General features: G+C 46.2%; 2 protein-coding genes across 2 annotated transcripts; one reads left to right on the plus strand and one right to left on the minus strand.

The window, feature by feature from the left end:
• The first annotated feature begins 50,749 nt into the window (after positions 1-50,749).
• On the plus strand, positions 50,750-58,110 carry CISD1 (CDGSH iron sulfur domain 1). Its single transcript, XM_040437067.1, has 3 exons — positions 50,750-50,911; positions 55,564-55,766; positions 57,712-58,110. The coding sequence occupies exons 1-3, from the start codon at positions 50,887-50,889 to the stop codon at positions 57,799-57,801; spliced, it is 318 nt and encodes a 105-aa protein (XP_040293001.1). The 5' UTR covers positions 50,750-50,886; the 3' UTR covers positions 57,802-58,110.
• Positions 58,111-87,504: 29,394 nt separating this feature from the next.
• UBE2D1 (ubiquitin conjugating enzyme E2 D1) lies at positions 87,505-120,280 on the minus strand. The gene is made up of 7 exons (XM_040436449.1): positions 120,083-120,280; positions 102,628-102,691; positions 102,513-102,544; positions 101,863-101,940; positions 98,406-98,511; positions 90,100-90,193; positions 87,505-88,125 (listed from the first exon to the last, which is right to left on the minus strand). The coding sequence occupies exons 1-7, from the start codon at positions 120,104-120,106 to the stop codon at positions 88,077-88,079; spliced, it is 447 nt and encodes a 148-aa protein (XP_040292383.1). The 5' UTR covers positions 120,107-120,280; the 3' UTR covers positions 87,505-88,076.
• Positions 120,281-144,179: the final 23,899 nt, after the last annotated feature.

A 144,179-nucleotide genomic window follows, 5' to 3' on the forward strand; every position in this document is an offset into this window, starting at 1 on the left:
CAACTCTTCTCAGTGTTAAAACTCGCCAGGTTAGATACACGATGTGCGATTCCAAAAGGGCAATTTGCTCACATTTTGAACAAAGATATGCACCCTCAAATGACTGTTCCAGGACAGCATACATTAGACAAGATGTGCACTGGACTGCGCTGTCAATAATGGAACACATACTAAGGGCTTTTTCACACGACCGTATGTATTTTGCAGTCTGCAAAAAACATAAATGTCTGTGTGCATTCCGTATTTTGCGGAATGGAACAGCTGGCCCCTAATAGAACAGTCCTATCCTTGTCCGTAATGTGGACAATAATAGGACATGTTCTATTTTTTGGCGGAACGGAAATACGGACATACGGAATGCACACTGAGTACCTTCAGGTTTTTTTGCGGACCCATTGAAATGAATGGTTCCGTATACAGTCCGCAAAAAAAACGGAACGGGCACGGAAAGAAAATAAGTTCGTGTGCATGAGCCCTAAATGGGGATTACGCAAGAAAAGAGAAAAATACAATACAGTGCAGTGATAAGAAACTGATTTACTGTAGTCCCCTCCTAAAGTCCCCGAACCTAAAGTCACGTAATCTAAAGTCACACACTTAATACAAACACACACTTGATATCAAACACGCGAACACTCACATTGTTTGCCTGCAGCTCCCAAACAGTTTCAAACCAGACAGCTTTTTTTCTCTGGATTGACATCAGCTAAAAGAAATGCCTCAAAACAGCATCATTTAACGCCCAGAGGGCACCATAGCCACTGGCTAAAGTCTGCAACCGACGATAATGCTGATTGCGAACTTCTAACCCTTTAGATGCTGTGGTCAAACGTGTGCTCCGGCTTCCCCTGGCAAATATCGGGGGAGCTGGATGCATTGTGGGGCAGCTTCAGTCTTCCAGAAAAAACTGAAGCTGCCACACATTAGTTCCTATGGAGCGCCTTCCTATGAAGAGTCTCATACACTCCAACGTTTCATTACTGGTTTTGGCTCACAATAACTGATGGAAATAACTGACCAAATAACTGAAGTGTGAACTCAGCCTTAGTTGCCCATAGCAACCAATCAGATTCCAACTTCAATTTTCCAAAGGAGCTCTAAAAAATGAATAGTGAAATCTGATTGGTTGCTATGGGCAACTGAGACAGTTTTTCTTGACATCAGTTTTTATAAATCTCCCTCACTGTGATCTAGTAAATGTCCACCTTTTAACAGTATACCATGTTTAGATGCTGAATAAATCCTTTACATATCACTGCAGTGGTCAGGGCTTGTTTTTTTTCTGTCTTAAAGGGGTTGTCTGTGAAGGATATTTAAAGATTACCTTCCACCCCTCCTGACATGCCTGTTTTAATAGCGTCATGCATTCCCCATGTAATAACAATTCTGTAACACCTATTCTTATGACTCTATGATGTACCATTCCTTTATTATTTCTACTAGAACTTATGAATTAATTGCTAGCAGTCTGCAGTAAGGGTAGAGAGGGGAGGTAACCAGTTGGGGGCGTGTACCTGCACAGTCTGAAAATTGGAGCACTGATTGAGTAGAGTGAGTCTGTGCAGGTACACGCCCCCAACTGGTTACCTCCCCTCTGTACCCTTACTGCAGACTGCTAGCAATTCATTCAGAACTTCTACTAGAAATAATAAAGGAATGGCACATTACAGGGCCATAAGAATAGATGCTCCAGAATTGTTATTACATGGGGAATGCATGAAGCTATTAAAAACGGTGTGTCAGGAGTGGTGACAGACAGGTCCTCTTTAACCTCAATAATCTCCTGGCCCTTCCAACGCTTACCTGGTCCCCGCTGGTCTCTGCCTCCTGACCCAGACTTGGCACATAGTAAATGCCTGGAGATGCCTGCTCAGCCAATCACTGATTGTCGCTGGTGGCCAAGGAAAAGCATCCAAGACATAGAGCCTCAAGCCCACATGAGAGAAGTCTGAAACTAGAAGCAGGTAGCAAATTAAATATTCAGGGGTTTGAAAATGCATTGAAGATGAAATTTGCAGCCTGTAAATAAATGCAACATTTTTTTATTTTTACTCAACATAAGTAACATTATTTAAAATTCATATTTTTTTCTATGTTAAAGGTGTACGTAGCCTTTAAGTGATTGAAAGGTGATCCATGGATCAGCAAAAGCGAAGCTCTGACTGAACAGAGTCCCTGCAGGGTACATAGGGGGATGGCTCTGTGACCAGGTGAAGAGAGGGGGGCTTTCTGATAACATCCACTGGAAGACTTAAAGGGAATGTGTCATTAGAAAATGACATATTTTTTAAATCATCAGACTAACCTGATTTGTTTTTATGAGGAGGTGAGTAGTAGCCTGGACAGAGGGGCGGCTGTGGATGTAGTGTATCTGGATTTTGCAAAGGCTTTTGATACTGTCCCTTATAGACGTTTAATAGGTAAAGTAAGGTCTATAGGCTTGGAAAGTATAGTTTGTAATTGGATTGTAAACTGGCTGAAGGATCGTGTCCAGAGAGTTGTGGTCAATGATTCCTATTCAGAATGGTCCCGGGTTATAAGTGATGTACCCCAAGGTTCAGTGCTGGGTCCTCTATTATTTTATTTATTTACTAATGATATCGAGGACGAGATTAATAGCACCATTTCTATTTGTGCAGATGACACTAAGCTGTGTAGTACTGTACGGTCTATGGAAGATGTCCATAAACTACAAGCTGACTTGAACACTCTGAGTGAATGGGCATCAACTTGGCAAATTCAATGTGGAGAAATGTAAAGTTATGCATCTTGGTAGTAATAATCTCTGTGCTTCATATGTCCTAGGTGATGTAACACTGGGAGAGTCACTTATAGAGAAGGGTTTGGGTGCCCTTGTGGATGGTAGATTAAATTACAGCATACAATGTCAATCAGCTGCTTCTAAGGCCACCAGGATATTCTCATGCATTAAACGAGGCATGGACCCGTGGGGCAGGGATGTAATATTACCACTTTACAAAGTGTTGGTGCGGTCTCATCTGGAATATGCAGTTCAGTTCTGGGCACCAGTCCATAGAAAGGACGCGCTGCAGCTAGAAATAGTACAGAGGAGAGCGACTAAACTGATAAGGGGCATGGAGGGTCTTAGTTATGAAAAAAGATGAAAATTTTCCATGTTAATATCTATAATTAAACAAAAAACATAAAATCCTACAGTTTTTGCACTGGCCACTAAGCCTAATAATAGGTGCCACCTTACTGCAGTTATCTGCTTGTCTGTCATTCTCAACCTGCCTGTAATGATATCACCTCTGTGTGTAGATAAATCAGGATCCACCATTCACAATAGGTGATTGTCAGAGCTCATCTCTTCTTTCCTTGTACAATGACCTCTGCACAGAGCATGCCTAGAAAACTCTCCCATGGAAGTCAATAGAGTCCCCTCCTGACCGTTGTGTCTATGGACCATGTGGCTGCCATAAAGCAACTTTCTTAATGCTTTCTAAATGCTGTTAAGGGAATAATCATGTTCAGGAAATAGAATAAATTAATCTGCAATCAGAAAATCAGATTAGAAAAAATGAATGAATAATGAATACCAGCAGCAGGAGAAAGCAGAACTCTGTCCCCACCTGGAACTTGGAGAAGCTGAAAGAGTCCCCTGCAGATCTCTGGGCTGATGAGTGGCTGATGCAGCTTCATGTATCGGAGTGGAGGGGGAAGGACTGCGTCAGCTATGGTAATGGGATGTGTGAGAGGGTCAGGATCCTGTGTGATATTACTTAGGTTTTGTGTACTATAGTTTGTGTACTAAATAAGGGTTACAAGGGCGAGGGGGTTTATAGGCCCGGTTTTGTGGTAGTGTGGGCTTTTGGTATAAACTCTGTGTTCTGTGGGTGTAAAGGTTTGTTCACAATGCATGTTTTTTGCAACAAAAAAAATCATTAACGTACAGTATATGGGGAATGTTGCAGATTAAAAATTCCACATTATTTCCATTTACCTACTGTGGATCATTTGTGCAGAAATGTCAGATAGCACCTGGATTTGAGATTATCTCTCCATTAAAATCAGCAATCGAACAATCGTATCTCTCCATTCTGAATATCATACTGGGTGTCAGCTTCTAAGCAATGTGAGAAAAATGTGTGATTAACCCATAAAAATGAGCTTTTATTCTCTAAACCAGGGGTACACCATATTTTCTGGTTGAGGGCCACATTGTCAGACTGAAGCAATCCCAAAGGCTGGAAATAAAACTTAAAAGGGGCATTACCAACTAATATTCTGTATTTATGGCATATTGTATGCCCTAAACTTCTGGTTACACTTCTAAGACTACCTAATGAGAGAATATATGAAAAATACATGTGAACAGCCACAAGGCAGGTTGTGCACCCCTGCTATAAACAATACATTTTTCCTTTTGAAACATAGAAACATAGAATGTGTCGGCAGATAAGAACCATTTGGCCCATCCAGTCTGCCCAATATACTGAATACTATGGATAGCCCCCGGCCCTATCTTATATGAAGGATGGCCTTATGCCTATGCATGCTTAAACTCCTTCACTGTATTTGCAGCTACCACTTCTGCAGGAAGGCTATTCCATGCATCCACTACTCTCTCAGTAAAATAATACTTCCTGATATTACTTTTAAACCTTTGCCCCTCTAATTTAAAACTGTGTCCTCTTGTAGCAGTTTTTCTTCTTTTAAATATTCTCTCCTCTTTTACCTTGTTGATTCCCTTTATGTATTTAGCAGTTTCTATCATATCCCCTCTGTCTCGTCTTTCTTCCAAGCTATACATGTTAAGGTCCTTTATTCTTTCCTGGTAAGTTTTATCCTGCAATCCATGTACCAGTTTAGTAGCTCTTCTCTGAACTCTCTCCAAAGTATCAATATCCTTCTGGAGATATGGCCTCCAGTACTGAGCACAATACTCCAAATGAGGTCTTACTAGTGCTCTGTAGAGCGGCATGAGCACCTCCCTCTGTCTACTGGTAATGCCTCTCCCTATACACCCAAGCATTCTGCTAGCATTTCCTGCTGCTCTATGACATTGTCTGCCTTCCTTTAAGTCTTCTGAAATAATGACCCCTAAATCCCTTTCCTCAGATACTTGAGTTTGAGATGTGGCATTACCACTAGTCTACTGTGGAAAAGATGGAAAGATATCAAACATATAGGCACCAGAACATGCTTTTGATCCATATAAATCTATTGATTTGTGTAAAAAACAGGTTACGGCAGGGGCGTAGCTAGAAATGCATGGGCCCCATAGCAAAAAAAATTTATGGGCCCCCCCCCCTGTGCCATCCACAGATCCCCCTCCCCTAAATAGTGCCATCAACAGATCCCCCTCCCCTAAATAGTGCCATCCACAGATCCCCCTCCCCTAAACAGTGCCATCCACAGATCCCCCTCCCCTAAATAGTGCCATCAACAGACCCCCTCCCCTAAATAGTGCCATCCACAGATCCCCCTCCCCTAAATAGTGCCATCCACAGATCCCCCTCCCCTAAATAGTGCCATCCACAGATCCCCCTCCCCTAAACAGTGCCATCCACAGATCCCCCTCCCCTAAATAGTGCCATCAACAGATCCCCCTCCCCTAAATAGTGCCATCCACAGATCCCCCTCCCCTAAATAGTGCCATCTACAGATCCCCCTCCCCTAAATAGTGCCATCCACAGATCCTGGCTGCCTGTGTGTAGTGTCTGTGTGTGTTAATAAAAAAAATAAAAATAATGAATGTGGTCCGAACGGACCCCCAGTGGCGTAGGGCCCCATAGCCACTGCTATGGTTGCTATGGCGATCCCTACGCCACTGGGTTACAGCATTCTTTTTAGGTTACTTTCATTGCCTATGAATATTCTCAGTATTAACATATAACATTACTCTGCTTTTGTAGCTCTAAGTGATGCTGGTTTTAATTTTTGAGCTTTTATCTTTTTTAGCCTTTTAAGGTTTTCAATGCAGCTGGAAGAAGCTAGATTAATTTAATGACATTCGTCATCCGACAAGCTGCGTGTCTTGTGCCAAAACTTTTCGCTGAGGAGCGTAAACACTGAAGCCTCTGATATGACCTGCACAGTTTTCATATTTTCAGCTCTTTATGTACAAGTTAGAACAAATTATTCTACTTAAATATTCAAATTCACAGATGGGATTCAACATTTTAACAAATAGTTTCCTACCATGACAAGTGAGAGGATGCAGATTGTTTCTTCTAGTGGGCGGCATAGCTGGACCAAAACTCTGGGACCAACTCCTGACCATAGAGACTACATCAGAAGACTACAAAAGGGGAAGTCAAACTCCAATTCTGATGAGCGAAAAAGGGGAGGGAATCAGAAGAGCACTTGGGGCCTATGTAATGGTGCAGCAACATAGAGACTTCTCCCTGGCCATCTTGTTGCCCTTCAGTATCCTCTAGTAGGGAGCTGAGGTGCTGTAAGGTGCACTGCCGCTACACAGTGGATGGAGCTTTCTGCCTCCGACATCATCACTATGTTGTTTACAGCACTGGCAGCAGCCACAAACAGATGATCATGGGGTGTCAGGTGTCGGACTCTAACCAATCTGATACTGATGACCTATACAATATAAATATATATATATATGTAAAAATTGGTTCAGCCAAATGTGTATGTGTATTCAGTAGGGAGAGGGGAGAAAGCCAGTCTGGAAGACTCCTCTGGCAGTGGCATACCTGTTGGAAGACCAAAAGGATTCGGTGAAAATATAAAATATTCACTCCACCCAATCCTTCCATCACCCCCAACATCATCTGTCCCAAGAGAGTCAGGAGCTCCCCACACACATTAGACTGTCGGGTTCGGCTGACAATACACTAATGTGTATGGCGTCCCTAAGTGACAACAGCTTAGGCTACTTTCACACTAGCATTTTTGCTGGATCCAGCAGGGCTCAGCAAAAAACGTTTCCGTTACTGATAATGCATCCCTTATGGATGGATCCGGTTCTATTATCTTTAACATAGCCAAGACCGATCCATCATGAACTCCATTGAAAGGTTTTCTTTCCATCATGGGTTAGGGAGCAAAACGGACACAATAGAAAACGGTTTGCTCTCTGGTATGTAAAGGCAACCAAACAGAACGGAATACTTCAGTTATGTTCAGTTATGTTTTGTCCCCATTGACAATGAATGGGGACAAAGCGGAAGCGTTTTTTTCCCGGTATTGAGACCCTATGACAGATCTCAATACCGGAAAATAGAAACGCTAGTGTGAAAGTAACCTTAGTCTCCTTTGGCTTGTGAGGCACCCAACTTCCCTGTGTGTCAACATTCTAGCTGGTGTCTTCTCAAGATGGCTAACTGCAGTTGGTGCCACAATATTCCTTACACGTTCAAACACAATGTGCGCCGAACAAGCGCTACCAGGTTACAGTATCTCTAACCTTGCAACCACCGCAAACACACTGTGGTGTTCTCTACTGGTCTGATCTTGATCACAGGCCCAAAAATGCAGTGTGAATATACCATAAGAGGTATAATCAGATCAGGAAATTCTTCTTTAAATAGGTATACAGTACAGACCAAAAGTTTGGACACACCTTTTCATTCAAAGAGTTTTCTTTATTTTCATGACTATGAAAATTGTAGATTCACACTGAAGGCATCAAAACTATGAATTAACACATGTGGAATTATATACATAACAAACAAATGTGAAACAACTGAAAATATGTCATATTCTAGGTTCTTCAAAGTAGACACCTTTTGCTTTGATTACTGCTTTGCACACTCTTGGCATTCTCTTGATGAGCTTCAAGAGGTAGTCCCCTGAAATGGTTTTCACTTCACAGGTGTGCCCTGTCAGGTTTAATAAGTGGGATTTCTTGCCTTATAAATGGGGTTGGGACCATCAGTTGCGTTGAGGAGAAGTCAGGTGGATACACAGCTGATAGTCCTACTGAATAGACTGTTAGAATTTGTATTATGGCAAGAAAAAAGCAGCTAAGTAAAGAAAAACGAGTGGCCATCATTACTTTAAGAAATGAAGGTCAGTCAGTCAGCCGAAAAATTGGGAAAACTTTGAAAGTAAGGGCTATTTGACCATGAAGGAGAGTGATGGGGTGCTGCGCCAGATGACCTGGCCTCCACAGTCACCGGACCTGAACCCAATCGAGATGGTTTGGGGTGAGCTGGACCGCAGAGTGAAGGCAAAAGGGCCAACAAGTGCTAAGCATCTCTGGGAACTCCTTCAAGACTGTTGGAAGACCATTTCAGGGGACTACCTCTTGAAGCTCATCAAGAGAATGCCAAGAGTGTGCAAAGCAGTAATCAAAGCAAAAGGTGGCTACTTTGAAGAACCTAGAATATGACATATTTTCAGTTGTTTCACACTTGTTTGTTATGTATATAATTCCACATGTGTTAATTCATAGTTTTGATGCCTTCATAGTCATGAAAATAAAGAAAACCCTTTGAATGAGAAGGTGTGTCCAAACTTTTGGTCTGTACTGTACATCTGTATACTTATCTGTCTATACTTATGTATAAGTTAATCTACTTTGGGCTAGTCCTAAGGGCATTATTTGGGCATGCAGATGTCCTTGGATGGATTCAAACCTAGGACCCCTGTGCTGCAAGGCACTAGTGCTAACCACTGATCCACCTTGCTACCCACATGGTGGCTCAGTGTAGTTGGCAGCTGACCCACGGGTGCCATAAACACCAGTGCGATGCACCAAGGGGTTAGGCAGTCCTCATAGTCAATTAACAGGCAAAGGTCAGGGCAGACAGAATTCGTGCAATTCAGTGAAACTAATCCAAGGTCAAAGCAGGCAGCAAAGGGTCAGCATGGTAGACAGGCTACGGTCAGAGCAGGCAGCAGAGTATCAGAGTTGGTTAACAGGCACAAGTACAGTACACAGACAGAAAAACAAAACAGCACATCTTCAATGGTAAACTAGAAAACTAGGAACCTAATCTCAGCTAAGGAATGAGCGGGCAGTCCAGCCTTTGTAGCAGAAGTAGTTTAAGAGAACCTGTCATCACGTTTGCCATATTCAACTAATAACATGGTACTGTAGGTCACACCACAGCAAAATCATTGCTGTGTCTTTTAAAGCTCTCAGCCCCAGCATTTTGGTCTAAATCTACCTTGAAAATGTACCTTGCCATATGTACATGAGGGTTATGGTGTCATGGGTGTCTTCTTAACATTGCACGGAGTCACCACCGCAAGCCCACCCATCTGACTGTAATTGACATCCCCCTGTGCGTCTTAAATCTTGTGCATGTACCGTAAATACTCTCACCGTCTTCACACATCAGCCTACTGTCACTGTGAGTGGAGAAGAGCTAAGAGTATTTTTGGTACATGATAACTTAGTGCCAGGCAGGGGGGACGTCAATCACAGTGAGCTGCAAAGTTGGTAATTTAACATGATGTAACATTATAGGACACATCCAAGATTCCAGGGCATATAATTAGGGTGGCAGTGATACCGTATTTCTGAACTCGTTTGCCTGTTTATAGAAATTTTTAAAAGCTAATTAGGAGTTGTAATACTAGACCATAATTATCTTGCATTAGGTAACTCCCCAGGTATCTTATTCTCTAGAGCATTTTATAAGCATTAATAAAATAAGTGTCCTCCCAATATTCCAGATACCATTAGACTTGACTTATGTTTTTAATAAAGAGAGTGAGGCTCATTTAAAGGGCTTGGCCGTCTTTTTGGCTACTTTTGACCAACGTATATGTAAAATGACTATTTGGCACTTACTGATATTGAATTTGTTGATATTCTGTGCCACTTGCTATATTTCGTAAGCCATGTCCTGGCAAATCTTTTGTGATGTCTGCATAGAGGTCCTATACATAAGATGGCTGCTGGTGAAGGGTCAACCAGGGTGATCAGGCAGATCAACTCCATATGATGTCTCCTCTATTCAAACACATTGCACCTGCACTGTACTCCCAGCACTGAAGTGCAGATGGCAGGTGCAGTGTATTTGAATGCAAGAGGCATGACATGCAGGTGATTTGACTGGTCACATGACCCTCCATCAGCAGCAGTGGCATAACTAGAGTTCTATGGGCCCCAGGGCAAACTTTAGATCAGGGCCCTGAGCCCTCCTCCCCCACTGGGTCATGATGCGTTCGCACATTCACACCTTCTGCGACCGCGATGGTTACACCCCTGATGTCTGGTAAGAATAATATCCAACCACTATCTCCAGTAATGTTCCTAAAGTGCCAACAGTAATGTCCCTATACTGCACCCAGTAATGTCCCTATATTGCACCCAGTAATGTCCCTATAGTGTCCACAGTAATGTTCCTATACTGCCCCCAGTAATGTCACCCACTGCCCCAGTAATGTCACCCACTGCACCCAATAAGGTCCTTCCACTGCCCCAGTAATGTTCCCCACTGCCTCCAGTAATATCTTTCCACTGCTCCCAGTGATGTTCATTCCCCCACTGCCCCCATTAATCTCCCTATAGTGCCCCCAGTAATTTTCCCCCAGTCTTCACATGCAATGGGGCCTGACACTGTCACGGTACTTCATGCCGGGCCCCGTCAGAGTGCTCATCACAGCAGCATCACATGCGGTCGGTCCGGCATCTATCAGGCCCCAGCACTGCCCCGTTACATGTGAGTGCAGCGGGTCCTGTCCCTCCGCCGGACCCGGTGCACTCACAGAGGGTGCGACTGCGATCATTACTCCTCTGATCAGCAGCCATTTTATGGACAAGACCTCTGTGCAGACAGTACAAAAGACTTGGCAAACAACTTGGCATACCTTATGACATATAGAAAATGGCACACAATTTCAAGAAGGACTTGATTAGTAAGTGCCATATAGTCATCTTACAAACACATTGGTCAACAGTAACCAGAAAGTGGTCAACCCCTTTAACCACCTCCGGACCGCTGTACGCACAGACGCGTCCTGGAGGTGGTTGTTTAATTCCTCCTGGACGCGCCGGCGCGTCCTCTCGCGAGACGCGAGATTTCGGTCACAGCCGGCCCGCGCATGCGCATCGCGGGCCGGCAAAAGTTAAAGGACTATTGCATCAGCAACCTGCCAGCCAATGATCGTCGCTGGCAGGTTGCTGATTTTTAAAAAATCGAATCACAAGCCAGATAACAGATCATATTAGTAAATATGATCTGTTATATGGCTTCTCTGCTCCTCTGCTGGTCCTTTTCGTCGGTTGGATCCAGCAGAGAAGCAGACATCACTGTGAGTACACACCAAACACTGCCCTTAGCCCCTGATCACCATCCATCACCCCCATCATCCAAATTAACCCCTTGATCGCCCCCTGTCAATCACTTAGTGAAAGACAAAAAGTGATCAGTGTAAACTGACACTTTTTTTTTTCACTAGTATTGGCTGTTAGGTTTTAGGGATAGTTTAGGCCCCTTGGTTAGGTAGTTAGCATCAGTTAGCGCCCACCCCACCGCACCGCAGTCACTTTTATTCGCTGTTTAGCGTATCGCTAATCAGCATTTGTACTTTTATAGTATCTGTAAGTGATCAAAACTGATCACGGTCAGATCTATAATAGTATTAGTGTCACTTTTGTTTCCCCTCCACCCAAAACGCAGTGTTTGCCCGATCAGGCCTGATCGGTCGCCCACACGTGCGTTCACCCACGCCCGCCCCACCGCAGTGACAAAAAATTATTTTTTTTTGATCACTGCACATTCACTTTACACGCTCTGCGGCGATAAAAAAATCAGTTTTGATATTTTTTATCAACCGCAGCGGCCTCCGGTACTTTGCTAGCCTCCCCTTTGTAAGACAGGCTTGCTTTTTTTCTTGGGTAGTCTCAGGGAATACCCCTAAATTTAGTAGTCCAAATGTCAAACAGGGGGTATTCTTATGAAGAGGCCTACAGGATTCTGACCCAGTCGGATGAGGAGTGGGAACCCTCATCTGATGAATCTAGCGGGTCAGAATATGAACCTGTAGAAAGCAGTGGCTCTCTGACCCAAAGTTCGGACGAGGAGGTTGAGGTCCCTGGCAGCACCAGGCGTACCCGGCCCCGTGTCGCTAGACCACAGGTTATGCAGGATCCGCTTCAAGAGCAGCAGAGTGGGGCTGTCGCTGCCGGATCACGTGGTGAGGCATACACCAGCAGCGCAGCCCTTCCTGGACCTAGTACCAGCACTGCCGTACAACCTGGTGAAGTAGCGAGCACCAGAAGGGCAGTTGAAGCTGGTACGGTGGCACGTGCACTAGTTACCCCGTCGCAGCCACCGCACAGACAGGCCCGTAGAGCCCCTAGAGTCCCTGAGGTGCTGGCAAACCCTGATTGGCAGTCACCAACTTCAGCCGCACCAGTAGTTCCCCCTTTCACCGCCCAGTCTGGAGTTCGGGTTGAGACGGCTCAGATCAGTACGGCCCTGGGATTTTTTGAGCTGTTCTTGACTGCGGAGCTCTTGGACTTAGTCGTGGCAGAGACCAACCAATATGCCACACAATTTATAACCGCAAACCCGGGAAGCTTTTATGCCCAGCCTTTCCGGTGGAAACCAGTCCAAGTTTCCGAACTTAAAATTTTTCTGGGCCTTCTCCTCAACATGGGCCTGACAAAAAAGCATGAATTGCGGTCATATTGGTCAACGCACCCAATTCATCACATGCCCATGTTCTCTGCTGCTATGTCCAGGACACGATTTGAGGCCATCCTGCGTTTCCTGCACTTTAGCGACAACACCACCTCCGTCCCAGAGGCCACCCAGCTTTTGACCGGCTCCACAAAATTCGGCCCCTCATAGACCATTTCAACCAGAAATTTGCAGATTTGTATACCCCTGAGCAAAACATCTGCGTAGACGAGTCCCTAATACATTTTACCGGGCGCCTTGGCTTCAAACAATACATCCCAAGCAAGCGTGCCCGGTATGGGGTCAAATTGTATAAGCTCTGTGAAAGGGCCATAGGCTATACCCACAAATTTCGGATCTATGAGGGAAAAGATCAGACCCTGGAGCCGGTCGGTTGCCCTGACTACCTGGGGAGCAGTGGGAAGACAGTCTGGGACTTGGTGTCACCCTTATTCGGCAAGGGGTACCATCTTTATGTGGACAATTTTTACACAAGTGTGGCCCTCTTTAGGCATTTGTTTCTAGAACGGATTTGCGCCTGTGGCACCGTGCGAACTAGTCGCGTGGGCTTCCCCCAACGGCTTGTAACCACCCGTCTTGCAAGGGGGGAGAGGGCTGCCTTGTGTAACGAAGAACTGCTCGCGGTGAAATGGAGAGACAAGCGTGACGTTTACATGCTCTCCCCCATTCACGCAGACACGACAATACAAATTCAAAGGGCAACCCGTGTCATTGAAAAGCCCCTCTCAGTCCACGACTATAATTTGCTCATGGGAGGGGTGGACTTCAATGACCAGATGTTGGCTCCCTATTTAGTTTCCCGCAGAACCAGACGCTGGTATAAGAAGGTGTCTGTATATTTAATTCAATTGGCGCTCTACAATAGTTTTGTTCTCTACAGTAAGGCTGGGAGAACACGATCCTTCCTCAAATTCCAGGAAGAGATCATCGAGAACCTCCTTTACCCAGGAGGTTCCGTGGCCCCATCCACCAGTGTAGTTAGCCGTCTACACGAGCGACATTTCCCCAGTGTCGTTGCTGGTACCTCAACCCAACCGCCACCCCGAAAAAAATGTCGTGTCTGTAGCAGGAGTGGAATAAGGCGTGACACCCGCTATTTCTGTCCTGACTGTCCGGACCACCCTGCCCTATGCTTAGGAGAGTGTTTCCGGAAGTACCACACACAGGTACACCTAGCATAGGGATCACATCTCACCAGGACAGGCACACAGGGCTATTAGGGCCCTTTCTCTCACAGCTGCTGCAAACCTCTCCTTTCACCTGGGATAAAGTGCATAACGTACTTCGCCACATCTTTGGGCGATTTGCGCTTTGCACATTGTCCCATGGGGAAGGAGAGGTTTGTTCTATAAAGGTAAAAAAAAAAAAATTACCGGTAAGTAAAAAAGTTAAAAAAGTTTTAAAAAGTTAATATGTTCTGTTCTAAAGTTAATAAAGTTATTGCTTTGCGGCCTGGTTTTTTCTTTTTTGTTTTGTTTTTTTTACCTTCCAGGTGGACCAACCGATCGACCAGCTGCAGCACTGATGTGCATTCGGACAGAAGCATTGCGCTGCTGTCAGATTACACGCAAGTCGGTGTATGCGGCGCTGCAAGACGAGATTTCTCCTCTGCAGTAAAAGATATGTTTGCCGAGGCATATGAGCTGAGGAGGTGGCGGTGTTCATATACTTTGGCAAACACTTTGTATATATAAAAAAAAAAATCCCGGCAATGATTTATTCATCCACATCGATTGATGTGAATGGAGAAATCTGGTTTGCCAGGGCATACGAGCTGAAGTGGGTATGGATGTTGGGCGGAGCTCCTATGTCCTGGCAGACGCCTTTCCCCTCCTTTTTCTTTTTTTGGCAGAGATTTTTTCATCCACATTGATCGATGCGAATGAAGAAATCTGTGCCGTTAATTTTTTTCTTTCAGCCCACAGGCTGAACGGAAAAAAAAAATCTCATTACCTGTATGCTCAATATAAGGAGAATAGCAGAAACTCCTAATGCTGGGCATACATGTAATGATTGCGGAGACCCTCAAATGCCAGGGCAGTACAAACACCCCACAAATAACACCATTTTGGAAAGAAGACACCCCAAGGTATTCGCTGAGGGGCATATTGAGTCCATGAAAGATTGAAATTTTTGTCCCAAGTTAGCGGAAAGGGAGACTTTGTGAGAACAAAATCAAAAAAATCAATTTCCGCTAACTTGTGCCAAAAATTTTTTTTTTCAATGAACTCGCCATGCCCCTCATTGAATACCTTGGGGTGTCTTCTTTCCAAAATGGGGTCACATGTGGGGTATTTATACTGCCCTGGCATTTTAGGGGCCCCAAAGCGTGAGAAGAAGTCTGGTATCCAAATGTCTAAAAATGCCCTCCTAAAAGGAATTTGGGCCCCTTTGCCCACCTAGGCTGCAAAAAAGTGTCACACATCTGGTATCTCCGTACTCAGGAGAAGTTGAGGAATGTGTTTTGGGGTGTCTTTTTACATATACCCATGCTGGGTGAGATAAATATCTTGGTCAAATGCCAACTTTGTATAAAAAAATGGGAAAAGTTGTCTTTTGCCAAGATATTTCTCTCACCCAGCATGGGTATATGTAAAATGACACCACAACACACATTCCCCACCTTCTCCTGAGTACGGAGATACCAGATGTGTGACACTTTTTTGCAGCCTAGGTGGGCAAAGGGGCCCACATTCCAAAGAGCACCTTTCGGATTTCACAGGTCATTTACCTACTTACCACACATTAGGGCCCCTGTAAAATGCCAGGGCAGTATAACTACCCCACAAATGACCCCATTTTGGAAAGAAGACACCCCAAGGTATTCCGTGAGGGGCATGGCAAGTTCCTAGAATTTTTAATTTTTAGTCACAAGTTAGTGGAAAATGATGATTTATTTTTTTTTATTTTTTTCATACAAAGTCTCATATTCCACTAACTTGTGACAAAAAATAAAAACTTCCATGAACTCACTATGCCCATCAGCGAATACCTTGGGGTCTCTTCTTTCCAAAATGGGGTCACTTGTGGGGTAGTTATACTGCCCTGGCATTCTAGGGGCCCAAATGTGTGGTAAGGAGTTTGAAATCAAATTCTGTAAAAAATGACCTGTGAAATCCGAAAGGTGCTCTTTGTAATATGGGCCCCTTTGCCCACCTAGGCTGCAAAAAAGTGTCACACATCTGGTATCTCCGTACTCAGGAGAAGGTGGGGAATGTGTTTTGGGGTGTCATTTTATATATACCCATGCTGGGTGAGAGAAATATCTTGGCAAAAGACAACTTTTCCCATTTTTTTATACAAAGTTGGCATTTGACCAAGATATTTATCTCACCCAGCATGGGTATATGTAAAAAGACACCCCAAAACACATTCCTCAACTTCTCCTGAGTACGGAGATACCAGATGTGTGACACTTTTTTGCAGCCTAGGTGGGCAAAGGGGCACACATTCCAAAGAGCACCTTTCGGATTTCACAGGTCATTTTTTACAGAATTTGATTTCAAACTCCTTACCACACATTTGGGCCCCTAGAATGCCAGGGCAGTATAACTACCCCACAAGTGACCCCATTTTGGAAAGAAGAGACCCCAAGGTATTCGCTGATGGGCATAGTGAGTTCATGGAAGTTTTTATTTTTTGTCACAAGTTAGTGGAATATGAGACTTTGTATGAAAAAAAAAAAAAAAAAAATCATCATTTTCCACTAACTTGTGACAAAAAATAAAAAATTCTAGGAACTCGCCATGCCCCTCACGGAATACCTTGGGGTTTCTTCTTTCCAAAATGGGGTCACTTGTGGGGTAGTTATACTGCCCTGGCATTCTAGGGGCCCAAATGTGTGGTAAGGAGTTTGAAATCAAATTCTGTAAAAAATGACCTGTGAAATCCGAAAGGTGCTCTTTGGAATATGGGCCCCTTTGCCCACCTAGGCTGCAAAAAAGTGTCATGGTCTTACCTGCTTGCTGCTCTCCTTCGTTTGACATGTGCTGGCGGCCATCTTGGTTTCTGGGTTTCTTGTAGCCTTCCACCCTGCGGCTCCTCCTTCCCCTGGGAGGAGCTGGATGCCTAGCTCATATATATAGGAGGTCTGTGGCTTCAGTTCCTTGCTTGGTCCTCTTGTGTTCACATGCTTCTAAGACTGCTGCTGCTTCTGGTTCCTGATACTGGCTTCGTCTGACTACCCTGCTGGTTCCTGATCCTGGCTTCGTCTGACTACCCTGCTGGTTCCTGATCCTGGCTTCGTCTGACTACCCTGTTGGTTCCTGATCCTGGCTTCGTCTGACTACCCTTCTGGTTCCTGACCTCTGGCTTCGCAAAGACTCTGCTCGGTTTCACCATCCGTTTGGACTTTTGCTTTCCAGCTTTATTTTCAATAAAGCCTTCTTATTTTCACTTATCTCTTGTTGTACGTCTGGTTCATGGTTCCGTGACATTAGGACCAAGCCATGAATTCTGACGGTACAGGGCCATCCTCGCTACCCACGCTGGTTGCCAGACTTGATCAGCAGGATCACCTGTTGGGTCGGTTCGCTGTGGCGTTGCAAACCCTGCTTGAACGCACGGCTCATTTCGCTCCCGTTGCCGATGGGTCGGTTGTCGCTCCTGGGCTCGCTCCTACTGCCGCTCCGGTTGTTGCGCCAGAGTCTACCCCGACACCTGTTGTTGCGCCTGCGGTGTTTCGGGGTATGACCGGTTCTGCCCCTCTTCCACAGCGCTTTGGGGGAGAGCCAACTCAGTGCCGAGGTTTCCTTAACCAGGTGGGCATTTATTTCGAGTTGCTGCCACATGCCTTTCCTACTGAGAGATCAAAGGTGGGCTTCTTGATCTCGCTGCTCTCGGACAAGGCCTTGGCCTGGGCCAGCCCTTTATGGGAGAACAACAATCCGGTGGTTGCCGAGTTTTCCGGTTTTGTTGCTTCTCTTCGGAAGGTATTCGATGTGCCGGCTCGTGCTGCCTCTGCTGCGAAGCTCCTTATGTCCATCAGACAGGGTTCACGATCCGTAGCTGAATACGCCATTGAGTTTCGTACCCTGGCAGCAGAGGTGGGCTGGAATAATGAGGCTCTGGTCGCTGCTTTCTCTCATGGTCTCTCGGATGCCTTGAAGGATGAGGTTGCAGCTAAGGACCTACCAGTTGAGCTCGAGTCTCTTATTTCTTTCCTGATTTTGATTGACACCGGACTCAGGGAGAGACCTTCCTTTAAGGAGAACCTGCGGAGGTCTTCTAACAGATTGGTGCCTACGTTTGCTGTCCCACCCGTGCCTCCCTCTCCTCCCACGCCTCCTGGGGATGACTTGTCTGGGGGTGAACCCATGCAGCTGGGGTTTGCTCGCCTGTCCGAGGGGGAGAGGGCACTCCGGAGACGCGAGGGCCGATGCATGTACTGTGGTCTCGGTGGGCATTTTCGGTTGGCATGTCCGAACCGTCCGGGAAACGCTCGTACCCTGAGATCCTGTCGGGGGCAGATCTTGGGTGGAGTCTCCTCGTCCCCGGTTTCCCGTGTTGACAAACCACTGATCACTGTTGTCCTCTCCTGGGTCGGGGGCTCGGTGACGACCCAGGCGTTGGTGGACTCTGGTGCTGGTGGTTTGTTCATTGATAGTGTGTTCGCTGCCGCCAATTCCATTCCTCTGCAGGCTCGAGGTTCCCCACTGGCTCTTGAGGCGATAGACGGCAGACCCCTTCTGCCGCCACACGTGACTCATGAGACCCTTCCAGTGGGGATAGCCATTGGTGCCGTTCACAGAGAGTCGGTCTGCCTCCAGGTTATTTCGTCTCCACACTACTCGGTGGTCTTGGGGTACCCCTGGCTCCAGAAGCATAATCCGACTTTCGATTGGAGATCGGTCGAGATCCTCTCGTGGTCACCGCAGTGTGGGGCTAGTTGCATCCATGGGTCTGTCAAGTTGCTGTGTACTTCCTCGGACTCTCTGTTGCCTCCTGAATACGAGGAGTACCGGGATGTATTCGATAAGGTGCGCGCGGTTGCCCTACCTCCGCACCGCCCATACGATTGTGCCATAGAGTTACAATCTGGTGCCGTTCCTCCTCGTGGCAAAGTCTATCCACTGTCGGTAGCGGAGAATGAGGCCATGGAGGAGTACGTGAGGGAGGCGCTTTCACGCGGACACATTCGCAAATCTTCGTCCCCGGCAGGGGCTGGATTTTTCTTTGTGAAAAAGAAGGGCGGTGAGTTGAGGCCTTGCATCGATTACAGGGGTCTCAATCGCATCACGATCAAGAACGCTTAACCGATACCCTTGATTTCCGAGCTGTTCGATCGCCTTAAAGGGGCCACGGTCTTTACCAAACTCGACCTGAGGGCGGCATATAACCTGGTAAGGATCAAGGCGGGCGATCAGTGGAAGACCGCGTTTAACACCAGGACCGGTCATTACGAATCCTTGGTTATGCCCTTTGGGTTGTGCAATGCGCCCGCAGTCTTTCAGGAATTCATCAACGATGTTTTCCGTGACCTGTTGCAGCAGTGTGTGGTAGTCTATTTGGATGACATCTTGGTATATTCTGAATCCATGGAGGCCCACATTCTGGATGTCAGACGAGTGTTGCAACGGTTACAAGAGAACAAGCTGTTCGGTAAGCTTGAGAAATGCGAATTTCACCGATCCCAGGTAACCTTCTTAGGTTACATCATTTCCGCTGAGGGGTTCTCCATGGATCCTGAGAAGGTTTCGGCTGTCTTACAGTGGCCCCAGCCCAGTGGTCTTCGTTCCCTGCAGCGCTTTTTGGGCTTCGCCAATTATTATCGGAAGTTCATCAGGGACTTTTCCATGCTGGCCAAGCCTCTCACGGATCTGACCAGGAAGGGCAGTAATTCCCAGGTCTGGCCGCTCGAGGCCATCCGAGCTTTTGAGGCCCTAAAGTCCGCCTTTGTGTCGGCTCCGATTCTGTCGCATCACAACCCTGGGTTGCCCTTTGTCCTCGAGGTGGACGCGTCTGAGACGGGAGTAGGCGCCCTTCTGTCTCAGCGTAGAACACCAGAGGGTCCTCTGCTTCCTTGTGGGTTTTACTCCCGGAAACTGTCTTCCGCGGAGTGCAACTATCAGATTGGTGACAGGGAGTTATTGGCCATCGTGCAGGCCCTTAAAGAATGGAGGCACTTGCTCGAGGGTTCGGTGGTTCCGGTTCTCATCCTGACGGACCACAAGAATCTGACCTACCTTTCTGAGGCCAAGAGATTGACACCACGTCAGGCCAGATGGGCTCTGTTCTTGTCACGTTTTAATTACGTGGTCTCCTACCTACCCGGTTCCAAGAACATCAGGGCGGATGCCTTATCACGGCAGTACTCCGAGCTGTCCAGGGAGGAGTCGATTCCGACTTCGGTCATACCTCCGAATCAGATCCTGGCCGCCATTCGCACCAGCCTGACCTCTCCCCTGGGTGAGCAGATTTTGGCGGCTCAATCTGGTGCTCCCTCTGGGAGACCCAACGGCAGATGTTTTGTGCCTGAGGAGTTGCGCACTCGGTTGTTGCGAACCTACCATAACTCCAAGACCGCGGGGCATCCTGGAAAGAATCAGCTGTCCTGGGCTGTTTCACGTCTGTTCTGGTGGCCTTCCCTACGTTCCGACATCGCCGCATATGTAGCAGCATGCTCCGTTTGTGCCCAGAGTAAGTCCCCTCGGCACCTTCCGTTGGGCCTTCTGCAACCCATAGCCACCGGGGAGCGCCCATGGTCACACCTGGGGATGGATTTCATTGTGGACCTCCCTGCATCCCGAGGCCATACGGTCATTCTCATGATTGTGGATCGGTTTTCCAAAATGTGCCACTGTGTTCCTCTCAAGAAGTTACCCTCTGCACAAGAGTTGGCCACGATTTTTGCCAGGGAGGTCTTCCGGTTGCACGGTTTGCCTAAGGAGATTGTGTCGGATCGGGGGAGTCAGTTTGTGTCCAGGTTCTGGCGCGCCTTTTGCTCCCAGTTGGGGATTCATCTCTCCTTCTCCTCGGCCTACCACCCTCAGTCCAATGGGGCCGCAGAACGATCCAATCAGGCCTTGGAGCAATTCCTTCGTTGCTATGTCTCCGATCACCAAGACAATTGGGTTGACCTCCTGCCTTGGGCTGAGTTTGCCAGGAACACGGCGGTGAACTCTTCCTCTGGGACGTCTCCCTTCATGGCCAATTATGGGTTCCAACCTGCCGTGTTACCGGAGGTATTCTCTCCCCAGGATATTCCGGCTGTGGAGGATCACCTTTCCGTCCTACGTGCTTCTTGGGTACAGATCCAGAAGTCCCTTGAGGTCTCTGCGCAGCGCCAGAGACTCCAGGCTGATCGCAGACGAGCGCCTGCTCCTTCCTACCAGGTCGGAGACCGTGTATGGTTGTCCACCTGCAACCTCAACCTTCGAGTGCCCACTCCCAAGCTGGCGCCTCGCTTTGTTGGTCCCTTCCGAGTGCTTCGCAGGGTAAACCCGGTAGCCTATGCCCTTGCGCTTCCTCCTGGCATGCGGATCTCCAACGTGTTTCATGTCTCCCTGTTGAAGCCACTGGTGTGTAATCGTTTCACTTCCTCGGTTCCTCGGCCTCGTCCGGTCCAAGTGGGCAATCGTGAGGAATATGAGGTGAGCAATATCCTGGACTCATGCCTGGTCCGCGGTCGGTTGCAGTTTTTGGTCCATTGGCGTGGTTATGGTCCAGAGGAGCGTTCCTGGGTTCCCTCCGCAGATGTCCATGCTCCTGCCTTTCTCCGAGCCTTCCACGCGCGCTTCCCTCAGAAACCGTTTTGTGCTCCGCGGAGGAGGGGCCCTTGAGGGGGAGGTACTGTCATGGTCTTACCTGCTTGCTGCTCTCCTTCGTTTGACATGTGCTGGCGGCCATCTTGGTTTCTGGGGTTCTTGTAGCCTTCCACCCTGCGGCTCCTCCTTCCCCTGGGAGGAGCTGGATGCCTAGCTCATATATATAGGAGGTCTGTGGCTTCAGTTCCTTGCTTGGTCCTCTTGTGTTCACATGCTTCTAAGACTGCTGCTGCTTCTGGTTCCTGATCCTGGCTTCGTCTGACTACCCTGCTGGTTCCTGATCCTGGCTTCGTCTGACTACCCTGCTGGTTCCTGATCCTGGCTTCGTCTGACTACCCTGCTGGTTCCTGATCCTGGCTTCGTCTGACTACCCTTCTGGTTCCTGACCTCTGGCTTCGCAAAGACTCTGCTCGGTTTCACCATCCGTTTGGACTTTTGCTTTACAGCTTTATTTTCAATAAAGCCTTCTTATTTTCACTTATCTCTTGTTGTACGTCTGGTTCATGGTTCCGTGACAAAAAGTGTCACACATCTGGTATCTCCGTACTCAGGAGAAGGTGGGGAATGTGTTTTGGGGTGTCATTTTACATATACCCATGCTGGGTGAGAGAAATATCTTGGCAAAAGACAACTTTTCCCATTTTTTTATACAAAGTTGGCATTTGACCAAGATATTTATCTCACCCAGCATGGATATATGTAAAAAGACACCCCAAAACACATTCCTCAACTTCTCCTGAGTACGGAGATACCAGATGTGTGACACTTTTTTGCAGCCTAGGTGGGCAAAGGGGCCCACATTCCAAAGAGCACCTTTCGGATTTCACAGGTCATTTTTTACAGAATTTGATTTCAAACTCCTTACCACACATTTGGGCCCCTAGAATGCCAGGGCAGTATAACTACCCCACAAGTGACCCCATTTTGGAAAGAAGAGACCCCAAGGTATTCGCTGATGGGCATAATGAGTTCATGGAAGTTTTTATTTTTTGTCACAAGTTAGTGGAATATGAGACTTTGTATGAAAAAAAAAAAAAAAATCATAATTTTCCACTAACTTGTGACAAAAAATAAAAAATTCTAGGAACTCGCCATGCCCCTCACGGAATACCTTGGGGTGTCTTCTTTCCAAAATGGGGTCACTTGTGGGGTAGTTATACTGCCCTGGCATTCTTGGGGCCCAAATGTGTGGTAAGGAGTTTGAAATCAAATTCAGTAAAAAATGACCTGTGAAATCCGAAAGGTGCTCTTTGGAATATGGGCCCCTTTGCCCACCTAGGCTGCACAAAAGTGTCACACATCTGGTATCTCTGTATTCAGGAGAAGTTGAGGAATGTGTTTTGGGGTGTCTTTTTACATATACCCATGCTGGGTGAGATAAATATCTTGGTCAAATGCCAACTTTGTATAAAAAAATGGGGAAAGTTGTCTTTTGCCAAGATATTTCTCTCACCCAGCATGGGTATATATAAAATGACACCCCAAAACACATTCCCCACCTTCTCCTGAGTACGGAGATACCAGATGTGTGACACTTTTTTGCAGCCTAGGTGGGCAAAGGGGCCCATATTCCAAAGAGCACCTTTCGGATTTCACAGGTCATTTTTTACAGAATTTGATTTCAAACTCCTTACCACACATTTGGGCCCCTAGAATGCCAGGGCAGTATAACTACCCCACAAGTGACCCCATTTTGGAAAGAAGAGACCCCAAGGTATTCGCTGATGGGCATAGTGAGTTCATGGAAGTTTTTATTTTTTGTCACAAGTTAGTGGAATATGAGACTTTGTAAGAAAAAAAAAAATAAAAAAAAAATCATCATTTTCCACTAACTTGTGACAAAAAATAAAAAGTTCTATGAACTCACTATGCCCATCAGCGAATACCTTGGGGTGTCTACTTTCCGAAATGGGGTCATTTGTGGGGTGTTTGTACTGTCTGGGCATTGTAGAACCTCAGGAAACATGACAGGTGCTCAGAAAGCCAGAGCTGCTTCAAAAAGCGGAAATTCACATTTTTGTACCATAGTTTGTAAACGCTATAACTTTTACCCAAACCATTTTTTTTTTACCCAAACATTTTTTTTTATCAAAGACATGTAGAACAATAAATTTAGAGCAAAATTTATATATGGATCTCGTTTTTTTTGCAAAATTTTACAACTGAAAGTGAAAAATGTCATTTTTTTGCAAAAAAATCGTTAAATTTCGATTAATAACAAAAAAAGTAAAAATGTCAGCAGCAAAGAAATACCACCAAATGAAAGCTCTATTAGTGAGAAGAAAAGGAGGTAAAATTCATTTGGGTGGTAAGTTGCATGACCGAGCAATAAACGGTGAAAGTAGTGTAGGTCAGAAGAGTAAAAAGTGGCCTGGTCTTTCAGGGTGTTTAAGCACTGGGGGCTGAGGTGGTTAAAGAGGTTTAGTACTTTCTCATGGGCAAAAACAGGGTGGGAAGCAACTTCTGACCAATCAAACCAATCCTGATTCTTGTTTCCCATGCCAATCATATAACCCGCAGGAGGCAGCATCGCTGATGGAGGAGAGTTCATACTTTTCTGGTGCGTCTTCAGTTGGGGGCTGCTTTATTATGTGTTTTCCTATATGATTTCTTACAACGTATATTTTATATTAAGAATTTTTCAACATTTTGTAAAATTGGTAACAATTCTCTATATATGATTTCTAATGACTGCTAAGTACACTTCGTATCAGTTATCCTCATATAAGGGCAGTATATGCTTTTGTGGTGACCCATTGTATTGGAACGTGCAGTCTGTTACTATGTTTTGTGGACACTTTTTTAGCCTCTGTTGGGTGAATAGAGCCTTCTGGGGTATATGCTAGACCAGTGGTGGCGAACCTATGGCACCGGTTCTAGGGGCGGCACTCAGAGCCCTCCCTGTGGGCACCCGCACCCTGGGAAAAGTCTATGGTGTACCAATATACCTTAGAATTTTCTTGCCATTCATCAATGCAGGACACAGGCAGCACATTGAATGTAGGCAGGCTATTATAGCTAAATGATAATGTACATGGAATATATACTATATTGGACTGTAGTAATTAGATTATATTGTCAAGTTGGCACTTTGAGATAAATAAGTGCTTTTTGGGTTGCAGTTTGGGTACTCGTCTGTAAAAGGTTCACCATGACTGTATTAAGGCTACTTTCACACCTGCGTTCGGGTGTCCGCTCGTGAGCTCCGTTTGAAGGGGCTCACAAGCGGCCCCGAACGCAACCGTCCAGCTCTAATGCATTCTCAGTGGACGCGGATCTGCTCAGAATGCATCAGTCTGGCGGTGTTCAGCCTCCGCTCCGCTCAGCAGGCGGACACCTGAATGCTGCTTGCAGCGTTCGGGTGTCCGCCTGGCCGTGCGGAGGCAAGCGGATCCGTCCAGACTTACAATGTAAGTCAATGGGGGCGGATCCGTTTGAAGATGACACCATATGGCTCAATCTTCAAACGGATCCATCCCCCATTGACTTTCAATGTAAAGTCTGGACGGATCCGCTCAGGCTACTTTCACACTTAGAAATTTTTTCAAACTATAATGCAGACGGATCCGTTCTGAACGGATACAAAGGTCTGCATTATAGGAGCGGATCCGTCTGAGCAGACATCAGACGGACCCGCTCTGAACGCTAGTGTGAAAGTAGCCTTAAACGTAGGGTTTGGATATACCTAGTTTGCACAGAGAGTAACATACACTCCCCTTATGATTATACCTGCCTGGAGAGTTAGTTCACCTTTGACTAAATGGTTAGAAGGCCTAAAAGTCCACCGCTTTAAAAGACTGCTTTATTTTCAGAAATACTAGGAAATAATGTAAAGTAATAATAGACTGCAGTAGTGGCCATGAAATAGGTGAATGCATACTGCCACCAAGTGGAACTTTTAGTGCATTACAGCTTGAACGTATGAATGTACTTGTTCTAAGCGTGAAATATACATCATTGTGTTTCCTATTGTGCTGTGTTTATTCCTAAAAGCTGTGACATTATTGATATCTATAAACTCACTGGATGTAAAGTAAGAAATCAAATGACCCATGCATGTTTTTTACAGCACTTAATTTTTTAAAATGTATTTATTTTAAATTTATTCCAAGGGCTTGTGCAAGGTTTGCAACTTATTCCTTATCCACAGGATAGGAGATAACTAATTGACTGCTGGAACCCTCACTGATCCCAAGAACAGGGGCCCTGTTACCTTTATTCGATGGAGTGGCAGGTCGAGCATGCACCCTTCTGCTCAATTCTTTCTCTATAGTACTGCCGGAGATAGCTAAGTATAGCCCTCAGCTATCTCTGGTGATCCAATACAGAATTAATGGAGCGGCAGGTGACATGCTCAACCTGCAACTCCATCAAATCAAAGTAACACTACTCCCATTCTCAGGACCGGTGGGGGCCCAGCAGTTGGTTATTCCTTATCCTGTGGATAGGGGAAAACTTGCAAACTTGGAACAACCCATCAAAGACCTTGGGACATTGGCCCCTGCACCCTGTTCTGCTCCCACCACTATGAATGCAGGAGTTCCTCCACTGCCAGGTACCTTCTTCCCCATTTGGCAGCTTACTGTTGCAGACTGCTTCTCCTCAGTTGGATCCAACTCTATGTCCTGATCAGGATCCAGGAGCTCCACTTTTCCCATTCTCCCCTGGTTATAGCTATTGGTGACTGCAGACATGTTATTCGGGTGAGGGAAAGTCGGCATTAGGCTCCCACTAAGGAACTGTAGCATTCTGATTCTGTCTGGCATTTTGGCTAGCATGTATCGGCAAAAAAACTATCTTGTTTAAGTTCTTTCCTGGACCTAGCTAACCGCCACTGCCTAGCTCTCATACAGCATCCCATCCAGGTCTCGTAAAATGTTCATGCCTGTTATCAAGTAGACCCTAGACTTGACACAGCTTCTCACCACCACCAGTCCTTCCTGGTGGAAGGTTCTAAGTTCATCCATGTGATGTCCACAACTGGAATGGGCACGTTGCTGTTTATCAAACAGGCCACCAACAGTCCATTAATCACAAAAGGCAAAGTCCTGCAATTCTTTCTGAAGTGCCCAAGGGGTCCTGTAGAAGAAATCCCCACTGCTCAACCTTCATCCATGTTAGCCATTATTCAATGGTGACTGTTCTGTGAGGTTTGAAGCATTTGCATTAGCTTCCGGGTACCAGCTAACTTCTTCTGTTCTATCTTCCATCACTGAACCTGGTTTTCCACATCTAGGCAATTTCTTCCATCAACTCATGGAGTGAACCACAGAGGTCCTTGTCTCACTTCTGGAAGGATCTTCTAGAAATTGTTGTAACCATGGATTGAAACTCTTTGGCGCTAAACCCATTTGCAGCCACACACAAGCTCTCATCCTTATCTCTCAGTAACTCAGTACCTTCTTAAACTCTGTCCTGTGAAGTGGCCTCAACCTCCAATTGCACATAAACTTGGAATGCCCTACGCACAATACAAATTTGTAATCCCAAGCGGATCTGTTTTCTAAGTAAATAGGCCGAATCTGCGGCAGCCACACATCATTCATGGTCTTTTTCTACCATCTGGTTTCAGAAAGTGGATGCACAAAATTTCTGCTCAAAATCTCCATCCCTCTGCATCCTAGTATAATTTGCTTTGTCAAAGGAAGAGAACCTAAACAGTTGATAATAGCTCTCTGAAAGACTGTACCTGGAGGAGTTTCTAATTAGTTCCACTATTTTAGAGATTGTGCCAAATGAGAATAACCAGCCTTGTTCAATATGTGTAAAGTGCTGCAGGAGCATGAGTGGGTGTGGGTGGCCGGATGGGAGTGGAAGGCGTACTCACGGTTCTGAGGCTCCCTGGGCCTGTGCAGTGATATGGAAGGGCTCACCTTTCTTCCCTTCAGGGCACACTCTGGTTCTGCGGTTCTCCTACATGTTGACGGTTGACGTGCCCTTGGTGTTAGTAGTTTTGAGGTGCAAGGCAGGGTGCCAGTTGTCATGATGCCAAGAGTGTAGTAGCAGTGCAGGAGGAAATGAGGCGGCTGTGAATCAAAACAGTTCTTTACTGAACAATTCAAATGCAAAAAAAAACTGATCAGGACAGCACCTTAGCTTGCAATTGACTGGCAGTTGTTACACAGAATGCACTTTCCACAGATGTTACAGGTTTCATGGCTTCACGGGTAGTTAATAGGCAAAAGTGCCTATTTAAAGTGGCTCTGTCATCAGGATCAACCCTCCTTTACTATGTGTTAATGCTATAGCTTGGCAACAATTGCATAGTTTTGCATGTACAGATCCCAGGTTTGAATATTATTAGCCAAACTGTTATTTAATATGCTCAGACACCAGAGGCAACTCTTAAACCTGGATGCCATGGAGTCAATAAGTCATTTTAGACAGATTATCTCTGCTTCTGTAGTTATTCTCTTTGGTCCAGCTCCAGTTTCAGGCTGGCTCATGAGTCCGCAACATGTGCTCCTCTCACTACTGAGCTCAGACTGTCTGAACACTCTGAACTTATTAGACTGACTCTAGAATGTTCCTGTCCTCTCTCTATAGGGTGACACCAGCCCCATCTAGTGTTGTTTACGGATAGGGCTATCAATATTTTGTGCATTCAAAATACAGTAATTGCATGTTTTACACCAAAATACTTTTTTTGTTACCATTGGTGTTCTACCTCCCTTCATTACCTTGGAGTGAATCTAACAGCCACATATCACTCTCTTTATGCTCATAATTTCACGCACCTATTCTTGGAAGTTGAGAGATGAACATTGTTACCTCTCTCCCTATTTGGCCATATATCTGCTGTCAAAATGACTATATTGCCTAAATTATTAAATTCATTTGAGACACTTCCTGTTCCGATCCCCCAGAACGTCCTGAAACTTTGTCAGTCCAATATATTCAGATTTATTTGGGCGGGAAAGAGACATCAAATCTCAAGTTAGATTTTGTTGGCCTCGAAGGCTGATGGTGGATTGACAGTTCCGGACAGTGGCTATATACTATTGTGCTACTTATCTTCGGCAGATCCCAGCGTGGTCTTCTTTATTGGCGTATACTAAATAGATGGAAATTGAAGGTTGTGGATTGCGCCTGTACATCCTAACTCTTTACTATGGGGGGTCAGAGCGCCAGAGGAGTAGTCTACTGCTGGGATCCATGGTATTCATGTGTGGCCTGTGGCATACTTGTTCGAGGACTTTTCCCCTTATGTCAGAACGGCCTTCTATGACCTCTTTTCTGTATACACCACAGCTCCCTGACAGTACGATATATGACTTCTCCAGACCGTGGTTCGATAAACGGCTATTCCGATTTGCAAACATAGTGGATTATAAAACGCTGACTATTGTGCCATTTGATGCCCTATGTTCTAGATGTAATCTTCTGCCTAGATCTAATTACTCTTATATTCAAATTAAACATTTTTTCCCACTATGTTTAGGATGGGTATTAGACTGGATGATTGTTTGGCAGATGAGCGCTAATGAGCGTTCGTATGAACACTCGTTAGCAATCATCTTGCAGTGTAATACTGCTACTGATTGCCCGATGAACGTGATAGCACACATCATTGTTTGCCGGCGGCAGATGGTGCTAATTACGATCTGCTGCGGGCAAACCACTAGACAGCATGGGGACGAGTGATGGCATAACAATCACTCCTCCCCATGCTGCATGTAATAGAATAGGTCTATTCCGCTAGCTAGCAGGCGATTGCTGGGAGGGGACGCCTCCCCGACAATCACTTGCTAAATCGGCCTGGGTAATACAGGCTTTATTCTTTCCATCCCTTTTGAGAGACTTTGTAAAACAATGGTGACTACTAGGTGGTTGATTTCAGCAATATATGAGATACTTCTCCATCCTCCATCCTATATGGACAGATGGGAGGCTATTTTGGGCCGTATCCTTTCTCTTGACACTTGGAGGACCTCACTGCTCTTCTTCTAAAAAGAGTGGATACATTTCAGAATGTTTGGGCACCATGGGATGCCTTATCTGGCTCACACCCATCCTAGATTAGACCTTCAGTCTACTGTAACAAAGACAAGCTTTTCTCCCCTGTCTTTGTCCTTTATGTTCCTCCAGTGTATGTCTCTGTCCTTGTAGTGTCTCTTTGTGTCTGAGAATGGTTTTGTTTTTGTGGAAAAGACAGTTCGCCGCTTTAGATGATGATTTACTGCATGTAATCTTTCATGTGTATTTGCTATGAATGATACTTTTATTACTTGGTCCTGTATATGTTCCTTTATTGTACTTGAAAAAATATATTGGTAACTAAAAAAATGACAGTTAAAAAAAAACTTTAATGGTTTATGCTTTGTTATTTTTTTTTTAGCAACAATAACTTTGCCGAATATTTTTACTTTTAACAAAAAAGCTGGAAAATAAAAATTCTATTTTTCTGTCATAACTTTTACTATAACAATTATTTTAAATGTTTCTGTGAGCTTTGAACCCCAGACCATCTGTAGAGTGAACAGCTGCTATATCCACTCCTCCATAGAAACGTTCTGCTGTGATGATGGGATTTTTTTATGCCCTGTAATTTTACATTTTTTTTTAATTATTATTATTATTAACTATCACAAAACAGTATTTAGTATCCCTGTAATCATAATAACCCTTATAATATAGTGAACATATTATTTATGGTGATTGGTAAACAGTGTGAATAAAAATGAAGGGGGGTTGTCTGTATGGAGCCCTGAAGTTTCTGATAGCAGCCCTGGATCCAAGTCCTGCTGGAAAAGCCCTACCCTAAGACACAGCATCATTGCCGACATCACATCTACAGGGCAGAGTCCAGGAGAATGAGCAGAACCTCAGAGACAAGGTCACTGATGATGTTGTATCTATAGGGCAGAGCCTTACAAGTCTTGCTATGCCTCAGATGTTGACGTGATTTCACTGGGATAGGGAACCAACCAACACAAACTACCACGTGACCACGATGGAGTGCAGGAAAACTGGGCATTACATACAAACAATCACTATTAGTAAGTGATAATGTGTTATTTCCTGTCAATTGATGCCGAAAATTCCAAAACTGGAATATCTCTTTAACCCCTTAAGGACTCAGCCCTATTTCACCTTACGGACTTGGCCATTTTTTGCAAATCTGACCAGTGTGACTTTAAGTGCTGATAGCTTTAAAACACTTTGACTTATCCAGGCCATTCTGAGACAGTTTTTTCATCACATATTGTACTTCATGACACTGGTAAACGTCATGGGTCCTTAAGGACTCGGGAACCATGCCGTACCGTTACGTCATGGGTCCCTAAGGGGTTAAGGGCTCATGCACACGAACGTATTTTCTTTCTGTGTCTGTTCTGGTTTTTTTGCAGACCTTATGAGGAACCATTAATTTCAATGGGTCCGCAAAAAAAAACAGAAGTTACTACGTGTGCATTTCATTTCCATATGTCCGTATTTCTGTTCCGCAAAAAAATAGAACATGTCCTATTATTATTCACATTACGAACAAGGATAGTACTGTTCTATTAGGGTCCAGCTGTTCCGTTCCGCAAAATACGGAATGCACACGGACGTCATCCGTATTTTTTGCGGACCGCAAAATACATATGGTCGTGTGCATGAGCCCTAAGGAGCTATCGATCTAGGCAGAGTGAATGCAACAATACTGACATTCCGTGGGTGTACAGTATAGTGGTCACAGGGAGTTCAGGGCATAAGCTTTACATTACTACAAGACGAGCTGATTATTGGTGATTGTGAATAATGTGGAGTTATGATCTAATTCCAGCGATGATCTAATTCCAGCCATTTGCTGTCTGATAGCTGTCAGATGGAAGGAGTAAACTCTACAGGGGGCCTGGAATCAAAGCAGACCACATGTTTGCAGTTCACACCTCACTCAGCCACAATGGCACCTTAAAGAGGACCTTTCACTAGAATAAAACATCTAAACTAACTATACAGACATGCAGAGCGGCGCCCAGGGATCCCCCTGCACTTACTATTATCCCTGGGCGCCGCTCCGTTCTCCCGTTATAGCCTCCGGTATCTTCATAGTTAGGCTCCACCCAGGGGAACCTCCAGGCGTCTCATTCTCCCATGCTGTAGCGCTGGCCAATCGCAGCGCTCAGCTCATAGCCTTTTAGGCTTTTTTTTCTCTCAGGCTATGAGCTGAGCGCTGCGATTGGCCAGCGCTACAGCATGGGAGAATGAGACGGCGTCAGGTTCCCCTGGGTGGAGCCTAACTATGAAGATACCGGAGGCTATACCGGGAGAACGGAGCGGCGCCCAGGTATAATAGTAAGTGCAGGGGGATCCCTGGGCGCCGCTCTACACGTCTGTATAGTTAGTTTAGATGTTTTATTCTAGTGAAAGGTCCTCTTTAAACCTCTCTGGCAGGATGAATGCCAGTGGGGGGGATGAGCTGGTCATCAGAACAAAATAATCCATCAGCCATCATGGAACCGAGGGGTCATAAGGAATTATGAATTGTCCGTCCATCACAGGCATAAACCAGTTACATATCTGCGACCCTGGGACCAAGAAGGACATGCCCCTGGTCGTAGTTTGGGGGTCGGGTGCCAGAAAGGGGAGATACAGAGATCTCCCAGCAGGAACCTAATAACGGCACCATGTATGGTCTCCACCTGTAGCCGGAACCCAGGTGGATCCATTGGTCCCAGAACCATCTCCCTGTGACCTTCTGGTAATGAGCTATGGGTCATAATGGGTTTTGTGGGTCTTTGACTACCAGGACAAGGAAGGGAGTGACCGACTACAGGTGATAAGGCCCATGCAGGCCAGAGGCCAGGGTCTTTCTCTGAAGGGAGCCACATCGTGTCGTGTGTTTGGAGGGACCGTGGACAAACTGCTGACATCACTGCCCCCACGCGACTACAGCCAAGGACTCTTGCTTTGTTTAACTGTTTGTATCATACCACCTGTATTTGCACAGCCGACCACTGTATATATTCTCTGTGTATATCGTGTATCGTGTCTAGTGTGCCCTTGAGGCAATTAAATATATAATTTAACCCTTTCAGGCCCGGGCCATTTTTTATTTTGCATTTTCGTTTTTCACTCCCCGCCTTCCCATAGTCCTAACTTTTTGATTTTTCCATTCACATAGACTTATGAGGGCTTATTTTTTTAAGGGACAAGTTGTACTTTCTAATGGCACCATATACGGTTGCATAGCATGTAGTGGGAAGTGCAAAATAAAATTCCAAATGGGGTAGAATTGGGAAAGAACACAATTCTGATAAAGGTTTTAAAAAAAAATTATTACACTGTACACTATGCGGTAAAATTGACCTGTTATCTTCATTCTCCAGGTCAGTACGGTTCCAACAATACCACACTTGTATAATTTTTCTTGCGTTTTAATACTGAATTATTTTTTTTAAAAACCTTTGAGGGAAAAAAAATATTACATTTTATAACCATATTCTGACCCCTATAACTTTTTTGTAGTTATGTGTATGGGGCTGTGTGAGGGCTCATTTTTTGCAGGACATCTCTTCTTTTCAGTGATACCAATTTGAAGTGTGTGCGACTTTTTGAAAAACTATTGGGTAGTTGAAGTGACAAAATATGGCAAATTGGCTGTTTTTATTTTTTCCAGTTACGCCATTTGCCGTAAGCCCTTAATATTGATATATTTTAATAGTATGGGCATTTTCGAACGCGGAGATGCCCATGATGTTTATTTTTTTATTGGTTAAGTACCGGTGTAATGCCCCAGACATTCCAACATACAGACCCAATAACATAATTTCCCTCCCTCCACCATACAGTTCCATGTAAATAACATCAATCCCCTGTCTTCAGCCCCTCCAACATACAGTCCCATGTACAAAACATAATTCCCTCCCTTCAGCCTCATCCAACACACAGTCCCATGTAAGAAACATCACTCTCTTCCAAACCGCCTCCATCATACAGTTCCATGTAAGGCTACATGCACACGAATGTAAAAAAATAAATAATCAAAATAGGCGTTTAGAAGCAGACGTCATAACCATTTTCTATCCCTTTGTGCATCCATTTTCTCGCCATCTGGCTGTTTAAAAATGGATGATATTGGCCCCCAGCATTAATAATGTCCCTTATAGTGGCCGCCAGCATTAATAATATGGCCCACAGCATTTTTTTTACTGCAAAAAAAAAAACATACCTCATCCATTTACACGCGCGGGGACACTCGCTCCTAACTGGATGCAGCAGGACCTGATGTGATCATGTGATGTCATCACGCTGAGAGCGCAGGTCCTTCTGCATCCAATGAGGAGTCTGTGTCCCTGTGCTTTGGATGAGGCGAGTATTTTTAAAATGATTTTAACTCCTGAATATCTTTTATCCCGACTGTATCTGTTTTTATCAGCTGTTAAACGGGCACGCTCCTGTCTAGACGGCTGTTAAAAATGACCCCATTGATTTCACAGCCAAAAATAGGACATGTCCAATTTTTTGTTGGCCGCTCTTTACTAGACCTCTAAAAAAAAATAATAAACATCCGTGTGAACAGCCAATAGACTGCAATTGGTTATAATTGGTTGTATATGGACGCTACTTAAACTGCCATCACATGACCTAAATAACATCACTCTTCTCCAAGATACAGTCCCATGTAAATAACATCACTCCCCGCCCTTCAGCCCCTCCAACATACAGTCCCATGTAAATAACATCACTCCCCTCCCTTCCGCCCCTTCAATATACAGTCCACATGCAAATAACACCCCTCCCTTCAGCCCTAACATACATTCCCTTGTAAATAACATCACTCTCTCAACCAAGCAGGGAGGTGGTGTGAGAGAGCAGAACTACAACTCCCAGCATTCCTCTGGCTCTCACACTGTATCCATCCCTTCACTTACCTCTCCTCTGTCACAGAAGCCATCAAAGTCAGGGTCTTCTCCACTAGTTCTCCTCTTCACAGCCTAGCTCCGCCCCCTCCCGCACTTATCACATGACGGTGACATCATCAAAGGTCCTTCTCCACCACTGAGCTCTGCCTCTAGCACAGATCACCTGACTGTGATGTCATCACAGGTCCTTCAGCTCCTGCAGTGCGTCCCTGGTTAGTAGTCACGCTTTTTTTTCATTAGCAGGCAGTACATTCGGGGCCTGGGACAAAACATCTGGAGCCCAGGCCCCGAATGTTTTAACCTAGTGACGCCCATTCCCTCAATTCTGCTTCTCTAGGCACCCACCACAGTTGCCTACTGGAAAATGAGTGTAAGTGAAAGGCAGGGGTGGGATTCAAATGTTTAACAACAGGCTCCCTACTCAATGGAGGACACGCAGCATCACGACACATGTTTACATATACATACACCATATATATGCAACACACATACAGTAAATACACCATATACATGGTACACATACATAAATACACCATATATACACTACATACACATACCACCTAACTTTTAAAAAGGCAATGGAGCTAAACTATGGAATGGAAGCGCTCATCTCCAGCTGCAGCTGTAATTTTAAGAACCGGATCTGGAGAACCTGAGGGAACTGGCTGAATCCCATGCCTGGTGAAAGGAATCAGCAGGGATGCTTCGGTTGCAATGGATGTTTGGGGATTCGCTCTGGTAGGCAGATTAGTGGACGCAGTACAGAGGCAAAAACAAAGTCTTTGGCTTAAACAGTGCAGTGTTTATTCACACATAAACAAAAAAGTGAGGACAGACGGGACGAAGTTGCAGGGAGGACGACATGAGAGGTGTTGGTAAGTAGGGCCCGGGTAGGTAAGGGTTAAGGCTGATAGTGCAGGGGATGGGGGGAGTGGTCATTGGGGGGTTGGAGGGAGGAGTTAAATAGGAAAGTGTGCGGGGAGCGGGCGCCATTTTGAGGGAGCAGAGCAAGGAAGCGAACTTAACGGTCAGAGCAGGAGCAGCGGCATAACTGTACTCACCGGAGTGATGTCGCAGGACGTGGAGGCCTTGTTGCGGCAGCTGTGGAGTCCAGGGATCCTGGTTGGTTGGGAGCGCAGGTAGCTGGACTGTTACAGGGGGGGGGTACAGCTAGCCCGCAGCCCAGCATGAGACAGCCGCGGCGGGTACAGAGACCCCCGGGTGTGGCGCGGGGTCAGGAGCCACTCAGGGGCCCCTCCACGCCGGGAGGTTTTCAGGCCTGCTGTTTCTAGTGCCTCCCGGCGTGGGAGGGATCCATTATGTCGGCGGGACCCAATTCTGGACGCGGGGGCCAGTCCCCCGTCCCCAGCGGCTAGCAGAAGGGATTCTGGAGCAGGTGCAGCAGTCCACCCCCAGTTCTGGAGGTGGGGGGAGGCCCGCTCGGCGAGGTGGTCACGGGGCTGTGCAGGGTGGAGCCAGGAGCCTGCGCAGGCCTTTTCAGTGTGACGTACACCCTGCTGTTGGTCCCGCCCACGGAGAGGAGGAAGAGGAAGATGAAATGGTGAGGAGCGCATCCAGCATGTCCGAAGTATCGGCATTGGAATAGCAGCGGGGAGGATCGCTCAGTTGATGCCTGTTGAAGACCGTCAGGAATCCGGACCATTGGCTGGCGGGTCCACAGCGCCCGAGCAGCCAGGTGAGGCAGCTTTGGGGTCATTTTTAGCATTGGTTCAGGATTTGGGGGCGGGTGGTTCTGGCAGGCTTCGACACGATTTATTGGGGGGTTGGGACAGTTGTTATGTGGTTTGGCAGGTGTGGGTTCCAGTGGCGTCTCTAGCTTTCAAATTTTGGGGGGCACACTGGGGGCCAGGACAAAAGTAGGGGTGGCGGCTATAACAATGATACATTTACACAAGTACGCTTAGAAATGCTGCAATACTTTACCCAATACCTAAAACCGCAACAGGGAAGAAAAGTCCAGCTGTCTGTGGATGACACTTTTATAGAGGGGGGGATCTGTGGATGACACTGCTATGGGGGGGATCTGTGGATGCCACATACCGTATATAGCATCTTATGCTATATGTGTCATCCACAGATCCACCCCATGACAGTGTCATCCCCATTTCCCCCTCCATAACAGTGTCATCCACAGATCTCCCTCCCTATAACAGTGTCATCCACAGATCTCCCTCCCCGCCTCTCACAGGAGTGTACATATATAAAATAAACATATTTCACATGAACACTTACAGTTACTTGGCTTGGCCCTTAGGGATCTCGGACGCCACTTCAACACTTTGGCCGGGGGCTCGGCGGATCTGATGTTGTGTTTTATCCTAATGAGAAAGATTTCATAATAAGGATTTGGAGAAGGGGCAGAGGGATAGCAGAGCAGAGAGAGGCTGGTGCTGCTACTAGGGGGTCATACCAAGTAATAAAAGCCACCATAATGCCCCCCAGTAGAAATAATTCTCCTTATAATGTGCAAAACATACCCCCTTATGCCCCCAGTTGAGCTAATGTCCCCCATAATGTGCCAGTATAAAATACCCCTATATAGTGCCCCAGTAAATGCCTCCATAGTGCTCCTCTCCCCCCTTCTTGCTAGTGCCCCCCATAATGTACCAGTATAAAATGCTCCATATATCGTGCCCCAGTAGATGCTCTCAGTGTCCCCCATAATTTGCAAGTATAAAATACCCCTTCTTAGTGCCCCCCGTAGATGACTCCATAGTACTCCTGTCTCTCCTTCTCCATAGTACCCACCATAATGTAGATGCCCCTATAGTGCCCACCAATAATGTGCCAGTAATAAGTGCCCTCAATAACGTGCCACTGCCAGTAACAAGAGCCCCCATCACGTGCCAGTAATAAGCCCCCCATCACGTGCCAGTAATAAGCCCCCCATCACGTGCCAGTAATAAGCCCCCATCACGTGCCAGTAATAAGCCCCCCATTACGTGCTAGTAATAAGCCCCCCCATTACGTGCCAGTAATAAGCCCCCCCCATTACGTGCCAGTATTAAGCCCCCCATCATGTGCCAGTATTAAGCCCCCCATCATGTGCCAGTATTAAGCCCCCCCATCATGTGCCAGTATTAAGCCCCCCATCATGTGCCAGTATTAAGTCCCCCCCATCATGTGCCAGTATTAAGTCCCCCCATCATCATGTGCCAGTATTAAGTCCCCCCCCATCATCATGTGCCAGTATTAAGTCCCCCCCATCATGTGCCAGTATTAAGTCCCCCCCATCATCATGTGCCAGTATTAAGTCCCCCCATCATCATGTGCCAGTATTAAGTCCCCCATCATCATGTGCCAGTATTAAGTCCCCCCCATCATGTGCCAGTATTAAGTCCCCCCATCATCATGTGCCAGTATTAAGTCCCCCCATCATCATGTGCCCCCATCATCATAGTACCCACCATAATGTGTCCCAGTATAAAATGCTACTGTACAGAGCCCCCATATAAAACACCCCTTCTTTGTGGCCTCAGTAGATGCCCCTATAGTGCCCACCAATAATGTGCCAGTAATAAGTGCCCTCAATAACGTGCCACTGCCAGTAACAAGAGCCCCCCAATGTGCCAGTAATAAGCCCCCATCACGTGCCAGTAACAAGAGCCCCCATCACGTGCCAGTAATAAGCCCCCCATCACGTGCCAGTAATAAGCCCCCCATCACGTGCCAGTAATAAGCCCCCCCATTACGTGCTAGTAATAAGCCCCCCATTACGTGCCAGTAATAAGCCCCCCCATCATGTGCCAGTATTAAGCCCCCCATGTTACAGTATTAAGCCCCCCCATCATGTGCCAGTATTAAGCCCCCCCATCATGTGCCAGTATTAAGTCCCCCCATCATCATGTGCCAGTATTAAGTCCCCCCCATCATCATGTGCCAGTATTAAGTCCCCCCCATCATCATGTGCCAGTATTAAGTCCCCCCCATCATCATCTGCCAGTATTAAGTCCCCCCCATCATCATCTGCCAGTATTAAGTCCCCCCATCATCATGTGCCAGTATTAAGTCCCCCCATCATCATGTGCCAGTATTAAGTCCCCCCATCATCATGTGCCAGTATTAAGTCCCCCCATCATCATGTGCCAGTATTAAGTCCCCCCATCATCATGTGCCAGTATTAAGTCCCCCCCATCATCATGTGCCAGTTTTAAGTCCCCCCCCCATCATGTGCCAGTATTTAGTCCCCCCCCCCATGTGCCAGTAACACTATTGTAAAAAAAAAACAAAAAAATAAACACTTATACTTACCTCAGTGTCAGCGATGCGATGCAGACTCTTCCTGTGTCCCGCGCTGTAAGGCTCAGGCGGCGCGATGACGTCATCGCGCCGCCTGCGCCGGCCTCTGATAGGCTGCCGGCCTAGTGCCTGCAGCCTATCAGAGGATGCAGAAGGGACACGCCTCTCCCTCCCCTGCACCTCCGCTGGCACAGGCAGATTACAATGGAGATGAGCGCAATGGAAGCGCTCATCTCCCTGTGCCTGGCGGCGGCGGCTCACTTGGGGGGGGGGGGGGGCATTTTAGTTGGGGGGGCACATAGGGGGGCACAGCATGATGTAGGGGGGGCCGTGGCCCCCTCTGGCCCCCCTGGTGACGCCACTGGTGGGTTCGGGGTTAGGGGCTTCGGGGGTGGCACCTCTTCAGGCTTGGGGTGTAGGGGCTAGTGTTGGTGGGATGGCGAGTGGTTCTGGTGTCGGTTGAGGTGGGTTGGTGTCAGTGCAGATGCAGGCAGGGGGCGAGGAGGATAGGCCCAGGGTGGCTGATGCAGCGAAAGGGGAGGTGTATGTGTGTTTCGAGGGCCCTCTCGGGGCGCGTTTGAAGCAGAAGGTACGTGAGAGGATTTGGCACGGGGAGTATGTAGAAATTTTTTCTCTTCTCCCCTTAGAGTGTTTTAACCTGGTTACGGTAAAGAGGGATGGGGGAAAGAAGGAGGAGGAAGACAAACGTCAGCATCAGTTGATTCCACGCACGTTTGGGAATTGGCTGCAGGCGTTTGCAAATTTAGCGAGCGTGATTGGGGAAAAGTAGCCAGACTGCTGTTCGGCTCTTTTCTGTTATTTGGATGCTATAGGCGAGGCTTATAGGATGTATGGGGGTTTGGGGTGGCTTAGGTATGACAAACAATTTCGTCAACGGAAGGCGGTCCGCCCGACCATGCGGTGGGATCACAAGGACATCGGGTTGTGGATGAGGGTGACTGCGCCGGGAAGGCCGGGACAGTCCTTTCGGGGGGAGTCAGGGGGAGCAGGGCAGTCCGGTTTTGCGGCAGCGTCAGCAAAGGGATTGTGTTTCCTGTTCAACGAGGGGAGTTGCAAGTTTGGGCAGAAGTGTAAGTTCAAACATGAGTGTTTATCATGGGGGGGTGGTCATGGGGCTAGCTGGTGTTTATGGGGCGGCAGGCAGAGGGGGGAAAATGTTGCAAGAGGGGCGGAGCCCAGTCCAGGTGGGAAAGATGTTGGGGTATCTAAATAGATATCCGAAACGGGAAGCCGCTGTGTTTTTGGAAATGGGTTTTTTCGGAAGGGTTTCGTATTCTGTCTAACCCTTTGCCAGTGGGAGAGGTGAGAAAAAATCTGCATTCTGCGTTGGAGCACCCGGAGGTGGTGACAGATAATTTGGCGAAGAAGGTGGCATTGGGGAGGATGGATAGGCCTTTTTCGGAGCTGCCGTTGGCGAATTTACGGGTTTCTGCGTTGGGGGTGGTTCCCAAGAAGGAGGCGAATAGACCATTTATCATTTCCAAAGGGTGCGTCGGTCAATGAGGGTATAGATACTGAGCTTTGTTCGGCTGTGGAGTGGGTGCGAAAATTGGGTCCGGGAACTCAGTTGGCAAAGAATGACATTGAGGCAGCTTTTCGACTTTTACCTGTGCATCCAGAGAGTTTGCATTTGCTGGGTTGTTTTTGGGAGGGCGGGTATTTTGTTGACAGGTGTTTGCCAATGGGGTGCTCCGAGTCGTGCGCATATTTTGAACGTTCAGTTCGTTCTTGGAATGAGTGGCGGAGGATGTGTCTTGTTGTTCCTCCATTATTCATTACCTTGATGATTTTCTTTGATTGGGTCCAGCAGATTTGCGTGTTTGTGCATTGTTGTTGTTTACGTTACAGTTGGTTTTTACGTTGTTTGGGGTGCCTTTTGCAGAGGGTAAGACGGTGGGCCCGACAACCGAGTTAAGTTTCTTAGGTTTAGTTATAGATACAGTTAAGATGGAGTGTCGTTTGCCGGAAGACAAGGTGCAGGATCTGAGTGCGGCGGTGGCGGACGTGTTGCGGAAAATAAGGTTGAGAGACTTGCAGTCTCTTTTGGGGAAATTGAATTTTGCTTGTCGCATTATCCCAATGGGCTGTATTTTTTATAGTCGTTTGGCGTTGGCCACGGGAGGGGTTGTTTCCCTGCATCATTTTATCAGGCTGGGTCAGGAGTTGAAGGGGGATTTGGCGGTGTGGGACGGGTTTTTACGGTAACTTAATGGTAGGGCGTTGGTGATGGAGAGTGCGGTCGATAGTTTTGATTTCGACCTGTTTAAGGATGCAGCGGGAGGAACTGGTTTTGGGGCATATTGTCAAGGACAGTGGTGCGCGGGGAGGTGGCACTGAGTCTTGGTTTGTGAGGGGTTGGGTGCGGAATGTGGCACTGTTGGAATTGTTTCCGATAGTGTTGGCAATGACGCTTTGGGAAAATGAGTTCAGAAATAAAAAAGTTTGTTTTCATTGTGACAATCTGGGGGTGGTGCAGGCTATTAATGGTTTGACGGCGTCTTCGCCTCCGGTAGTTCGTTTATTGCAGCATTTGGTTTTACGATGTTTGTCGCTTAACGCTTGGATTGTTGCTGTCCATGTGCCGGGGATTTCCAATGGCATTGCTGATGCTCTTTCTCGTTTAAAGTGGGAGCGTTTTCGTCAGCTGGCCCCAAAAGCGAATGCAGAAGGATTGGTGTGTCCGGAGTCCCTGTGGGAGCTCTTGGAGGTACGGTAGTGGGACTTTTGAGGAACTCTTTGAGCGAGGGGACTTGGCGGGCTTATGATAGGGCGTGGCGTAGTTGGGAACAGTGGTGTGGGGAGTTGGAAGTGGGTGTGGATTCCGGGGAGATACCTTTGCTGTTATTTATTGGGAGTGTTGAAGAAAAGGGTTGGTCGGTATCTCAGATAAATAGTTGCATAGCAGGTTTGGCTTTTGGTTTTAAGTTGCGGGGTTTGCAGGATGTTACTAAAGCATTTTTGGTCAGGAAAGTTTTGAAGGGGTGTAGGCGGGGTAGGCGGACAGTGGATTCTAGGCGGCCAGTGTCTTTTGCGTTACTGTTACGCTTAGGTGTTCAAGTGGGTTTTCTTTGTAGGTCACCTAGCGAGGGTCGGTTGTTTAGATTGGCATTTTCACTGGCCTTTTTCGGAGCATTTCGTTTGGGGGAATTAGTTTGTAAGAGCGTGCGGTGTGAGGGTGGTTTGTTTGGGGATTGATGTGGATCTGTACGGAGACAGGGTGGTGGTTCGTATTCGTTTTTCCAAAATGGACAGGGAGGGTAGGGGTTGTTTTGTCACATTGTTTGAGGTTCCTGGGTGTGTGGTATGTCCGGTTAAGTGCTTGAGGGAGTACAGGTTGGGCTCGAGTTTTGTGGGAGGCCCCCTTCTTAGACATGAGGATGGGTCATTTTTGTCTCGATTCCAATTTGTAGCGGTGTTCAAGAAGTGCTTGAGAGCTTTGGGTCATTCCTTTCGTATCAGTGTGGCCACGGAGGCAGCTAGATTAGGCATGAGTGACGAGGTGATTAAAAGGATTGGTAGGTGGGAATCAGCCCGTTTTAGGTCATATGTGAGGTTGGGTGTTATGTGAGGGTTCAGGGTTTTGTAATTAATATGGGTGTTTGTTTTTTGTTTTTTGTGTTTCAAGGACCACGGCGGCGCTTGTTTGGATTTTAGGCCATTCCTTTGTGTTTTGGGGGAGCTGATGTGCGGCTGAACGGGCGGCAATTGGGGTTGGAGCGGGAAGTTGCGGTAATTAGGTGGCTCGGGTGTAGAGGTATGTTGTGGGGTTCTGTGTTGCGGGAGGTGCATCGTTATGCGCGGTTGGATCGGGCTCCCGACGTCCTAGTGTTACACGTTGGGGGTAATGATTTGGGAGTTAGGCCCTGTAGAGAGCTGATCATGGACATTAAATTTGATCTTTTGCATTTGTGGTCCCTTTTCCCAGCCCTGATAACGGTGTGGTCAGATATTGTGCCGAGGAAGTCATGGCGGGAGGCGAGATCGGTGGAGCGGGTGAATAAGGCCAGGATTAAGCTGAATAGGGCGATAGGGCGGTTCTGTGCAAGAAACGGTGCAGTGGCAGTGCGACATCCCGAATTGGAGGCTGGTAGCGGTGGTTTTTGGCGGACGGATGGGGTACACCTGAACGCAGTTGGTATAGATTTATGGTCACTGGGTTTACAGGGAGGTATTGAGAGGGCGTTGAGGTTGTGGAGGAACGCGCAAGCTCGAGGATGGTAAAGTCAAGCTGCACGTTGTTGGCGGTGGGAGGTCCTAGAAGCTAGTGAAACAGGATGGTATAGGTGAATGGGAGGGCCTCAATGGGGGCTGGACTCTCATAGGTTGAGCACCTGGTTGGTTCGGAGAGGCGTCCATCAGTTGGTGTCTCCGAGCTGGTGTTACACGGCTGGAGGCAAGATGGATCGCCATGGTGGTTGTTTATGGAGATTTAATTTTTGGGGCTTCTACGACCTCCCTTGTCAGGTTTATTGTTAATATTAATGTTATTTATGTTATATATTTTATTTATTAATAAAACGGCTGCTGTGGCCGATTTAATCCGAACAGTGGCTGTGTGTTTCTTTTGGGGGAAAAAGGGGAGCTGAGGGAATCCACAGTAGGTGTGGGGGGCCCGTAGAATAACCAATAACCTACTCATGACAGTTCGTCATCTTGGTGTTCAATCACACCGTGGGAAGTCCACAGAACAAAAAGCATTCACCTTGTCAGCGGTTTTGGCAGTAGCAGTCCCCAACAGGCTTTTGGGCCTGCTTCCCAGCAATACGGCTCTCAGCCCTTTAGTACGGCACACAATATGCAGATCCCAAACCACAGAGACTCCACAGATATTCACTGTGAAATGGAGGATAATCCACACCCAGCTGAGACTGCTGGCTGGGTTTTATATCCCTAGCCAAAACCCAGGCTGGAACAGCCACCCACCCTGACCCTTTAGCTGCTTCCAGTAAGACCTGGCACGGATCGGCTTTACAGCCACACTAAATAACCAATAGTGTCAGTCAGCACTAGCTGCCGCTGACACTTAAAATTACCGGCTCTTACCTCACCGAGGCCAGGAACCTCGGCGACCCATATCTTCCGTCAATAACGGCCCCTGGCACTTTCCTACTTACCTCCCCCCTTTGTTCAACCCTGAGGGGGTGAACACCAACCAGACAGTGTACCCAAGACAGGGCATCTGCATTTCCCCGTAACTTGCCCGCCCTATGTTCCACAGAAAACAAGTTTTGTAGAGACAAAAAAAAACTCGTGACCCGAGCATTCCTCTCTTTTGATTGGCTCATCCACTTGAGAGGGGAGTGGTCGGTCACCAGACGGAACTTTCTCCCCAACAGAAAATAGCGGAGAGACTCGAGTGCCCACTTGATGGCCAGGCACTCTCTCTCCACTATACTGTACCTAGTCTCGGCTGGGGTAAGTTTGCGGCTCAGGAAAACAACGGGATGTTCCTCTCCATTGATGTCCTGAGAGAGTACAGCTCCGAGGCCTACTTCAGAGGCATCGGTCTGTACCACAAACTCCCTCTTGAAATCGGGCGTAACCAACACCGGGGAGCGACACAAGGCCGACTTCAAAGCGGAGAAAGCCTTTTCCGCGTGTTCATTCCACTGGACCGTCACTGACTTGCGTCCCTTCAAAAGATCTGTCAATGGTGCAGCGACCTTGTAATCTACCTCTCCAATTTTTTCAAGTACCTCGTAGGGCCCCCGCCACCTAGCTAGGAACTTACTGTCTACGGTTGGTACCATCACCAATACCCGATCACCCGGGTTAAAGTTCAGAACCCGAGCCTGCCGATTATAGACCCTACTCTGGGCTCGCTGCGCTGCCCCCATTTGCTCCCTAACCAGAGGTAACACTGTTTCCATCCGTCCTTGCATCTGGGTGACCAACTCAACAACACTTTTGTGCGGTGTGGGTTGTTGTTCCCAAGCAACTTTGGCCACGTCAAACAGACCGCGAGGGTGTCTGCCGTACAGTAGTTCAAAGGGCGAGAACCCAGTAGAGGCCTGGGGTACCTCTCGCACTGCAAACATGAGATAGGGCAGAAGAAGGTCCCAGTCCCTCCCATCCTTAGACACCACTCTTTCTAACATATTTTTTAATGTTTGATTAAACCTCTCCACCAGGCCATCCTTTTGCGGGTGATAGACGGACGTCCGCAACTGTTTTATGTGGAGCAACTTACAATGGTACAGCAGTTCAAAGGGCGAGAACCCAGTAGAGGCCTGAGGTACCTTTCGAACTGCGAACATGAGATAGGGCAGAAGAAGGTCCCAGTCCCTCCCATCCTTAGACACCACTCTTTTTAACATATTTTTTAATGTTTGATTAAACCTTTCCACCAGGCCGTCCTTTTGCGGGTGATAGACGGACGTCCACAACTGTTTTATGTGGAGCAACTTACAAAGTTCTCTCATGACCTTGGACATGAAAGGGGTCCCTTGGTCAGTCAGAACCTCTCTAGGCAGACCCACTCAGGAAAACATCTCCATTAACTCCTTAGCTATGAGTTTGGCTGATGTATGACGCCGCCTCCAGGTACTGAGTGGCATAGTCAAGGACGACAAAGATGTGTTGGTGCCCTCTAGCAGACTTCGGTACTGGGCCTATGAGATCCATAGCGATCCGCTCGAATGGAACCTCAATAATCGGGAGAGGGACCAGGGGACTACGGAAATGTGGCTGGGGGCTGGTTATCTGGCAGATTGGGCAACACTTGCAATACTCTTCCAACTCTCTGAACACACTGGGCCAGTAGAACCGCTGTAGAATCCGGTCTTGCGTTTTCTGCTGGCCCAGGTGTCCCCCAAGAACATGTTGGTGGGCTAACTCCAACACGGGCTTGCGATACGCCTTGGGCACCACCAGCTGTTCAATATGTTCACCCCGTAATTGATTTATCCGGTACAGCATCTCCTGTTGAACCACAAAACGGGGGAACATAGACTTGGCCCCCGGTTGTTGCGGCTCACCCTCAACTATTACCCCATTTTCCCTGGCTCGAGACAGAGTCGTGTCCTGGTGCTGTGCTGTACCAAAATTATCCCCAGAGACATTGAGGTCTGCCAGCTCAGGACCCGGCGGCAAGTCCTCCACGTCTCCCACTATCACACTTAGCGGGGTTGTCTCCCCCTCTTCCACCGAAGTGGCGGTCACCCCTATCGCTGGCCCTTCTGACTCAGGTTCCCAGGGTTCTGGTCTCCCCCCTGAGCCGGGCCACTCTGCTAGGGTTACATCTGTCTTCCGGGTATCAGTAACTTTCGTATCTGGCCATAGTGCCGGGAAACTGGGGAAGTCTCTCCCAATTAATAACTCATACGTTAACTTTGTGGTGACGGCCACCTCATGCGTCCACCTGCCGGCCACCGTTGACAGAGAGATCAAGGCTGTGGAATAGTCCTTTAAGTCCCCATGAATGCAGACAACGCAGAGTTTTCGGCCAGTATACTCGGCGGGCCGCACCAGGGCAGCTCTTACCAGGGACACCAAGCTCTCTGAATCCAGCAGTTCCACCGTCAGAGTGTCCCCCACTTCCACCTGGCACAGGTGACTATTGTCTACAGTCTCGGAGGTACCTGTGCCGCACAGCTTCCTGGCATACAATGAGTGGCGGTAGCCATAATTGGTATCCATGGGTTCACTCCAATGGGGACAGTCGGCTGTTATGTGTCCAGGCTCGTGACACCGCCAGCAGACCACCGGTGCTGGGTCTGCAGGGGGTACTTCCCAGGCGGGTTTGGCTGGCATCAGACGCCAGGTTTAAAGTGGAGATTTCCAGGGTTTGACTGACCCCTTCCAAAAGAACCCCCCTGCAGATTGGTGGTCGACCATGGTCGACCATCTCCAAGGCATTATCCGGAGACACCTGGCCGATCCAGTGCTGGAGAGGGTACGGCAAAGCCCTCCAAAACACATCCGCCAACAGCAGATCCAACATAGCAGTGGGAGTCAACATTTTTGCAATCGGTGCAGCAGATCATAATATTGTGGTCTGGCGGGTTCAGCCAGGTTAAATTCCCACTGATGCACCCGCTGGGCCCGGACCAATATATTCACCCCAAGTCTCGCCAGGATCTCATCTTTTACTGTCGGGTAGTCGGCCGCTTGATCATCGGGGAGATCAAAAAATACTTGCTGGGGACCAGACGCCAGGAACGGAGCGATGACCTCAGCCCACTGGTCTCGGGGTAACTTTTCCCTCACAGCCACCTTTTCGAAGACCGCTAGATAGGTCTCGGCATCATCCGAGGGGGTCATCTTAGGAATTGCCGCGCAGACAGCTTTCCAGGCACCGTGGACGTTCCTGCCGATTGCAATGCCATCACATGTTGTAATAGCAGCTGGTTACTTTCTTATTGCTGCTTGTTAGCCTCCCGCTGCTGCAAGTTAGCCTCCACGAGGGCTTTCACAACCGCCTCCATTTTGTCAGGGGCCTCGGGTTGCAACCTTGCCAGCCTAATATAAGACATGCACTTGTGCCCGGGAAAACAAAAACTTTTCGGCCTTCAGACCTGCCTCACTGCGTTTGCACGCATTCTCCACCAAATGTGGGGATTCGCTAGGGTTGCCACCTTTTCTTCAAGCCAAACCCGAACAGAAGGGAGGGACCCCTTCCAGGCCCCGCCTCCAGCCACGCCCATGTCCTGCCTCCAACCATGTCCCGTCTCCACCCCTGGTCGCTGTCGCACCGCGATCGTTACGCCCCTAATCCCACGCCTGCGCCGTCCCGTTTTGTATTCGGCGCAGGCGCGGGATTTACGGGACGAAGAGGAGAACTCGGACGTCAATCAACTGGACATGGGCGTGCCACTGCCAAAGGGTGAATAGACAGAACCTCTAGGTGCTGCACGAACGCCCTCATAGCACCTAGAGGCTCATTAGCATATTATAAGTCTTTATTTTAAGAGAACGGCGGCAGCGGCAGGCAGGAAGTTATGTACTGCTGACATCAGCACATCACTAATGTCAGTCAGCTACATAACAAAGTTTTTTCTGATGATTGACAGATTCAGAAACCTGTTTAAAGGGCTTCTGTTACCCCACTAAACTTTTTTTTTTGGCTTCTTATAATCCCTATACTGCGATATATGAATACATAATGTTATTAGTCATTTTGGTTCAGTAGATAATGAATAAAACTGACTTTTATAATATGTAAATTACCTCTACCAGCAGGCGGGGCGGTTACTTGCTGGTAGCAGCCGCATCCTCCTATCATAATGACGCCCCCTCCTCATGTTGATTGACAGGGCCAGTGAACGCGCTCGTTCTCTGGCTGGCCCTGTCTGCTATCAAGATCTCGCACCTGCGCCGTAACGGTCTTCAGTCGGCGCAGGCGCACTGAGAGGCGGACGCTCGCTCGGCCGCTCCTTCCTCAATGCGCCTACACCGATGACGTCACATCTACACCCGGCGCAGGCGCACTGAGGAAGAAGCGGCCGAGCGAGCGTCCTCCTATCAGTGCGCCTGCGGCGACTGAAGACAGGTATGGCGCAGGCGCAAGATCTTGATAGCAGACAGGGCCAGTCAGAGAACGAGCGCGTTCGCTGGCCCTGTCAATCAACATGAGGAGGGGGCGTCATTATGATTGGAGGATGCGGCTGCTACCAGCAAGTAACCGCCCCGCCTGCTGGTAGACAGGTAATTTACATATTATAAAAGTCAGTTTTATTCATTATCTACTGAACCAAAATGATTAATAACATTATGTATTCATATATCGCAGTATAGGGATTATAAGAAGCCAAAAAAAAAAAGAGTTTAGTGGGGTGACAGAAGCCCACACTGTTACATACAATTACACAATTCAAATGTTTTATATTTATACCTTTTTAGAAGTGAGTGACTATATAGGACAGGTGTCAGGACTCAGAGTCAGGACTGTCTTGGTCAGGTTGAAAAAACTGCTGCACAGGGCACAGTGGGCACTGGGCTGGGCACTACATGGGCAGGCTGCTGGAGCTGGACTGGAGAGGAGAAGAAGAATGATTTCTCCCATGGAGCTCCCTCTGCCTCTCTCTCTGATGTCATCACTTCCTGTGGACTTGACTTCCTTATCAGAGAGAGGGAGGGAGGGACTGGGAGGCAGGGGAGGAGCCTGAACAGTGAGTGAACACAGCGCTGCCTGGGGGCATCACTGTAGTGTAGACTGGAGGGGAGGCTCGGGAGCGCTGCGCTCAGCTGATCACCCGGAGTGACAGCTTAAATATGCGATCAGAGTCTCAGTCGGTCGGACCACACTGCAGTTTGAATGAATAATCCTGTGCCCGGGTCCAAGAAAGGCTTGTACCCGGGCACAGGATTACAAACCCGGACTGTCCGGGTCAATCCCGGACGGGTGGCAACCCTAGGATTCGCTCTGGTAGGCAGATTAGCGGACGCAGTACAGAGGCAAAAACAAAGTCTTTGACTTAAACAGTGCAGTGTTTATTCACACATAAAACAAAAATGACAGTTTGCCGTCTTGCTATTTATTCACACCATGGCAAGTCCACAGAACAAAAAACATTCACCTTGTCAGCGGTTTTGGCAGTAGCAGCCCCCAACAGGCTTTAGGGCCTGCTTCCCAGCAATACGGCTCTCAGCCCTTTAGCACGGCACACAATATGCAGATCCCAAACCACAGAGACTCCACAGATATTCACTGTGAAATGGAGGAAAATCCACACCCAGCTGGGACTGCTGGCTGGGTTTTATATCCCTAGCCAAAACCCGGCCTGGAACGTGGGGAGAAGCCACCCACCCTGCACTTTGGCTGCTCCCAGTAAGAGCCGGCCCGGATCTGCTCTACAGCCATACTAAATAACCAATAGTGCCAGTCAGCACTAACTGCCGCTGACACTTAAAATTACCGGCTCTTACCTCACCGAGGCCAGGAATCTCGGTGACACATACAGTATCTTCCGTCAATGACGGCCCCTTGCGCTTTCCTACAGTGTCCAGTCCCTGTCTTTCTTTTTCTGAACGGTCTTCTAAAAACAAAAATTATATATATATTGATATCCAAAGCTATTAAGGTTTTGTTTACACTGCTTATTTGTCCTATGATGAACACCAATGCACCCTTGCCATGGCTCTGTCGGATGTCTGTCATGGCGTCTGACCCGATCAGCACTCCCATCGATAAGGTAGCTTCATCACCAGAAAATAGCACCGGAACTACACAGTTCCATCCACTGGTTACTGCGGCGCTGCTCCCATTCGCTTCCATTCATGAGAGAAGCGCACTTCTGGTGCCTGTCTCCAGCACTGGAGCTAATGCAAAATAGCTTATTGGCTGGAATGCTGGAATCTGACACCGAAGGCCTGTCCTAAGGAGAGGTCATTAGCACTGCAGTCCCGGAGAACCCTTCTTCTGTTTACATCTATATCTTGGTTTCTGCTTATAACAGTAACCACAACGCAGTGCCGGATCCGTCACACGATGGACACAAACAGTGCAGTGATGGATCCTCCACACGCCAGACACCAGCGGCGTCTGAGGACTGCAAAATTATTTCTGTCAAATGTGTTACAGCTGTGAACAGTCTAATTCTCCCACCCTGTAATGATAATGAGGCGACCCTGCTTACTCTTACCTTGTCTACACAGCAAAGTCTGATAGGTGAGCTATAGAAAACAGGAAGAGTCACACTATTGCGACTGCTGCTGTGGCCAGTGTGAATCAGGAACACTTCAAGATACTTTATGTGGCTAGAATCACCAAAACATTTAAAAATAATGTAAATCAGGGAGTCTTTATTCTAAAGATGTCATTTTTCTCATGATACATATAAGTATGTCTCTATAGCTCTGGGCTGGCCAACCTGCGGCTCTCCAGCTGTCGTAAAACTACAATTCCCACCATGCCCTGCTGTAGGCTGATAGCTGTAGGCAGTCTAGGCATGCTGGGAGTTGTAGTTTTGCAACATCTGTATCTGGAGAGCCACAGGTTGGCCATCCCTGCTTATAGCTGAAAAGGTGAGAAAACCTCAGTCCTGAAATCCTTGTAGTTGATTATATTTTCAGCCCCCCTTTGACGTCTTTTCATGTAACAACTCTTAAAAAAAACAATCCCTCAGCTGGTGTCTTGCCAGAACTTTAAATGGCCACTACAGCTTCCAACTCTGTCTGCCCAGAATTCCCTCTCCCACTCTGCGCTAGAGAACATATACAAAATTACAAGGAAGCCATTTTGTTGTAGCCAACTGCACTATCTAACCTGGATGAGTCGCGCGAAGTGCGGACACATTGACGTTTTCTGTTACCACCTGTCTTCCCTCTTGTGCTTGCCTTTGAAGCGATTAACCACATGTCTCGGCTCTCCTCCTGAAAGGTAGTACTTAGCGCAGGAGACGTGATAGGGGCGCCCAGTGTCCTTGAGATCCTAGTGCAGAGCGGAGGGCAGCTGGAGACATGAGCTCTACCAGCGGGGTGCGAGGTAAGAGGGCAGTGCGGCCCCTGCTGTTGTGTTCGGCTTACTACACTGACTGCTGGTCCTTATCACGTGTGCTATAGTAGTATAGAACTGCAGAGCAGGCTGGACGCCTGTGTCACCCCTGCTGTGCTCCCAGCATGCACTGCGAGGGCCAGGGCTTGCTGATAATTATAGTCCTAATTTAAAGAAGTTTTCCACAGCCCTCTATGAATAAAACAACCAATAAAGTACATAGTACCGTATGCCAAGCTATGGCTTCTATACCGCGGTATATGGTACGCCTGCCAGCAGTTTTTCATCAGAAGTCAATTTGGTTAACAGCCATAAAGCTTTGATCACCGCATGTGCTATTTAATTTTCTCCCAATATGTCCCCGCGCTCTCCAGCCATGATCCCTGTAGTAATACGGATCTGATCCTCACGTGCAGCAGAACTTATCGATCCAGTGTTGGCCCAGGACCGAAGTGAAGCCTCGGAGGCGTCTTAAATCCCGCCAGTGGTGGCTGAATAATATATCGCCGTCCTTTACACGTTCCCCACTTGATTGCTCTCTTTGGGGTTGCATTATGGGTTTACTAATCGCTGTGTACCGTTTGTGCCAAGGTTTTCTAGACATGGCGAATAATTTCACGCAAGATGAAAGGGCGGAAAAGAAGCCAGGCTTGCCAACCAGAAATGTCTTTTTTTTTTATTTTATTTTTTTCAGAAAACTTATCCCAAAATCACAGACGGCCCCAAAAAATGTTTTATGGACAGATTGGAAAACCATAATGAATGATATAAAGATTAGAAGTGATGTCTCCAGCTCAGAATACGGAGAAGAACTCCTAGCCAGCATTTACCGTGAGCTGTAAAATGATAATTACCACCCAAATAATCTAGTCAAGAACCATCAGCCTAAAAAAATAAAATCACAGACATCCTATTATTTTTTTATTTTTTTTTCATGGACATAGGAAAAAAGTCTCCTATTTTTACAGACTGTCCAGAAATTTCTGGACGGTTGGCAACGATGAATGAGGCGCTGGATGGCGCCTATTGAAATTGACAGGATGTCTACATGATCTGCTGTAAGGCTATGTTCACACTTTGCAGATTTGTTAAATGTTTGCTTTATCTGAATGGGGACTTAGAGACATTGACAAGCTTGCTGCAGTCACCGGCCCGTTCAGATGTATAGAAGGGATGGAAGTTTCTGTAACAGGTCTGCCGAGTGTAAGGCTATGACCACATGGGGCGCCTGCGCTGGGGATTTTCCACCAAGGAAATGTGTGTGGAATATCCACAGGGTTTTAACCAAATCTAACACTGCATAAAAAATCTGCAGCTAAATCCTCATGTAATTCATTTAGTGCAGCAGAAGACGTCCAGTGCCGACAAGAGATGAGTGATGGCTTCATCTTATCAAGCAGAGATCGGCTGCGACGTGGTGTCCCCGAAGCTTGGGACACTCCCCAGGCTGTATGATTGACCGGGACTGACATCTTGGCCCTGATGATCTTGACATCAAGCATGTTGAATTGCAACATGCCCTATCCTTTTGTTCTCAAGGCAGATAAGCTCTGCCAGTGTTGTCTGGCAGGGGCTTTTTCCCTTTTCTCCATAGAGTGCACACGCATCCTCGGCCGAATAGATCACACATGTTTATGGGGAGTTTGGTGGGAGAGACTATATAAAGCCCTCCAGTGTGACTCCTCATTCAAGAAGGGGTATTATGATTATGCTAAGTTATCCTGTATCCACAGGATAGGGGATAACTATTAGATCTGTGGGGGTCAGACCGCTGGGATAGGGGATAACTATTAGATCTGTGGGGGTCAGACCGCTGGGATAGGGAATAACTATTAGATCTGTGGGGGTCAGACCGCTGGGATAGGGGATAACTATTAGAATTGTGAGGGTCCAACCGCTGGGATAGGGGATAACTATTAGAATTGTGAGGGTCCAACCGCTGGGATAGGGGATAACCATTAGATCAGTTGGGGTCTGACCGCCAGGATAGGGGATGACTATTAGATTGGTGGGGGTTCTACCAGTGGGATAGGGCATAACTATTAGATTGGTGGGGGTCTGACCAGTGGGATAGGGGATAACTATTAGATCTCAGGGGGTCTGACCACCAGGAGAGGGGATAACTATTAGATCTCTGGGGGTTTGACCACCAGGAGAGGGGATAACTATTAGATCTCTGGGAGTCTGACCGCCGGGATTGGGGATAGCTATTAGATCAGTGACCAGAATACTCTTTAATATCTGATTATCTCAAGCTGACAAATTCTGTGTAGTCTCCAAATTTACACAGTTCTTTAGCAACATAGGAGTGAACACAACATGGAAAACATCACTGTGTAAGGGCTCGTTCACACAAACGTATTTTGCGTTCCGTATACGGGCCATTTTTTGAGTTCCGTAAATGGCCATTCATTTCAATGGTTCCGCAAAAAACAAATGTACTCCGTATGCATTCCATTTCTGTTTTTTCGTTCCGTTCAAAGATAGAACATGTCCTATTATTGCCCACAAATCACATTCCGTGGCTCCATTTAAGTCAATGGGTTCGCAAAAAAACGGAACACATACGGAATGTATTCCGTATCCGTTCTGTTTTTGCGGAACCATCTATTGAAAATGTTATGCCCAGCCAAATTTTTTCTATGTAGTTACTGTATACTGCATCTGCCATACGGAAAAACGGAACAGAACCAAAAACGCTACTGAAACAAAACTCAAAAAGTGATCCGTTAAAAACTGCCTGCAAAACACTGAAAAAGCCATATAGTCGTGTGAACAAGCCCTAACCCGGCACGGTCCCTTTTCAGGAGGCTGGGAAAGGTGGGTGACTATCACTTTAGGAGCTGTAAGGGGAGCCATGTGGGGTCATCACCCAGCTTTCCCAGAAAAATTTTGTAAATTCTTTTTATTTTTTCAATTTTAGACTGAAAGGCTCTTTAAGAACCAGTAATCTACTTCCCTGCCTCTGGTCAGGCTAATCCAATGTAGTAGGAAGCCTGGTAACCTTTAAGACATTGGACTTTGTAATATATTTTCCGGGCTTATATGAACTGCACAGAAACCCATTGTTGTAAGAACTGGGTGAAAACTTACATTCCTTCTGCCTGCGCCTAGACTAGCTGCCTGTGGGCTTTCTTCAGGGCTGGGTGTGATTAGTCGCTCGCTTATTACTTGGTGTCTTGATGATAAGTTGTCATGTCGGCCTTGAAATAATCATCAGAAGATTGACGTTTTTCCTGTGAAGGGAGGGACCCAAGTCCTGTTTCTGAATGACGTGGAAGTGCGTGTGTTGGTTCACCTCTTCATTCACTTCTATGGGACTGGCGTAGACAGTGGTCCATAAGTCCCATAGAAGTGAATGGAACAGTGGACCAACGTGCACTACTGCTCCATTCAGATGAGGGGTACTCGGGGACCCTCCATTTTTGGGATCACTAGACATCTCAATGGTCATACTGCCATTGATTCAACAGAAGATGGACTCTCTGGAGCCGTTGTGGTGGGGATCAAACAAGTGTGAATCTTTCGCTTACTGAGGTAAAGGAATTTACTGCCGGTTACATATTGACAGTCTATCCTCAGGATGGGTCATTAGCAGGCATCCTCAAACTGCGGCCCTCCAGCTGTTGTAAAACTACAACTCCCACAATGCCCTGCTGTAGGCTGATGCCTGTAGGCTGTTCGGGCATGCTGGGAGTTGTAGTTTTGCAACAGCTGGAGGGCCGCAGTTTGAGGATGCCTGGTCATTAGTATTTCATTGGTTGAGGAACGCATTCCTGGTACCCCTGGAAACAGCGGAGGCACTCAAGCAACCACTCTGCCCTCTTCCACGATCCATTACTTACATGACCTTCTTGCAGCTCAGTCCCATTCAATAAATGGGATGGATCTGCAGTATCAAGGCAGCTGAGTACAGGATTGGCTGCAGCGGCCATGTGTTGTGCAGCGGCAACCATGCTTTAACAAGCAGCAACAGCAAGACTGACAGCGCAGAGATCAGTGCTGGAGAAAAAGGTTAGTATAAGGCTACATGCACACAACCGTATGTGTTTTGCGGTCCGCAAATTGCGGGTCCGCCAAAAAAAAACGAATAACATCCGTATGTCATCCTTTTTTTGCGGATCTATTGTAAATTCCTAAAACGGAGAAGAATAGGACATGTTCAATTTTTTTTTTTTTTTTGTGGGGCTACAGAACGGACATACTGATGCAGACAGCACACGGTGTGCTGTCCGCATCTTTGCGGACCTATTCAAATGAATAGGTCTGCATCCTATCCGCAAAATGGGTCTGCATCCTATCCGCAAAAAAAAAACCTGAACGGACACGGAAACAAACAACGTTTGCGTGCATGTAGCCTAATATCTCTTGTTTTAGACCATTCAGGGACTTGTCTGAGATTTTTAGGTTTGATATTGTAGGATTATTTTAAACATAATTAAAATCTTCGATATACCTGCGTTGCAATATTTGGATAAAAGCTAGATGGCTACAGAGGGGCCGTCCTGTATCTAGACGAGGCATTCTTCTGTTTTGACTTTCCTGCCTGGAGTATCCCAATTGTGTCCAGATGTATACTATGGGGATATATACGTCACTATGAGGATATATACGTCACTTTGCTGAACCTTTCTCATTGGCAGAATGGGCCTGTGCAGGCGCTTTGGCTGTCGGAGCTGCCGCTGTCGGATACCTGGCTTACAGATCACTCTCCTGCAAAGACAAGTGCTGCAAATCCATGGTAAACCAGGGCATACAGAAAGACAATCCTAAGGTTGTACATGCCTTTGACATCGAGGACGTGGGTGATAAAGCCGTGTACTGCCGTTGCTGGAGATCCAAAAAGGTACTCAAAATAAATATCCAAAATGGCACAAAATTGTCGTCCTTTAGGTGTGATGGAAGAGGTATTCAGCGATCTTGCATCTGCTTGGCGTTTGTTCTCCCTGTGTTTTGTGGGGTTCCTTTCACCTATATCCACCCTCAAAGGCATGGGAATAGGTTATTGGCTTCCATGTGGTCTTATGTGTGTGTCCTTAGATAGGAAAATCAGATTGTGAGCCCCACTGGTGTCATGGCCATCTTTATAATGTGCTGTGGAGTACGGTATGTTGCCATCTTTTTCACTGGTGCTGTTCTTTAGCAATAGCACAAATAAGAGCTCTTTCACACGAGCGGATCCTGTGCGTGGAATCCACTGCGTGAAAGAGTGCCAAGCCCCCATCCGGACAGCAGAGACACGGAGCACTAACATGATTGATAATGCTCTTTACCTCTGTGACACTTTTTACTACAAAATCACAGTGACAACTTTCTCACTGTGATTTTGTTGTAAAAAGATCAAAGAAAGGCCCAGAGCATTATCAATCATGTTACTGCTCCGGGTCTCTGCTGTCTGGAACGGGGCTTGACTTTCACGCAGCAGATAACCTGCATGGCATCCGCTCGTGTGAAGGAGCCCTAAGATTAAGCAGTTGCACACGTAATCAAACCCCCTGCCCCTAATTGGGACATTTGTTGGGGCAGTGACTCAAAAGTTTACTGGCATCTGCTGGTTCCTAGAAATTTTTCGGTCTCTTCAGGTCTGGTGAGTATGTGAAGATACATGCATAAGTGACGTGTGAACTCTGCACTTTATCATTTTTTGAAGGTACTTGAATTGTCCCAGATTTTTTTTCTAACATTGGTATTGAGCAGCTCCAGTGTGAGCTGAAGCCTGGAGTCCACTCAAAGAGTCCTCCTAGTCATGAGCTCCTGGTTCTGCCAGTCCCCTGACGCTGATTGACTACTCTGTTCCTACAGCAATCAGTGGCAGAGGGTGGAGACGGCCAGGAAGCTCACGGGTATGAGGATTCCAGAGTTTGTGCTTTGTATTGAGTGGACTCCAGTGCTCGGCTTGCTCTGGAGCTTCTCAAGACGGATATGTCCATTCAAGTGACCCAGTATTTTGCTCAGTGTATCTGCCAGCAGTTAAGGAACCATAAATCTGGTGACTGACTCCCTATAATTCATGCCATCAGCCAGGATAGAAGGCCTCCATGTATTAGAATAGAAAGATTTGGTTTGGTGTCTATGACTTTTTATTTAGTATTTTAACGTAATTGTTTTCCGTGCAGCTTTTTTTTTTCCTGAAAGGGACCCTGTCAGGGGACTCGTGCTATCCTAACCATGTGGAGCATGAAATAACGACTGGCTCCTTTATCATTCAAACACTGCAGCATTTCAGAGAAAAGGTTGCATGAAGAGAAGTGTCCACTGGGGGGCTCCCCTCTGGCAGCACCCTGACTAGTCGGTCACATCGATTGGGTAGTTCATTGACGGGCTCCCAGTGGAGCTGCCCAGCAGACACTTCTCTCTGTGCTGAGGCATTTCGGAGTAAAATATAGTTCATTGTAATGAGGGAGCCTGGCAGTATTGTGTGGTAGGACAGCGTGAATCTGCTGACAGGCTCCCTTTAAGGCCTCACACAACCATTTCCGTTTGGTCTAGAAACTGCGGATCCGCAAAACACAGATACCGGCCTCATGTGCCCTGCACTTTCCCCTTACGCACGTTCCTTGCTACTGTAGAAATGCTTATTCTTGTCCACAATACGGGGTCGTGGAATGGACATACAGATGCGGTCCCATAGAGATGAATGGGTCCGCATCCCATCTGTAACAAATATGGTCGTGTGTCTGAGGCCTAAGTATGATGAATATTAGGGCGTATGACCTGTAACTTTCTATAGAGTACATTTATTGTATTTTACATTCAGGGATTTATTTTTTATTTATTTTTTTGCCTTCCAGTTCCCGTTTTGTGATGGCGCACACACAAAACACAACGAGGAAACCGGTGACAACGTTGGACCTTTAATCATTAAGAAGAAAGAATCCTAAACGATGAACGGCCACGTTAATAATAAAACACCATATCAATCATTGCTCTACAACAGAGAAATCCCTCCTTCCAGCAAAACCCACCACCCGTACCTGTCATCTGCCTAAACTGTTAAATCCTGCCGTGGTGGAACTTCTTGTCTCTTCGACTGGCAGGGAAACAGAAGCTTGATTTATTCTGTACTTGCTTGAAACCACTGTATGAGCGGGGGCCATTACTCAGGTGGGCACCTGCTTTCCTTTCTGTTGTGAAACTCTGACATTGGAATGTAAAACTGATACCTGGACAATAAATGACGTCCAAAAGCTGATCTGAGTGATTTTATTTTTAATGACAGAATCTAAGCAGCGTGTGGAGATAACAATAGGTGGTGCCTTATAAGACCTAATACCACAGCAATTACACAATGGTGCAGGTGCCATTACAAGTCAATAGTCAGATAATTCAAGTGCAAAACTTAGTGATGAGGCTAACCTTCGCGATAAGCCACAAAATATTGGCGCAACAACAAGGAGAGAATCCCCAGAATTAACAATCCAGCACTTCTTTTATTTATGCAGGATGGAAATGTCACATGCTGCTCAGTCTTGGGATATGCCTGCAGGGAGAGACAAGGAGGGTGTCATAGGGCAACTTTCTGCAAAGACTATTTAGGATCTTGGTTGCAGTCTAAGAGACAAATGAAAACCTTAGTCGCTATACGTTCACACAATTTTATTTAATAGAGAATGGAGTAACTAGCACATTTTTAAATCGCTTAACTTAAAAAATCTGCCTGCATCCACCTGAAAAAAGCTGTAAAGTCATGGCCACTAGGGGTCTCACTTCCACTGCCTGTTGTCCATCCAAGATCCATTCCTAGTAAGACACAGAAGACTGCTCACAGGAAGCTAGCTGAGATCCTGATCCTGATAAAACAACTGCTTCTGAACATAACACGAGCCTCCTGTGTGTCTGTGTGATTTATCCCTCCTTGTCAGCTTTCTGAGCTCTGTAGAAGAACACACACATAGTGGGAAGTGAAGTGATTGCATACAGTTCAGGCAGAAGAAAGACACCCTCTGCTTCTGAGTGAAATGCATCTAGCTGTGTAGCTGAAAAGGGGAACAATATGGCTGACTTTAGGGAAGCTCAAAAACACCAGTTCCTTCAGTTATGATTGTACAAAGAAGCACAGCCATCTAAATTCGTAATTCAGGCTTCCTACCGACACCCCCTGCGGCCAATCAGGGTATTGGTAGTTGCGCTAAACACTATCAGCCTCGCTGACGAGGCTGATAGTGTTCATGCTGCAATTCTTATTTTGGCCACCAGATGGCAGTCCAGAATAAGAAATTAGCAATTTTCAGTCCAAACTCCATTTTTCAAGTTAAAAAATAAAAAAATATAACCATTTAAATCACCCCCTTTCCATATAATTAAAAAGTAAATACCTAAATAACAAATAAAAACATCACCACGACCAAAAACTCCCATACTATAAAAATATTTTTAAAAATTCCAATATGGCGTAACAGAAAAAATGGTCAAAATGGCTGATTTAGCCATTTTTTTCATTGCTTCTCTTACCCAAATTTTTTTTTATAAAATGTGATCAAAAAGTCACGCACACTCCAAAATGGTATTAATAAAAACTACAGCTTGTCCCGCAAAAAAGAGCCCCTAAACAGCTCAGTAGATAACGATAAAGTTATGGGGTCAGAATATGGTGATGTAAAAATACATTTTTTGTTTTAAATTTATTTTTACACTATTTAGACATTTAAAAAAAAACTATACATATGGGGTATCGGTTTAATCGTACTGACCCAGAGAATGGAGGGCATGGGTCAGTTTTTCCACAAACTATACGCTATGGGAACAAAACCTGTAAAATGGTGGAAGAATTTTTTATTTTTTTCCCAATTCCACCCCATTCAGAATTTTTTTTCACCGCTTCCCACTACATTTTATGCCATAATTAATGGTGGCATTTGAAAGTACAACTTGTCTTGCAAAAAATAAGCACTCATACAGCTATGTGAACAAAAAAAAAGTTATGGCTCAAGGAAGATAGGGAAGGAAAATGCAAAAACGAAAAAATCTCCGGTAGTGAAAGGGTTAAGGATGACCTCCGTACATATACAGCGGAAGTCTGGGGTTTAAACATGGTGCCAGCTCGGATGCTGAGTGGACGCCATAGTCGCCAGCTGCCTTATGTTTTCATGGCATCTGAGCTATGAAACCCAAGGAGTTCTGCGAATGTATCAAGAGCCATTCAGAAAATAAAAACTGATTACAAGCAATGTTTCAGTATTATTTAATATTTTTTTTAAAACTGTAAATATGTAGTCTTCACAATCTCCTCTTACTCTGCCAGATGCTGTAGTTGGCGATACTAACATCAGAAACTTGATGTCAACTGTGATAGGCAATGTGGGGACTCGCTCTGGTAGACAGGATTAGCGGACGTAGTATAGAGGCTACAACAAGTTATTTGGATCAAACAGTTCAGTGTTTTATTCACACGTAGACAAGTGACAAAACAAAGTCATATTCAAACAAAAAGTCACCTTGGGGTGTTGGTGGTAATTCACACCATGCGGCAATTCTGCCTCAAAGAGTCCTTGCTGATAGCAGCATCAACCTGTGTTCCCGCCAAACAGGTAGCAAGCCTTCAACACAGAGACTCAGTTGCCTATTTAAGGACAGCCAGCCCAGCTGTAGATGTCGGGAGGAAAATACCTGCCTCCCCAGACAAAACCCCTTGCTGTGTCACATCCCCCCCCCCCCTTGTTCAACCCTGAGGGGGTGAACACACGCCAGACAGTGTATCCGGGACAGTGCATCCGCGTTTCCTTGTAACCGGCCTGCCCTGTGTTCCACCGAAAGCGTAAAGTTTTGTAAGGACAGAAACCATCGGGTGACTCGGGCATTCCTGTCCTTGGCCTGGCATTTGAGAGGGGAGTGGTCAGTCACCAGGCAGAACTTTCTTCCCAACAAATAATAGCGTAGAGACTCGAGTGCCTATTTGATAGCCAGGTACTCTCTCTCCACTATACCTGGTCTCGGCTGGGGTGAGCTTACGGCTGAGGAAGACAACAGGATGCTCCTCCCCGTTGACTTCCTGAGACAGTACAGCACCAAGGCCTACTTTGGAGGCATTAGTCTGTACTATAAACTCCCTTTTGAAGTCGGGCGTCGCCAAAACTGGTTGAAAAAGCCTCTTCCGCCCGCTCATCCCAGCGAACCATCACTAACTTGTGTTCCTTCAAGAGTCCTGTCAAGGCCGTGGCTAGAGTAGCAAAGTGGGGAACAAACATGTAATAGCCCACCATTCCCAGGAATTACTTTATTTGCCTAGTGGTGACAGGTCGTGGCCAATTCTGTATTGTCTCTATTTTGTTCACTTGGGGTTGATGACTCCATGCCCAATGACATACCCCAGGTACTTACAGGTGAAACTCGAAAAATTTGAATATCGTGCAAAGTTCATTTATTTCAGTAATGCAACTTAAAGGTGAAGCTAAAATATGAGATAGACTCATTACATGCAAAGCGAGATATTTTAAGCCTTTATTTGTTATAATTTGGATGATTATGGATTACAGCTTATGAAACCAGAAAGTCACAATTTTGAGGTACCCTTTGCTCAGGGGGTATGGATTGATTAGCTGACTAGAGTGTGACACTTTGAGCCTAGAATATTGAACCTTTTCACAAAATTCTAATTTTAAGCTGCATTAATGCAATTCCTTTTAATTTGCAGTACTGAAATAAATGGGTTAGCGGTTAGGCCAGCTTTCCGAAGGGAGACCACTACACCCTGCACTTTGGGTAGGTGACTTTCCCAGTCGGTACTGTGGATGACAATATCGTCCAGTTAAGCCGAAGCGTACCGATGATGTGGATGAAGCACAATGTCCATTAGTCGCTGAAAAGTGGCGGGGGTGCCATACATACCAAAGGGTAACACCTTTTATTGATACAGCCCCTCAGGCGTGATGAAGGCAGTTTTCTCTTTGGCCGCCTCCGTTAAGGGCACCTGCCAGTACCCTTTTGTGAGGTCCAAAACAGAAAAATACCAGGCTTGTCCTAACCTCTCGATGAGCTCATTCACCCCGGGCATGGGGATACACATTGAATTTGGAAACCTCGTTAAGTTTTCAAAAGTCGTTACAAAACCGCAACATCCCGTCTGGCTTGGGTATCAATACTATAGGGCTGGCCCACTCACTTTATGACTCCCCAATGATGTCTAGCTGCAACATTAGCTGCACATCCTCCAATATAGCTTGTCGCCAAGCCTCGGGCACCCGGTATGGTTTTAATCTGACTTTTGCCTGAGGGTCAGTGACAATGTCATGCTGGATTATGGAAGTGCGTCCAGGGATGTCCGAGAACACATCCGTGTTCCTACTAACAAACTCCCTGGCCTCCTGAGTCTGTTTAGAGGAGAGGCTGTCAGCAATTTTTACTGTGGCAGCCGCCTCTCTTGCATCAGACAGAGGGGCCGGGACCTCTTCTAGAAAACCCGGCCATGGGCTGTCTTCTGTACAGGTTTCCCTATCTTTCCACAGTTTGAGTAAATTCAACTGGTAAACCTGCTCAGGATTTCGGCGCCCTGGCTGGTGTAGCTTGTAGTTTACATCTCCAATTTTCTCGAGTACCTTGTAGGGCCCCTGCCACCTAGACAGGAACTTACTGTCCACGGTCGTCACCAGAACCAAAACCCGATCACCCGGGTTAAAGATCCGGACCCGGGCCTGCCAATTATAGACCCGACTCTGGGTTTGCTGAGCTGCCTCTATATGTTCCCTAACAAGAGGCAACACTGTCTCTATCCGATCTTGCATCTGGGTAACGTACTCAATGACACTTTTATGTGGAGTGGGTTGTTGTTCCCACGCCTCTTTGGCCACGTCCAAGAGACCGCGAGGGTGTCTGCCATATAGCAGTTCGAAGAGCGAGAACCCAGTAGAGGCCTGGGGTACCTCTCACACTGCGAACATGAGATAGGACAGAAGGAGGTCCCAGTCCTCCCCATCTTTAGACACTACCTTTTTCAACATATTTTTTAAGGTTTGGTTAAACCATTCTACCAGACCGTCCATTTGTGGATGGTAAACGGATATCCGTAATTGTTTTATGTGCAGCAACTTACAGAGTTCCCTTATCACCTTAGACATAAAAAGGGGTCCCTTGGTCGGTCAGAACCTGTTTAGGTAGTCCTACTCGGGAAAACATCTCTATTAACTCCTTAGCTATGAGTTGGCCCAGGTATGTTGCAGTGGCACCGCCTCCGGGTACCGAGTGGCGTAGTCTAGAATGACTAAGATGTGTTAATGCCCTCTGGCAGACTTCTGTACTGCGCCTATGAGGTCCATAGCTAGTCGGTCAAACTGTACTTCGATAATCGGGAGAGGTACTAGGGGACTACGGAAATGTGGCTGGGGGCTAGTTATCTGGCAGGTCGGGCAAGACTTACAAAACTCTTACACTTCTTTGAATATGCTGGGCCAGGAAAACCGCTGTAGAATACGATCCTGAGTTTTCTGCGGCCCAGATGACCCCTGAGAATGTGTTGGTGGGCTAGATCTAACACAAGCACAAGCTTGCGATAAGCCTTGGGGGCTACCAACTGTTCAATAGGTTCACCAAGTAGTTGGTTTACCCGATACAACATATCTTGATGAACCACAAAATGAGAAAACACTGACTCTGCCCAAGGTTGTTGTGGTTCACCATCTACTATTAACACATTTTCCCAGGCGCGGTATAGGATTGGGTCCCGACGTTGGACAGTACCAAAATTAACCCCGGAGACATTAAGGTCTGCCAATTCAGGACCAGGCAGCAAGTCCTCCATGTCTCTCACCATCACACTTAGCAGGGTTGTCTCCCCCTCTTCCACCGAAGTGGCGGTCACCCCTACCGCTGGCCTTTCGGTCTCAAGTTCCCATGGTTCTGGTCTCCCCCCTGAACCAGGCTACTCTGCTAGGGTTACCCCTGTCTCATGGGTATCAGTCACTCTCATAGCAGGCCACAGTGCCGGGAAGTCTCTCCCTATTATAAGTTCATAATGTAAATTGGTGGTGACTGCCACCTCATGGGTCCACCTGCCGGCCACCGTGGACAGAGACACCAGGGCGGTGGGATAGTCCTTTAACCCCTTAAGGACCCTGCCATTTTTTACCTTAAAGACCAGGCCATTTTTAGCAAATCTGACATGTGTCAATTTATGTGGTAATAACTTTAAAACGCTTTTACATATCCAGGCCATTCTGAGATTGTTTTCTCATCACATATTGTACTTCAAGACTGTGGTAAAATGGAGTCAAATAATTTCATTTTTATTTATTTAAAAAAATACAAAATTTACCCAAAAAATGTAAACATTTGCAAATTTACAAATTTTAATTTCCCTACTTTTATAATAGATAGTAAGACCTTCAAAAATAGTAATTACTTTACATTCCTTTGGGGGTTACATTTCCAAACCCCAATTTTTTCATGACGAGTTCAGTTATGAAGTCACTTTCTGGGGCTTACATATTAGAAACCACCCATAAATCACCCCTAGAAACTACACCCCTCAAGCTATTCAAAACTGATTTTACAAACTTTGTTAACCCTTTAGGTGCCCCACGAGAATTAAATTTCAAAATTTCACTTTTTTTTTGCAGATTTTACATTTTAATCTATTTTTTCTTCAACACATTAAGGGTTAACAGCCAAATAAAACTCAAAATCTATTACCCTGAATCTGGAGTTTACAGAAACACCCCATGTGTGCTCAAAAACCGAAGTATGGGCCCACAGCAGGCTTCAGAGTGGAAGGAGCACCGTATGGCTTTTGGAGAGCGGATTTAGCTGGAATGGTAATTGGGAGCTTTGCCGCATATGGAGACACCCTGAGGTGGCCCTACAATGGAAACCCCCAAAAAGTGACCACATTCTGGAAACTACACCCCTCAAGAAATATTTCAAGGTGTGTAGTGAGCACTTTGACCCATCGGGCGTTTCACAGAATTAGGAAAAGCTTGGCTGTCAAAATGAAAAATTACTTTGCTTTACACCCACATTTTTCACTTTCACAAGGGGTAACAGGACAAAATGCACCCCACATTTTGTTACCCATTTCCCCCTGAATACATCAACACCCAATATGTCAGGCATGGCCAACCTGCGGCTCTCCAGCTGTTGTAAAACTACAACTCCCACCATGCCCTGCTGTAGGCTGATAGCTGTAGACTGTCCGGGCATGATGGGAGTTGTAGTTTTGCAACAGCTGGAGAGCCTCAGGTTGGCCATCCCTGCAATATGTGCTCAAAAAATGATGTATGGGTGCATGTCAGGGTCCAAAAGGGAAGTAGCGCCATAGGGCTTTTTGAGGACAGATTTTGAAGGATTTGCTTTTGTGAGCTATGTCGCATATAAAGACACCCTGAGGTACCCCTAGAGTGGAAACCCCCAAAAAGTGACCCCATTCTGGAAACTACACCCCTCAAGGAATATTTCAAGATGTGTAGAGATAACTTTGTCCTCAAAGGTAAATCATAGAATTGGCTGTGAAAATGAAAAATTTTAAATTTTTCCAGAAAAATTGACTTTAGCCCCAAATTTTTCACTTTCTTTTTTCACCCCCTAATTTATTTCCCATTTTCTCCTGATTGTAGCAATACCCCATATGTGCTTGTATACTGCTATATGTGTGTACCACAGGGGTCAGAAGGAAAGGAGCACCAAATGGCTTCTGGAAGGCAATTTCACTGGAATAATTCAAAGGCGCCATCTTGCAATTAAACACACCCTGAGGTAACCCCCAAAAAGTTACCCTATTCTGGAAACTACACCCCTCAAGGAATATTTCAAGGTGTGTAGCGAGCACTTTGACCCATCAGGCGTTTCACAGAATTAGGAAACGCTTGGCTGTATAAATGAAAAATTACAATTTTTTTCCTGAAAAAGTTGCTTTACACCCACATTTTTCACTTTCACAAGGGGTAACAGGACAAAATGCACCCCACATTTTGTTACCCATTTCCCCCCCGAATACGCCAACACCCGATATGTGCTCAAAAATAGATGTATGGCCGCACAGCAGGCTTCAGAGTGGAAGGAGCTGAGTAAGGTGGCCCTAGAGTGGAAACCCCCAAAAGTGACCCTATTCCAGAAACTACACCCCCGTATGAACATTTTAAGTGGTGGAAAGGGTACTTTTTACCAAACAGGTGTCACAGAAGGCAGAAATACTAGAGAGTATTTCAAAGCACACATTTGTAAAAAGTAAAAAATTACTAGCAGACCCCAATTTTTCACTTTCACAAAGGGTTAAAGGAGAAAATGCACCCCATATGTGCTCGTAGCCTGCTGTTTTGGCGCACAGCAGGCCTCTACAGGCAAAGTGCAAAATATGTTTTTTGCAGGCCTGAATTGGCAGACATAAGGTTTAGCTGCCATGTCGCATTTGAAAAAAATTTCCTGAGGTCCCCAGAAATGGAAAAACCCCAAGAAGTGAACTAATTTCGGAAACAGCACCCCCGTATGAACATTTTAAGTGGTGGAAAGGGTACTTTTTACCAAACAGGTGTCTCACAGAAAAGAATAAGTAGTGGTTGTTGGAAAGTGGATATTCAAGCGAGGTGGACTAAATCAGATATAAAGTGGAATACAGTTATAAGAAAAAGTATGTGAACACTTTGGAATGATATGGATTTCTGCACAAATTGGTCATAAAATGTGATCTGATCTTCATCTAAGTCACAACAATAGACAATCACAGTCTGCTTAAACTAATAACACACAAAGAATTAAATGTTACCATGTTTTTATTGAACACACCATGTAAACATTCACAGTGCAGGTGGAAAAAGTATGTGAACCCTTGGATTTAATAACTGGTTGAACCTCCTTTGGCAGCAATAATTTCAACCAAACGTTTCCTGTAGCTGCAGATCAGACGTGCACAACGGTCAGGAGTAATTCTTGACCATTCCTCTTTACAGAACTGTTTCAGTTCAGCAATATTCTTGGGATGTCTGGTGTGAATCGCTTTGAGATGCTGTGGTATGACCTCAAGAATCGGGTTGAGGTCAGGACTCTGACTGGGCCACTCCAGAAGGTGTATTTTCTTCTGTTTAAGCCATTCTGTTGTTGATTTACTTCTAGGGTTAGTGTTAATGGTGGTCAGTACAAGGACGTCTCTCTTGTCCTTGTACTTAACCCCCTAGGGACACAGCCTTATTTCACCTTAAGGACCAGGCCATTTTTTGCAAATCTGACCAGTGTCACTTTAAGTGGTGATAACTTTAAAACACTGACTTATCCAGGCCATTCTGAGATAGTTTTTTTGTCACATATTGTACTTCATGACACTGGTAAAATAAGGTCCAAAAAAATTATTTTTATTTTTTTAAAAATACCAAATTTACCAAAAATTTGTAAAAAATTGCAAATTTCCAAGTTTCAATTTCTCTACTTCTATAATGCATAGTAATACCTACAAAAATAGTTATTACTTTACATTCCCCATATGTCTACTTCATGTTTCGATCAATTTGGGAATGATATTTTATTTTTGGGGGATGTTACAAGGCTTAGAAATTTAGAAGGAAATCTTTAAATTTTTCTGAAATTTTAAAAAACCCACTTTTTAGGGACCAGTTCAGGTCTGAAGTCACTTTGTGAGGCTCACATGATAGAAACTACACCCCTCAAGGTATTCAAAACTGATTTTACAAACTTTGTTAACCCTTTAGATGTTCCACAACAGTTAATGGCAAATGGTGATAAAATTTCAGAATTTAGATTTTTGGGCAAATTTCCCATTTTAATCAATTTTTTCCAGTAACAAAGCAAGGGTTAACAGCCAAACAAAATGCTTTATTTATTGCCCCGATTCTGTAGTTTGCAAAAACACCCCATATGTGGCCGTAAACGACTGTACGGGCACACAGTAGGGCGTAGAGGGAAAGGTGCGCCGTATGGTTTTTGGAAGCCAGATTTTGCTAGACTGGTTTTTTGACACCATGTCCCATTTGAAGCCCCCCTGATGCACCCCTTGAGTAGAAACTCCATAAAAGTGACCCCATCTAAGAAACGACACCACTCAAGGTATTCAAAACTGATTTTACAAACTTTGTTAACCCTTTAGGTGTTGCACAAGATTTAATGGAAAATAGAGATACAATTTAAAAATTTCACTTTTTTGGCAGATTTTCCATTTTAATATTTTTTTTCCAGTTACAAAGCAAGTGTTAACAGCCAAACAAAACTCATTATTTATGGCCCTGATTCTGTAGTTTACAGAAACACCCCATATGTGGTCGTAAACTGCTGTACGGGCACACGGCAGGGCGCAAAAGGAAAGGAATGCCATATGGTTTTTGGAAAGCAGATTTTGCTGGACTGTTTTTTTTTGACACCATGTCCCATTTGAAGCCCCCCTGATGCACCCCTAGAGTAGAAACTCCAAAAAAGTGACCCCATTTTAGAAACTACGGGATAGGGTGACAGTTTTGTTGGTACTAGTTTAGGGTACATATGATTTTTGGTTGCTCTATATTACACTTTTTGTGCGGCAAGGTAACAAGAATTATTATTTTTTTTGTTATTTACAACATTCATCTGACAGGTTAGATCATGTGGTAATTTTATAGAGCAGGTTGTCACGGACGAGGCGATATCTAATATGTATACAATTTTTTTATTTATGTAAGTTTTACACAATGATTTCATTTTTGAAACCAAAAAAATGTTTTAGTGTCTCCATAGTCCAAGAGCCATAGATTTTTCAGTTTTTGGGCGATAATCTTAAGTAGGGTCTCATTTTTTGTGGGATGAGATAATGGTTTGATTGGCACTATTTTGGTGTGCATATGACTTTTTGATCGCTTGCTATTACACTTTTTGTGACGTAAGATGACAAAAAATTGCTTTTTTTACACCGTTTTTATTTTTTATGGTGGTCACCTGAGGGGTTAGGTCATGTGATATTTTTATAGAGCCGGTCGATACGGACGCGACGATACCTAATATGTATACTTTTTTTTTTATTTATGTAAGTTTTACACAATGATTTCATTTTTGAAACAAAAAAAATCATGTTTTAGTGTTTCCATAGTCTAAGAGCCATAGTTTTTTCAGTTTTTTGGCGATTATCTTGGGTAGGGTATGATTTTTGCGAGATGAGATGACGGTTTGATTGGTACTATTTTGGCGTACATGCGACTTTTTTGATCACTTTTATTACCTTTTTTGGGAAGTAAGGTGGGCAAAATTTAAATTTCATCATAGTTTTTTATTTTTTATTTTTATGGCGTTCACCGTTCCGGTAAAGTAACATGACCGTTTTATAGATCAGGTCGTTACGGACGCGGTGATATCAAACATGTGTAGTGAATTTTTATTTTATTTTTTTTAATCAGTGATAAATGTGTTTTTTGATTTTTACTTTTTTTTCACTTTTTTTTTTACCCAGACCCACTTGGTTCTTGAAGATCCAGTGGGTCTGATGTCTGTATAATACAGTACAGTACACTATATAGTGTATTGTACTGTATTTTACTTACACTTTGTCTGAACAGATCTATGCCTTTAGCACAGATCTGTTCAGCACCATGGACAGCACGATGCCTGAGAAGGCGTCCTGTTGCCATGGGAACCTTCCCCGTCTGCTCAGTTGTGGCCACAACTGCGCAGACGGGGAAGGGTAAGGAGGGGGGCTCCCTCCCTCTGTGACCCCATCCTGTCTGGGGGCTGAAAAGGCACAGCAGCCCCCCGATGGGAGAGGGAGGGAGCTCCCGACTGTTAACCTCTGCTCTTCCATACCGGGGTCCGTACGGACCGCGGTATGGAAAGGGTTAAACGGCTGACATCGCATCACAGATGTCAGCCGTTTATACCAGAGTATCAGCAATGTGCTGACACTCTGGTATAACCACTGGCCACCAATGATTATTCAAGAGAAGGCGGGCGGGGGATCTTTTACCCCGCCTGCCGCACCGCCTGTAACCCCCCCCCTGCACCTCCCGCCGCCATAAAATCATTCAGGGGTGCAGGGGGGGTGAAAAATATATATTTTAGGCATATTAAAGTTTCTGATCCCCACGGTCAGGCGGGGATCAGAAACTGCAGAAAGCGCAGCAAACCGCAGGTCTGAATTGACCTGCGGTTTGTTGCGATCGCCGACATGGGGGGGTCACGGGACCCCCCCCGCGCATTTAGCCGAGGTGCCTGCTCAATGATTTGAGCAGGCACCTTGTCCCGATCACCGCCGGCCGGGCGGCAGTGATCGGAACAACACATGACATACCGGTACGTCATGTGTCCTTAAGTACCAGGACAACATGACGTACCGGTACGTCATGTGTCCTGAAGAGGTTAACCACCAGCATATTCTCATTGTGGAGAGCCCTACTCTTACCCATTCTCAGTGGTTGCCTTACCAGGGATCTAGGGAGGACTCTTTGATTTTTACGTACTGTGCCGCAAGCCACAGTACCCCTGGCAGTTAGGGACCTGAATAGGGGGATACTGGTATAATAGTTATCCACATAAAGGTGGTAACCCTTATCCAGCAGTGGGTGCAGTAATTCCCACTAACTCCTAGGACGGGGGGGCATTCTGGGGGTTCTATTCTGGAATTTTTCCATTCGTAAACGCAGAATTTGTGGGTGTACCCAGATCTACTCTCACAGAGTTTGTATATTTTTATGCCATACCTTACCCGTTTGCTAGGCAGGTATTGGCGGAATCTAATCCTCCCTTTGAACAATAATATGAACTCATCTACACTGACATTTTTCTCTGGGTTGTACACCTCAGCAAACTTGCTGCTGAAGTGGTCAATGACAGGCCTAACCTTGAACAATCGGTCGTTTTGGGGTGGGCACTGTGTATTGTCATTGCAGTGTAGGAATTTTCGGATTGATTCAAATCGCTTCCAGATCATGGTCTGACTGTAAATTAGAGTCTGGTAGAAAATGTCAGAACTCCAATATTGCCTAACGTTTGGCTTCTTTACTACGCCCATATGCAGCACGAGTCCCCAAAACGTATTCATCTCTGCTACATCTACTGGGGTCCAACCTAGGGGTCTTGCGTATGGCGAACTAGGGTTCTGAGCAATGAATTGTTGGGTGTAAAAATTGGTTTGGGCCACCATTAGATTTACAAAATATTCAGAGAAAAATATTTTTCTAAAATCTAGCTCAGTGAAGTCCGCACAATCTATCAGAATTCCTGAGTTGCCCACAAACTCAGGAATTTGGGGCTGATAATAGTCAGGGGGTGGGGTCCATGTGGGCTCACTCTGGGGGGCTGCCTCAGTTGCTACCCTGGGGCACCTTCTAGAGGGTCCCTCATCAGCGGATGATGATGATTATGAGGGGGTAGAAGAGTAGAAAAATGTGGCATTCTCTTCTCCATTACTGACAGACTCAGTATCGGAGGCAAGGATGGCGTATGCCTCTTCAGCTGAGTACACTCGTTGGGATGAATGGGACATTTTTATTTTATTGGGGTGTGATGTGTGAAACGTGTAAACATTTATTTTCTGCACAAAAAAAGTATTTTCTGCAGAAAAAAAAAAACTTGCAGCACAAACTGAGCAGACACAATCAGTAATGGACACTACTGATTAGTGCTCAGTGGTTGCAAAATGCACGTACGCTGATGGTGCGTTCGTGCAAAAATCTAAACTGACACTAACTGAAATTGAGATAGTTTTATATATTTATATAGTTATTTTTCCACACACAAAAAAAGTGGGAAAAAAATAAAACTCAAAAATGTGCAGATGCTCCTGAGCACACTACTGATTGGTGCTCTGCAGCACGCACACAGATAGTGTGTGCGTGCAAAAACTGTAGTATAAAACTTTACTACACTGGCTAAAAATGTATTTATATAAAGCCCTAACTACTAGTTCTTTTGGAGCTGCAGGGGGTGGATCGGCACCATGCTGCTCTTTCCCGACATGGTGCCGCGATTCCACCCAGATCATCCCCCAGAGCCCCGCAGACCTCATGAAGTAAATGTATGTCATGGGTCTTTAAGTCCCGTCAAGATATGACGTACATGTACGTCATGGGTCCTTAAGGTGTTAAGTCTCCATGGATGCACACGACCCCGACTTTTCGGCCAGTATACTCGGCGGGCTGCCTGGCACAGGTGGCTATTGTCTATAGTCTCTGGGGGTACCTGTTGCACACAGCTTCCTGGCATGTAGCCATAGTTAGTATCCATGGGTTCGCCCCGATGGGGACAGTCGGCCCTTATGTGGCCAGGCTTCCGACACTGCCAGCAGACTATTGGAGCTAGGTCTGTAGGGGGTATATCCCGGGTGGGTGTTGCTGGCACCAGTCACTGGGTCTGGGGTGGAGATTTCCGGGGTTTGACTGCCCCCCCCCAAAAAAAAACCCTTTAGAGTCCTGGTAGCCTCATAGCGCTCCACCAGGTCGACCATCTCAAGGGCGTTACCAGGAGACACCTGGCTGATGCAGTGCTGGAGAGGGAATGGCAAAGCCCTCCAGAATACATCAGCCAACAGTCCAGCATAGCAGTGGAACTCAGCAAGTCAGGCTGCAGACATTTTTGCAACCGGTGTAACAGATCATAATACTGAGGTCTCGCGGGTTCAGCCAGGTTAAACTCCCACTGAGTTCACCCCCAGTCTTGCCAGAATCTCACCCTTTACTGTCGTGTAATCGGCCGCTTGATCATCTGGTACGTTGAAAAAGACCTGCTGGGGTCCGGATGCCAGGAACAGAGTGACAACCTCAGCACATTGATCTCGGGGTAGTTTCTCCCTCACAGCCACCTTTTCTAACACTGCCAGATAGGTCTCACCGTCATCTGAGGGATCGCCGCACGGACCTCTTTTCAGGCATCGTTGACACTCTGGGATGCTCCTGCCGCTTGTAAAGCCATCACATATTGCAATAGCAGCTGCTTGGTTTCCTGCTGGTGCTTATTAGCCTCCCGCTGTTGCAGGTTATCCTCCACGAGGGCTTTCACAACAGCTTCCATTTTGTCGAGAGACATGGTTTGTAATCTCACTGGTTTGATTTAAGACATATTACCATTCCAGGGAAAACAAAAATATTTCGGCCTCACTGCACCTTACTGCATCCTCCACCAATTGTGGGAACTCGCTCTGGTAGACAGGATTAGCGGACGCAGTATAGAGGCAACAAGTTCTTTGGATCAAACAGTTCAGTGTTTTATTCACACATTAAGCAAGTGACAAAACAGTCGTATTCAAACAAAAAGTCAGCTTGCGGTGTTGGTGGTAATTCAAACCATGCAGCAATTCTGCCTCAGAGTCCTTGCTGGTAGCAGCACCAACCTGTTTTCATGCCAAACAGATAGCAAGCCTTCATCCAGACACAAGGCTCCTAGATCCCAACACAGAGACTCAGCTGCTGAGCCCAGCTGCCTATTTAAGGACAGCCAGGTGCTGCCAAAACCCAGACCGGCACTTAACCATTTCCCGTCCGCATGTTGACTACAAAAATGTCCGGGAGGTGGTTCTATATCTCTGAATAGGTGTTTCTGAACGCCAAGAGATTGCAGCTGCAGATCGGGTTGTCCGCTGTCAATGATGCGCTTCCTGTTTCGGCCTGGCGGTCATGTGACACGAGGGGCCGGAGAGTGCTGGAGCTGTCGGGTCTTTCACAGACCTCGACAAGCCCTGCACTGAGGCTGTACAGCGCAGTATACCGCTATACAGCCTCTCTGGGGGTGTATTTCCCCTGTAACTGCGAATACTATGTCAGCCACAGTTACAGGAGAAATCACTAGTGAAAGGGGGAAAAAAAAAAAAAAAGTTAAATGTCCCTCAGAGGTCTTGTAGGAGTGTAAAATAAATTAAAAAAATAGTGTTAAAATAAAAAAATTCCCCAAGTAAGGAATTAATATATTTTCTTTTTAAATAGAAAGAAATTAATAAAATAGACATATTTGGTATTGCAACGGCCGTGACGGTCGGCTCTATAAATATATCACATGATCCACCCAGTCCGATAAACACCATAGAAAAAAAAAACTGTCAAAAAAAGCTATTTTTGTCACCATACATCACAAAAAGTGCAACTCCAAGTGATTAAAAAGGCATATGTCCCACAAAATGGCACCAATAAAACAGTAACCTCATCCCGCAAAAAATTAGTCCCTACATAAGAAAATCGCTCAAAAAATAAAACTATAGCTCTCAGAACATGGACACATTAAAACACTATTTTTTGGTTTCAAAAATGCGTTGTGTAGAACTTAAATAAGAAAAAGTATACATATTATGTATCACCACATCCGTAACGACCTGCTCTATAAAAATTTTACATGACCTAACCCCTCAAGTGAACGCTGTAAAAATAAATAAAAACTGTGCTTAAACAACCAATTTTTGGGTCACCTTGCCCCATAAAGTGTTATAATAAATGATCAAAAAATCATATGCACCCAAAAATAGTACCAATAAAACTGGCACCTTATCCCCAAGTTTCCAAAATGGGGTGACATTTTGGGAGTTTCTACTGTAAGGGTGCATCAGGGGGGCTTCAAATGGCACATGGCATCTAAAAACCAATTCAACAAAATCTGCCTTCCAAAAACCATGTGGAGTTCCTTTTCTTCTGCCGTGTGCCCATACAGCAGTTTATGACCACATGTGGGGTGTTTCTGTAAACCGCAGAATCAGGGTAATAAATATTGAGTTTTGTTTGGCTGTTAACCTCAATGTGTTAAAGAAAAAAATGGATTAAAATGGAAAATCTGCCAAAAAAGTGAAATTTAAAAATTTGATCTCCATTTTCCTTTAATTCTTGTGGAACACCTAAAGGGTTAACCACGTTTGTAAAATCAGTTTTAAGTAACTTGAGGGGTGTAGTTTGTACAATGGGGTCATTTATGGGGGTATCCACTATGTAGGCCCCACAAAGTGACTTCAGACTTGAACTGGTCCTTAAAATGTGGGTTTTGGCAATTTTCTTAAAAATTTTAAGAATTGCTTCTAAAATTCTAAGCCTTCTAACGTCCTAAAAAATATAAAATGACATTTCCAAAATGATGCCAACAAAAAGACGTATGGGGAATGTTAAGTAATAAATATTTTATGAGGTATCACTTTCTGTTTTAAAAGGAGAGAAATAGAAATTTTGAAAATTGCGAATTTTTCCAAATTTTGGGTAAATTTGGGATTTTTTTCATAAATAAAGGTGAAATATATTGACTCAAATTTATGACCATCATGAAGTACAATGTGTCACGAGAAAATCTCAGAATGGCTTGGATAAGTAAAAGTGTCCCAAAGTTACCACATAAAGTGAGATATGTCAGATTTGCAAAATTAGGCCTGGTCAGGAAGGTGGCAAATGGCCTGGATGTGAAGTGGTTAAACACAAGTAACACAAGGAAACCAGCCCAACCGCACATGTTGGGAGGAAAATGCCTGCCTTCCCAGACAAAACCCCTCGCTGTGTCACAGCGGTGAGACCCAATTATTACAAGTGTCAGCTCCATAAAGCAATCTTGTCCACGGCTTTCTTCCGAACATCTACCATACATGTGCATTGTAATTACAGAAGGGGCGTATGGAGCAGGCGCAGGAGCGAATCCTGCTCTATACTCGGTTGATGTTGGCTGTTATACATCTGACACCCAATTACAGCAGCCATTTAACCCCTAAGACGTCAATACCAGAATATGGTGACAAGTAAAAAATAAATTTATATATGAAAAAAGTTTATTTTTTTCTAAAAATAGTAACAAAAACTATATATATTTGGTATAACCGTAGTCGTACAGAAATATAGAATAAAGTTTGCATGTCATGTCTACTGCAAAGTGAAAGTCATAAAAATGAAACATATAAAACAATGGCGGAATTAATATTTTTTCAATTTCACTTTACGATTTTTTTTTTTTTTTTTAACCACTTCCCATCTGGGCCCTTTGCCCCCTTCCTGACCAGGCCAAATTTTGCAAAACTGACATATCTCACTTTATGTGGTAATAACTTTGGAACACCTTTATTTATCCAAGTCATTCAGAGATTGTTTTCTCGTGACACATTGTACTTCATGATAGTCATAAATTTGAGTCAAAATATTTCACCTTTATTTATGAAAAAATCCCAAATTTACCCAAAAATTTGAAAAATTCGCAATTTTCTAAATTTCAATTTCTCTGCTTTCAAAACAGAAAGTGATACCTCATAAAATAGTTATTATTTAACATTTCCCATATGTCTACTTTATGTTGGCATCATTTTGGAAATGTCATTTTATTTTTTTAGGACGTTAGAAGGCTTAGAAGTTTAGAAGCAATTCTTCAAATTTGTAAGAAAATTGCCAAAACCCACTTTATAAGGACCAGTTCAGGTCTGAAGTCACTTTGTGGGGCCTACATAGTGGATACCCCCATAAATGACCCCATTGTAGAAACTACACCCCTCAAGGTATTCAAAACCGATTTTACAAACTTTGTTAACCCTTTAGGCGTTCCACAAGAATTAAAGGAAAATGGAGATCAAATTTTTAAATTTCACTTTTTTGGCAGATTTTCCATTTTAATCAATTTTTTTCTTTAACACATCGATGGTTAACAGCCAAACAAAACTCATTATTTATTAACCAGATTCTGCGGTTTACAGAAACACCCCACATGTGGTCGTAGACTGCTGTATGGGCACACGGCAGGGCGCAGAAGGAAAGGAACTCCACATGGTTTTTAGATGCCATGTCCCATTTGAAGCCCCCTGATGCACCCTTACAGTAGAAACTCCCAAGAAGTGACCCCATTTTGGAAACTAGGGGATAAGGTGCCAGTTTTATTAGTACTATTTTTGGGTACATATGATTTTTTGATCATTCATTATAACACTTTATGGGGCAAGGTGACCAAAAAATTGGTTGTTTTAGCACAGTTTCTATTTATTTATTTTTACAGCGTTCACCTGAGGGGTTCAGTCAAGTGACATTTTTATAGAGCAGATTGTTACGGACGTGGCGATACCTAATATGTATACTTTTTCTCATTTATTAAAGTTTTACACAATAATAGCATTTTTGAAACCAAAAAATTATGTTTTAATGTGTCCATGTTCTGAGAGCTATAGTTTTTTTATTTTTTGAGAGATTTTCTTATGTAGGGGCTCATTTTTTGCGGGATGAGGTGACGGTTTTATTGGTACTATTTTGTGGGACATACGCGTTTTTGATCACTTGGTGTTGCACCTTTTGTGATGCAAGGTGACAAAAATTGCTTGTTTTGACACAGTTTTTTTTATTTATTTTTTACGGTGTTCACCCGAGGGGTTAGGTCATGTGATATTTTTATAGAGCTGGTTTTTACGGACGCGGCAATACTAAATATGTCTATTTTATTTTATTTTTTCTATTTTTATTTTATTTTTTTATTCCTTACTTGGGTTTTTTTTTTTTACATGTGAACCTTTTTTTTATTTTATTTTTTCAACACTTTATTTTATTTTTATTTTATTTTACACTTTTCGTCCCCCATAAGGTCATACAAGACCTCTGGGGGACATTTACTTCACTTTTTTTTTATTTTTTCACTGTTGATTTCTCCTGTAACTGGGGCTGACATAGTAGCCCCAGTTACAGTGGAAATGCACCCCTAGAGAGGCTGTACAGCAGCAATCCTGCGCTGTACAGCCTCACAGCAGGGCTGATCGAGGTCTCTGAGAGACCTCACACAGCCCCTGCACTCTCCGGTCCCGGCGGTCACATGACCGCCGGGCCGGAACAGGAAGCGCACAGCGCTTCCTGCTCTGCAGACACAGCGCTCGGTGAGCGCTGTGTCTGCAGCGATCGTGAAGGCAGGGACACCTGGGCACTGTCCCTGCCTCCTCTCTGGGTTGCCCTGCTGTCACTGACAGCGGGCAACCCGATCAGCAGCTGCACGATTAGCGTGCAGCTGCTATTTCTGACAGGACGTTTTAAAACGTGCTGTCAGAAATAGACGTCCACCCATAGGACGTTTATATCCTATGGGCGGACGTGAAGCGGTTAAGTTTCCCCATACATTAAATGGAACATTTAATAGTGCAAATAAAAATTAGAACTCTTATCACAATTGACAAGGCCTCACACAGTTATGTCGATGAGGAAATTAAAATGTTATGGCTCTTGGGGAAAAAAACCCGAAAGGGGTTAATGAGCACGCTATATAAGTAGTACCAAGCTGAATAGAAAGGTTGGGAAAGAACCATCTAAATGCAGTCATTTATCTTTCACACTTTCTTAGGCTTATTGCACACGAACGTGTGCGCTCGGTGGCCGTATTGAGGACCGCATTTGCACACAATAGACACTTGGGGCTAATGTCTGTGATTGGCAATAATTCCAAGCACAGACGTCTAACCCCTCCCCAGATGCTGATCACATAGGGCACATCACGGATGCAGACCCATTTACTTCAATGGGTCCGCAAATCCGGAGAGGCGGAATGGTGCGGAAAAGAACCCTACGGAAGCACTATGGAGTGCTTCCGTGGGGTTTCGCCCCGTACTTCCGTTCCGCAAAAAGATAGAACATGTCCTATCTTTTTGCGGAATGGCCGGATCGCGGACCCATTACAGTGAATGGGTCCGCGATCCACTGCGGCTGCCCCACGGTGGATGTTCGTGCATTGCAGCCCGCAATTTGCAGTCCGCAGCACGGCCACGGGGCGCACGAGTTCGTGTGCAAGAGGCCTTACAGGAACGACTGTGTGATACAGGTGAGAAAATAATTCGCAGTTAGAAATACATCTTTCCTTTCAGTTTGCTCTGCAAATTCCCTTTTACACTTCTAGAAACACAAGCGCAAACTAGAGATTCACTTGATGTTTCACGGATATTGATTTAACCCTTTTAGGACATTGCGATTTTCAGTTTTTTACTCCCTTTCTTCCTGGAACCATAGCCACTTTCTAATGGCATCATTTTATATTGCATACGATGTAGCGGGAAGCTGCCATAGTTTTATGGGTTTTGGTTTTACGGAGTATGATTACGAGATACCAATTTCTATCGTTGTACTTTTGGGGGGAAAACAAATAATAATCTTTTTGCCATATTCTGACCACCCAACAACTTTTTTTATATGTACATCTATGAGGCTGTGTGAGGGCTAATTTTTTAGTGCGCTGATCTTTTTATTGATGCCATTTTGATCACCATAACATTTTTGGGAAAGGTGAGACATAAAATGGGGAATCGGACACTTTTCCATTAAAGGGAATCTGTCAGCAGTTTTCCAATGAGTCCCCATATTCATGAGCTCATGGCTCTCCCCGCCCTCCTGCCTCTGACATTTTTTTTTCCAGCTGAATCAGCAACAGGTGGGCGGGGAGAGGCATGAGCTCATGAATATGGGGACTCGTTCGGCATGTGCTGGTATTTTCCTCCAAACATGTGCGGCTGGGCTGGTTTCCAGCCAGGTGAGGTCAAATACCGGACTGGAGTTTAACCACTTCACATCCGGGCCATTTGCCCCCTTCCTGACCAGGCCTTTTTTTTCAAAATGGCTGGGTCAATTAAGTTAAACAAAATGACCCTGCATTTTGCTAAGATCTGTCACTAGTTTTTGTTACCCTTAGTTAGGACACCAAAAAACTGGTGAAAGCTTCTCCTTAATGCGTTTGCTGTATGTTATAGGAAAAATAGGTTTATATTTTAATAGTACGGGACACAGCATTGCCTATAATTTTTTATTCTTTATTTTTAAACTCTGGAAAGGGCAGTAATTTGAATTTTTACACTTTGTATTTTTTAAACTAAGTCCCGTAGGGGATTTTAACATGCGATCATTCGATTGCTTCTCCCATAGACTAAAATGATTTACCATTGCAGCCTATGGGAGTTTCATTGTGTTGCTATGGAGCCTTGCCACAGGCAGGGCTCCATAAGAACATTGCTGTGGTAAGCCTGGTAGCCTCAAGCACTTACGGTTCCCTGGATTGCCATGAGAGAGAGCTGTAGACCCTGGAGACACAAGGCTCCTTGAGATGGCCGCCTCAGATGCCATGGTCACAATCGATCACAGCATCTGGGGAGGGGTTAGACGTCCGTGCTTGGAATTATTGCCAATCACAGACATTAGCCCCAAGTGTCTATTGTGTGAAAAAGCAGAAACCTGGCAGTTGCCTTTTTTAAAGATTGGACTTCCATCGTACCTGTATGGAAGAGGTCTGGACTTAAAATACCATGATGTGATCATTTTTGAAATGTCCATCACCTCAATTTTGTTGTAGATGTCATTCCTGAGGAACAAAGGTATGATAATTTTTTGAATTGCTATGGATCATTGTTTGCAGAATGCAAGCACAAAGGTATAGTCAGCTCGCCATTCACTTGAATTCAGACAGCCATGCTTGGACTGGTGCACCAGTTACCATCAGAAGAAAATAGTAGAAAAGGAACTCCAGCACTAGGATATAAGACACATAAAAATCTCTTTATAAATGCTTTCAGGAGGTTTCCATGCAGGAACTGGAAAAACTGATGAAGACAGCCCAGAAGCCATGGAGCACAACTGGAGAGATGGGGAGCAGATAAGTATAACTCTCTTCACATGTCCTACTGGGGGAGAGGGTCAACCCCTGACAACTATTACATAAGTATATCTACATTAAATTAGGAAAAATACATTTACCAATTGTAAATTGTTACTCATCATTCCCTTCAGAGCTACCATGACAGGCCCCAGAACAACAGGATTAGACGATATGTCCATCAGTGCTGTGCTGCGCTGCAGTGCCAACCCCAAATATTGGGGTTTGCTGCAGATTTTAACTTCCCTAGTCAACTGAGCGGATAAAATAAAGGGGGTGGCTACTAGAGTTGTTTCGATACCATAAAAAAGTTTTGTGATACTCGATACTGTGACAAACTGCCATTTGCCACTGGGCATTGTAGAAAACATATGGCTAGCCTCCTGCCCTACGACTATGGCTCCGGGACATATTACCCTTCAAGAACAGTGTAACAGAACTATGCCGCATGTCTGGACTGTTAATAGAACCGAACGCGGTCAGCGGTGTATACTAACGATTCTGTGGAACTAAAATCGGATGCGCAAATACACGAACACCGCTGACCCTTACCTTCTTCCATACTGAACTTTCAGCTCCAGAGACTAAGTCCCGTTCGAAGATGGGACTTAGTCGTTTTTCTGCATGAAATTGACCGACCGCACAGCCCAAATCTATGGAACTGTTTTGGGCAGGAAATTGTGCTTGCGGTCGGTCATAAAGGACTTCCACTTAACTTTTGAGCCGCTGGAGGGATTTGTGCGATTATTGGAAGTGTTTATGTTTGATGTATGCAGAGTTTAAATATGTAATTTTTATGGAGATGGAATGTATGGTTTTAAAGTTACAGTATGTTTAAAAACTGTATTTTTACTGTCTGTGATAGTTATGTTAATCCATAATTATATCACAGACAGAAGGGAGGATTTTGTGTATTTGGGTGGTGATTCCTGTCCTGTTGTTCCCACATGTGTATTGGTGATTTTCCTTTGTCCTGAGAGATAATTGAATTGCTCTTCGGGTGTCTCCAGGGCAGAGAGGAGGAAACCATGATGCATTGTGGGGATGTGTTGTATCCTGAGTGCTACGTGTCTGTCCTGTATCACAGTCCTCCTTCTGGTCCCCTAGGGGCGTGTACACCAGATGGGGACCTGCATAAATACGGGCGGGTAGCCCTCAATAAAGTGTTCAGTTTCATGTTTTTCTAACCCTTCAAAACGAAGCCTCGTCTCGTTATTGGAGGGAATTGCTGCATCACGCTGGGGATTGCTATGCTCTGCATATTCCCTGGAGGAGAGATCTTTCCCACACGATCCTGAATGCTGGAGGTTCATTCAGGGTGGAAGGATGACGGCGCGGCTCCAGTTAAGCTACGGCGGTTGTGGAGTCTGCGGTGGTTGTGGTGTCCAGTGCGGTGCTTGTGGTCCTCGGCGCAAGCTAGGAAGCGTCCATTAATGGAAGGTGATCCGTTACAGATACCACGTGAAAAAAAATAAACCACCAAAAAAAGCCACGTGCAATCCACATTTTTAAAAATGGCGAATTGCGCAGATTTTATTTTTCTGTTCCGGCGTTCACCGCATAGATTTTTTAAAATATTTTATTAGTTTGGAGTTTTTGGACGTGGCAATATGCGAGATGTTTATTTATTTATATTTTATATGTAAATTAGTAAAGGGGGCGATTTATACTTAATATTTTGGGGTGTTTAAAAAAAAATTCCCCACTTTTTATTTAATAACTATTTCCCCCCTTAGGGGCTAGAACCTGGGATCTTTTAATCCCCTATTCACCCTGATAGAGCTCTATTAGGGTGAATAGGATCTCACACACTCCCTGCTGCCCTGTGCATAGTACACACAGCAGCAGGGAGATTACCATGGCAGCCAGGGCTTCAGTAGCATCCTGGCTGCCATGGTAACCGATCGGAGCCCCAGGATCACACTGCTGGAACTCCGATCAGAAGCTGCCACAAATGAGAAGGGGAGGGGACCCTGTGGCCACTGCCACCAATGAGGAAGAGGGGACCCTGTGGCCACTACCACCAATGGGGAGGAGGGGAGAGGAGACCCTGTGGCCACTGCCACCAATGATTTTCATACTGGGGAGGGAGGGGGGGGGCGCCACCAATGATAATTAACCTTTAATACAGGAGGTGGGTGACGGCAGCAGATCAGCGGCAGTTAATCCCTCAGGTGCGGCAGAGGCAGGGTGCCGGCTATGTGATTCTGCTGCCGACACCTGCCTCCTGTATTAAAAGTTAAAGACAACCTTTCATGGGTCCAGACTTTAAGTTAGCTACGTTCCTTCTCCCACAGCTCACAGCCTGGGAGAAAAAAAACAAAACTCTGTTTATAAAATGACTATATGGCACTTACTAATCTTTGTTAAAATTCTGCACCGTTTTCTAAGGAATGCGACCTTGTTTGCCAAGTCTTTTGTGCTGTCCACACAGAGGTCTTGTCCATAAAATGGCTGCTGATGGAGGGTCATGTGACCAGGAATATCACCTCCATGTGATGCCTCCTGCATTCAATTACATTGCACCTGCCATCTGCACTTCAATGCTGGGAGATTAGTGCAGGTGCAATGTGTTTCAATAGAGGAGGCCTGGTCACATGACCCTCCATCAGCGGCCATCTTATGGACAGCACGGAAGGGGGCATACCTTATGAAATATGTTACATGGCACAAAATATCCACAAAGGCTATAATAGTAAGTGCCATATTGTCATCTTACATACACATTGGTCCCAAGTAGCCAGAAAATAGCAAAGCACTTTAAAAATCAATTTTTCACAGAGTTTACACAGCCCTGACTCCCCTAGTCTCTTTAGTTTAGCTAAAAAACAAAATGAGAAAATGACATTAGAAATAGTAGAAAATGCTCTTTTATTTGTATGGAAAAAGCAACAGTAAGATTTGTAAAAGATATGTGATTTGTATTATATTGCCCGTATGAATATTAAACTAGAAAAATAAAAATGCAATAAGAGCTAGAAACAAAGATACATTTTGTCTTCTCAGCAGTGCAACTTGTGTTCACATTGCATTTAAATGGTCAAGTATGCAACAGAAATAAAAAAACAAAAAAAACAAAAAAAATAAACTGGAATGAAAACTAACAACTTCCCCTGTAACTAGAAGATCAAAAGTCCAAAGATCATTAGACGTTTTTAAGAAATCTGCAATCATTCAACGTGGAGTTTAGATTATTTCACCTTGACAATGCGGAGCTTAAAAAGAGAAAAATACAACTAGTGAGTTTACTTACAAAGTTAAATAATATTATTTAGTCTATACAGTAAAAAATACAAATTAAATAGAGAGCTAACAGAACGAAACCTGAACACAGACTTACAACGGAAAAAAAAGCTTTTACCATTAGAAGATGTACAGATACAGGTGTCTTAAAAACAGCATTAAATGTCTTTTGCAAATACACAAACTTTAACGTACCCATCGGTCAAAATTTTACTACAGAAATAGGTTTCAAATTTTTCACAGATTGGTTTCTTAAAGGGCTTCTGTCACCCCACTAAAGTCATATATTTTTTTTGGGCTCCTTAAAAGCCTTATGCTGCGATTTATCAATATATTACTCTTACTCATTTTGGTTCAGTAGTTTCTTCAAAAATCGGACTTTTATAATATTTAAATTACCTCTCTACCAGCAAGTAGGGCGGCTACTTGCTGGTAGCAGCCGCATCCTCCTTTCATAATGACGCCCCCACCTCATGTTGATTGACAGGGCCATCGAACACGCTCGTCCTCTGGCTGGCCCTGTCTGCGTTTTAAATCTCACGCCTTCGCCGTACTGGTCTTCAGTCGGCGCAGTCGCACTGAGAGGAGGACGCTCGCTCGGCCGCTCCTTCCTCAGTGCGCCTGGTGTAGATGTGACGTCATCGGCGCAGGCGCATTGAGGAAGGAGCGGCCGAGCGAGCGTCCTCCTCTCAGTGCGCCTGCGCCGACTGAAGACCAGTACGGCGAAGGCGTGAGATTTAAAACGCAGACAGGGCCAGTCAGAGGACGAGTGAGTTTGCTGGCCCTGTCAATCAACATGAGGTGGGGGCGTCATTATGAAAGGAGGATGCGGCTGCTACCAGCAAGTAGCCGCCCTACTTGCTGGTAGAGAGGTAATTTACATATTATAAAAGTCCGTTTTTTGAAGAAACTACTGAAGCAAAATGAGTAAGAGCATTATATATTGATAAATCGCAGCATAAGGATTTTAAGGAGCCAAATAAAATATATTTACTTTAGTGGGGTGACAGAAGCCCTTTAAAGGGCATGTCCACTTTTGCAACCAATATATTTTTTTATGTTACCAATGCAACTACATTGAAAAATTAAAAATGCACTTTCCAAATAATCTTCACAAAAACTGCCATTTTATATTTACAATATGTCTCCATGGTAACAGTCTACTAACAAACCTTGTGTAGTCTGATCCTTCAGTCTTTCATCTTTACCACATCTGTTAGCAAATAGTAAGATCCAGATGGACTACAAAGATTTATTTTTTATTTTTTTTGTAGTCTATTACCATGGAGAAAGGTCTGCATAGGTGCTGTAGACACAAACCAGTAGGAAATTGTACAATTTTAGATGTATTGGGACAACTTAAAAAAAAAACACAAAAAAAAAAAAAACACACAACAACATGTACATACCCTTTAAAGGGAATCTATCAACAGGAAATGCATGGTTAAACCTGGCCCAATGCCTTGGGGGTTGTCTCACTTCAGCAAAATGGCATTTATCATGTAGACAAAGTTAATATAAGGCACTTACTAATGTATTGCGATTGTCCATATTGCCTCCTATGCCGGCTTGATTCATTTTTCCATCACATTAAACACTGACCGTTTCCATGGTTACGACCACCCTGCAATGCAGCAGCCGTGCTTGCACACTATAGGACAGAGCACTGGCCTAGGTGCACTCTCGCTGTCCCAGCCACCAGAGAGGCTGGCACCTTTTACTATAGTGTGCAAGCACGACCACCACTGATGGATTGCAGGGTGGTTGTAACCATGGAAACGAGCAGTGTATAATGTGATGGAAAAATGAATCAAGCCAGCAAAGGAGGCAATATGGACAATCACAATACATTAGTAAGTGCCTTGTATTAACTTTGGCTAAAAGATAAATGCCATTTGCTAAAGTGACAACTCCTTTAAGTGCACAGAGGCCGGGCCCAAGCCACTCTTTGCACCCTTGCTTCTCTGCCAGCCCCTCCCCCTTGATTGAAAGGGCCTGGCCCTATCATTTAAGGGTGGGAGGAGTTGGCAGAGAAAGGCGGAAGAGCAAAGGCACACAGAATGTCTTGGGCCCACCCTCAGTGCACGTTCCTACTCATTTGAATGGGATTTAAAGTACTTTACCTCCAAGAATGAAGCAATGGATCTCATTCCATTCAGCTGAGCTAGCCCTACAAGGCATTATGCCTGGCTAAGCAGTGAATTTTCTGGTGACACATTCCCGTTAATGTATAGTCTTAGGGCTCAAATTCCCTACTACCCCTGTAGATGGCCACAGGAACCTCTAACAGTAGCTCCGAGTATGTAATAAAGCAGGCTATGCCGGAGCAGATTCTACCTCATGTCTCCGATAAAAATATAAATGATCGACACTTTGACACAAACCTAAAAGACAAATTTCACTTTTACCCATTAAAGGGAACCTGTCACCAGGATTTGGGGTATAGAGCTGAGGACATGGGTTGCTAGATGGCCGCTAGCACATCCGCAATACCCAGTCCCCATAGCTCTGTGTGCTTTTATTGTGTAAAAAAAAAAACTATTTAAAACATATGCAAATTAACCTGAGATGAGTCAGAGCTTGAAAATATGACTCTTATCTGGTCACACAAGTAAGATATGACTTATGTTAATTTGCATATGTATCAAATCGTTTTTTTTTTACACAATAAAAGCACACAGAGCTATGGGGACTGGGTATTGCGGATGTGCCAGCGGCCATCTAGCAGCCCATGTCCTCAGCTCTATACCCCAAATCCCGGTGACAGGTTCCCTTTAAGATACATTAGAACAGGCACCAGAAGTGTTAACTTTCTTATAATGAGACTTTTGAACCTGGACCCCAAGAACACCTTTCAGAGAGGCATCGGCGGTGTTTATTCACACTGCAGCACCTTTGGACTTGGCTCCAAACACAAGCTGCCTATAGTGAGATCAATGTAAGCGGCTTATCCTTATAGCCAAGCATGCTAGCATCTCAGTCTGGCAGCAGATCTTCCATCTCTGGATTCTTGAGGTCTTGAGGGGTACTTACCATTAGCATTTTTTTCTTTTGAAGCATGAATGATTCAGAGCATTATCCTCTTATACCTGATAAAGGCCACATTGCTCAATTTCTACACAATAATGTTCCTCTATTTTGCAGGTTAGGCTACTTTCACACTGGCGTTTTGGCTTTCCGTTTGTGAGATCCGTTCAGGGCTCTACAAGCGGTCCAAAACTGATTAGTTTTGCCCTAATGCATTCTGAATGGAAAAGGATCCGCTCAGAATGCATCAGTTTGCCTCCGATCAGTCTCCATTCCGCTTTGGAGGCGGACACCAAAAGGCTGCTTGCAGCGTTTTGCTGTCCGCTTGACGAAACTGAGCCAAACGGATCCGTCCTGACACACAATGTAAGTCAATGTGGACGGATCAGTTTTCTCTGGTACAATAGAAAACGGATCCGTCGCCCATTGACTTTTAATGGAGTTTATGACTGATCCGTCTTGGCTAGGTTACAAATAATACAAACGGATCTGTTCATTACGGATGCAGACGGTTGTATTATTGTAACAGATCCATGACGGATCCGGCCAAAACGCGAGTGTGAAAGTAGCCATAGTCTTAAAGGGAACCTGTCACCTCCCAAAACCATCCCAAGCCGCCAGCAGTACCTGCATGTAGCCCGCAGTGTGTTTCTGATGATGCCTTTCTTCCTGAAGGCAGATGCAGCAAAAGTACTGAAAACGTTGTTTTATCCCCTGCCCGGCGCGCTTCACCACACATGCTTGAAGTCAAGGGGGCAGCGGCCGCCTTGCTTCAAGTCACTGTAACTGCGCCCCCTTCCCTGCCCCTTCGCCTGTGACGGACAGCCGGCTGTTTGGCAAAGGCAGCCGAACTCTCTGCTTAAGCGCTGTCAGTCTCAGCAAAGGGGCAGGGAAGGGGGCGCAGTTACCGTGACTTCAAGCATGTGTGGAGAAGCGCGCCGGGCAGGGGATAAAACAATGTTTTCAGTACTTTTGCTGCATCTGCCTTCAGGAAGAAGGGCACCATCAGAAACACACTCAGGGCTACACGCAGGTACTGCTGGAAGCTTGGGATGGTTTTGGGAGGTGACAAGTTCCCTTTAATCAAGTTAACAGGACCTGTAAAGAACTGTGGCCAGACAGTGGTGGCAACAGGAGACCTATAAACCAAATATACCTAACACCAAAGCCCAACGCAGATGAGGAACACACTTCATATCATTGATGCTGCAGGTCTCAATATGAAACTTATAACACTTTAGGTGGTCACTCTAATGGGCCCTAATGTATTATAAAAAAAAAAAAAAAAAAAAGCATGAAATTCTCCCATAAATGATATTTATACATATTTTTGGAACTTCTGGAGAAGTATTTAAAGGTCTGAACATTTTTTTCCCCCTCTGGAACAGTAAAACTGTGCCCTGGATTCCTCTAATCTTGAAAAACCTAGAATGTACAGTACACTGGACTATGTGTGATGATGGCTTCACACGCCTGCGTATCTCTGAGTCCAGTCTTTTGCTATTCTGTTGTATCTGTAATGAGAAAAGAATATAACAAGTATTTTCACATTTCAAGAGCTAGAAACTATGCCGCCATATTCACTGAATTCACAAAACATTCCTTGAAGGAATACTCCTCCTGGAATTGCTCTATAAGTGCTCATGCACATGACCGTATGTATTTTGCGGAACAGCTGGCCCCTAATAGAACAGTACTATCCTTGTCCGTAATGCAGACTATAATAGTATATGTTCTATTTTTTGGTGGAACGGAAAAGGAATGCACACGGAGTAACTTCCTTTTTTTTGCAGACCCATTGAAATTAATGATTCCGCACACGGTCAGCAAAAAAAAATAAAAAAAATAAAACCGGAACGGACGCAGAAAGAAAATAAGTTTGTGCATGAGACCTAAAAGCCTGCTTGATCTGCACCATTGTACAGTAGTACAGCAAGTTCCAAATATAGATCTGTCTTGTACCTGACATGTCTTAGTAAATACTTGCAATCCCCATAAACAATTATCTGCGTTTTGCCATTCTTCAGTTATTCCTCCTGGAAGTGAAGGGTTATCCACCATTTTTATTTCATGGGGAATACAATAATTTTTGGAACAGACAAGTCAGAAGAGCAGATGAGTCCTGTTTATACAGTACAGGTCGGGTCAGGTTTTGGGACTTGATATAAAAATGTGACAAGCCTATGGGAGCCAAATACAGGCACTGGGTGATTGGATAGAAAATCTACTCCCTACTGGCAGCACTCAGTGTCGGACAGGAGTGGTGAGGGCCCACCATTAAAAATCATTCTGGGAGCCCACTGTACAGCTACATGCAAATATTATAGAGGCAGCAGAAGATGCTACAAGATGATTGATTATGGAGTCCCTGCAGTGACTTCAAGGAGAATCCCTGGGGAAAGGATATTCGCTGGGGCGTCAGTCATCTCAGCCACCGAATGAGTCTATAGTAATAAACTAGGTAGTTTGTTACATAGTCTGCCCAGAACTTGGGCTGGTTGTGATGATGTACGCTGCCAATATATATGTAATGGCGTGTATTTGTCATGTGGTACTTGCAGGGGGTGCGGGACTAGGAGCCCACCGGGTGGATTTGCCTGTTCCCCGTGGGTCAGTCTGAGCTTGGCAACACTCAATTGTTTTTCTTCTAGGGATGCAGTTACACGACTATGAATTTTGCGGTTTGCAGAACGAAGATCTACAGATGATGTCTGTGTTGCACCCATTTTTTTTTTTTTTTTTGCAGACCCACTGTACTCATACCTATTCTTGTCAGCAAAACGGACAAGAATAGGGCATGTTCTATCTTTTTTGAAGGACTGCGGAACGGACATATGGATGCGGAAAGCACGCAGTGTGCTGTCTGCATTTTTGGCAGCCACATTGAAATGAATGGGTCAGCACTCGATCTGCACAGTCATGTGAGTGTGACCTCTCAGTGCCTGAGCCATTGGCTTTATACGCAACAACAATTTCTAAATTATAGGTGAAGTTTTTTTAGGCTGGGGAAGGAGTTCTATGCATAAAGCCAAACACAAGGCACAGTCACCCTGATGGAAAGTTTTCATGGAACCTATCACCATGGAAATACAGTGCAATCTGCAGACAGCATGCCATAGAGCAAGAGAAGCGGAGAGGATTGATAGCTCGTTTAGGATTCAGTAAAACTGGTAAAATCTCTGCTTTTTCAATGCTTAGGAGTCATGTGGGCGGACCGAGTGACACTTACTGAGTGACAGCTAAAACTTGGGGGATCATTTATTAAGACTGGCGATTTAGACTGCCATCTTAATCCTCCTGTGCTGGTGGCGGATGAGCCAAAGTTAAGCAGAGAACAATCAGAGATTTGAAGGAATAAATTCCAAGTTACACCAAATCTGTTCCCATAAAATGATGCATCGGCTCAGCTCCTCCTGCTCTATAACACACTGCATTTTCATGGTGACAAGTTCCCTTTAAGAGAAACAAATAACTGAATGAAAACTTACTTTTCCTTGTCTGTCTTGTAGATCTGTGCAATGTCTGGTACTAAAGGATCATCTGGGTTTGGATCGCAAAGTAAGGAGCAAATGGACAACAAAACTGGGAAAAAAACATAACCGACAAGGGTATTATAGTCACTTAATACATTCAGATTGACATTGAAATTACCTATGTAGCCATGTGTACAATACACAGCTCTCAACTTAGTGAATCAGAGCTAATATACTGCAGTTTACTTTACAAGTGCACCGAGCGGCTGCAGCAGCAAATTGTATTAGAGAAATACAGAAATAGAGATTAGCTCAGAGTTCACACAACGCAGATTTGTTTCAGAAATTTCTGCAACTCTTAAAAAAAAAACATGTGAATGAGGTTGAATCTGCAGAATGTACATGGATTTCTGCAGGCCCCAATCTGATGTTGCTGAATTTTCTGCAACAGATCAGCCACATGTGAACATACCCATAACATGCAATGCTGTTAAAGCAGTGGGAATGCCAACATGGTTCACAAATTATATATATAAAAAAAAAAAAAATTAAAAGAAAAAAAAAAAAACGGCTTTAAAGGGGTTGTCCGAGTTCTTTTTTTTGTTCTTTCTATGTTCCTAACTGGGCAAATATAACAGCTTTCCAATTAACTCACTTTATCTCCAGTGCCTGGTTTCTCAGATTTCACTGAGGGTCACATGACCTGTGATGTCAGCTTCTCTCCCTGCTCTGATAAAGGTCGTTTACAAGCCTGTAAACAAGACTGTGCTGGCCACGCCCCTTTCACTGCCTCTGCTCTCTCCTAGGATTCTTAACCCCTTCAGCTGCACACACTGGCTAGCTGCAGCAGTGACAAATTCTGGGCACAGGAGCTGAAGGACTAAAGAGAGCATTGCACAAGAAGGTAGGGGAAGATCCTGTGTGTATTAGCAGTGTCATTATACAGCTGGGACTTGTAGTTCTACACTTATAAGTTGCTGTTGATTCTCCCAGCACTCAGGGCAGCTCTTGTATCCACTCCCTTAGCAGTGTCATTATACAGGGAGTGGATACAACATGCTGCTGAGTCTCCCAGCAGGCAGACATGTCCCTCAGGGCAGCTCTTGTATTCACTCCCTTAGCAGAGCAGGGGGAGGGGCAGAGAGTGTTTTTATTGCATGTAAACAAAGGGCAAGAAAAGAACCAGGGAAATATATATTTATTTTTTGCATAAAACTTGCTTAGCTTAGTTATATATTGCTGCCCATCAGATAAAATTGGGGCTCCTTCAAAAGGGTTGTCCACATTTCCTCAGGATAGGCCTTCACTAACTGATCGAAATTTCCCGGTGGGCCGATGCCCCACGGAGCCACCCGAGCTCTCTTAATGATAGGATCAACAGGCACTTGTGCACCTGGCCAACGTCTGCAGGTGCTCCTGAACTAACTATATCACAGTCCTCAGGACCATGATACAATTGAAGGGCGGCAGTATTTTGTGCTACCCTGTGCTATTTGGTTCTGCTGGGGTGGTATTTTGTGCTGCACTACAGTATTGCAGGCCCTGCCTACTTCTGTTGTCTCCACCTACTTGTGTTGCCCCACCTTCTTTCAATTTGGACCTACCTACAACATAGGGACACTTTGGATTTTGATTTGTGACCCTGGAAAAAACCTATGTTGCTAATATTTCAGATCCATATTACTCAAATTCTGAATATGCCCATTTGCGATGGGTGTTAGATTGGGTGTTGGTGGGTAGCAGCACCGGTGGATCAGGCACACAAATGCCAGACACAGACGAGCAAGTTCAATGCAAGAAACTCAATGTGTGTGGCAGTGAGAGTTCCCTTTCTGACCTCAGCTCCACTGACAGGACAATGATTTATAATGGTGTGTGTCCCTGTGAGACCTGGAATCTATTGAATTAGGCCTCTTGCACACGACCGTGGTTTGGTTCCGCATCCGAGCCGCATTTTTTGCGGCTCAGGTGTGGACCCATTCACTTCAACGGGGCTGCAAAAACGAGATTTTTGTATAACTTACCAGTAAAATCTCTTTCTCGCTCTTTCCTTGGGGGACACAGAAGACCTTGGGTATAGCTCATCTCCCTAGGAGGCGTGACACTAAGTGAAGACTGTTAAGCCCCTCCTCCACAGCTATACCCTCAGCCTGGAGAGAGAGACTGCCAGTTGCGTGTCCAAGTAGTGAGAAAAGGCAAAGTCCAAAAATTGGAACCAACAAGCCAACTACCCAAAGGGTAAAACAAACTCGGAAACAGTCAGAGAAGAACAAAGAATGGGTGGGTGCTGTGTCCCCCAAGGAAAGAGCGAGAAAGAGATTTTACTGGTAAGTTATACAAAAATCTCGTTTTCTCGCCCAGTTTCCTTGGGGGACACAGAAGACCTTGGGACGTTCAAAAGCAGTCCAAAGGGGGAGGGACCACAGCACCAAGGCGAAGCACCCGAAGGCATCAAAAAACCGCCGCCTGCAGACCAGACGGCCCAAAACAGCATACGCCGAAGCCCGAGTATGCACCCTGTAGAACTCTGTAAGGTGTGCAAGGAAGACCAGTGACCGCCTTGCACAAATGCATGGTCGAAGCCTAATGCCTCCGGCCCAGGAAAAAACCGACAACTCTGGCCAAATGAATGGTGACACCAAAAGCAGAACCCTGCCCTTGGGAGGAGGAAAGCCACCCTGGAGGCCGTCAACCCTTTGCGCGGACCTCCTGGAAACACAAGAGACCGAACGTCGACAAGAGTCGGAGATCTCCAAGTAAAAACTGCAAGGCCCAAACAACGTCCAAATCGGTGAAGTGTCCGTTCCCTGGGGTGGGAAGGGGAGGACGACTGCCTCAATGAAATGAAAGACAAACACCACCTTCAGAAGGAAGGAAGAGACGGAATGGAGAACAGCCCTGTCCTGGGGGAAGACAGAAGGCTCGGAACAAGAAGGGCCGCCACTCAGGCACCCATCAGAGACACGATGGCTACAGAAACCCAACTGTACAGGACAGAAGGAGTAGAGGGAACTTCTGTAACGGCTCCAAGGAAAAATTGGAGCGCCAAGAGCCTAGTATGTAGTTCCCAGGACGGTACAAAGGAACCCAAGAGCCGCTCCATGGAAGAAGTTCCTGACAGGCCCAGAGGGTCGGGGAACGCTGAAAGAGGAAGGACAGGAATGACACTTGATACTTCAAGCAACAGAGTCCCAGCCCCAGGTCCAGGCCGGACTGGAGAAAGACAGAACCATGGAGAAAGGCAGAGTGGGGGAACGCCCAGCTTCCCACAGAACCCCAGGTAAAGCCCTAAGTCCTACCACAGATCCTGGACGAAAAACTCTGCTAGAAGCGAACACTAGCGAGCCCACTAGAGTCGCCTGGGCAAGCGGGTGAAAACCCAATGATCAGGCGCAGACCAGTAACACTGGTAGAACAGTCGGTAGAACTGGTCCCGTCGGCCCCCGAGCAAGGTTGTCCCATATCCCCCCAGAGTGGGGAAGCAGAAGGACAAACGGACAGGAACCGAAGGGTCCGCCCAGCAACCGCCAGGACAAGACAGGCTAAGCCGAAGCCAATGTAGCCACCACAGGAAGACGGACTACAGTTCCGGTGTGGGAGATCTAAAGACAATCCTGACCAAATGGTAGTCCTCCCAAGTTACCGAGAAGGTGAATCCAAAGCAGAAACATTGCCTAGAATGGAAAAAACGCAATCTGCACCCAGCGGGAGGACAGAAAACGGTAGACCCGGTAACTAGGCACACAGCTAGTACAGCCAGTGTGGACAAGGGAGACTCAACACCAGAACCATCCACATGAACAACCATGCTCTCCCCAGAGGGAAGGGCAGTGAAGGAACAGCCTCTGAAGCGTGGCCGGAACAGACGCCACATCGGAATGATCTGTACTGAGTGGGAGCCAAACAGAGCCGGCGAGAAAAGGAAGGCGAGACAGAGGCCGGTATAACACCCTCCAACCGAAAGGGGGAGTGGGCAACAGAGAGGCCATAGGACAGCTCAAAAGCAGAACACCGCTACACAGAGACGCCCGGTTCACCGCCTCGCAGAAGGCGAATACCCTGAAGAACCCAAGGTGGAGGTCCCCCGGACCTGTATAAGCGAGCACCCAAGAGAAGTTGGGTGACCTTCCCAAGAAGAGCGGCCCGAACCTGGTAGCAGATCAGACTGAAGCACCGAGGGCGCCAATCCGGAAAGAATCATACCACACTGCACCCGAAGAGGAGGAAATGGTATTAGGCGAGGGGACCGTAGTCCCGCCAGAGCCAACATAAAATGCGAAGGGCGCTGCAGACAGCGCTCTCGACCATGCGACCACTAGCACAGGGAAACAATGCCGCGGAAGGACAAATGGGCCAACGAAATGAATAAGTACCACCCAGCTCTGTGCAGTAGCGAACAGTAGAGCCCGTCTACTTAAATATAAGGTATTCATTTGTTGTTTATTGGACAACACTTTAGGCTTACACAGATGGACAGAATGATCTCCTTAGAGAATAGTGCAAGGCTTGCGGCAATCATCGTATCCCAAGAGAAAAAGTATGTCGCAGGAGGAAAGGAGGCATACGTACGAGTACCCCCGTAAGCAGTGAGAAGGCCAACCCACCTACGGGACGAGAAGGAAACAACGCACAAGAACGTCCGCTCACTGCAAAAATATCACTCAGCGAAGAGGGCCAGCCACAGAGTGCCACAGTATCTACGGGAGTGCAAACTGAAAGGAGTTATGCACAAGACTAGTATGGTATGCGATGGAACGCAAACTGACCGCCCCGAAAAAGGGGGGAAATGTACCTGGCAAGCTGCAGTGGGCAAGAATGCAAAGGCCTGCCCCAAAAAGGGGGTGATGCCCAAGGCCGTACCTACGTCAGAGAAGTAGGGCATACCATACTTCGCCCAGAAAGGCGCCATGCACATGGCCACACAGTATCCAGCAGGAACGCAGGAGGTCCACCTAGTGAAAAAGGGGGGCATGCACAGGGCTATCTTAGCATTAAGTGAGTGTGCAACAATTCACCCAACCCGAAATTTCGTGAGAGTGTAACTACTCCGCCAATGAAGGGGAACATGTGCAAGTCCAGTACAGCACATACAAGGACAGCCTTGAATCTTGTGAGCGTGCAAAATTCCACCCATGGAATGAGGGGTGGTCACGCACAAGGCCAGCACCGTATCCAATGGAAGCGCAAGCGTTCCACCCATGTTAGAGGCCATGCTCAAGGCCAGCAACGTATCTGGTGAGAGTGTAGTATGCCGCCCAGAAAAGGAAGGGGGGGGGGGGGGGTCATGCACATGGCCAGCATCGCATCCAGGGAGAATGCGAGCAGTCGGTGAGAATGTGTGTATGCCACCGAAGGAGGCATGCCCATGGCCGGCAGCGAATCCAGTGAGAGTGCGTACACCGCCCACGGAAGAGGGGTCATGCATATGGCCGGCCGCGGATCCAGAGAGAGTGCAAGCACCCCGCTATGTATAGGGGTCATGCACATGGCCAACAATGTACCGGCGAGAGAACAACCACCGACCGAGGGAGTGTATGTATGCCGCCACCCGGGAAGGAGGCATGCCCAAGGCCGGCAGTGAATCCAATGAGAGTACATCATACCGCCTATGTAAGGTGGTCATGCACATGGCTGGCAGTGAATCCAGTGAGAGTGCCGAATGCCGTCCACAGAAGGGAGTCATGCCTATGGCAGGCAGCGAATCCAGTGAGAGTGCCGTGTTCCACCTATGGAAGGGGGTCGTGCACATGGCCAGCATTGTATCCGGAGAAACTGCAGTAGGCCGCCAATGAAAGGGGGATCATGCACAAGGCCAACCCGCAGTTAGGGAGAGTGCAGTATCCCGCCCAGGAAGGGGGTCCTGCACATGGCAGGCACCATAACTGGAGAGGGTGACGAATGTTGCCTACAGAAAAGGCATGCACTTGACCAGCGCCGTAGCGCGGAGAGGGCAAGAAACCGCCTAGAAGGGGAAAAAAAGACCCTGGCAGCGCCGCAGCCGGGGAGCGCGACACCATGCCGCCTATGGAAGGGGGGCATGTATACAGGCAGCACTCTGAGATGAGGCTGCAGCGTCCTGCGCAGCCCACAAGTCATATATATAATAAAAATTTTTTTTTTTTTTTTAAACACACAGCCTCACTGAGGCAGAAAAAAAATAAAATAAAAGGGGGGCCACCTACAGGGCACAGATCCACCCATACAGGCCCATCGGAAGCCGGCCTGTACCCAAAGGGTTAACAGGGATCCGGCCTGGGGGGCGGCACTGCGATCCTCTGGGGGCGGGGGAACCTCCAGGCGGGAAGAATTCGCGCCTGGAGAAGTTCCAGCCCCCTTCAACAGAGGCCTGAATTTTGCGGCCTAGTAGGCCGTGAAGCTGGGGCCTAAATTTTTAGCGGCGCCCGGCTGACCGGGGCCGCACAGTATTTAAAGTACCGGCCGGCCTACGGAGCGGCACATACCGGCCGCGGGTGCCCACCCCGCGGGCCGGAAGAGCCGGGGCCTAAATTTTTAGCGGCGCCCGGATGACCGGGGCCGCACAGTACTTAAAGTGCCAGCCAGGCCTACGGAGCGGCACATACCGGCCGCGGGTGCCCACCCCGCGAGCCGGGGACCCGGATAGAGCGGGATCGCGGCCTTGAAGTGGAACACAAGTTTTGCGGCGCCCGGCCGACCGGAATGTTCCGACGGTCGGCCAGGGCTGTTGAAGCGCTCATTTGCAGGCCGCGGTGCCCACCCAGCTGTCCGGAAGTGAGGACCCTGCACCCGGCAGCCATTTCACCCCTGGAGCGGGCCCCTGCATAGAACAGCGCTCCATATGGCCGGCAGCTACAACCACCTTTCCCCTGGACCGGTGCCCGTGAGAGTAGGGAGGGTCAGTGGCAGCAAGGCGCGGGCCCTCTGGCCCTGAAGTAGTGGCCGGTAAGAGGGAGGGGGACCCTGAGACCGGGTCTGTGAGGGTGGGACGCCTGCATAACCCCTCCGTCAGGGGCAGCTAGTTGCGGACCTCCGCAGCTCCCTAGGCATTCCTCTTGTAGGAACAAGGGTGCCAATGTCCTGGAGGCCAGGAGAGAGGGAGCAGAATGTCGCCCTGCGACAGCCCAGGAGCCAGCCTAGGTCTAGCAGGGACAGAAGGGTCCATAGGCCCAGTATAGGGTCAGGCACGCAGGAGACCGGGGGGGGGGGGGGGGGGGGGGGACGTAGGGCTGGAGAAGCCTCTCTCTCACCATAGTCGTCTTCACCCTCGGTCCATTCCAGCAGGGTCGCCCCTTCAGCTACTGGCACCGTAGTGGCAGGACGCTGGAAGAGGGACTTGGCGTGCGGCGACCCTTGCGCTGGCGGGATGTAGGGGAGCTGGGCTGCCCTGGTCCACCTTGCCTTCTGTGGGGGAGGCAGCAGTGCGGATGACCGGCACTGGCGCAGCTCAACCCCGGGAGAACAGAGAGGTCTAGTGCGTCTCTGTTATCCCTGATGATCTGGAACAAAAAGAAAATAAAAAAGTAAAAATCTAAAATTGAAACAAGGAGAAAACAGCCCTGCAGAGCAGGGAGTGTCTTGCCTCCTTGGACACTAAGCAAAAACTGGCAGTCTCTCTCTCCAGGCTGAGGGTATAGCTGTGGAGGAGGGGCTTAACAGTCTTCACTTAGTGTCACGCCTCCTAGGGAGATGAGCTATACCCAAGGTCTTCTGTGTCCCCCAAGGAAACTGGGCGAGAAAGATACGCACAGCACTCCGTGTGCTGTCCGCATCCATTGCTCCGTACCATGACCCCGCAAAAATTATAGATTATGTCCTATTCTTGTCAGTTTTGTGGACAAGAATAGGCATTTCTATAATGGGCAGTCTGTTCCGTACCGCAAATTGAGGAAGGCACACGGGCGGCATCAGTGTTTTGCGTATCCGCAATTTGTGGACTGCAAAACACAGCACATTCGTGTGCAAGAGGCCTTACACTGATATAAATGCTGTGTGATCCTGTTAGAGGAGCAGAGCTCAGAACGGGAATTCACACTGCCACGCGCAGCGAGTGTCTCGCATTGAACTTGCTCGTCTGTCTGGCCTAATATTTCAAGAACTTTTGTGCCTTCCAGCCTCTACTGGACTCTGCCCAATTTCCCTTTCTGCCTTCACAACTTCCATCTTCCTTTACTGTCTCTGCCACCTTTCCTGTTAACTATAGTAAGTTGTGCCTGACTTTCATTCTGTTAAAACTTTAACAAAGGCGCAATAAATAAATAAAAATAAAAAACAAAAACGATACTTCAAGACCTATGGACTAAAAGGTGACAGAATGAAACTACAAATCTCTCCGTGTCATTTACCTTTTGATATGGTCAGAGCCGGAGACCACTGCGACCTCAGAATATCAAGGCAAATACTTCCATTGCTGTTTATATTTGGATGATATATTTTTGTCGTGAATGCAACCTGGAAAAAGAAAAAGCAAACAAGCGATCAGTGCCAAAAAGCAAATAAATACAACACTTAGGGTGCATTCACACGACCGTATTTTTGGCTCCGCATCCATTCCGCAATTTTGCAATGGGGCTTCAAAAGATGCGGACAGCACACAGTGTGCTGTCCGCATCCGTAGATCCGTTCCGCGGCCCCGCAAAAAAGATAGAGCATGTCCTATTCTTGTCCGCAATAGGCATTTCTATCATAGGGCTGGCTACATTCACACGGCGGGTATCAGTGTTTTGCGGACCGCAAAACACATACGGTCGTGTGAATGTAGCCTTAATGAGTAAGACACTCAGTCTGTGAATACTGAAGCACCTGGTAGAGCTCTAGACTTGCTGTATGGGCACAACTATTAGGTGGTCTTTACAGAACGTGGGAGAAGGGATCAACAGACATCTCAACTTTGGTACATTTACCACACTGGGTGCGCGCCGGATCTGTAAGGAGTGCTTTTCAATAGAGGGCACAGCATATTATGATCGATTTGACGTAATTTGAGTAAACTTTCACACTACGTTTCTGCTGGATCCGGAAGTTCAGCAAAAACGCTTCCGTTACTGATAATATAACCATCTGCATCCGTTATGAACGGATCCAGTTGTACTATCTTTAACATTGCCAAGACGGATCCGTCATGAACTGCACTGAAAGTCAATGGGGGACGGATCTGTTTTCTATTTGGTCAGAAAAAACTGATCCTTCCCCATTGACTTGTACTGTGGGTCATGACGGAGTTGTCTTGCTCCGCATTCCAGGACGGAGCTGCGGTTTGCTCTCCGGTATGAGAACAGAACGGAATGCATTTTGGAGCATTCTGTTCAGTTACGTTTTGTCCCCATTGACAATGAATGGGAACAAAACGGAAGCTTTTTTTCCCCCCGGTATTGAGACCCTATGACGAATCTCAATACCGGACAATATTAACACTAGTGTGAAAGTAGCCTAAGGGGGACTAGCTGAGAAACACTGATCCAAATCAATAAAATTACTTTATTCACACACGTGACTTTTGGACTCATGGCGAGTCTATGCAATGGATGTCTGCCGATAACATTCTGTGGAGTGAGGACCTAGTCCCATATTTTTCCTTTTCTATAGTGCAATTGATGAACTAGACAGTATATTACAAAGTTACAGCAATTTACATAAAAAATAATATATATATATATATATATATATATATATATATATATATATATATATTTTAAGCCCAAGGCAACCAATGTGGTTTCACTCTATGCCTTTAAAAAAAAAATATTAGTTTAACAGAACAATGCAGTGGCCAGTGTCATATGTTGAAGAATAGAAAATTATAAAACGGCTTACAAGCGCTGCCTTTTTTTTTTTTTTTGCAGTGGCAGTGAAGCCAATTTGCAGCATGTTTTTTCTGACATTTTCCCAAAGATTTCTCTATAGGAAAAAATGCAAGTGAAAAACATTGACTGCATGAATATGGTGTTTTTTTTTTTTTTTTTACAAGCCAACAAAAAACATGTAGTGTGGCAGCACCCACAGGGGACCCAATAGTGAATTCTTAGGGCTCATTCAGGACCATGTTTGGTCTGCATTGGATCCGCATTTTTTGCAGATTGGTTGCAGACCCATTCAATTCAATGGGGCTATAAAAATGCAGGCAGCACACTGAGTGCTATCCTCATCCGCACTTCTGTTCCACAGCTCCGAACAAAAATAGACAATGTCCTATTCTTGTGCATTTTGCAGACAAGTACAGGACATTTCTATTGAAGTGAAAAAGAAAATGGCAGCATGCACACTGCCAGGATCTGTGTTTTGTGGACTGTAAAACACATACGGTCATGTGCATGAGGCCATAGGGCCACAACACTGTTTAGCTTTCCATTCTTCTGATCAGTCAGAAGAACAGAAAAATACAAAAAAAAGGATCCGTTATTTTGAGGGTCATTAAGATCAGTCTGTCACTTCCGTCAGAGATCAGTTATTTTTGATGGGAGAAAAAAATTCTGCAAGAAGGATAGGGAAAACCTTTAAAACTTAACACAATCCCCTTTAAAAGGGTTTTCCGGTTATGTGAAGTTATTCCCTCCACGGAGTATGGGATCCCCACTTCTGTGATCAGTGGGTGTCCCAGTGGTAGGACGCCCACCAATCTAATATGGTCACATAACCAAATTTAAAGAGAACCTGCCCCTTCTTTCTTGACAATTGCCTCCTCATTAGTGAAGGAGACCGCTGCATTTATATGCAGAGATCTCCTCCAGAGTATGAGAGGAGCAATCACTAATGCCATCGCTCGTCTCCATACAGAATTATTATTTGTTGGCAGCAGAGGTTGTTTAGATATCATGATCTGCTGCCGGTAAACAATGATTTTGGTTAGGGATGAGCAAAGTGAGCTTCAGATGCTACATCCGAAGTCGCTTGTCTAGAAACTTTGTTTTAATGTTGTACAGAGATCCGTCTCCGAACAGCATTAAAATATACTGCCTCCGATGAGTCGGAACCGAAGCCAAGTTCGGTTCCAAGTTTTAAAGTGGTTTTCCACTTTAAAAATCAACTACCAAAGTTAATCAATGAAGTCTCGGCCAAATTCGCAAATAACTAACGTCGCCTCATCGGAGGCCGTACATTTAAATGCTGCTCAGAAACGGATCTCTGTACAGCATTCAAACAAAGATTTAAGCGAAGTGACTTAGGATGTAGTATCCTAAGCTTGCGTCACTCATCCCCAATTGTGGTGACCACACAAACGATCATATCACTCGATGAACAAGTGTATGCTGCAGGAGATCTGACACATATATTCCTCATAATGCTCAGATCTTCTGGCTAAGGACTAGGTATGCCTTTTGTCAGCTGACCTACTGTACAGATAACCCATGCGTTATTGCTCTAGTGGAAGCTACTGTGGTAACCACCTGTATATTGAGAGTATGAGACAGCCCGATGTGGCAGACAATTATTGGGAGGGAAGCGTTGCTTGCTAGCAGAGGAGACCGCTGCTATTACATGCAGTGATCTCCTCCACAGCACGGGGAGGAGCGATCGCTAAGCCATCGCTCGTCCCCATGCTATATAGTGGTTTGCCGGCAGCAGATCGTTATTAGACACCATGATCTGCCGCCTGCAAACGATAATTTTTAAACATGTCACAAGATTTGAATTGCCCAATGATCAAGCTCATTCATTGGGCAATCGGTGGCAGTATTACACTGCCAGAAGATTGCTAACAATTAGAATTTATCTGCCAAAAAATCTGGCAGTGTAATTGAGGCTTTACATTGCTTCTGCAGACATCAAGTAAAGTATACACAGTGGGGAGGAATGCATTTATACCTTTGGTGGCTTGAATGGATAATCTGTTGGAAATTGGATTGTGAGATAGAAGACACCACCTTGGTAAGGACTGTCAGACTGGCGGGAAATAAAACAAGTTATTCAGTGTACAGTATATTCATTAGATGTCCAGTCTAACGGGACCCAAAACTTAAAAGAATATTAGCTCATAAACGTCTGATATGTGCAGGTCCCAAAGGGTCCCTCAAACTTGTCCGCTTGGTGAGGGGCCAATAACTGGATAGATGGCACTTGCATGTCTCTTTCCATTTACTTCTATGGGAGTCGCAGCTTGCTCAGCAGTTGCCATACCTCCCATAAAAATGAATGGAGAATGCTGTACACGTCAGCTATGGAATATATTGTGGATCTGCCATAAATGTCTATGCTCGGAATAAATAAATAAAATAATCATAGGTGCAGATTTACTGATGTGTCTCAGTCTAGAATTTCTCTAAACAGTGGTGCAAATTGGCGCAACTAGAGCTTCTCCAAAGAACGTTTGCTTTTAGAAAGTTAGGTGCCCCACATGATTGCCAGAGTGCAGCACAAGGACCGCGGGAGAAGTCCGCCGTATGGACCTATTATGCAGTACGCCCACCATGGACCCTTATTCCTAAGCAAGCCGTATCCATAAACTTCATACTTACAGGTCCCATGATTGTGGCTTGCCAGTGAAACACTGCAGAAAAGAAAAGGAGTATTATTACCACAGTACATGGAGAATGAAGAACAAAAAAAGGCAGCAAATTATACAGAACTTACAGTCATCTCCGACTGGTCCTGCAGAGCACTGGGCAGGAGGGTCGCGCTGCAAGTCAGTAAGCTCCTAGAGGGAAAAAAAAATAATTAAGAAAAAATGTTTCAGCAATAACTACAAAAAAGTTTGACTCAGATTTCAGTCTCTTATAAGAGTGCATTCATATGACAGTATTTTCAGGCCACGTCCGATCAGCATTTTTTGCAGAACGCACACGGCCCATTTATTTCTATGGGGCTGCAAAAATAAAAATAAAAATAGCAGACGGGCTGCAAATTATAGGACATGTTCGTTTTGCTGGCCAAAATAGGCATTTTTCGATATTGATGAACTATCTTTAGGACAGGTAGTCAATATCACAGTTTTATCAGCTGTTTCGGGCAGCTGCAATGGACTGAGCCTGAAGCAGAAGTCTTGGGTAACCCCTTTCTTGTAGAACTTGGCCAGACTTTTGGACTTCCATAACATCTGCAAGCCTCACAGGTGACCTGTCATTTCTACCACCAAAGGGGTTATCCAAGAAATCCTAACGTGATGTCCAATCCTCAGGATAGGCACCCCCACCGATCAGCTGTTGTAGAGAGCAGACGCGCTCACTGGGCAGCTCACCAAGCACAGCACCATACATTGTATAGCGGCTGTGCTCGGTAATGCAGCTCAGCCCCATTCACTTCAATGGGGAGGAACTGCAACTAGGCCACGTGACCGATATACGGTGACGCCATATGGCCTCATGGAGTGCCAGCCTCTTCTAACAGCTGAGCGGTAGGGGTCCCATGTGTTGGATCCCCGCCAATCTGATATTGATGACCTATCCTGAGGATAGGTGATCAATATTATTTTCAGCATAGCCCCTTTAATAACGCTGCACCATAATAAAACATTAGGTGACATCTGCCAAGACACAGCAAGAAGATTTATTATGTCGTCTCCTTTAACAAAGAAACATCGGCTAGATAAAACGTGATAACCTCAGACATCGTGGTTTTTTTCCAGCTCTATGAAAGAGAAAATCTAACCAGAAGTCTCTGAGAGACATTTCACGTCTAAGCACCGAGGTGAGAAGAAAAGCTATTAGCAGCTTTACACCTTCCAGCCAACACATGAAGCCTGAAAACGTATGCAGCGCAGAACTCCTACAGACTGCAGAGATCCGCACCAGAGCTCTCATAGAAGGCTTTATGTGAACAGCATTACTACAAAGGAACACCTAATAAAGCTATGTGCACAGAAACGGTGGTGTGGAGGCGTATATCACCGCTCCTGGGAGGGCCCCGCTAGCCTAGTCTCAGGATTGGAGGGGGTCTGCCTCTCTGCACCCCATCAACCTCATTTTTTACTTTCCACTTTCAGTAGAGGCTGTGTCCAGTATATGTACAGCTCACCACCATTCGACCAGCCACCAATACCAGGCACAGGTGGTCCTGAAAGTACAGAACTGTGGCTAGTAAAAAATGATGGGACATATCGCTCACTAGAACGCTGCAGACTCTTCAAACAGCTGATCGCCTGGGGCGGATGAGAGTCGGGAGCTCATAAGGGAGAATATGCAAAAAAGGAACCAAAGTACGGGCGCCATCACCACGATGTTTAGGAGCAGGAATGTATGAAGATATAATTCCTTTATGAGTCAATGCGTTTGAGCACGAACGGCTTTGATGTTATTGTGACTGACTAAGAGCGCTGTTCTCCCAAAATGCGTTGACTAAAAAAATGATTATATTCACAACCTAAAATGCAAGCCACTAGCAGCACATTTCTAGGCGTACTAAGTGCCCAACTCCTGGGAAAACTACATTAAAGGGGTTCTGCACTTTGTTTAAACTGATGATCTATCCTCTGGATAGATCATCAGCTTCTGATCGGCGGGGGTCCAACACCCGGGACCCCCGCCGATCAGCTGTTTGAGAAGGCAGCGGCGCTCCAGCAGCTGCGGCCTTCTCAATGTTTACCGCTGGCCGAGTGACGTCACAACATTTATCAACTGGCCTGGACGGGGCTAAGCTCCATTCAAGGGAACGAAGCTTAGCCGCGCCCAGGCCAGCGATACTAGTCGTGACGTCACTCAGCCGGCGGTAAACAGCGAGAAGGCCGCGGCGCTGCTGCTTTCTCAAACAGCTGATCAGTTTAAACAAAGTGCAGAACCCCTTTAATAGTAATTGCCTATTACGTACCTTTTACAGGCAAGAGCTGAGCCAATGCAGTCAGTTTGTCATAAGGAAAAGAAAAATGTAACTTAACCAGTTTCTGATCATAGCGTATCGGGATATATTTAATAGAAGACAAGGCATCGAGTACACAAACAACGAAACGCAAACAGCACCTGCCCAATAACCTCACCACCATCCCTGATACACAGAGGCGGCAGTGGGGCATGGGCATGTACCTATTTCTTCTGTGCTCTGGGCTGCACGGGAATCCGCAACATGTGCCTTACAGAGGAGGAGAACTGCAGCAAATCTGCCTGGCCGGCCAATGGAAGCTGCGGTTTTTGTACACTTTGCTGGTACAGTACAACAGTGTGGATCTGAGGCATGAAAACCCATGAAAATCCACCACATTTTACTCAGGTGTGCACACAGCCCTTAGGTATCTGCACAGGCCATGAATTGGCCAACGGCATATCCAACGTGTAATTACAAGAGGATCCAAGGTTGACCCTTGTACTTCTGCCACACACACACACACACACATCAGTAGATCCGCAAAAAATTACGCTAGGTTGCCATCATGATTCTGTCCTACGTGCGTACACACGACAGATGCCATATAACGGTATTAGACACCACAGTGTTTTACTGTATATAAAAAAATAAAAATATATTCCTTTTTTTGCTGGACCCTGCAGGATAGAAAAGCATAATGTACTACGCTTCTAAATCCTTTTATTTACGCACCGTATATGTTAAACGTGGGACGAAACATGATGTGAATGGGGCATGGCGCATCTCCAGAATCGCAAAAACCTCCAGCAGGGATACCGGGGGCCCGGTCACAGCAACTTGTAAGTTGCCCTGCCATCCTATTCATTTCCATGGTTGTGCGACAAATCTCGTCCCTAAGGTCGCCATGTAGCCCCAAGCCTTAGGTTTCCTTCACAAATATTTTTTGGCAGTTTTTACTTTTTTTTTTTTTAGCTATATACTAAGAACAGGCATGTTTCAAGGTTTTTTTTCAAATGCCAGAGATTCCTATTGGAAAAATGCCTGAAAAAAGGTCTGAATTAGGCCTCTTTCAGACGACTTTTTTTTTTTCTGTTTACGAACTGTTTTTTTTTCGTTCAGTATACGGTCCGTATATGGAACCATTCAATTCAATGGTTCCGCCAAAAAAACGGAATGTACTCCGTATGCATTCCGTTTCCATATTTCCGTTCCGTTGAAGGATAGAACATGTCCTGTTATTGCCCGCAAATCACGTTCCGTGGCTCCATTCAAGTCAATGGGTCCGCAAAAAAAAAAACGGAACACATACGTAAATGCATCGGTATGTCTTCCGTATCCGTTCTGTTTTTGCGGAACCATGTATGGAAAATGTTATGCCCAGCTCAATTTTTTCTATGCAATTACTGTATACTGTATATGCCATACGGAAAAAACTGAACATAAACGGAAACAAAAAAACGAATCCGTGAAAAACAGACCGCAAAACACTAAAAAAAGACAGATGGTCGTGTGAAAGAGGCTTTTCGGTAATTCCTTATCCATGAATCCACCATGACGGCATTTAACAGGAGATTGATCCCTGACCTCTGTAGGGGCAGGAAAACCGAGAAAGATTAAATTGCCCCCTCCCACCACCCAACTCAGTGTTTATCAAATTACTATAGTGCCTGTGAAAAATATTCTTTTTTTTTTTTTTTTTAATACTTTATTTATTTATTATAACTAGGCAAGTACACATTTAATTATATACTTTTTTTTTGGGGGGGGGGGGGGGGGGGGGGGGTGGTAATTCGGTGCTGTCATGGTGGATTCATGGAAAAGGAATTACCAGAAAGACCAATTCAGATTTTCCATTTCACCACCATGACGGCATATAACAGGAGACCTAACAGACCACCAAATAAGAAGGGGGGGGGGGGCGCTATGGCCTGAAGAACCTTCCTACAGAAGGATAGATCTGAAAATCCTGTCAAATCAAGCCTATAATAGAAATATGCACATTGGACCAGGTCGCAGATCTGCTCCAGAGATGCACCAGCTTTTTCTGTATAACAAGAGGATACTGCCATGGTGGAAAGGGTAATCTGTTTAATCAACCTAGCAATGAAGGCTTTGGATGCTGCCTTCCCCTTGTTCTCCCCCCCCCGAACTGGACTAGAAGGTTGTCTACCCTTCTATAGCTTTTGGAAACTTCCAAGTACTTTAGTACCACTCTCACGACGTCTAAAGAATGAAAATCTTCTTTTGGGTTTTTAGGATTACTACAAAAAGAGGGAAGGACTATTTCCTGATTTCTATGGAAGTCTGATACCACCTTTGAAAGAAACCCAGGATCAAGTTTAAGAATAATTCTATCATCTAGAGTCGTTAAATAGGGATCTCTGATTGACAAGGCTTGTATGTCGCCTAGTCTCCTAGCTGAAGAAATTGCTACTAGTAAAGCAGTTTTGAAGGAGAGGAATTTAACCTATCATCTAGAGCAGGCATGCTCAACCTGCGGCCCTCCAGCTGTTTTCAAAACTACAACTCCCAGCACGCCCGAACAGCCGACAGCCATCAGCCTACAGCAAGGCATTGTGGGAGTTGTAGTTTTACAACAGCTGGGGGGCCACAGCTTGAGCATTCCTGATCTAGAGGTTCAAAGGGACTTCCTGTTAGACCTTTTAGTACTATATTCAAATCCCAGGAAGGGACATGAGGTCTGATGAAGGGTCTTAGTCTAGAAGCTGCTCTGATGAACCTTTTAACCCATCTGTGTTCTGCCAAGTCCGTATATTAAAAAAATAAAAATAAATAAATAAAAAAGGACACCGAGGGCAGCTATCTGCACCTTTAGGGTAGAACAACGAAGACCTAGATCTAACCCTTGCTGAAGAAATTCCAGAATATTTGTGATATTAGGTTCTGAGTGATTTGGATTAGCTTCTCCTATTCAGGAGCAACATTTCTTCCATATCTTTAGATAAACTGCTGAAGTGATTTTCTTTGTACAAGATCTGAGAGTGGAGATTACTTTATCCGATAGACCCTGGCATCTTAAGATCTGAGTCAGGATTCAAGCTGTTAACCTAAAGAATTCTGGATGGGGTGAATCAACGGACCCCGTGTTAGAATGTCCTTTCTGATAGGCAGAATCCAAGGTTCCTGTAGAGACAGATTTTTAAGAACCAGCTTCTCTTTGGCCAAAACTGCATTATTAGAATGAGAGTCGTTTTTTCCTGAACGATCTTTAGAATCACTTTTGGGATCAGCTGAAATGGGGGGGGGAGGAGAACACATAGGCTAGGCTCCAATCCGAGATCTGAGAAAAGGCGTCGATCGCCCAAGGGTTGTCTCTTGGATTTAGGGAGCAGAATCTCAGAACTTTTGCGTTTTCTTTTGAGGCAAATAAGTCTATTACCGGAGAACCCCATCTCTTTTCGATCAAGCTTAAGGTTTCTATGTTCAGAGACCATTCTCCCTGGTCTAGTTTCCTTCTGCTTAGAAAATCTGCGATTTGATTTTGGGAACCTTTAAGGTGAACTGCAGATATGGATTCCACAGTTTTTTTGGCCCATGAAAATATTTTCCCTGATAGATTTATCAGCTCAAGTAGGATACTGTTATATTGTCGGAAATAATTTTTAGATGATGACCCCTTAGGAGATCTGATACAGCTTTCAGAGTCTCCCATACAGCCCAAAGCTCTCTGTAGTTTGATTACCGATCTGTTATGGCCTTTGGCCAAAGACCTTGGTAAAACCCTATGTCTATGTTTGCTCCCCAACCCGACTTGCTTGCATCCATCTGAATTTGGATGAAAAGTGTCTTCTGCCATACTACCCCTTTGTTTAGGTTTGATGAGATGGTCCACCAGATGAGATAGTTTTACATGTTCTGGGATTAGAATCTTCTTATCGAATGCTGTCTTTTGTCCTATCTTTTCAGTAGCCAGGATTGCAGGGTTCTGAAATGAATATGACACCAAGGAACTGAGGTTATGCATAACGTTAAGACCCCCAATAGACTCATCGCCTCTCTTATGGAACAGGAACTCCTTTTCTGAAATCTCCTAACTTTTTGTCTCAGGGCATTTATCTTTTCTTCTTTTGAGTCTAAGAAATTGCCTAGAAACCTTATTCTTGTTTGGCGAAGAAGACAGGATTTTTTTTTAGGTTTATCACCCATCCTAGTTTCTCTAGGAGGAGTAGAAAACTGTGTACATCGTGCTCCATCTGGCTTCGGGAATCTGCCACTATTAAGAAATCGTCTAAGTACGGTATTATTATTAAGCCTGCCTTCCTTAGATGAGCTACCATTTCTACAGGGAGCTTGGTAAATACTCTAGGGGCAGATGAAATGCTGAACAGAAGGGCTGTAAACTGAAAATGAAATATGCATCCTTTTAGAGCAAATCTTAGGTACCTCCGAGACTGTTCTTGTAGCGGGACATAGTAATAAGCGTGACTGCTCATCAGCCCATTCTTTTTTATTAAAGGGATGGTAGAGTTCAGGGACTCCATCTTGAATTTCCTGTACAAGATATATTTGTTTAGAGGTTTTAGGTTTATTATAGTCCAGTATGCGGTTTTGTCACCAGAAACAGATTAGAGTAATAACCCTGCATTTCCTGAGATAGTGGAACCTGAACAATCACCCCTAGTTTCAGCAAGTCTAGGACTCCCTTCCAGATTTTTCCCCGGGATGATTTTTACCTGGGAGATGTGATCATGTATTTGTTTGGGGGAAGAGACGAGAACGTTATCTTGTATCCTTTCTCCACAATATTTAGAACCCAAGAATTTGATGTTATTTTCCTCCACTGGGATGAAAAGTCTCTAAGCCTTCTCCTAATCCCAGCGTCATTGTTTGTCGCTAGACTAGTTCTGGGGATTGATGAGAAATCCTCTTCCTCCTTTGTGGTAACTCCATCGACCAGTTTTCCTTTTTCCCCTGTATGATCTTTCTTGACCACCATAGGGGCAAAAGGAAAATCTCCTTTTTGGAGATGCATCCTCTGGAAAACCTTTTTTCTTATCCGTTGCTTTTTCAAGAATCTTGTCCAGAACGGGGTCAAACACATTCTCCAGAAAAAGCAATGGGACACAACTTCATTTTAGATGCTTTATCCCCCAACCATGAATCCACAAAGCTCTCCTGGCTGTATTTGAGAGGGCTGTGTCTTTAGCAGAGAATCTTACCGTTTCTGCTGAAGCGTCCGCTAGAAAAGCTGTGGCTGATTTTAGTAAGGGCACCGAATCTATTATTTATTCCCATGGGGTCTTATTTTTTTAATAATTTCCCAGCTCATTGAGCCACGAATACATGGACCTGGCTACTGATGTTGCCGCTATGTTGGTCTTTACACTAAACATGGCCGCTACCCAAGACTTGCGCAAGAGGCTATCTGCCTTTCTTTCTATAGGATCTCTCAACTGGGAAGAGTCCTCAAAGGGAGGAGAGGTCTTTTTATTAACCTTCGCTACCTGTACATCAATTTTGAAAATATCAAATATTTTAGATTCAGACGGGTCAAATAGTGTCCCAGACAGCTTTTAACGGGTCCCGCATTTACTTAACGGAAAAATTTTTTTTTTTTTGAATCTTCGATGATCTCTCCATCATCATCCCACTGTTTAGAAGAAGCAGCCTCATCCATTAAACCATTGGAATCACAGGAGGAGTGAGCCTCTAATTTTTTGTCTTTTAAGGTGTTGTGGACCAGGGCTGATATCTCTTAAAGAAACCACTGAAGATTTCACTTCATCATGGATTATGGTCCTTAATTCGTCCATCATAGATGGTTGTTCCTCTCTTACAATGCCCGGAATGCATTCTTTGCATAGCTTTTTTTGTATACTGATCTGACAGTTTTTTAAAGCATGAAATGAATTTGATACTTTTTTGGGGCCTTTTCTGAGTATCCTTAGACACCTATTGGTAAGAGAGGAACAATATCACTGGGTATCCCCTTATAATGGAGGACAGGCATCTGATCCTACAGATGCGAGGCGTTTGCATCTCCCCTGCCCAGCATTGGTAAAGTACCGCTGGCGAACAGAGGGAACTTTTAGAGGGAATATACGTGACACAAATAAGGTCAAAGCCCCCGATGTGCTGCCCTGTGAAAAATAAAGAATATAAATCATCTTCACCTCCCTGGCGAGCAGAGAGGCCTTTCTCTGTCCTGGCCACTGTAGGGGCAGGAAAACACTGAGGTGGGTGGTGGGAGTGGGCTATTTAATCTTTCTCAGTTTTTCTGCCCCTACAGAGGTCAGGGATCAATCTCCTGTTAAATGCCGCTGGTGGTGAAATGGAAAAAAAAATGCCATACCTTGAGCATTTTGGCTTTTCACAAAAACACTATGCAAAAAATGCTTTAGGGGACACTTATAATGACTGGCATATTACACACTGGTCTACCCCAAGCTGGCATCAGATGCATTACAATTATTAGGATGCACATGCCCATATTCTACGGTTTTCAAACCAGCACCTGGATCTGAACACTTTTGTAATTGCATGTAATTCAAAATGTATTATAGCTACTGAGCTATTCAATATAATGTATCTGGATAGCGCCACCTGCTGCTTGTTTCTTATTTCTTTGTCCTGCTCACTGAGGTGGCCGCACATGCTCAGTTTCATCCATCAACTGCCCCCTGAGCCGTGATAGGGAGAGGCGAGACACGCCCTCTGAGCCGTGATAGGGAGAGGCGAGACACGCCCCCTGAGCCGTGATAGGGAGAGGCGAGACACGCCCCCTGAGCCGTGATAGGGAGAGGCGAGACACGCCCCCTGAGCTGCTGGCTTGACAAATCTAGCAGAACAATTGGAGCAATGAATGAGGAGATACAGGGCTGGTTCTAGCATAGTTAAAAAAAGGCTGTCATCCACTATAGGATGTCTCATTTTCATGTTTTACATTAGTCATGGGATAACCCCTTTCCAGGGGTTGTTTGCTTACCCTATATTGATGACCTGTCCTCAGGACATGTCATTGATATCAGATCACCGGGGCTTGAAGGCAGGCACTCCTCCGATCAGCTGTATATAGACATTGCAGCAGTGAGCAGTGTACTCACCGCTCCTCCATCCTATTCACTTCAATAGGACGCCTCCCTCCTATTCATGTGGTACCTCTCCAGTATACAGTATAAGCTATGCCCGCTTCCTGGGGTAGATTATAATAAATGTGCCAGGCTGGCTATGGTATCCTGGCACTGCCCAGTCCCTGCCCAGGTCCGGACACTTTTTGGAAAAGTGGCAAGCAGTGCTGTAAACCACAGGGCTGGTTCTAGCTGTGTTAGAAAGAGATTTTCATGTACTATGTGATGTCAGATTTTCATTTTTTACATTAGCCATGGGATTACCCCTTTAAAGTTACATCAGGTCACATGAAAAAACTGTGTGTGAGACGCGGCTCAGGGATGACATATACAACCACTCAAGCACTTCTGATATCTCTGGGCAGGCGACATGTGGAATCCAGAGTCATGCCAAGAAGGCCCCTTTAACAGTGGTAAAGGACGTCTTTGTTTCTGCCCGCTCTAGCAGGCACACTGCTGTGGGCGAGCGGTAAAGCTGGAGAAAGGCGCCTTACCCTTGTTTCCGCTGCACATTATTGTAGCTTTCTATGTCTATAGAGACTTCAAGTAAGAACGGCATTGCCCGCTTATACTTCCTGGTTCAATTTCATAACATTTTCAAGATCTCTGCTCTCTGTCAGTAAATGGAAGGTGAAAATGCAACCTGAAAACCTACAGCCCACACAAGGCAGCCACTGGGAAGCCTCAGGCTGTCTCTGGTACTGAACGGTGAATATTTCGGAGGTGAGGTGGCGGCACAGTTTTACAGAGACAGTTCTAGGAATAATCCTGGACAAACAAGGGCGGTAGTGGAAGATCCGTCCGTGAACAAAGCCTCGTCGCTCACAGTCAGATCCAGGACAACTGCGGAATCTGGGCAATCGGCCTAATCAGTGCCGGCGATCTCACGGATGGGCAGCAGATCACAGCATACGGTGGGCATTACCACACAACATAAGTCAGACGTTACATTCAGGAAACAGAACAAAAGGAGAAATACTCCTCATCTAAAATTCCAAGACGGCAAAACTCCAGGCCATCATCCATAAACCTGGCTGTAGTTTTGGCTCCAGACTGCGCATGATCTAACTGCACAAGCATCTGGCACGAGGGTTGGAGGAATGGGCCGAGTGCCCAGATGTAAATCCACCAGTTCAGGCATTTATGGATTTGTTACACCCAGTTTCAGATTCAGTAAACCTTTTCTATCCCATCTATGATTACCCTGGATGTAACTGGAGCGGGAATAGGAGAAAAAAAAGTTATCTTCGTAGAGGGAGGACATGACTGGAAAGGGGCTCAAATGGGACACAATTTAGAATAGGCCACCAATATCTGAGCAGTGCCTGCCTCTGATCAGCTGAGCCTATGCGGGGGTCAGTCTACTTACAGCGGCGGAGGAGGGCATTGAATCTTCACTTTAAAGGGGTTGTCAGAAAGAATTAAAAATCTTAGACAAGCTCCCTAATTGAGTATACTCGCACCTTTCTCCAGCGCCATTCTCTGTGGTGCTGGTCCGATTTTCCTTCCGCTGTTGTCTACAGATGTGTCGGAGTACAGAACGTGACGGCTGCCATTAGCGCCGAGGACAGCGATTGGCTGCAGCAGAGGTCTGTCAGAGACCTGTAGGTGTATGGCACGTGACCACTGCAGCGGGAGGAGGACCAGAACTGATCATGGTGCTGGATCAAGGCAATTAAAGGGTCTGTCTGAGATTTTTATTATCCCGGACAACCCCTTTAATGTTATGATGCTGCAGTACGGAGATACGGATTCTTATAGGTTTCGGGGTTCAGGTTGAGCTCTCCTTTAAGCAGAGTTCATACACTGGAGTCCATGTTTAGGTGTCATGCACACGACTGTATACGTTTTGCGGCCTGCAAGTCGCGGATCTGCAAAATACGGATGTGGTCCGTGTTCCGTCTGCATTTTGACTTCAATGGGTCAGTGATCTGCATTTTGCGGACATATTCTATCTTTTTGTGGAACAGACATAGGGATGCGAAAATCACATGCATGATCCACAAAAAGATAGAACATGTCCTATATTCGCAATGGGTCTGCAAAAAACATAGATGCAACACGGACGGTATCTGCATTTTGCCGGCCTCAGAATACATATGGTCGTGTTCATGAGGCCTTACACGGAGATAGGTACTTAGTGTGTCGCAGTATGGTGCCTGTATTCTCCACTCCAAGCAATGCCTCTAAGGTAGTTTCTCTTCATAATACAGGATGCTTTGAGCACGCACGGTTTTTACAGTACTACCCCCCCCCCCCCCCCCCCCAGTCGTATTACAGACGCCTACAAAGGGTTGATAATACAGCTGTGGACCTGGGCCCGTCCTGTCTCTAGGTATGGACAAGCTGAGCCCCCTCCATTCCTTTAGTCCAGTCTTCAGAAGTTTCCAGAGCCCTCACCTCACTTCTCCTGCCTCTCCCTCAAGAACGTTCCTCACGGCTCATTAACCCACAAGCTGCTCAATACATTTCTGACAGCCCTTCGACCAGTGCGCTGCCTTCTCCTCCCCATAATGGCCTGCATACCAACAGACTCCCGGCCGCCCAGGGGTTATACTCCGAGATAGGACACAAGTCAGCAATAAAGACTGGAGCGCATCCCGTCCCTGGAGGAAGGCCAGAAATACCCGTATTCATCAGTGGACGGCCATAATGGGAAGTCGCTCAGCCGGGGGAGGGGCACAGTGTTCAATTCAGAAGGATCACAAGCTACACATGTATTTTTCCAGTATTGAGTTCCGTCACAGGGGCTCAATAGCGGAAAAGAACCGATCAGTTTTATCCTAATGCACTCTGAGCATTTTTTTCCACTGGGGTGTATTAGTGCTGGATCTGGCATTAAAATTGCCGCATTGACGGATCCGATCTTCATGCGCAGACCTTTAAAAATGTTTAATGACACACCGGAGAGACGGCTCCGGTATTGCTAAGCATTTGTGAGACGGATACACATCCGGATCAGTCTACAAATGTTTTCCGTTTGCATACAGATTGCCAGTTCCGGCAAAGGGTACTTTCACACTTGCATTAAAGTTTTCCGGTATCGAGTTTCGTCCTAGGGGCTCAATACCGGAAAATAACTGATCAGTTTTATAACTATGAATTCTGAATGGAGAGTGATCCGTTCAGGATGCATCAGGATGTCTTCAGTTCAGTCTTTTTGACTGATCAGGACGGAGATAATACCGCAGCATGCTACGGTTTTATCTCCGGCCCAAAAAACTGAACACTTGCCTGAATGCCGGATCCGGTGAAAAAAATAAATACCGATCCGTTTTTCCGGACGACACCAGAGAGGCGGATCTGGTATTGCAATGCATTTGTTAGACAGATCTGGATCCGTTTACAAATGCTTTCCGTTCGCATAAGGATTTCCGGATCCGGCGACGGAACTGCCTGCCGGAATCCAACAATGCAAGTTACACAGGCTCCACTGCCAGCTCAGTCGGATTTGATGAGAACAGCGCTCATTATTCTTGTCATCAAAATGATAGACACCATGATGAAACCCTGACTGATCCCCCTTTAAGTCAATGGCCTCCGACCCGCACCACAGCACAGGATGTGACATAGGATCCGGCACCATGTCTTGGTATCCATAACCAGGGTAATAATTTACAAAAAAGAATTTACATATTGGATAGTGGTACAGTGTACACTGAATGGGTTAACTGATTTATATATTTTTTTATTCTCAGGGGATTGGGCAGACTTATCAAAAGAAAGAAAAAAGCTCCGCTCCAAATAGTCCCTCCACTGCGGGTCCGGCCCCCGGGGTGTACCTAGAGAGCAGGTCATACCTGGGTGGTAGGATCTTTGGGGCCACAATGGTCGCCAGTTCTCATCGCTGTCCTGTGGCCTCATTCTCTGCACTATCCTTGTATTCTAATGCTGTGTACTTTTTCTCGGTTCAACGACATCACTGTTTACTATGACTGTGTGCATGATTGCCATACCGTGACATCACTGTGTGCAATAATCAAACAGTGCTTATTAACCCTCCTCACAGATCTGACAGTGTGCATTACTCCCACTTTGTGACATCACTATATGCAACAACCCTCACCTATGTGTCATCACGTCCTTGGTGTCTATTATCATGCTCTATGACATCACTATGTGCGATAGCGCTCACGCCTCCAGTGTCTATCATGTACTACGACATCACTGTGCATTTTCAGGGGTGTAAGTATATGAGGAGCAGAGGAAAGGGATGGCCCAAGTGCTACATGAGAGGAAACCTATCGTAGAAGCTTGAGGTACGCCTCTGACTGACATCCGCACTGCTGGGCTATTTAAAGGGATGGTCCAGGAATGCCTAACTTATAACCGATGACCGCAGCCAGCCTCCACCATCTTTTGCAGCCCCATTGAAATTAATGGGTTCACACCCTTTCCGCAAAAATTGTGGAACGGAGGCAGACTCCTCCATAGTCGTGTGAACAAGCCCTTGGGGTGATTGAGTTGGCTTCTAAGCAGAGGTCGCACTACGTTTTTTACAGAAGAGTAAAAATACTCCTCTGACCGTTTGTGAGGAGTAGTTTTACCCGAGGAGGAGTATGAAAGTTACTGTAATTAAAATACATAATACATAGGCCGGGACTCGCTCACATCTGCGTTTGGAGCCTCTGTTGCAGATTCTGTTGAAAGACCAGACAAAAAAGCCTTGTATGCAGCACTTGTGTCCGGTAAAAAGACAGGCTTGTGAATGGAAACTGAACGGATCCCATCATAGTCGGCAGAGTCTGTTCAGCTTCTTCCCTGTGGGGGGTGACAGGAGGAGGGGGGAGAGCAGGGTCACTAGTGGGGGGTGACAGGAGGAGGGGGGAGAGCAGGGTCACTAGTGGGGGGTGACAGGAGGAGGGGGGAGAGCAGGGTCACTAGTGGGGGGTGACAGGAGGAGGGGGGAGAGCAGGGTCACTAGTGGGGGGTGACAGGAGGAGGGGGGAGAGCAGGGTCACTAGTGGGGGGTGACAGGAGGAGGGGGGAGAGCAGGGTCACTAGTGGGGGGTGACAGGAGGAGGGGGGAGAGCAGGGTCACTAGTGGGGGGTGACAGGAGGAGGGGGGAAAGCAGGGTCACTAGTGGGGGGTGACAGGAGGAGGGGGGAGAGCAGGGTCACTAGTGGGGGGTGACAGGAGGAGGGGGGAGAGCAGGGTCACTAGTGGGGGGGTGACAGGAGGAGTGGGGAGAGCAGGGTCACTAGTGGGGGGGTGACAGGAGGAGTGGGGAGAGCAGGGTCACTAGTGGGGGGTGACAGGAGGAGGGGGAGAGCAGGGTCACTAGTGGGGGGGGTGACAGGAGGAGGGGAGAGCAGGGTCACTAGTGGGGGGGTGACAGGAGGAGGGGAGAGCAGGGTCACTAGTGGGGGGGGTGACAGGAGGAGGGGAGAGCAGGGTCACTAGTGGGGGGGGGGGTGACAGGAGGAGGGGAGAGCAGGGTCACTAGTGGGGGGGGGTGACAGGAGGAGGGGAGAGCAGGGTCACTAGTGGGGGGGTGACAGGAGGAGGGGAGAGCAGGGTCACTAGTGGGGGGGTGACAGGAGGAGGGGAGAGCAGGGTCACTAGTGGGGGGGTGACAGGAGGAGGGGAGAGCAGGGTCACTAGTGGCGGGGTGACAGGAGGAGGGGAGAGCAGGGTCACTAGTGGGGGGGTGACAGGAGGAGGGGGGAGAGCAGGGTCACTAGTGGGGGGGTGACAGGAGGAGGGGAGAGCAGGGTCACTAGTGGGGGGGTGACAGGAGGAGGGGAGAGCAGGGTCACTAGTGGGGGGGGGGTGACAGGAGGAGGGGAGAGCAGGGTCACTAGTGGGGGGGGGGGGTGACAGGAGGAGGGGAGAGCAGGGTCACTAGTGGGGGGGGGTGACAGGAGGAGGGGAGAGCAGGGTCACTAGTGGGGGGGTGACAGGAGGAGGGGAGAGCAGGGTCACTAGTGGGGGGGGTGACAGGAGGAGGGGAGAGCAGGGTCACTAGTGGGGGTGACAGGAGGAGGGGAGAGCAGGGTCACTAGTGGGGGGGTGACAGGAGGAGGGGAGAGCAGGGTCACTAGTGGCGGGGTGACAGGAGGAGGGGAGAGCAGGGTCACTAGTGGGGGGGTGACAGGAGGAGGGGGGAGAGCAGGGTCACTAGTGGGGGGGTGACAGGAGGAGGGGGGAGAGCAGGGTCACTAGTGGGGGTGACAGGAGGAGGGGAGAGCAGGGTCACTAGTGGCGGGGTGACAGGAGGAGGGGAGAGCTGGGTCACTAGTCGGGGGGTGACAGGAGGAGGGGAGAGCAGGGTCACTAGTCGGGGGGGTGACAGGAGGAGGGGAGAGCAGGGTCACTAGTGGGGGGGTGACAGGAGGAGGGGAGAGCAGGGTCACTAGTGGGGGGGTGACAGGAGGAGGGGAGAGCAGGGTCACTAGTGGGGGGGTGACAGGAGGAGGGGAGAGCAGGGTCACTAGTGGGGGGGTGACAGGAGGAGGGGAGAGCAGTGTCACTAGTGGGGGGTGACAGGAGGAGGGGGGGAGCAGGGTCACTAGTGGTGTGACAGGAGGAGGGGAGAGCAGGGTCACTAGTGGGGTCGGCTCCTTAGCTCTCCAGCGGCCCTGTCATGTTTGACGGGGTCCTTGGGCAGCGCGCCCCGCTTTCCTTCCAGCCACCCCCGGGAGCCGGCCCCTCCTCCTTCCAGCTCCCCCTGTCTGACCCGACCTGTATCGCTCTGGCATGCCAATAACCAACCAATAACAAAGCTTCTTGCTGTAAGGAGCTTTGCTATTGGTTATTTCAGGCACAGGCAGCATCGCTGCGCTGCCCATGCCGTTCACACCGCTGATGTGGGGGAAAAGTCTTAAGGCATATTGGTACACCTTAGACTTTTTCCTGGGAGTAAAATCGCCTGAACAAGAGTCATAGACACTTGTACAGGTGTTATTGCAACCTCTGCTTCTAAGTCTACGGTGATTTCGGGGTTTCATTCTCAGTGGGAAAACTCCTTTAACGTAAAAGGGTTTTCCCGACACCCAGGACCCCCACTGATCTGCTGTTTTAAGAAGGCACCGTCGTCACTCCTGTGAGTGCCACTTCTCTCTGCTTACCAAGTACAGTGCCGTACATTGTATAGTGGCCGTGCTTGGTATTGCAGCTCAGCCCCATTCACTTCTATAGGGCTGAGCTGCTCCTAGGCCACGTGACAGATTAACGTGTCGTCACTCGGCCTAGGGAATGCCTGATCGGTGGAGCTCTGGGGTGTCAGACCCCCACCAATCAGATACTGAGGAACTATCCAGAGGACAGGTCATCAGTAAAAAAGAATCTTGGAAATCCCCTTTAAAGGGGTAGTCTAATTACAAAACACGTCAGGTCAGCCAGTTTTATAAGTACAAATCTACTGACAGATGCCCTTTAAAGGGGTTTTCCAGTAAAAATTATTTATTTTTATCAAGTGTCTGCAGCATGGCCCCTGAAACAGAAGATTCGTACTTCTCTGCTCTACGCCTATGGACATGGTCACAGCCAGTGATGATGATGATGGGTCAGCGAGGAGGAGGAGCCGGTATGAGTCTTCAGGGGCCATGCTGTGGACACTTGCTAAAAAGAAAAAAAATATTTATTTTTACTGGGAATTCCAAAGAGTGACTGGTTTCAGGAAGAAATCCGACAACCCTTGGGATTCGCCTTCATTAAAGAACTGGTAAGTACTTCCCTTACAGATCCCGTGGTGACGTCATGTCATCACGTGACCGCTGCAACCAATCACTGGTTTCTGCGGGAGCGTCCTCCAGAGCCTATACCAGTAGAGGAGGAAAGTCTGGAGCAAGGGACCCTCTTCCCCTTTATTCTCCCACGGTGTGTCAATGACACGGCTGTATCCATGGTTACGCCGGATTACGTCCCGGAGGATACTATGGACTGTATAAACGTCAGGACAGTGGCGTGCAAACACAAGGCAGCCATTTTGAACTGTGTCCAATAAATGTTGCACACAACAGAAGCAGTCACTCCTGCAGACACAATGGCAGCCAGCTTTCTTATGAGGTAAACGGCTCACAGCCAAGGGAAAGTGACGTCATACCCGAGGACACAAAGCCGCTGAATGACGTAGCGCTGGGTAGGAAGGATGGCCGAGGACGCTAGGGGGCGCCACAGCACTGTGCTCCTGCTGAGGAGCAGGACGGAGATGACAGAGCACTATGGCAGCCGGCCTCCATTGTCTCCCCCTGGTCATACTTACTTTCTGTATTCTCTTCAGTGCCATGGAGCAGCTCAGAAGGAGAGCGGAGGATGGAACCGGGTGCCGGGCTGACGGAGGAGAGCGGGTCCCTGCTGCCGGTAACTCGGGCCTGTCACTGCGCCTCTGCTGTGCCGAAGAGGAAACGAGTCACTCGCGATAAGGTAGTGACTAGAATGGAGTTGCTCCTGGTAGGCGTGATGTCACCGGAAGAGGCGGAGACTCGACGTCTAGTGGGCGTGGCCTCCAGGTTATTACAGGACGAACCTTGGTGCAGGTTGGTGAAGAGAGGAGAGGAGTGGGGCTGAAAGGAGAGCTGTTATTTACGTAGGACTGGATGTTGGAGGATACAGAGATCTTATTTACATAGGACTGTATGTTGGAGGAGGGAAGGAAATATTTGTAAATAACATCTCTCCCTCCAGCCCTCTCCAACCTACAGTCCCATGTAAATAACATCTCTCCCTCCAGCCCTCTCCAACCTACAGTCCCATGTAAATAACATCTCTCCCTCCAGCCCTCTCCAACCTACAGTCCTATGTTGGAGGAGGGAAGGAAATATTTTTATTTACATGGGACTGTATGTTGGAGGAGGCTGGAGGGAGAGATGTTATTTACATGGGACTGTATGTTGGAGGAGGCTGGAGGGAGAGATGTTATTTACATAGGACTGTGTTGGAGAGTAGAGCGGTTCTGTAGAATGGGACTGTATGTTGGGGGTGGGCCATAAAATGGAGTAGATCCAGATCGGTATAGGGTTGCTAATGATTGTGAGCCTTTTTTCCTGTTCTATTTACCCTATTAATCACATCTTTTCCTCCCCAGCCTGTGCGCACGGCCTGGTCACAGCGCCCTGGCTGCCCAAGAACTAGGAGAACCTGACGGGTGTATTCACTGAACAGCAGCCCCCACCTTCCACCCCCTATTGTTTTAATGCCAGCAGCTTTAGTTTACAGATTTATACTGTTAAAGAGCATCTGTCAGCATGATCAACCCTATTAAAGGGAATCTGTCAGCATGATCAACCCTATTAAAAAGCATCTGTCAGCATGATCAACTATTAAAGGGAACCTGTCACCACTACCTTGGACTGCCATGTGCTGTTAATACATTAGTAGTGCAGATAAGGAGTCTGCATTTCTATTTTTTATTTGCCTACTGTTCCTCTGGTGTCAGTGCTCAAAGCTGCACTGAAACACACTGTAGGGACTACTGGAGTCAGGGCCGGCTCCAGGTTCATGTGGGCCCTTGGGCGACAAATCCCAGTGGGACCCCTTGAGGCATTTTTTTACATTTACATGTCCCCCTGTCGCTCCCACACTGTATAATGACAACTGGTGGCCCTTCACACAGTATAATGCCCCCCCCCCCCCACAGAGTATATTGACCCCACAATGGCCCTCTATTTAGGATAATGACCCCCAGTTGCCCCACATTCAGAATCATGACCCCCAGTGGCCCCACATTGTGGGTTATACTGTATGGAGGAGGCACTGGGGGTCATTATATTGAATGAGGGCTCTGGGGGGTCATTATACTGAATGGAGGGTCATTGGGGATCATTATACTAAATGGGAGGCATTGGGGGTCATTATACTGTGTAAGGGGTCCTCACAGTGTAATGACCCCCCAGTGGCCCCCTGTCCTGTCATTCACTAGCTGCAGCTCATCTCCCTGCGCTCCTTCTCTCCTCAGGCCCACTGCAGCAGTGAGACACATGTGATGACGTCATCGCTGGGCCAGGCCTGGAGGAGAGAAGGAGCTGTGCAGTGATGAAGCTAGAACTGACTGGGCCACACAGCAAATTTTAGTATGCCCCCCGCCCCCCCGTGGGTTCACATGACGTTTTTCCTATCGGTTTGATGTATACAAATGTGCAGCACTCCACGTTTTTGTATCCTGCAGAGTCCAGTAAAAAATACACACATTAACATATATGTATTTTCTTTACAATGGAACTGTATGGTGAACGAACGCCACTGTACGGCATCAGTCTGAGGCATCTGTTAATATATATACATTAAACGGATGGTAAAAATGTGATGTGAACCCAGCCTTAGTGCCAGAATAAGCACCAGGGCAGAGAGGGGAGGCCGCCATGTACTGACAGAGCGCACAACCTGGGCCTGGTGGTCAGGGATGAGGACTTTGTTTCCCAAGGATCATTTATCTATTCGGAAATACAGGGCATAGTATAATGCACTAGAATCTATATACTATAAAGATATTAGTCCTACCCTGGAATAATAATACAATTAGGGGGTCATTTATTAGATAGAAATACGGCTATATTAGGCGTATTTCTGACAGATTGTGGCACAAAGGTCCTTAGCACCGCAATCTGCAACTTTTCCCCACTCATGTCAGGTCTAAAAAAGGTGACGTGAGCAGGGAAAGGGATACAGTTATTGCCATATAGTCACCGGATAACACCGCCATACAGTGACCGGATAACACCTCTATACAGTCACCGGATAGCACCGCCATACAGTGACCGGATAAGAGGGCACAATGCAGAGTATAAGGGGGCAGTACGCGGTGGGGGCACAGTCACATGACCCTGAAACGTTATAAAGTCCTTATGGTGAATGCGGTTTAGATACCACCATAATAAGAGGCAGAGGAATGAGACCTGGGCCCTGGATTAACAAGAGAGGTGGGCACAGCAAGTAGGTGGAAGGGGCTCTGAGGGGGATTCATACAAGAAGTAGGGGCAGAAGGTCTGTGCAGGGCAGCAATAGGAGATAAGAAACATAGAATGTGTCGGCAGATAAGAACCATTTGGCCCATCTAGTCTGCCCAATATACTGAATACTATGGATAGCCCCCGGCCCTATCTTATATGAAGGATGGCCTTATGCCTATGCATGCTTAAACTCCACTGTATTTGCAGCTGCCACTTCTGCAGGAAGGCTATTCCATGCATCCACTACTCTCTCAGTAAAGTAATACTTCCTGATATTACTATTAAACCTTTGCCCCTCTGATTTAAAACTATGTCCTCTTGTAGCAGTTTTTCTTCTTATAAATATTCTCTCCTCTTTTACCTTGTTGATTCCCTTTATGTATTTACAAGTTTCTATCATATCCCCTCTGTCTCTTCTTTCTTCCAAGCTATACATGTTAAGGTCCTTTAACCTTTCCTGGTAAGTTTTATCCTGCAATCCATGTACCAGTTTAGTAGCTCTTCTCTGAACTCTCTCCAAAGTATCAATATCCTTCTGGAGATATGGCCTCCAGTACTGCGCACAATACTCCAAATGAGGTCTCACTAGTGCTCTGTAGAGCGGCATGAGCACCTCCCTCTTTCTACTAGTAATGCCTCTCCCTATGCCTCTCCTGCTAGCATTTCCTGCTGCTCTATGACATTGTCTGCCTACCTTTAAAGAGGACCTTTCACCATAATAAAACCTCTAAACTAACTATACAGACGCGTAGAGCGGCGCCCAGGGATCCCCCTGCACTTACTGTTTTACCTGGGCGCAGCTCCGTTCTCCTGGTATAGCCTCCGGTATCTTCATAGTTGGGCTCCACCCAGGGGAACCTGCCGGCGTCTCATTCTTCCATGCTGTAGCGCTGACCAATTGCAGCGCTCAGCTCATAGCCTGAGAGAAAAAAAGAACTCTCAGGCTATTGGCCAGCGCTACAGCATAGGAGAAAGAGACGGCGTCAGGTTCCCCTGGGTGGAGCCTAACTATGAAGATACCGGAGGCTATAACCGGAGAACGGAGCGGCGCCCGGGGATAATAGTAAGTGCAGGGAGATCCCTGGGCGCCGCTCTACATGTCTATATAGTTAGTTTAGAGGTTTTATTATGGTGAAAGGTCCTCTTTAAGTCTTCTAAAATAATGACCCCTAAATCCCTTTCCTCAGATACTGAGGTTAGGACTGTATCACTGATTTTATATTCTGCTCTTGGGTTTTTACGCCCCAGGTGCATTAGCTTTAACTTATCAACATTTAATTTTAGTTGCCAGATTTTTGACCATTCCTCTAGTTTTCCTAAATCCTTTTCCATTTGGTCTATCCCTCCAGGAACATCAACCCTGTTACAAATCTTTGTGTCATCAGCAAAAAGACACACCTTACCATCGAGGCCTTCTGCAATTTCGCTGATAAAGATATTAAACAATATGGGTCCCAGAACAGATCCCTGAGGTACCCCACTGGTAACAAGACCATGGTCTGAATATACTCCATTGACTACAACCCTCTGTTGTCTGTCCCTCAGCCACTGCCTAATCCATTCAACAATATGGGAGTCCAAGCCCAAAGACTGCAATATATTGATAAGCCTTCTATGTGGGACAGTATCAAAAGCCTTACTAAAGTCTAGATAAGCGATGTCTACTACACCTCCGCCATCTATTATTTTAGTCACCCAATCAAAAAAATCAATAAGATTAGTTTGACATTATCTCCCTGAAGTAAATCCATGCTGTTTTTCATCTTTCAATCCATGGGATTTTAGATGTTCCACAATCCTCTCCTTAAGTATGGTTTCCATTAATTTCCCCACTATTGATGTCAGGCTTACTGGCCTATAGTTGCCCGATTCCTCCCTACTACCTTTCTTGTGAATGGGCACAACATTTGCTAATTTCCAATCTTTTGGGAAGACTGCTGTTGCCAGTGATTGGTTAAAAAAAAATCTGTTAATGGTTTTGCTAGTTCGCCGCTGAGCTTTTTTAATAGCTTTGGGTGTATCCCATCAGGCCCCTGTGACTTATTTGTATTAATTTTAGACAGCTGACTTAGAACCTCTTCCTTTGTAAAGACACATGCATCAAAAGATTCATTAGTCTTCCTTCCTAACTGAGGTCTTTTTCCTTCATTTTCCTTTGCAAAAACTGAAAGTATTCATTGAGGCAGTCAGCTAGTTCTTTATCTTCTTCCATATACCTTCCTTCTTTTGTTTTTAATTTGGTAATTCCTTGTTTTAGTTTACTTTTTCATTTATGTATCTGAAGAATGTCTTATCGCCTTTTTTCACTGACTGAGCTAATTTCTCTTCTGCCTGTGCTTTAGAAGCTCTTATAACTTGCTTGGCCTCCCTCTGCCTAATCTTATAAATTTGCCTGTCATCCTCGTTTTTTTATTTTTATAATTACTAAATGCTATCTTTTAGTTTTTAATGATTTTGGCCACTTCTACTGACTACCACAGTGGTCTCTTCTGTTTTTTCTTTTACTGACAAGCCTAATGCAATTATCTGTTGCTTTCAATAGGAGGAGTGCAACAGGAGCTCTGTATACATGAGGGAGGAAAAGGAGACAGAAGGGGCTCCATGAGGATAAGATAGGACAGAATATGGGGGGCAGGGGCAGGTGTCATGGAGGCAAACTGCTTAATGAGGCAGTAAAACAACTAAATAGCATTGAAGCTGCTGGTCTACAGCATCCAGCAGCAGCTTGAAGAGTTCCCTGACCCCTCCACCCCCCCTTCCCCTCCTGTCCCACAGAGTAAAGACTTGTCTGCATCCCTTCACACTGCTGCTCTGCTGGGGTCTCTCTCCTCCTCGGGCAGCATGTCCTGTGTAGAGGGAGCGTGTCTGAAGTTGGTAAGGCAACATGTCTTCTCTGCTGGAGTGAAGAGGGGGCGCAGCACAGGCACTTGTAAGGAGGACAGCAGCAGCTGGCCTCATGTGACTATCAGAGGGCTCACCAGAGGATGCCCCCTTGCTCCAGTCTGAAGCTGTGTAAGTGAAAGGACTGCAGCTCCCTGTTCTCCAGTATTAATGGAAGCACTCATAGCAGCGCAGTGCCCAGGTATTCCGGGTGCTGGCGCCGCCCCTGACTGGAGTCCTCTCCATTATGTTAGCACAGCAGGCCGGACTATTTCAGCACTCAAAGCAGGGTAATGGGGTAGAATAGGGGGAAAGTGGTGTTCTGGACTCCTTATTTGCAGTACTACTCATGTAGTACTTATCACGGAACAGCGGATGTGAACCCACTGTGTCACTGACTAGCAATACTCCAGAGGGGCGTGACTAAGCAACTACCCGGATTTCACTAGAGCCTCAGATGGTGAGGATAGGCTTGACCATTGGTAGTTGCCAGGGACTACTCTGGAGACTAAACCAGTCAGTGACAGCTGGTCCAGGCAGACCAGGAGGTACCTGCAAAGGTACTGACAGTACAGACGTGGTAAACCAGGCAGGGTCGTGACCAGGAGCAACAAGACAGGAACCGGAGGATGATGCAGAGACGTAGTCATGACGAGCAAAGGGTCAAGGCAGGCGGCACAGGAGCAAGGTCAGACAATCTGGGTCAGCAACAGGAGAGGCAATGCAAGCAGGCTGGGATAGGAGATAAACGAAGTCCAGGAACGAAGCACGAAGTCAGGACCACGAGTGGTAAGCAAGCTCTTTACCTCAAGATTAGGACCTTGACACTGAGGCGTCTGGCTAGAGGGCTGAGCTACTAAAGTACCTGCAGGAGAGCCAGGATAGGTTAACGAGATCACCTGACACAACTCAGCCCCGCCCCTGCCACATCCGAAGCCGAGTTCAAGCAGTGTTCAGGTTGAATGGAAGTTGTGGAGCCGAATCTTCAAAGGTAATACTAACCACAAAGGCAGAACCCAAAGCTGCAGCAGAGACCACGATCACAGATGAGCACGGTGCCCGGAACCGCAGCGGTAAGCAGGGGGACAGCGTCGCACAGAGGACGCTGTTACAGTACTGCAATACTGCAATTTGATGTACAGTTGCAGTAAAATCTAGGTTCTGGCCTAGCCATTGGAGCACCATTTCACCTCCTCCTCTCCCTTCATGGCCTGACTGACAGGGCTAGGCTTCTTCACTGTTTGGATATTTGGGCCATTGAGTCTTCATCAGTGTACATGCAGTTGATCTCACAAAGCTCTCCCCACTAAGATCTGCACTGCACAAACACCAATAATGAAAGTTTCTTTCCAAAGGAGAAGACGCTTCTGGGAGAATATTGATATCATGGGCGCTTGCGCAGTGCATATCTCAGCGGGGAGAGCCTTGCGCCAACGCTGATGCAAACATAAGATTTTAGGATCAGGCATCAGAACAGTGAAGCAATATCAATCAGGCCATGATGGGAACGGTGACGGGGGAAGAGGAGGAGGCGAAGCGATGCTTAGAGGGGACTAGAACTCACTGAAAAAAATGGCCTAAACGTGTGAAAATGCTCCAAACCCAGACACTGTGGCGTGTCTATAACCGGGGGAGCAATTCCTCAGCATGCACAAGGACATCTTACACAAAATGATACATTGTGCAGATGAAAAAATATACATACACAAATCACTGCAAAAAATGCACCGAAACAATACGCAACTGACACTACTAGCTAATTCCTCAAGCCGATGTTAAAAGCTGAGAACTTTGCCAATATCTTCCAGTCAGGAACATATCGGAGCCCCTCATGCACCACGTCACGGTGTCTCAGCACGCATGGGGTCCTACCACTATGGAGGCATGTGAGAGCCTGGCTGTGAGTTAATTGCACGGTTCAGACCCTGTTCACACACCACGGGCAGGTTAGTGGTAGGACCCCATGCGTGCTGAGACACCGTGACCTGGTGCATGAGGGGCTCCGATATGTTCCTGACTGGAAGATATTGGCAAAGTTCTCAGCTTTTAACATCGGCCTGAGGAATTAGCTAGTAGTGTCAGTTGCGTATCATTTTGGTGCATTTTTTGCAGTGATTTGTGTTAGAGGGTACTAGGCCAGCTCCCCAGTGCTCCGAGCACCGAATTTGCATACAAATAAAAGTAACGATTTTGCTGCAACCGTACATCAGATAACAGCAATAGACTGCTGGGTTGATCACGGTGACAGATGCTCTTTAAGTTTCATATTTAAGCATATTTCTATCTTTTCAATGTGTGGTTTATGGTTATATGGTTTAATAAAGCAGTTGGACAAGAAAGTTTTTATTTTTTTATTTTCTTTAACAATAAAGCTGGAATGAAAATGAACTTCCCGTAGAATCCTTATTATTGATGTCTGAGGACAAACTTGAGATATGTGTGATGGAAGTGAGTCTGAATTGTTCTGCCATTTTTTTACACCTAAAAAACACCAGAAGAAGTGATTTTTGTGATTTTTTTTTCTGGAACTTTTGTAAACAGAGTGCCTTACCACAGTCACACTTTCAGGTATTGTATTTAGTTTTTGAAGCCAAAATCAGGAGTGGATCTTAAAAGGAAAGTATTAAGGACAGATACTACAGCGCCTCTTTTTTGAACCCCGTTCACCTTTAAGGGCCCTTGCAGACGAGCGCTGGTCACGTTGCGAGTCCGCATCACAGCTCCCGGCCTGTTACAGAATGCTGCCAGTGTTATCCAATACATTCCAGAACTATAAGGGTCACATAGAATCATAAATCAATATAATGCTATGTGACCGCCAGCAGCGCTGGGAGTTCAGGACGGGGGATGCGATGCGGACTCGCAGCGTGACCAACGCTCGTCTGCAAGGGCCCTAACAGCTTCATTGTCCACCCCTTTGATCCCTGTCGAATGACATCACATTCATTGGTCCCATAACCACAGCAGCCGATCACTGGCCTCAGCATGCTTGTCCAGGCTGTTGTATCCCGTGACCGATGAACAGGACGTGACTTCTGCAGGCCCAGCAGGGATTGGAGTGGCAGAGCAGGACATTGCAAAGAGAATCTGTCACCTCCTGCAAGCCCTACTAAGTACAGTAATACACGAATAAAACACCTGCTGCTGACTCCAGATCAGAAATTTGTATGCTGATCCTCCACCCCGCTCCGGCGCTGCGCACCTGCAAATCGAGAGGACTCCAGGACTACACTGCAACATTTGTCCCACGACATATTTTTTAATGCTAGTCTATGGTGTTGCAGTGTGACATGCTGCGACTGGGACACGACAATCACACAAAAGTCCATCTTGTGAAACTGAATTTCTTAAAGGGAACCTGTCACCAGGATTTTGTGTATAGAGCTGAGGACATGGGTTACTAGATGGCCCCTAGCAGGTCCGCAATACCCAGTCCCCATAGCTCTGTGTGCTTTTATTGTGTAAAAAAAACGATTTGATACATATGCAAATTAACCTGAGATGAGCCCTGTCCCTGACTCATCTCACGTACAGGACTCATCTCAGGTTAATTTGCATATGTATCAAATCGGTTTTTTTACACAATAAAAGCACACAGAGCTATGGGGACTGGGTATTGCGGATGTGCTAGCGGCCATCTAGCAACCCATGTCCTTAGCTCTATACACAAAATCCCGGTGACAGGTTCCCTTTAAGAAATTCAGTTTCATTAGTTGAGTGTTAGGAAAATGGCATCACCAAGCAACTTCTGTATCTGACCTTGCAGTTTGAGTCTGTAGACCAGGGATCAGCAATGTCCGGCACTCCTGATGGCATGAAACTACAACTCCGAGAATTCTCCTTTCACTTTTACGGTATTACAAGAACAGACGAGTAAGAGTGCACGCTGGGAGTTTCATAGCAGCTAGAGTGCTGAAGGTTGCTGATCCCTTCTGTAAACCAAGTCTTCACTACATGTATGATGTTCCGCAGCAGCATCTACTCCAGCAGCTTCTCTGCTGACGGCTGCTGCTTCATATATGCCCATAAAAACATGTCTTGACTGCAGCAGCCAAATTGTTCTGGGATTTTCTACATACTCTCAATTGAAACCTCTTAAAATTAAAAAGACACTTCCAACAGAAAGGGAATTTTTTTAAACTCAATATTCAAAAAAATAAAAAGTATACAGTTGCAAGAAAAAGTATGTGAACCCTTTGGAATGATATGGATTTCTGCACAAATTGGTCATAAAATGTGATCTGATCTTCATCCAAGTCACAACAATAGACAATCACAGTCTGCTTAAACTAATAACACACAAAGAATTAAATGTTACCATGTTTTTATTGAACACACCATGTAAACATTCACAGTGCAGGTGGAAAAAGTATGTGAACCCCTAGACTAATGACATCTCCAAGAGCTAATTGGAGTGAGGTGTCAGCCAACTGGAGTCCAATCAATGAGATGAGATTGGAGGTGTTGGTTACAGCTGCCCTGTCCTATAAAAAACACACACCAGTTATGGGTTTGCTTTTCACAAGAAGCATTGCCTGATGTGAATGATACCTCGCACAAAAGAACTCTCAGAAGACCTACGATTAAGAGTTGCTGACTTGCATAAAGCTGGAAAGGGTTATAAAAGTATCTCCAAAAGCCTTGCTGTTCATCACGAAGCCTACGTGGCGAAACACGTGTCAAGGTTGAGGCATTTGGGGATCCATTGACACCATGAGCAGCAGCAATACGGGTATGTAATGAGAGACTCAGTGTGGGTTGGACTGGCGGTATAAGTTATCATTAGCAGTCATCAGCCATTAGTTATATTATTATACAGCCGCAGTCCTACTATTCACCTGGATTTCAATGAGAAGGATCAGGGCTGGTGCAAGGATTTTTGCCACCCTAGGCAAAAGCTAATTTTGCCGCCCCCTTGACTCCGCCCATTGACCACACCCTTTTACCCGCACCTTTTTCAGCCACCTATTGCATGCAACATTTAACTATGGTCGTGTACCCTGTGCCAGTCTATGGTCGCGTACCCTGTGCCAGTCTGACTATGGTCATGTATATATAACATCCAGCCATTGTCTGCCACCTAGTACCATCCCAGTGATGCCAATCACTATGCGCTGTTCAGCAGGTTGGCACACTAAACACGAGCAGTGCCACCTATTCACTGCCAGGCGCCATTCAGCCACTGTCTGAAATCCTGTGCCACCAGGGCAACATAAAACAGTATGCTGCCTTGTGCCCTCTGCCAGTCTGGCACTGTCCTGCACCCTGTACCATTCATAGCCCTTTAGACAGTCTGTGCCACCTATTAGGCTCCATATGCCACTGCTGGGCACCCTGTGCCAGTCAGAATCTATGGCCCCTAGTCAAGCAGCAGGTGTGCCCTGACCCCTGTACACAAGTGTGTGCCACCCTGCTGCCAGTCACTGTCCTGCAGCCTCTGTCACCCTAGTGCAGGTTGTCAGAGTGCGGTTGCCAGGGGTGCTCACCAGGTTCTGCTCCTCGCTGTGCTCCAGGTCCACATTGCCTTGGCTCTTGCCAAGATCATGTGTCTTTGGCGCGTGATCCCGCGAGACCCACCTCTGGAGGTCACTGGTCTCGCGGGATTGCGCGCCCGAAGTCAGGGCCGGTGCAAGGATTTTTGTCAACACAAGCGAATCTACATTTTGGGACTCTACATAGCCTGGGACTCCCAGGCTATGAGCTGTGCGCTACGATTGGCCAGCGCTGCAGCAAGGGACAACCCTAATACAAAAACTCCGCCCAGTACAACAGAGGGAGCTGCACACACCGGAGCCTATACCGGGCGAACGGAGCTGCGCCCAGACATACTAGTAAGTGCAGGGGGACCCCTGGGCGCCGCTTTGCCCACTGATATAGTTAGTTTTTAAACTAGTGAAAGGTCCTCTTTAAATACAGCAGGGTCTCGTAGCTGCGTGCTGCTCGCTCTGCCCGAAGTGACTGAACAAACTCATGCTCGCACTCGCAGCGCATCCGGCCGGCAAGTACAGGAACAGAAGGAGTCAAGGAGATGATGTCAGATGGATCACAAGTAGGGGGCGGGGCGGCAGGCGGGTGCTACTGCTTGGGATTCGGACTCCAGAGTGCCGGCGCCCCCAGGCAGAGTGCGCTCTACGCGGTGGCCTACTCTGCTTATGGGTGGCGCCGGCCCTGAGGAGGATGCCAGGATAGTTTGGATTATCCTGTAACATGTTTGTGGGGATATGGTATTGTCATCACTTACTCATTTTATTGTCACCCGACTCTTTAACACTTTTGCAACTGTGGCTGCTCACGGTGCAATTTCCCTCAAGTGCGATCCCCCACATAACAGGGCCATCCACAGATCCCCCCCATAAGTGTTTGGATCACTTTCTTTCTTACACCGTTCACACAATTCTTATGTACAAGATTCATAGGATTCGAGATTCGATAGATTCGAGAACCTTTTAGAAAAAAATTGGATTCTTCCCACCTCTAGTCTAAAGCCTTTTTAAAACTGTCCACTGTTCCTGCTGTGACCACGTCCTGAGGAAGTCTATTCCACAGATTCACAGTTCTTACAGTAAAGAAGCTTTGACGCTTCTGGAGACTGAACTTTTTCCTCTCCAGTCGGTGGCAGTGCCCCCTTGTCGTTTGATGGCATTTTACATGGAACAGTTTTTCACCATATTTTTCGTATGGACCATTTATATATTTGTATAGGTTAATCATGTCCCCCCTTAGATGTTTCTTCCTTAAGGGAACCTGTCACCTAAAAAACGCCTCCCAAACCGCCAGCATTACCTTAAAGTAGCCAGCAGTATGTTCCTAAAGATCCTTTTCTTCCTCTGGCCAGATGCACAAAAATCTTCAAAAACAAACTTTAATCCCCTGCACGCGCTATGTAACAGCAGAGTTTGAAGTCAAAGGGGGCAGCGGCCTCCTCGCTTCAAGTCAGGATAACCACGCCCCCTTTCCCTGCCCCTTCACCTCTGATTGACAGCCGCGCACGTGAACGTCTGACGCGCACTCACACTCGGCCGGCTTTGCTGAACAGCCAAAAGCTATCGGCTGTCAATCAAAAGCGAAGGATGGACCATGTGAGTGACGTCACCACAGGTCCTTTCCCTCCCAGGTCCTCAAAGGAGAAGACAGAAGAGAAGCCGAGCTGCACAAACAAGTGGATGAGGTGAGTTAAAGTTTTTTTATTTTTTTTAACCCCTCCATCCCTATTTTACTATGCATTCTGTATTAAGAACCATGTTATAAGGGAAAATAATAAAATCTACACAACACCTAACACAAACCCGAACTTCTGTGAAGAAGTCCAGGTTCGGGTCTGGGTACCAAACATGCCGATTTTTCTCATGCGCGTGCAAAACGCATTAAAAACGCTTTGCGCTCGCTGGGAAAAATCGTGCATTTTCCCGCAACGCACCCGCATATTTTCCCTCACGTCACCCGCAACGCCCGTGTGAACCCAGCCTTAGAGTGTTAAGCAAAACTCTCTGTGATGCTTTACATTCAGGCAGAGAGGACGTTAAACGTTAAACGCTCTGGACAGGAACTAGTGTAAAGTGAAAATTATATCCAGAAAAGCACCTATTTTTTTAATAAAACAAAACAACAATATTCAAATATATAACGTTCATATATTATTAAAAAAATGACCCTTTATATTACATATGACTATAAATTACAATACAGATGCCATAAAGGAAGACTCCAGGCTTAAAGGGATATCCAGAAAAATATATTTATGACATCCTCAGGATAGATCATCAGTATCAGATTTGTGAGAATCCGACACCCAGGGGCCCCTGCCAATTAGTTGTTAGACGAGGTCTCGCGCACTGCAGTTTCTTCCAAGGCCAGTGACATCACTGTACAATTGGTCACATGACCTAGTTGCAGCTCAGCCCCATTCAAGTCAATGGGGCTGAGCTGCAATACCAAGCACTGCCACTATATGATGTGTGGCGCTTTTCCTGGAAAGCTGCCGGGAGCCTGCATTGTTCACCATATGTTCGGTGAGCGCAGCAGCTCACTGAAAGAGCAGATCAGCGGGGATATTGGGCCTTGGACCTCCACTGATGTGATGACCTATTCTGAGGATGTCATCATTATGTTTTCCAGGATAAACCCTTTAAATGACTTAAAGGGGTATTCCCATCACACACAATGGGAACATATCACTAGGATATGCCCCCATTGTCTGATAGGTGCGGGTCTCACCTCTAGGACCCGCACCTAAAAAGAGAACGGAGTGGGGAAATGAAGGAAGGGCACACTGCGCATGCGCATGCGTTGCCGCCCTCGATTACTTACTATGGGGCCGCCGAAAATAATCCACTGACAGGCAATGCATTACAATACAGATGTATTGTAATGCATGCAGAGGGGATCAGACCCCCAAAAGTTAAAATCAGAAATAAAGTTTAAAAAAAAAGTTAAAAAAAAGTGTTTTTAATTAAAAATAATTAAGTTTCAAGTAAAGAAATAAAAACGCCCCTTTTCCCCTGATTTTATAATAAAAAATTGAAAAGAAAACAAGAAAAAAAAAACACACATATTAGGTATCCCTGCGTCCGTAACGACCGGCTCTATAAATATATCACATAATCCACCCCGTCCGATAAACACCATAAAAAAAATCTAATAAAAACGGTGTCAAAAAAAGCTTTTTTTGTCACCTTACATCACAAAAAGTGCCACACCAAGCGATCAAAAAGGCGTATGCTCCCCAAAAAAGTATCAATCAAACCGTCACCTCATCCCGCAAAAAATTAGACCCTACCTAAGACAATTGGTCAAAAAATAAAAAAGCTATCACTCTCAGACAATAGAGAAGACTAAAATATGATTTTTTTTGCTTTAAAACTGCTATTATTGTGCTCAAGTGAAAAAAAAAAAAAAAAAATTGACATATTAGGTATTGCCGCGTCCATAACAACCTGCTCTTTAAAAATACCACATGATCTAACCCCTCAGATGAACACCGTAAATTTTTTTTAATAAAAACAGTGCCAAAAAAAGCTATTTTTTGTCACCTTACATCACAAGAATTGCAACACCAAGCGATCAAAAAGGCGTATGCCCCCCAAAATAATACCAATCAAACTGTCACCTCATCCCGCAAAATAGGAGGCCCTACCTAGACAATCGGTCAAAAAATAAAAAAACTATGGCTCTCAGACTATGGATACACTAAAACATAATTTTTTTGGTTTCAAAGTGCTATTATTGTGTAAAACTTAAACACATAAGAAAAGTATACTGTATTTCGCTGAACACCGAATTGAGTATGTGCACCTTGTTGTGCCTTTTCATAGGTAAATACATTCATATCCAATTCATTATTGTCAAGATGGATGTTCATTGCCTTAAAGAGCCATGCTCGACTATAGTTACAATTTTGTATGTCTTGAGTAGGCTAAATTAAGGTCACACAAAGCTTTAGTGTTATTCTTCTCATGAATGTACCAGTCTGAGAAGAGGCCTCCTTGTCTACTTTTAAATTTATGACGGGAGAAAAAGATAAGTTCTATGCAGCTGGTGATAATTACCTATACAATTAGGCATTTATAAATTAAGCAAAATATATAATATTCATGTATTCATTTAATGAGCCTTAGCCCTTAGCATAAGACAATCAATAGGATATATATATATTTGTTTATATTATATTTTTATATGTTACGAAGACAACATGTATCCAGTATATTGTATATATTTCTCATTAGAAAAGTGTCTGTGAAGATGTGTGTTTTGTAACCGTTAATCACATCTTTGGTATGACAGAGGAGGTACTGATATCTCTGTGAGAAAACAATGCCATTTACGATCCATAAATTAAGTGTGAGAAACGTTCAGAGAGACGCCTAGAGGTCTGTCTCTAATTGCTACAAGTGTCAGAATTAATCCCTATAGCTTTGAATTAAAGCTTCTAAGGTCAAAATGTATATTCAGACTTACATAAGTTAACCCTTTATACTATGATGCAGATAGCTTATACAGCAGTGCCACCTATGTATCAGTAGGTGACATTACAACAGTAGCAAAAGTGCATTCTGGGTAGGGTTATGATGTCACAATTTTTATCAATGGTCACGCCCATCCGACAATGATTGGAAAGTTCCAAACTAGGAAGGTGTGTCTAACTGATAAGTTTGTGATCATAAGCCATACACAGGGGGTAGAGAAAGGGAGAGGAAAGAGAGAAGTTGAGTCTCTATGTCATGGTCTTACCTTCTTGCTGTTCTGCTTCGTTTGACATGTGCTGGCGGCCATCTTGGTTTCTGGGTTTCTTGTAGCCTTCCACCCTGCGGCTCCTCCTTCCCACTGGGAGGAGCTGGATGCCTAGCTCATATATATAGGAGGTCTGTGGCTTCAGTTCCTTGCTTGGTCCTCCTGTGTTCACATGCTTCTAAGACTGCTGCTGCTTCTGGTTCCTGATCCTGGCTTCGTCTGACTACCCTGCTGGTTCCTGATCCTGGCTTCGTCTGACTACCCTGCTGGTTCCTGATCCTGGCTTCGTCTGACTACCCTTCTGGTTCCTGATCTCTGGCCTCTCAAAGACTCTGCTTCGGTTTCACCATTCGTTTGGACTTTTGCTTTACAGCTTTATTTTCAATAAAGCCTTCTTATTTTCACTTATCTCTTGTTGTACGTCTGGTTCATGGTTCCGTGACATTAGGACCAAGCCATGAGTTCTGACGGTACAGGGCCATCCTCGCTACCCATGCTGGTTGCCAGACTTGATCAGCAGGATCACCTGTTGGGTCGGTTCGCTGTGGCGTTGCAAACCCTGCTTGAACGCACGGCTCATTTCGCTCCCGTTGCCGATGGGTCGGTTGTCGCTCCTACTGCCGCTCCGGTTGTTGCGCCAGAGTCTACCCCGACACCTGTTGTTGCGCCTGCGGTGTTTCGGGGTATGACCGGTTCTGCCCCTCTTCCACAGCGCTTTGGGGGAGAGCCAACTCAGTGCCGAGGTTTCCTTAACCAGGTGGGCATTTATTTCGAGTTGCTGCCACATGCCTTTCCTACTGAGAGATCAAAGGTGGGCTTCTTGATCTCGCTGCTCTCGGACAAGGCCTTGGCCTGGGCCAGCCCTTTATGGGAGAACAACAATCCGGTGGTTGCCGAGTTTTCCGGTTTTGTTGCTTCTCTTCGGAAGGTATTCGATGTGCCGGCTCGTGCTGCCTCTGCCGCGAAGCTCCTTATGTCCATCAGACAGGGTTCACGATCCGTAGCTGAATACGCCATTGAGTTTCGTACCCTGGCAGCAGAGGTGGGCTGGAATAATGAGGCTCTGGTCGCTGCTTTCTCTCATGGTCTCTCGGATGCCTTGAAGGATGAGGTTGCAGCTAAGGACCTACCAGTGGAGCTCGAGTCTCTTATTTCTTTCCTGATTTTGATTGACACCAGACTCACGGAGAGACCTTCCTTTAAGGAGAGCCTGCGGAGGTCTTCTAACAGATTGGCGCCTACGTTTGCTGTCCCACCCGTGCCTCCCTCTCCTCCCACGCCTCCTGGGGATGACTTGTCTGGGGGTGAACCCATGCAGCTGGGGTTTGCTCGCCTGTCCGAGGGGGAGAGGGTACTCCGGAGACGCGAGGGTCGATGCATGTACTGTGGTCTCGGTGGGCATTTTCGGTTGGCATGTCCGAACCGTCCGGGAAACGCTCGTACCTGAGATCCTGTCGGGGGCAGATCTTGGGTGGAGTCTCCTCGTCCCCGGTTTCCCGTGTTGACAAACCACTGATCACTGTTGTCCTCTCCTGGGTCGGGGGCTCGGTGACGACCCAGGCGTTGGTGGACTCTGGTGCTGGTGGTTTGTTCATTGATAGTGTGTTCGCTGCCGCCAATTCCATTCCTCTGCAGGCTCGAGGTTCCCCACTGGCTCTTGAGGCGATAGACGGCAGACCCCTTCTGTCGTCACACGTGACTCATGAGACCCTTCCAGTGGGGATAGCCATTGGTGCCGTTCACAGAGAGTCGGTCTGCCTCCAGGTTATTTCGTCTCCACACTACTCGGTGGTCTTGGGGTACCCCTGGCTCCAGAAGCATAATCCGACTTTCGATTGGAGATCGGCCGAGATCCTCTCGTGGTCACCGCAGTGTGGGGCTAGTTGCATCCATGGGTCTGTCAAGTTGCTGTGTACTTCCTCGGACTCTCTGTTGCCTCCTGAATACGAGGAGTACCGGGATGTATTCGATAAGGTGCGCGCGGTTGCCCTACCTCCGCACCGCCCATACGATTGTGCCATAGAGTTACAACCTGGTGCCGTTCCTCCTCGTGGCAAAGTCTATCCACTGTCGGTAGCGGAGAATGAGGCCATGGAGGAGTACGTGAGGGAGGCGCTTTCACGCGGACACATTCGCAAATCCTCGTCCCCGGCAGGGGCTGGATTTTTCTTTGTGAAAAAGAAGGGCGGTGAGTTGAGGCCTTGCATCGATTACAGGGGTCTCAATCGCATCACGATCAAGAACGCTTACCCGATACCCTTGATTTCCGAGCTGTTCGATCACCTTAAAGGGGCCACGGTCTTTACCAAACTCGACCTGAGGGCGGCATATAACCTGGTAAGGATCAAGGCGGGCGATGAGTGGAAGACCGCGTTTAACACCAGGATCGGTCATTATGAATCCTTGGTTATGCCCTTTGGGTTGTGCAATGCGCCCGCAGTCTTTCAGGAATTCATCAACGATGTTTTCCGTGACCTGTTGCAGCAGTGTGTGGTGGTCTATTTGGATGACATCTTGGTATATTCTGAATCCATGGAGGCCCACATTCTGGATGTCAGACGAGTGTTGCAACGGTTACGAGAGAACAAGCTGTTCGGTAAGCTTGAGAAATGCGAATTTCACCGATCCCAGGTAACCTTCTTAGGTTACATCATTTCCGCTGAGGGGTTCTCCATGGATCCTGAGAAGGTTTCGGCTGTCTTACAGTGGCCCCAGCCCAGTGGTCTTCGTTCCCTGCAGCGCTTTTTGGGCTTCGCCAATTATTATCGGAAGTTCATCAGGGACTTTTCCATGCTGGCCAAGCCTCTCACGGATCTGACCAGGAAGGGCAGTAATTCCCAGGTCTGGCCGCTCGAGGCCATCCGAGCTTTTGAGGCCCTAAAGTCCGCTTTTGTGTCGGCTCCGATTCTGTCGCATCCCAACCCTGGGTTGCCCTTTGTCCTCGAGGTGGACGCGTCTGAGACGGGAGTAGGCGCCCTTCTGTCTCAGCGTAGAACACCAGAGGGTCCTCTGCTTCCTTGTGGGTTTTACTCCCGGAAACTGTCTTCCGCGGAGTGCAACTATCAGATTGGTGACAGGGAGTTATTGGCCATCGTGCAGGCCCTTAAAGAATGGAGGCACTTGCTCGAGGGTTCGGTGGTTCCGGTTCTCATCCTGACGGACCATAAGAATCTGACCTACCTTTCTGAGGCCAAGAGATTGACACCACGTCAGGCCAGATGGGTTCTGTTCTTGTCACGTTTTAATTACGTGGTCTCCTACCTACCCGGTTCCAAGAACATCACGGCAGTACTCCGAGCTGTCCAGGGAGGAGTCGATTCCGACTTCGGTCATACCTCCGAATCAGATCCTGGCCGCCATTCGCACCAGCCTGACCTCTCCCCTGGGTGAGCAGATTTTGGCGGCTCAATCTGGTGCTCCCTCTGGGAGACCCAACGGCAGATGTTTTGTGCCTGAGGAGTTGCGCACTCGGTTGTTGCGAACCTACCATAACTCCAAGACCGCGGGGCATCCTGGAAAGAATCAGCTGTCCTGGGCTGTTTCACGTCTGTTCTGGTGGCCTTCCCTACGTTCCGACATCGCCGCATATGTAGCGGCATGCTCCGTTTGTGCCCAGAGTAAGTCCCCTCGGCACCTTCCGTTGGGCCTTCTGCAACCCATAGCCACCGGGGAGCGCCCATGGTCACACCTGGGGATGGATTTCATTGTGGACCTCCCTGCATCCCGAGGCCATACGGTCATTCTCATGATTGTGGATCGGTTTTCCAAAATGTGCCACTGTGTTCCTCTCAAGAAGTTACCCTCTGCACAAGAGTTGGCCACGATTTTTGCCAGGGAGGTCTTCCGGTTGCACGGTTTGCCCAAGGAGATTGTGTCGGATCGGGGGAGTCAGTTTGTGTCCAGGTTCTGGCGCGCCTTTTGCTCCCAGTTGGGGATTCATCTCTCCTTCTCCTCGGCCTACCACCCTCAGTCCAATGGGGCCGCAGAACGATCCAATCAGGCCTTGGAGCAATTCCTTCGTTGCTATGTCTCCGATCACCAAGACAATTGGGTTGACCTTCTGCCTTGGGCTGAGTTTGCCAGGAACACGGCGGTGAACTCTTCCTCTGGGACGTCTCCCTTCATGGCCAATTATGGGTTCCAACCTGCCGTGTTACCGGAGGTATTCTCTCCCCAGGATATTCCGGCTGTGGAGGATCACCTTTCCGTCCTACGTGCTTCTTGGGTACAGATCCAGAAGTCCCTTGAGGCTTCTGCGCAGCGCCAGAAACTCCAGGCTGATCGCAGACGAGCGCCTGCTCCTTCCTACCAGGTCGGAGACCGTGTATGGTTGTCCACCCGCAACCTCAACCTTCGAGTGCCCACTCCCAAGCTGGCGCCTCGCTTTGTTGGTCCCTTCCGAGTGCTTCGCAGGGTAAACCCGGTAGCCTATGCCCTTGCGCTTCCTCCTGGCATGCGGATCTCTAACGTGTTTCATGTCTCCCTGTTGAAGCCACTGGTGTGTAATCGTTTCACTTCCTCGGTTCCTCGGCCTCGTCCGGTCCGAGTGGGCAATCATGAGGAGTATGAGGTGAGCAATATCCTGGACTCACGCCTGGTCCGCGGTCGGGTGCAGTTTTTGGTCCATTGGCGTGGTTATGGTCCAGAGGAGCGTTCCTGGGTTTCCTCCGCAGATGTCCATGCTCCTGCCTTGCTCCGAGCCTTCCACGCACGCTTCCCTCAGAAACCGTTTTTTGCTCCGCGGAGGAGGGGCCCTTGAGGGGGAGGTACTGTCATGGTCTTACCTTCTTGCTGTTCTCCTTCGTTTGACATGTGCTGGCGGCCATCTTGGTTTCTGGGTTTCTTGTAGCCTTCCACCCTGCGGCTCCTCCTTCCCACTGGGAGGAGCTGGATGCCTAGCTCATATATATAGGAGGTCTGTGGCTTCAGTTCCTTGCTTGGTCCTCCTGTGTTCACATGCTTCTAAGACTGCTGCTGCTTCTGGTTCCTGATCCTGGCTTCGTCTGACTACCCTGCTGGTTCCTGATCCTGGCTTCGTCTGACTACCCTGCTGGTTCCTGATCCTGGCTTCGTCTGACTACCCTTCTGGTTCCTGATCTCTGGCCTCTCAAAGACTCTGCTTCCGTTTCACCATTCGTTTGGACTTTTGCTTTACAGCTTTATTTTCAATAAAGCCTTCTTATTTTCACTTATCTCTTGTTGTACGTCTGGTTCATGGTTCCGTGACACTCTAGAGGGGTCTATCAAGATGAAAGCCATGGTGAGATGTGCTATGATGGACCACCCAGCTTTCCTAGGAGCAGAAGTGAGATTCCTACTAGGACTTGGTAAGAGACACAGAAAATGATTTTTCATTTTATTAAGACTAATTTGATAGTGTGGGTGAAATTATACCATCTAGATTGGCGAATAAATAAATAATTAAATTAATTGATCATCTCCATATTGAGATGTAGTCTTAGGATATTGTGAGGCTTCATTCTACCTGCAGAAGAATCTAGACTCATAATCTAGCAAAACATTAAATAATTGCTTATATATATATATATATATATATATATATATATATATATATATATATTTGATAGAACATTCTTCGCCAAGCTAAGTGATGGATTCCCACAGGAAAGATTTATTTCAAATCCTTTCCGTTTAAGATCCTAGATCCCTGTTATTTGTCTTAATAGTCTTACCAAAGTTATATGTGTGAAAATAGTCCAGGATGGGGCGGAAGGATACAGTTATCTCTTCTAAGTTATATCCTTGGATGGATTTGCCCATGCCTGAAGCCATGTGATGTGTAGTTGGTTAGAGGGGGGTGGAATGTATTTAGCATTCTATAATGATGTCTAGGATTAGACAGGCCCATCTTGATATCATGAGGTTTTCTCTGAACAGAAGTGATATATATAACTTATGTTCATATTTTGATATTCTAACCTAATAATAGCTTGATTATAATGTGACAAGTTATTTCCACTCACATGTATTGTTAAGCTTGTAATGCTTTATATTAACGCTATATATATTCATTTGCATGTATCATTGTGTTTATTTACTTCTATATGTTTATAATCTTGTAACCAATAAATCTGCATATTTTTATAATACCTGTGTATTATTGTATAATGCAGAACTACATTTTATCATTAACATCATCTCACGTCAAAAAGAACTTATTTATCTGAGGAAATAGTCGGACTCAGATGTGAATTGTATCAATTAGGTTGTCTACAATTCACCAGGTCATGATTTTAAGAATTTATGACAAATTTTATAATTCTTTTTATTTTTATGGTTAATTATTTTTATGACCATAATTAATAATTCTTAATTGAATTATTACCCCCCGACAACCTCTGAGTGTTGAAGGACATACAGAGCCTTGGGAAGTATAATCATTTAACTTAAAGGGCTTTTGTCACTCCACTAAAGTTTATTTTTTTTTTTTTGGCTACTTATAATCCCTATATTGTGATATATCAATACATAATGTTATTAATCATTTTGGTTCAGTAGTAGAGTTGAGCGAACACCTGGATGTTCGGGTTCGAGAAGTTCGGCCGAACTTCCCGGAAATGTTCGGGTTCGGAATACGAACCCGACCCGATTTTCGTCCCGAACCCGAACCCCATTCAAGTCAATGGGGACCCGAACTTTTCGGCACTAAAAAGGCTGTAAAACAGCCCAGGAAAGAGCTAGAGGGCTGCAAAAGGCAGCAACATGTAGGTAAATCCCCTGCAAACAAATGTGGATAGGGAAATGAATTAAAAAAAAAAAAATAAAAAAAAATTAACCAATATCAATTGGACAGAGGTCCCATAGCAGAGAATCTGGCTTCACGTCAGCAGAGAATCAGTCTCTTCATGCCATAGCAGAGAATCTGGCTTCATGTCAGCAGAGAATCAGTCTTCATGTCATAGCAGAGAATCTGGCTTCACGTCACCCACCACTGGAACAGGCCACTGTCACATATTTAATTAATAAGAATTTGAGGCACTCAGTCAGTAGGTTATGCAATTCAAATAATTTTTTTATTATTATTATTATTCATGTTTTCTGCACCATCCATATGCCCGTGAAAAATAAGGAATGACAGATTATTTCTGACCAGACGTTTCGGTCACGGTGGACCTTCATCAGTGGTCATGTTATCTGGAATATACATATTGAAGTGTTTTACATATACATGGAATGCAGAGCATGAAGTCACAAAATAAATAAAGTAACATAGAACAAAAAATAAATAAATTAAATTACAAGCAAAATTTCATAGTGTTGTCGCAGCAGAGTGAATACTGTCCAGGGGTTGGTAAAAACATCTGAGTGTGCGTAATCGTGAAAAATTCATATATTTATAACAATCAAATGGTTAGTAAAACATAATTATCTACGCTGGAGGAAGTATAGGGGGGGCAATAGATAGAGGGGGGAGGTGTCCAGGGAGTACATAAGTAAATAAATAAAGCCTATGGGAGATATTGGGCATATTGATATCCCGCAAATGTCAGGTAAAGCAACCTGTAGTATATCCCATGGGATCTGTCGTGTGGTCCCATGGATATTCACAGATGCATGGATTCTCAGAAACACAAACTTATGGCATACACAGTTGTGGCATTGTATGAATGAGATTATAAAGTTTCATGAGGAGCGTCATCAAAGCATTTACAGATCCATGGATTTACATAATAGACACATGGCTGTGGCATAGCTTTATATCTGGGTGACGCTTCCCATGAAACCACATACTTATGCTATGCCACAGCCATGTGTCTATTATGTAAATCCATGGATCTGTAAATGCTTTGATGACGCTCCTCATGAAACTTTATAATCTCATTCATACAATGCCACAACTGTGTATGCCATAAGTTTGTGTTTCTGAGAATCCATGCATCTGTGAATATCCATGGGACCACACGACAGATCCCATGGGATATACTACAGGTTGCTTTACCTGACATTTGCGGGATATCAATATGCCCAATATCTCCCATAGGCTTTATTTATTTACTTATGTACTCCCTGGACACCTCCCCCCTCTATCTATTGCCCCCCCTATACTTCCTCCAGCGTAGATAATTATGTTTTACTAACCATTTGATTGTTATAAATATATGAATTTTTCACGATTACGCACACTCAGATGTTTTTACCAACCCCTGGACAGTATTCACTCTGCTGCGACAACACTATGAAATTTTGCTTGTAATTTTATTAATTTATTTTTTGTTCTATGTTACTTTATTTATTTTGTGATTTCATGCTCTGCATTCCATGTATATGTAAAACACTTCAATATGT

This window comes from Bufo bufo, chromosome 6 (genome assembly GCF_905171765.1).
Source record: "Bufo bufo chromosome 6, aBufBuf1.1, whole genome shotgun sequence".
NCBI lineage: Eukaryota > Metazoa > Chordata > Amphibia > Anura > Bufonidae > Bufo > Bufo bufo.

Coding starts and splice junctions, on each gene's coding strand:
- CISD1 (XM_040437067.1), top strand. CDS start 50,887: ATGAGCTCTACCAGCGGGGTGCGAG. Junction 50,912..55,563: donor CTCTACCAGCGGGGTGCGAG/GTAAGAGGGCAG, acceptor TCTCATTGGCAG/AATGGGCCTGTGCAGGCGCT. Junction 55,767..57,711: donor GTTGCTGGAGATCCAAAAAG/GTACTCAAAATA, acceptor TTTGCCTTCCAG/TTCCCGTTTTGTGATGGCGC.
- UBE2D1 (XM_040436449.1), bottom strand. CDS start 120,106: ATGGCACTGAAGAGAATACAGAAA. Junction 101,941..102,512: donor AAGCCACAATCATGGGACCT/GTAAGTATGAAG, acceptor ATTTCCCGCCAG/TCTGACAGTCCTTACCAAGG. Junction 90,194..98,405: donor GGCTCTGACCATATCAAAAG/GTAAATGACACG, acceptor TTTTTTTCCCAG/TTTTGTTGTCCATTTGCTCC.